The following is a 144,179-nucleotide window of genomic DNA, read 5'->3' on the forward strand; positions in this document are numbered from 1 at the left end:
GTTTGATAGTTTGTCTAGATTTTCACTGTTTCATCCCAATTTTCATTTTCACCTTGGAAAATCATGATTTTATTATTTTAATGGATTAGTTGAATGTAATTATGATGCTTCTAGAGCTTACTAGAGTAGATTCATTATGTAAAACAAATTTATGAAGTGTAATGTATCAATTTGTTTGAATTAGGGATGAGTCACTTTGACCACCCTATTTTCTTGTTAGCAGTTCAGATTTTGTTGGAAACAACTCCTCCTCTCATGGATTCGACCCCCTGAGCTTAGGATGAGTTTTTTGTGGTCTATATGATGCTTTTCCTCAGTCATTGTGTGGGTTGGACTCAACTGGATGCTTATGCTTTGAGTAGACATCATTTTGTATCAGTTTTAGCAGGAGATTAATGAAAATTTGTAGCTATTTTTTTGGGATCCATGTGGTATGATGTTCAGTTCAGTTTTTCTTATGTTTTCATGTGTTAAAATGTATTTTTGATTCCATTTCATCCTTTCATGCTCTTTATGTGAATGTATACAAGTCTGAAAGGCAGAATCCATAGTTTCTATGCTCTGTTTTGGGTAGACATTTCACAGTCTGTGTTTTCTTCAGTTTAGGAAGAATCCATGTTTGCTTGCATGCTCTTTCTAGCTCCTCACCTATCTTGAATCACCTCACCCATCAAACACTAGAGTGCTGAGCCTTGTGCCTACCTTGCCCCATCGAAACCCTGCAATTTTGAACTAATTTCCTTGCCCTAACTATTTGGCTCCTCCTGATCCAGCAAAACCCTTCAAAAATAAAATCAAACCTTGTGCTACTATACCTAGCCTAATATCATTTTCTTGATCCAGTGATTTTGGCTGAGATCCTTACGGAGAGATCCCTCTCCTGGCCTAGTAGGGCTAGCTACTTGGCTAAGAGTGATTTGTGGTTACCTTGGCATTGCCTTCCTTCAGCCTGAGGTTCAATCCAAGTGCTAACAACAATAGTTTATCATCATGAGAGATATGGTGTAAGAGATGTATGAAGATAGGAAGGGTAAAACTATACTTCAAGAGAAGTTCATGACCATGAAGGAGGAGAAGCAAGAGCTTTTTGAAAAGATGCATGAGATGGAGATCTTACTCTATGATGCCAAGGAAACCCCAGCCAAGTATGTGCATGAACAAGAGGTATGAAATTCAAGTTTATCTTCAATTTCCTCTCAAAATGAATGTTTTGGTGCTTTTGAAATACACATTAGAGGAATAGGGTCCAAATTGTTGATTAGTATGGGCTATGAAGGTAGAGGGTTAGGCAAACATGCACAAGGCATAGTTGAGCCAATTGTTGTTGAGGAAAGGCCTAGGTATTTGGGTCTTGGTTATGAAAAACATGATGGAGAATGCTCCAAATCCAAGGAGGCACATGAAATTTTTCCAAGAGGAAATTTCATTGCATGTTCATACCCTCAATCTTGTAAAGTTTGTGTTCATGAGGAATGCAAATGTTTTATACCCACTTTTTAAGAAAATGCTCATAAGCATGCAAATAATGGTTTCAATGAACAAGAAGATGTTGAAAGCTCTAAGGTTATTAACACAAATGTTGGTATTCCAAAGAGAACTACCACATCTTCAAATTAACCTCCTCAAGAAGGTAACGAAGGTGAATGTGCAAGGTATAAATATGCCTTTAATCAAGTTTATTTTGATTATGATAAACATGGTAAATATTCACATAAGAAATGGAGAGAATTTACATGTTCTTTTTGTGGTTTGAATAACCATAATGTTTCAAGATGTTGGAAAAAAATGGACACATACAAGAAACTTTCAAAGAAAAGGCGACATAAAACCAGAGGACCATTGGATAATTGAAACCATGTTGCAAAGAAGATGCAATTGTTTTGCACTCGTTGCCATAAAGCAAGGTCATATCATGGACCAATGTTGGAATTTGTATCCAACAACTCATCCACGACATTTGAAGATGGTGGAGAGAGATTTTTACAAAGATGGAAAAGGAGATTCCATAATTGACTTGGGTCAAGATGATTCACAAGATGATGTGCAGCTGCAAGAATCACCATTGAAATGGTTTGGTAAGAGGTGGTTTGATTTCTTATCCAAATAAGGCTTGCATTTATTTTTTTGATAGATGCAATATTTTGCCTTAGAAATGCATTTATTTGCCTTATGAATGCATTACTTTTCCATTGAAAGTATGCTCACTTTAATGCAGCAAAGAATGCAATTTGTGGTTACAAGTTTGTATGAAAATGCATTTCATTTGAAATCATTCTTGATGTTCCATATTATCTCCATGAAGGTGTGTGAAATTTGAGTATGCTACTCACTTCATTTGCAGCAAAATTTTTCATTCTTGTTGTTGCACAATTTCGCCAAGAAGGTGTGTGAAAGTGGTGTATGTTGCTCACTTCATTTGCAACAAATTTGGCTTTCTTGATGTTGCATAATTTCGTCAGGAAGGTGTGTGAAAGTGGGGTATGTTACCCACTTCGTTTGAATCTCTTATGTACCCATACATGTTTTTGGGCTTATTGTACTTGATTTTGTACTTGAGGGAGACTTGAAGAATTGTACACATGCATGAGAGTTCATGTGTGTGTGAACAGTGGAATTGTTGCTTGTTTCAATGTATTTGGATACATGCATGAGTGTCAACTTGTGTCAATTGTTGTCACATGTATGTCATATCGACTTGGAAGAGTTGATTTAGTCTCCAAAGATGAAAGGGAGATGTTGACAGATTATTGCATGAGATGTGAAATTCTTGTTGTTTAAGCAAAGAATCGTCAAGTTGTGTACATTCTTATGTTTTTCTTTCAAGTCAAGTTAGTTTCTTAAATATGATGTTTTGTTAACTTGATGGGTTGTACTCCAAGATGCAAGAGTACATGGCGATGTTACATGATGTGACAATTGTTGCTTTGAAGGAGCAAAAGAAGAGGTCATCGATTTGCATTTCTTGCATAATGTGTTTTTCCATTTAATGGTGTTTCTTGTGACAAGATTTCACAGGATTTTGGAAGGTCCATTCTTGAGAAAGATGCTCATGCTTAGCCTTCATTCTCAATTCAAAACATGAGTACTGTTGGGAAATTTAATTGCTTAAATTGCTTTCATTAAATTATCAACCAAGGATACTCGTAAGCTTGTGATGATGCCAACAAAATATATGCACGGGTAGGCAACTAACTCTATGTCTAACTAAATGATTTTTGATTCAATATAATATGCAAGAGAAGAGGCTCCTAATTGAGGAGGTCCTGGTTGTCCTTCCCTACAATATTATAGATTGAAAAGAAATCATTGATTACATAAAACCAGAAACTTGAAATAACGACAAGAGAATGAATTTTAATTGTTGTTCAGATTCAAATAGAGAGAGAGACTAACTTAGTCCCTTGATTGTCCCCTTGTATACTGATCCAAACTAAACTAAGATTCATTCATAAGCATAAGAAATGAAATAACTTGAAACTTAAAAGCAAAAGAATGAATTTCAATTATCATGCAAATCAAATAGAGAGAGAGCCTAACTTAGACCCTTGGTTGTCCCCTCATATGCTGATAAGATTTTAATTTAAAACCCATTCATCAATCACAAACAAATCCTCAAACATCTAGGCAATTAAATGAAATAAGATCTATTATAAAATAAAATGTTTCTTTGATATTTTCAGAGTGAGCTCAATTCTCTTAAGAACAAAGTGACAAGCTATTCCATAATTCATATACTACATTAGTGCAATTTATATCTAAAACTATAGAAAGAAAATTTATGTAAAATGAAGCTTTATTTTATTCCATCATAAGTTGGATACATGCTCCAGGAGTCCTCCCCTTTTGGAATGGAGGAGGTGCTCCTATTTATACAAAAATTTAAGCAACTAACTCATTAATGGGGATCCACTAATCCCTCATATGGTTACAACCAATATGAGACACGTATTTCTTTATCCATGATTTTTCTCCATGAGATAAGCTTGATCCCTATCCCAAATCTCCTTCAAATCTTCAAGAGAATTTGAATTTGAGTCTTGGAGGCCACATAAGAGTATCTTGGAACCTTCCAAATCACCTACACATGTCACCAAACTCATTCCACCTTTAGGTATAAGAAAATACATGTTATTTTACTAACTTTTAATCATAAATTCACTTTAAATGCATAAAATAAATAACTTTTGAAAATGAAACTATGAACCCATGTGGTAATGAAAATATAATGATAATGTGATGAAATGAGATGACAAAATGATGATAAAGGTGAAAATGGAGTGAAAATGTATGCTAATTTGGCGGCCCAACATACCCCCAACTTAAGTTATTGCATGTCCTCATGCAATCTATTGCATTGATTTACTTTAATCATGATTTGATCTTTTGAATTGTCTTCCTTTTATATGAACTTTGGCCGATGTTAATTCTTATTTCATCTTCGCATAATCATTTGATAGCTTTGTTCCTTTTGCAAAGTGTCATTTTGAAAAATATTTGATTGCAACATATTAATTTGGTTGGTTTTTGTGTGGCAACCAACTTTTATTAATATTGGTTCTTGTGTAACAATACTTTTGTTATTTTTGTGTTGCATCAAAATACTTTGAAAACATTTAATCAACCATTCATTCTATGATCATTATTTGCAAAACATGTAATGTTTTGAATCATAATGCAATAGTATTTGTTTGGAAAAGTATGTTGGTTAAGATGGCATGTGTATAAAGGACATATATGACATATGAAAGGTGATATATCACGAAATGTGAATATTAGGTATGAACATGAATTCCCCCTCCAACTAGAGATATGGCAATGTGAAAAAGGAAGCGAGGAACATTCCAAAGTTACAATTTTAAGCATTTTAAGGAATTGCATGACTAAAAATTAGAAAACCACATAACTTCACTTTCCCTCAATGTACATGAGTTGTGGGCATTGAAGAGTGGGGCTGTTGATGTTGTTGGATCATGGAGTATGTAAACAAAGGAATTTGGATTTTCTTCTGTGTTCTTTTTGCTGATGACAAGGGTTGAATATTTATTGTTGTTATGACAAATTGATCTGCTGCAAACTTCTGAAATGATGTAGTCATCAATCATTACAACACCCAATGGTACAATTCTAATCATGCGAATAAATGTGTCGATGTCAAGTATGAAGAGAAGTCATTGGATTGCCGACCATTGATGCATGTCGTTAACCAATGTGAGGCAACTCACCATTAATGTCAATGAGTGCCAAGGTACCTAAGTACATCTTGCGAAGGGTGAATAGATGAGTTGATGTCGAGCCACTTGCAAGATCCAACGATCAAGGGACATTGGTGTATTCCCATGATTGCTAGCGAGAGAGCCTGTCATTAAGGCATACAAGCCTCAAGGTACTACTAAGGACTCTAGCCTTGAACCTAGATAATGTGTTGATGTCGATAGGCCAAGACTTGTTAGAAGGGAGGCCTTAAGGAATCCTCCATCATCTAACTCGAGCATGAAACAATAATTTTGAAGGATTATGGATGAGAAATTTTGCAGTGGATCAAGGTTTATTTGGAAAAATGAAAAGGAAATGGAATGAATCAGCTTTGTAGAGGAGCTGAATGTTTTTATTGATGGGTTACAGGTTAGTGAAAGTGAGGCAGGAAAATGACTGTGAAGGAAAATTTATTGACTGAAAAAGTGAGAATGCAATGAAGGTTTTATTTACTAAAAAGGGAGGAATATAATGATGAATGTAAAGGGAAATTAAGAAAATGTTTTATTGACTGAAGAAGCATGGATGCAATGGAGACATTGGCATTTGAAAGGCTTGCAAGTGATGGATCTTATCTGACATCATGTGCTCATGCATTGATGTTTCATCTTTGTTGCTGCTTTGATAATTTTCTTGTGAAAGAAATGTGGTCTTTGAGAGGATTTTCAATGATTTGATAGATATGATGACATTCTCCCCCTTTTCTTACCCAAAAGCATGTCCTCATGCTTGAAATGGGGTCTTTAAAAGACAATGTTTGCTTGTGGTCATTTGTTTATCTTCCTGGTGTTAGTGTCAGTCTTTCCAGCCTTCCTCCAGTGATCAAATATGCTCTTACAAAGTGGTCTCAGAGTTTGCAAGTCAAATTTTGTCATTTCAAAGAATTTTCAAGCAAAATTTGGTCACTAGGCATTAGATCTAGGGTTTGCTTTCACTCCTTCTAAATTTGCCCAAATGCCCATCTATGTCACTATTCAGCTGAGTTTATCATCATTTAGAGGGTTGTCATTATCATCTCAGTGTCTAATGAGTCATTTTACACCTTGTTCATGCTTCAGTTGCACCTAGGCAAGGTCATTTCCCTCTCCTAGGGTTTTGAAGGCAATATTTCTTGGACGGTAAAATCATTAGCAAAACTTGTTTCCAGATGTTCATACACCTTCCCCTATCCTTAAAGTACCTTACCAAATGCTTCCCATCCCTTAGATCCGCCAAATTCCTCATTTTTGCACAAACCCTAGTTTCTAGCTACAACCTGGCAATTTTCTAGGTTTGGCCTGTGTTTTGCCCTTTTGGACCCCTTCCCCTCACTCAATCTCTAAGATTCCACTTTCCCCTGCTTCCTAACATCCCTCCCCACTCCCAAAAATTTACCCAAGAATTTAGAAGCCCCCTATCCCCTTCATTTCGCTCCATTTCGACAAAATTCCTTGTTTCACACATCGAGACAAGTCACACTCAAATGATGTTCCAGAGCAATAAAAGATGAATTTTGGAAAACTGAGAGATTTTTTTGTCCATAACATGCCAAAGAAGAAAAACCTCCTTCACTTTTTGCACAGGTGTCATGGTTTTAGAGAAATGTCAAAATTACAATCGCCGGATCCAAGAAGGTTGGCCAAGGCACTAAAACGACGGAAAAGGCCCGATCCACTCCAAATTTTGGTCAAAGCCTCTTTGATTGAGCATGGAACTAAATAGCTCAGCCCCAGCACAAATCCCAAGAAATTTTGAGCATTTTTGGTAAATTTTGGTTTTTTCAGGCAATTTACAGGTTTTCTCCATTAACGAGTCTCACCCCCCGCGCGACCCTTCATCTTGGCAACTCCATTTTGCAAAAACTCGGCATTTCCAGATTTTTCATGAGAATTTACATATGCTCATCCATTGACAAGAGATTTTATAAAGTTTTGGGCCTCCAGAAAGTCAAAAAACAAGCAAAAAATGACTTTCTGCCACATTTTTGAGACACAGAAAGCAGTCTTGGGAGATTGCACTTTTGGAGGGGCAAATGACCACCAAATTCAGAAATTCCAGTTGGGTTGGAAATTAGACTCACAGACCTTTCCAACAAGCCTACTATTGCTCAATTTGGACACCTAGAAGTGCCCCAAAAGTGGTCCCAAAGTCGCGCGACCCGTCAGGCAGAGGCGCGCGACCCGTCAGGCAAACTTCTCCAATTTTCAGTGTACAGCTCAGAAAAACGCAGTTTGACCCTGTTTGACTTTTTGGGGTGGATTATTAGGCTCTTTGATGTAATTATTGTACTTTTAAGGCACTTTTACTCTTATGTAACACTTCTAGAAGATTCATTCATGAAAAGGGTAAATATTAAATGAATGAATTGGTTTCCTAGCTTATAGAGGCAAGTTGTTTTGACTGCCTAGTTTGTAGTGCTTAGTTTAGAATTAGTTGAAACAGCTCCTAGAAGGATGAGCTCGACCCCTAGAGGCAAGGGAAGAGGTTGGCTTGCCTATATTATGTATTTTCTTAATCATTTTCAAGGGTTGGAAGGTTGGACTCTTGAGGGAGAAGCTATCATTGTATTATTCACTGTATCTCTGCAATTTTTGGCTAAGGAAGACCAGGGTTTTGCAGTCCTTTTTGGGATTCTTGTGGTTACATGTATTGATGGTGTGTTTCTCTATGTACTTGTAAGTGTGTTATGTGAATCATTTCCTTTCTTTTCCTTTTGCACATTAAACAAATGAAGTGTTAAAGTAGAATTCATGACTGTCATGCTCTGCTTTTAAGTTTGTTTAATTTCAATGTTTTCTACTGTTTAAGGAGAATTCAAAGTTATTGTTTGCTCTCCTTAGCTCCTCACCTGTCTTTCTCATCCATTCACCTCAATCTAAGGCATCAATACTGTCTCCTATCTCGCCCCAAAGAACCCCCTGCAGAAACTGTGTCCAATCCCCGCACCCAAAATTGCCATCTCCTCAATTTGCCACCAAAAACCCTAAAAACCCCAAATCAACCCTTTTGATCAGTTTACTAGCCTAAAATCAGTGTTACCCTATTGGTTATCTCGCCCATTGAAGATCTTTATCGAGATAGACCGGAGAGAGCCCTCTCCTGCCCCGTAGGGCTAGCTACGAGGCTAAGTGGTTTGATGTTGCCTTGAGGTTTACCTTTCTCAGCCTGAGGTGAAATTTCAAGCGCTAACACCTGGAACCTGTAAAAACTTAGTACTTTTTCTATAATGAAATGTAAGTTTATCATAAGAGAGAGGTGATCAATCTATCTTTATTTATGACATATACAAAAAAAACTGAGAATTGGTACTAATAAAACAAATTGATGAAAGAAAAATCGGAAGAATTTATACCTGTCGAAACTAGTGCCTCATTTTACCTGTTATATCTTGTCAGCAATTTATTCTTTCTTTAACTATTTCAAATTCTGATGATATATTTCTCATTCTGTAGATCTCATCGAGATCTTTCCAATGATGCTTGAATCATCGAAATCCGATGTCTTATGAGAAAGTTGTGCTTATTTGAAATTTGGGTGAAACAGTGAAGATTGTCATAAGGTTTCTCAGTTGCAGGATTGCGCCCTTCCTGCATCTAAAAATATTATCTATCTTCTTTGGCTGAGCCATGACATAAAATTTTCCAGTTTGTGATGTCATTGGCTTCTGTACCTGCAAGACTCAAAGAAACATGATCATATAAAAATACTTTATGAAACGAAAATGCATGTATACAGGATTCAATCTTCCATCTACAGGATTCTCTTCAAGGCAATTTGTAAACCAATAATCCTGTAGATGAAGCACCCTTATCGTTCTTCTTCTTGATCCATTTTCAATGATGAAAAATGAGCTGGTAGATGGAGGGTGACTGTGTAATAGTGATGTGGCAATGGGTGACATGACAAATGGATGATGTGACATGTTGACTGATGATGTGGTTGTGAATGTGCAATATTGGTCAATGTTGTGCTGCGATGTGGTGGCAAAATTGTTGTTTAATTAATGTTGTGTCAAAATTGAAGAATATTTAACAAATTCCAATCCCTACAAGATTTGAACTCATGAACTCTATTATGTAATTTGAATGACTTACCAATAAATCACAAGTCACATTTATGAATTTAATGGAATTTTGGAAATTTTAATTATTTTAAAATGAAAATTGAAACAACAACTTGACAAGTGGCCAATCTAAATCCAAGATTTTTAGGAAATATGATTCAAAAATATTTGCCAAATCATTTTTCATATCTTTTGAATTCATCATTTCCAAGATTTCTAGGAAAATGAAATTCCAAAATATTTGCCAAATTATTTTTCATATCTTTTGAATTTATCATTTCCAAGATTTTTAGGAAAATGGAATTCCAAAATATTTGCCAAATTATTTTTCATATATTTTGAACTCATTTTTTTTGCCTAGAAAGTGGATTCTTTAACCAATTTTTATTCTATAAAAGCTTGAGAAATGTTTATGATTATATATATATATATATCTATTTTTGTTGCCGGTTATAAGCATGGAGAAAATCTCATCTTGGTAGTAAGGATTTTTTTTTAATAATTAATATTTTTTTTTGTTATTTAATTATTAAATTTTTTATCATTTTTTTAAATTTATTGATTGATTTTTTTCTCTGCAGCTTGGCAACACTACTGGGTGGCTGGCCATGGCTCTGTGGTTGAGCCAATGGATGGTGGTGGCCTTAGTTGCTGCATTTAATTGAAAAACTGTTTTTTTTTTTTTTTTTTTCACGCAACCTCACAAATAACACTCTAGAGAACCCTGAAAATCTCTCAAACGGTTATGAATTTTGTGAAAATATTTCATGATGAACATAATTCACCCCGTTTTGATAAAAACCCATGTTTTATATTTTTCATATTCGTTTTCATTTGGTCACAAAATGCATTTTAAAATGACGTTTTTAACCTCTGCGAATTTGGCCTCTGCTCAGTTAACTGCCGGGTGAAATTTGTTTTTTTTCTTTTTTTTTTTTAAATCAGGACAATGCATAGCTATCTTTCATTTTTTCAAAATCACACATAACATTTGCAACAATTTGTTTCCTTGGCTTCCATGAATTTTTATTTGTTTACTTTATTCTCATTTTCGTTTTTGTGTTTTTATTATTTTTAAAAGAAACAAATAATGAAATAAATTTTTTTTTTAACAAAAGATATACTAACATGAAATCTTTTTTCTGATCCTCCAGGTCACACAAAGCACAGGAGGAGAGCATACTTATGAATTCTTTATGTAATTGAAATCTGAAATTTGAAAAGAAATATAAGAAGAATTTGATTTCAAACCTCAAATTTTAACTTTCTAAACTCCACTTGTTTTCCTTCTTCACAAATATCCCTTTGATTGTAGATCTTCCTGCCAATGGTTAGTGAATGAGGTGGCTCTTACTGCACCACCAAAATTTCCAAGAAAATGAAATCAAATTTGAAAATCAAAAACTTAAAAAAACTCTCTAAGCTTGGTTTTATTTTCCTATTCTATACTATTCTATTTTGAGAACGAGATTTTTTGTTTTGTTTTTAAGTGTAGGAGTATTTCCAATGAAGCCATTTATAGATCAAAATATCTAGTATGCTCACATCCAAATGTGAAAAATATACCTAAATCTTTACAAGGATATGAGAGATCAATTGCACATTTGGATTAAATGCTAGGATTCGTTGAAGAATTGAAGAATGTTGTGGCCCAGTCACCTTTTGAAACCAATCGTCAATGTAGTCCTCATTCTCTTGTCTCTCCTCCAAATTCTTGAATATCATTCTAGATCTCCTGTCCATAAATGGATTAGTTCGAAACTCTTATAGTGAAAAGACTGATTGAAATTTATGCATCCTATTTATCATGATTTATATATGCAGCTAAAAATGAGATTCAAAGCTAACTCCTATGTACACTTCCCCATGTTACTAAGATCTCGCTGTCACCAAGTCATCCTTTCAACATGAGTTAGTTTTTCTAAAGAAAAATATTGGTACTGAATTAAATTCCTAATGCCTAATTCCTTAGCACCATCCCCGACAGCAGCACCAAAATGTTGGGCAATTTAATTGCTTAAATTGCTTTCAATAAATTATCAACCAGGGATACTCGTAAGTTTGTGATGATGCCAACAAAATATATGCAGGAGTAAGCAACTAACTCTATGTCAAACTAAATGATTTTTTATTCAATATAATATGCAAGGGAAGAGGCTCCTAATTGAGGAGGTCCTGTTTGTATTTTCCTACAGTATTATAGATTGAAAAGAAATCATTGATTACATAAAACCAAAAACTTGAAATAAAGACAAGAGAATGAATTTTAATTGTTGTTCAGATTCAAATAAAGAGAGAGACTAACTTAGTCCCTTGATTGTCCCTTCGTATACTGATCCAAACTAAACTAAGATTCATTCATAAGCATAAGAAATGAAATAACTTGAAACTTAAAAGCAAAAGATTTCAATTATCACGCAAATCAAATAGAGAGAGAGCCTAACTTAGACCCTTGGTTGTCCCCTCATATGCTGATAAGATTTTAATTTAAAACCCGTTCATCAATCACAAACAAATCCTCAAACATCTAGGCAATTAAATGAAATAAGATCTATTATGAAATAAAATGTTTCTTTGATCTTTTCAGAGTGAGCTCAATTATTTTAAGAACAAAGTGACAAGCTATTCCATAAATTCATATACTACATTAGCACAATTTATATCTAAAACTATAGAAATAAAATTTATGTAAAATGAAGTTTTATTCTATTCCATCATAAGTTGGATACATGCTCCAAGAGTCCTCCCCTTTTGGAATGGAGGAGGTGCTCCTATTTATACAAAAATTCAAGCAACTAACTCATTAATGGGGATCCACTAATCTCTCATATGGTTACAACCAATATGAGACACATACTCCTTTATCCATGATTTTTCTCCATGAGATATGCTTGACCCCTATCCCAAATCCCCTTCAAATCTTCAAGAGAATTCGAATTTGAGTCTTGGAGGCCACATAAGAGTATCTTGGGACCTTCCAAATCACCTACACATGTCACCAAACTCATTCCACTTTTAGGTATAAGAAAATACATGTTATTTTTCTAACTTTTAATCATAAATTCACTTTAAATGCATAAAATAAATAACTTTGGAAAATGAAAATATGAACCCATATGGTAATGAAAATATAATGATAATGTGATAAAATGAGGTGACAAAATGAGGATAAAGGTGAAAATGGAGTGAAAATGTATGCTAATTTGGTGATCCGATAAGTACCATGTTGAACTAGAGGATGACAGAGGCAAGAAGCGACAGTGGACAAGATGCCAAAAAGTTTGTAGCCATGGAAGACTGTTGTTTTGTGTTGACGCCAGGAAGAAAAATAGATGGCGAATGTATTCTTCCAGATGTGGAATTTGGAACCATGGAGGTAAAAGAATGGTCATTTCTTCTTGTTGTTACTGATATTGGAACTCATTGCTATAGTTCACTCAGATGGACTTAACTTGGAAAAGTGGTTTCCAAGAAGAAGCTTGCATCGAATGCATGTGTTGCAAAGGAGGAACATGATTCTCAGTGGGAAGGCTATCAGTTAGTTTTCCAAGAACCGAGGGATCACTTTGGTACAACAGGGTGTATAATCAGTCAACAAGCAGCCAACAAGTGTTGGATTGGGTCAGCAACAAAAGAAGAACAATGGTTGAGGGACATAGCCATTTGCAATGCAAGGCATGTCAGTGTACCCAAGTGGTTGTCATGGAGACCTTTCAAGTAGAATCAGTTGATAGAACTTGGGAAGGAGAAGAGTGTTTAGCTCTCATCAGATAACCAACTTTTGTGGGTCCAAAATCCCATTAGTGGGAAGGAGTGATTGGAATCTGGATTAGGGGCAAAAATTAGCTCAAAAATCAAAGTTCTCTGATTGGATCAAAACTTGAACGACTACATCCGTCTTATTAAGACGATCACAACACAATTCGTTTCATTAAAAACCGAGTCTGGATGAAGGAGAAAATGCTTGCTGTTCGTTTTTCTAAACAATTAAAAAATTTGCAAAACATGACAAAATGATGACATGGCAGTATAGTCAACATGATGAGAATCTTCTTCAGTTTTTGCCCAATGAGGTTGTGACAAGTGTCACTTCAGGATTCGCCAATTTGGTTGTGTGAAGGTGAAATTGCCTAATGTCCTCCAAGGTGGAATTATGAGTTCATGATGAATATTACGTGGAAATTGTATTTTTTTTAGAAATATATATATATATATATATATATATATATATATTATTTTATGTGATTTTATTATCATATATTATATTATAATATATATATATATATATATATATATATATATATATATATATATATATATATCTTACATAAATTTTGAACTATATCAAAATCTGCACATATATAAACTATTGGAATGGCACAATATTTATTTGGTGGGCAAAACGTGTTAAGGGATGGGCGAAGGGTGGGTCAAACCCGTGACCTCCCCCTCCCAACTCCATCGCAGAACCATTGAGTCATCTGTGGGTCTTATTAAACAATGCCCACCATACATCATTTAAATTTACCGTGAAATTTGCCGACGACGGGAGTGGAGGGAGCCAGTCCCACGGGCCATCTCCCTCACCATACGACTACCCACTTTGACCATGGGCCAACGCTAAAGGTTAAGCGTGCTTAAGGTGCCACTAATCTAGGTTTAAAATTAATTAATCCATTTTTATGTTGGCGACAGTTTTGGAGGTGCGCCAATTTCGACGGAATTTCCAAATTTGGTAGCCTTAACAGGAGTCTTTCCAATTTTAGCAGAGATTTTCTAGGCCAAACTAGAGAAAGCCATATATTACTCAATTTTCAACCAATTTTCGAAAATGAATAGTCAATTTTGAATGATTTCGACCTTATGAAGACAATGGAACATGTTTCAGAGGTAATAGAAGATTCATACGAGTGATTTTTCTACAGGGAAGTTCAAGGAAGCTTAGGGCCATCAGGGAAGGAGGTCATGCCCAAATAAGCCAGAGTTAGTTTTCAGAGATCTAATAGTCATTTTTGGGGTTTTTGGGTCCTCTAAACCCAATGGTACAGTTTACAAAGCCATTATAGTTGATAAGAAGCTTGTAATCAAACATTTGACCAAATAATTCCAAGAAGGCCTTGCCATTGAAGGAGGTCCTAGGAGGTGTAGCCCAGTACTGGAGGGTGAACTCCTTGATCAGATTTGTCTTATGATTTTTTTATGTATATTTCTCTGAATTTAATTTGCTGTCCATGTTATTTAAGCAAATAATTAAATCATAATTTTCTCACACATCATACTCTAAAAACACATGAAACTTGACACCTAAACCCTTGTACACCTGGTTAAAATGAGACGATCCTAAACATATTTTAACCGATGAGGGAGCTTGCATAGAATTAACAAGTTTTCCCAAGATTTCAGATCATCAACACTCCCTCTTAGAAAGAAAGAGATATCGACAACTCCTATCCTGCACATGTGGAACTCAAATTTGCCTCTTAACAAAGCCTTTGTTAAAATATCTGCATCCTTTTCCTTTGTTGGAATGTATTGCAACAACATAATCTACCTCTGCACACAATCTCGTAGATGGTGATACTGGATATCAATATTCATGGATCGATAATGAAATATAGGATTCTGAGAGAGTTTTCATACAACTTTGATTATCACAGTAAATCACAGTAGGATGCATCATCTTACCAAACAACCCAACAATAATGTTCCTCATCCAGATCACCGCACATGATTCTTGAATTTTAGCCATTTAATCTGCTTCTGCTGAGCCAAGTGCCACAAATCTCTACTTCCTTCTGTACCAAGAAACTGCTACGAACATAACACTGAAAATTCCTCGTGATGTGCTCTTCCTATCTGATGGAATCTTGTCCCAATATGCATCTGTGAACCCTTGAAACTTCAATCCCTTTGTCCATCTGTACCAAAGGCCAAACTGACTAGTGCCTCTGAGGTATCTCAACACATGATTTGTTTCCTTCCAATACAATTTGGTTGGTTTAACCATTGCTTGACTAAGTTGGTTAACTGCATAACACATGTTTGGTCATGTATTCACCAAATACATAAGTGAACCCACAAGCTGCCTGTAAATGGTAGCCTCTACTACTTCACTTAAAGTAGCATCCTCTTTCCTCCTATTTCCTACTAGAGGACTCTCCATGGGTTTGCATCTATCCATGCAAAACCTTTAAAGTATCTCCTTTAAATTATCTCGTTGGCATACTTTCCCTGAGAGACAAACGATTCTCCATCATCTTGCCATACTTTCAATCCAAGGAAGTAGTGCATGAGGCCCATATCCTTCATCTTGAACTCTCTTTCAAGGTCCTACTTGCAAGATTTGATCAAATTCTCATCACCAGTAAGGATCAAGTCATCAACATATAAAACAATAATAAATAATTTACCTTCTACCACAATGTGATAAAGGTTTGCATTTGCTTCACATTTGGTGAAACCCAAACTTATGAGATAACTATCGATCCTGGGGTACCAAGCATAGGGTGCTTGTTTGAGTCCATACAATGATCGCTTGAATATGCACACATGTGACTCTTTGACAAGGGTCTCAAACCCATCTGCCTGCTAAATATACACCTCCTCGCTCAATAAATCCATTGAGGAATCCTGTCTTCACATCCATTTGGTGGATCTTCTACCCTATCTGCGCTGACAGTGCTAGAATTGACTTGATGGATGAGTACCTTTTTATTGGAGAAAAAGTATCCTCATATTCAATTCCCTCAACCTGAGAGAACCCCTTGGCCACAAATCTGGCCTTGTGTTTCTCTATGCATCTGTCTGCTGCATGCTTTACCTTGTAAAGCCATCTCGAACCAACCACTAATTTGTCTACTGGTCTTGGGACCACTTCCTAAACATTGTTTTTGACAATGGAATCATATTCCTCTACCATGGCATCAACCCATACTAGTTTCTCTACAACTTCATTGAATGAGGATGGCTCTACCCTATCTGCGCTGACAGTGCTAGAATTGACTTGATGGATGAGTAACTTTTTATTGGAGCAAAAGTATCCTCATATTCAATTCCCTCAACTTGAGAGAACCCCTTGGCCACAAATCTGGCCGTGTGTTTCTCTATGCATCTGTCTGCTACATGCTTTACCTTGTAAAGTCATCTCGAACCAACCACTAATTTGTCTACTGGTCTTGAGACCACTTCCCAAACATTGTTTTTGACAATGGAATCATATTCCTCTACCATGGCATCAACCCATACTAGTTTCTCTACAACTTCCTTGAATGAAGATGGCTCAGTCTCTATAAGCTCACTCATAAGAGCCATGTAGCCAGTGTTATGATCCGGTGACCTCCTTTGCTTGCACTATGATGTGCGTGCTCTCACATTCTCTCTAGCATCCTGAAATAATCTATTAGCTTCCCTGGTTCACTTCCTTCCTTCTCTAGATGTCTTTGCTTGGGTGGATGTCTCCACTCTTTGCTCCTCTGATTGTGGTTGCTCCACAACTTCCTAAGGTTCTTCCTTTGGAGCCGAAAGCTCCTAATCAGGCTGCAACTGAAACTCCCTCTTAAGAGAACACCTCATTCTCTTCTCCTCATCAAATTTAACATCCCTTCTGACCACTATCATCTCAAGGGATGGTAAGAAAACATGATAGTTGTGAGGTGTTTCTGTGTACCCCACAAATATCCCCAATTCTGCTATTGGCTCTATATTTTTCCTTGCTTCCTTAGAAACATGATAGTAAAATGATGATCCAAGATCCTAAAGTGTGACACATCTGGTTTCTTCCCTGAAAAATCTTCCTCTGGTGCACTCATGGCAAGAATCCCATGAGAACTCTTGTTCTGTAAATAGACTGTTGTGTTGCATGCTTTAGCCCACAAGTGTAGTGGTAGGCCTTGGTCATGCAACATAGCCCTTGCTACTCCAACAATACTTCTGTTCTTCCTATTAGCCACCCCATTCTATTGTGGGTTATGGGGTGTTGTCAAATCCCATCGAATGCCTTCCTTTGCACAATTTTGTTTAAACTCATTCGACACGTACTCACCTCCATTATCACTCCTAAGAGCCTTCACTTTCTTTCCAATTTCTTTCTCAACAAGTGCTTTAAATTCAACAAATTTGTAGAATGTATGGTCTTTCTTTTTCATGAAGCAGATCCAACACTTCTGTGAGAAATCATCTACAAATATAACATAATACCTTTGGTTGGCAGTGGAGGTAGTCAGAAAGGTCCACAGACATCAGAATGGACCCTTTCAAGGATTGCATGCACCTTGCTATCTCGATCATTGAAGGTGTATTTTGTGCACTTCCCTAATGTACACCCTTTGCATGTATCCTACTACTCTAGTGATCCTTTGGGGATACCTATAAAAATCTGCTGCATGACCTTCAAAGCACCATAATGAAAATGGAAAAGTCATCTATGCCATGATTCGTTGACATCTCGGCTCTGCACCTTCTCTGATTTTGTGCTCAATGCTGCACAGTCTTCCACATCTAATTTGTAGAGGTTCTTCACTCGAACCCCAATATGATTCACATGTTCCATGGTGATATGTCTTAGGAAATCCTCCCCTTTGATGAATATCACATCGTAGCCATGATCTTCTATCACAACTAGGAAAACTAGATTCTTCTTCAAACCCGGTCCAAACATCACATCCTTGAGCTTGAGAGGGGAGCCAAAATCCCTCTAAAAGGTAATTGTACCAATACCGATCACGCTATAGCTTCCATCATCCCCCATCTCGATGTGCATATGGAGATCCTTCTCCTCCAAGTCACCTAAAAATTCTTTGTTCCCCGTCATGTGGAGTGAGGCACCGCTATCCAGATACCACACACTACCCATCATTGTGCTTGCCATGCATGCAATGAGGGTAAAATCAAGCTCAAATTGTGAAGCCAAGGCTTCACCCACTGCTTCTCCTACGATCTTCTTTCTTGCCTTCTTGTGTGGACAATTTGTTGCATAGTGCTTGAATTCATGACAGTGAAAGCACTTGATTTTGGACAAGTCTTTCTTCTTGCCCCCTTGACTCGAATATGCTTTGGATTGGGATTTATTTCATTTCCATTTATTTTCCTTTCTATCCAAGGCATAATTCTCATCATCCTCACCCTTGGATGAGGTCCCATCTCTGGTGTTCCGCCTTATCTCCTCATGTACCAAATCAAACCACAAGCATTCCCAATTTGGTAGCTTCTCCCTCTTGTTCACCAAATCTTGGTAGATGTGCCAGCTCTTAGGAAGGTCTAACAAGGGTAGGCTCACCAAATCATCCTTTGCTACAGTAACACCAACTTGACGAAGTTCATCACAATGTTGTGATGAACTTTCTCAGATACTGTTGAATGGTCTCATTCCTCTGCATCTTTATATTTTGAAGCTTGTCCTTCAATACCAATTTCCTGTGGTCACTACTATTCTGGAACAAATCTGTCAGTTCTTTCCACATTGCATACAACTTCTCTTTCCTTTGGAGACTGGAGACAATATGGTCTTGTACTTCCTCCAATATGATCCTCCTCACCTTGGCAAAACACTTCTTCCAATCTGCCATATTCTGAGCATCAACTGCTGCTGGTTTCAGAATATCACTATTGATGAATTCCTTCAACCAATTATCTTCCAGTACTCCCTCCATGCGGTCCTTCCATGTGACATTACCCGAGCTTCCCTCAAGGGCATACTCGAGCCTTAGTCCATTAAAATCAGTCTTCTCAGTCGTGAAGAAAACCTACAACATGATCTGCAACCTCAAACCTCTTGCAATGACAACTTTGAAATATCTTCTCTATAGTGATTCCAACTCTAATACCGTGTAGAAATTAATGTGTAGATTTAAAACAACTTATGAAATTTGCTAAATCACAAGACTTGAAGCTCCTCTATTGATCAACGAAAGTTAATTCACCATCTAAAATAAGAATCATAGACATTCAAATGGGAACATCACACATGCACAAAGATTTATCTAGGGGAAAGCAACTACTCAAAACCCCTTACTATTTATATTGCGTTAATAAGAGAATATAGAAGAAATACAATGCTTTCTCAAGCTTGAGCACACCCTGCAAGTGTATAGTCTATCCCCCTTCTTGACTGACTGAACTTGGCCCAACACTTAGCTAATTTCAAGCCTTCCCAAGCTCCTATTTCCTTGTGTAGCCCCCTTGGGAATTTGCCCCTATTTTTTAGGAATTTCAAACCAAATAATTGTGCAATAGCCTTAGGTCAATCTCTGACTACATGCACCACCTGTACAAATGAGAATATGCTACAATTAATCGTACATTACCTTGGAATGTACATCTCAACTGGGTAACTCGAATTCTCTGCATGCAACAATTATTTTTGGCTGATTGATGAGTTAACTGGTTGATCACTGAGTGTGGTTGAAGTTCAACTTCCACAACTTGACCTCCACTAGTTCTTTTGAAAGTTAGCACTAGTTAAATTGACAATAACTCAATTTAACTGAAACAGATTGCTACAAATTAGCAATCAATCTTGTAGAACTGAACTACAGTGTCTACAACTCGAATTTACCGAGTTAACTAAGTGAAAAGAACCATGTCACCTTAGTTAGCTACCTCCAAGTCTGCTAGAATATAAATTCAAATTTTAATCTAGTTCGACCAAGGTAAAGTCAAAACTAGATTTCCTTGCCGCATTTTCAACAATTCCCCCCCCTTGAGCTGGTCTAGAAGGTCATCAATCTATGGGATTCAATACCTATTTTGGACATTGATCTTGTTCAACGCTCGATATTCAATAGAGAGCATCCAGGTTTCATCCTTATTCTTTACCCACACAATTGGGCTCCCACAGGGCGATGAACTTGGCATGATGTGCCTTTTTCTCAACAAATCTTGAATTTTCCTCTTGATTTCATCGTTCTCCATAATAGAGTGTTGGTATATTGGTCCATTTGGTAGCAGCGCGCCCGGGGTCAGATCGATGGAGTGCTTGACCTGACAGTGTAGAAGTACCCTTGTGGGTGAGGTGAACATGTCCCAATATTCCTCCACAACCTTGTCCATCTTGTTCTGCTGTGCAGAGGAGCCTTGTTTGGAGGCTGTGTATGTGGCCAAAATATTCCTCTTGCTTTGAGTGCGAATAATAAGGAAGGCAAATTTACCGGTCTGGGAAATGAACCTACTCCATTATTTAGCAGAGATCAAAGAAAGTGTGGTAGGCGACACTACCTTTGGTATCCTGTATAATTTTTGACCTTAAGTAATAATAACAGAACGACGTCTAGATTCATATACAACATGATGCTTCCATAGGTATGGATGACTTAATAAACATCACATACTTCCATAGGGGAACATTGCACAATACCTCATCTACAAAGGGCTTGATTCTATAAGGTAGGTAACACTGTTGGATATCACGGAGATCTCGCTGAGATCAGGTTCTTCTAGCTTCCACTGTCACGATGAACTGCATTGGCAAACCCTTTACCCACATCTATGAGGGGAAGAGACGCTCCACCTCCTCTAGATCCTCAGGTTTTGCCTTTTGGAGCTTGGTGGTGGCTATCATCACAGTGGGTTTGACGTTAATGATATGCTTTCCCTTGTTAGGGTTTGACTATGAATCAGAGCATGCATCTGTCTCTGAGTTTTTTTTTTTTTTTTTTTTAAATCTTGGCCACCAGCGTCTGCTACGCGTGACATTCGTTCTTGTTGTGAGTGGGAGTTTTATGGAACTCACACCATTTACAAGTGTCTTTCTTCACCTTCCCATTATTATTGGCTTGCGACTTCGAGGAGTGGTCCTAGGGGTCGCAGCGTCTATGGCTTGGGGGCACCTTTGCTCTACTTTGGATTCACATATCCAAAGTCTCGCTTCTTCTACTTGATTTTTTGCTCAATATTGGCAACATATTGATATGCTGCTCGAAGTGAGGAGATGTTTGAGAACTCCATATCCTCCTGAATGTATTTGTGAAAACAACTGCAATACTTGAATACCAGATGTTTCTCATAATCTTTGATACCCAAATTTGTACGCAGAGTATGGAAAATATTCGTCAACTCATGCACGTCTTGATCACTTTGTTGCCATAGCTTAGTCCATTGTACGTAGTTGTCCTCATATCTCTCCACAGGGTATTACTGTTCCTTGATGGCACCTTGAGAAGAATTCCAAGTGGGTGTTATTGAAAAGAGTGAGGGTTCTCTCTCGTCCATCTGTTCACAATAGGTTTCCCACCATTCCTTGACATGGGGAGTGACTTTGAGGAGTGAAAAAATAATCTTTTCCTTATTGGAAAAATCATGAACCAAAAAATATCCTTCCAACAAATTTAACCATCTATTTACGTCATCTGCATCTATCTAGCCTTGAAATATGGGAATTTCAAATTTGACATGTAGCTTGAAGGGAGTGGCACCTCCAGAGTGACTGTCGGATGAATATGCGTCACCTGTGGGCATCCACCATAGGATATGGGAAAAGTTGTCCATCATCACATTACTTTGTCGCTCGAGGGATTCTTCAAGCAATATTTTGAAAGGATCTCCTACTCTCTTTTCTTTATTTTCTTTCGCCATGGGAGGTCATCAGGGTTTGCGAGGCTGATCTTGCAAAGGTTTAACCAGCTCGATCCCTAACTCCTTATACCCTGACCTCGTTGGGGACATGCAAAGAAAAACAAAAAAAGAACATACCACTTTGATACCATTAGTCCACACTTATCTAGGAACGAAACATAATACAAATATAAACATAAACACAAATATGCAGCATAAATAAATATTCATTTCATTAATATCAAAGAACTGAAAGATGCTTACATACATAATGGAAGTAAACTAGCTCGGGCTATGGTAGCTTATTGATGAGAAGAAATGTTGCGGCTACATGCCTCTGAACTGTGTTCCAATGAGTTTCAAGGGCCTTTGTATTATTGAACAATAAAGAGAAAACCTAAACAACCAAAATCGTAACCCAAGGACATGGAATGCGAAGAGTTTGTGGGCCCTGTTGGGGTTAGTTGGGCAACCAACTTCCTGGGGTTGTAACTTGGTCATATGATCTCCGTTCAGTGCATATGATACCTTGTTAGAAATGTATCTCCAAGTACTATAATATTTGCAACAGACCCTTACTTATGGCCACGGGCTTGTTGTGGACCTCAAAAAAACGCCGTTTAGGGGTCAAAATAACTTCGGAAGTTCAGGACCCGAAAAATAGCTAAAAATAGTAAATTGTGCTATAATCAAGGAAACTGATGAAATCGACTGGAGGTCCAGGTGGAATAGGTTGTTGGCCACCAATATCCACTTGGATCACAAAGAGTTGTTATTGTAACTCCGTCATAAGGGTTTTCCCAGATCGTATCTTGTGTTCCTTGTGGTTTGTGAGTTTTATTTCATTATTCTCCATTTCCATATGTTATGTATTGCATGCATAGACATAACACAATAATTAACGAATCTACAAATATAAGTAAATATTAACCCTCATAATGTAGATTTTAGGTTTTCAAATATATTTTAGTAGATGTATTGTGAAAATTTGTCTAGTGGAATATCCATGGTGGTTTATGGATCAATTTTTTTTTGAACATTAATCATGGGTGCTCAGAATCATGGAGGGAATAATTAGTGAAGGTATTATGAAACCATAGTGATGCTTTTGGTTGGGACTACACTTACATGAAGAGAATCCACCCAAATTTATGCACACATCATATCTACATCAGGGAGGATTCTAGGCCCATTTACCAACCCTAATGGATAGTGAATCTGATGTTCAAAGAGACAATCAAGAAAGAGTTGCAAAAGCTACTCTTTGTATACTTTATCTATCCCATTTCTAATAGCCAATGGGTATCCCCTCTTGTCGTCATCCCTAAAAATAATGTTAAATGGAGAATCTAAGTTGACTATAGAGAGTTAAAGAAAGCCACTCACAACAAGCACTTTCCCTTTCTTTTCATTGGTTAGGTCTTAGATGCATTAGCGAGAAATAAATATTTTTCTTTCGTTGATGTATTTAGTGGCTATAACTAGATCCATACTTCTCTCGAGGACTAAGATAAGACCATGTTCATCTACCCATGATGGACATTTGCATATTGTGAATTACCATCCAGAACCTATAATGTCCTCACCACCTTTCAATGGGTGGTGCTTGGTTATTTTATGATAATTCATGATTGTGTGAGGACATACATGGATGATTCTTTGGTCTATGGAAACACCTTCAAATTAGCTCTAGCTAGCATAGAAATGGAACTTGATATATGCAAGGAATCCAACATGTCACTCTACAATGTAAAATGAAGCATGTTGCCAAGCAAAGGTATTGTGTTAGGAAACCGTGTCTCCTTTGAAGGTATCACAATAGATCCGATGAAGATTCAAGTAATTCTAAATCACAACCCCAAAGAAAACCAAAAGAGGTACATAGTTTCTTAGGACATGTTGTTTACTATAGGTGCATTATTGAAAATTTCACTAATAGAGCATGTCCTTTGCTTACTAAAATTGATGACTTTGTTTGGAAAAAAAATTGTCAATATGCCTTCGAATCCTTGAATAAGAAGTTGTTTGAGGCACCTATATTGAGGAGTCCAAATTGGTGCCTACCATTTCATATATCCACAATTGCCTCAAACATTACAATTGGAGTCATGCTTGTACACCAAGACGATCATCAACCCCATGTAATATACTTCATCAATAAGAATCTCACCTCTATTGAATTAAATTATATCATAACTATAAAAATAATTTCTTGTTATTATTTATGCCACAAGTAAATTATGACATTATATAATTGAATTCTCTATATCCAATCCATATACTTGGTGACTATATCTACATTCCATCGAACCATTTTAAGTACATTGTGATCCCCACACATAAAACAAGGCCTTCTACATATTATCCTATTATCTTGGCTATAATTGGAATCCAATTACAATTATAAACCCCTTCCAAACCAAGCCTCATAATAATTTACTCCACCATTGCACTTACAATGTGTAATATTATCACTAAGAAAACATAATTGAATGACCAACTACATGTCATTAAAATATAATATATCGCTAATGTTCATTTAAAAAAATATTAAGCAGTGAAACTAGCCTCAACATTCCACTCAACTATCAAAATCAATTTAGCCCTTAAGCTCAACCATTTAGATATTCCATGTACATTATGGTATACCTTAACTTAATACATACTCGTCACATCATAGTTGTGTTAAGTTACAATAGTGGTGATTCATGATATGGGGATTTGAACTGGTAATGTGGTTGTTGCAAAGAAACCCTAGTTAGTTCGATGCACAGTGGCAACAAAGAATCACATGATTCAAGTTAACTAAGTGGAAAATACATGTTATTACCCCTCATCGACTACTATAAATCATATACAACTCAACTTAATAATAAGGAATAACTTGTTTTCTCAGGAAAGAAAAAAACTTCAGAATAAATAATGAGGAATAACTTGAATGTTGTGAAACTAGATAATTGTGTTAAGAGAAATTGAAATGCTCGAAATTTCGGGCGAACACTTTATTCATCATTATGGTCCAGAAGTAAAAACATAAGAGAAGAAGAGGAGAGATCCAACCAATTTATAAGTAGAGTGTTAGGAAAGAGACGTTAGGAAACAAATAATAAAAATAAACCAGGAAGGACCAAATGAGAGTAGAAATATCTACACATCGCCCATCAAATTACTCTATACAATAATTCACCCTTTCAATCACGTATCCAGAGTGTAGAACTATTCTCAACAATAAATAGTTAACAATTAAGTGGAGAAGGTGGATGTATTAATTAAAATTCACATCTCTATGTATTAGTTAGAAGTTATTCAAATCATTGATCAAGTGCTCATAATCTAACCTCGAGGTGACTATTTTATCATCAAGATTGTCAAGAGGAGAGATCCAACCAATTTATAAGTAGAGTGTTAGGAAAGAGACATTAGGAAACAAATAATAAAAATAAACCAGGAAAGACCAAATGAGAGTAGAAATATCTACACATTGCCCATCAAATTACTCTATACAATAATTGACCCTTTCAATCACGTATCTAAAGTGTAGAACTATTCTCAACAATAAATAGTTAACAATTAAGTGGAGAAGGTGGATGTATTAATTAAAATTCACATCTCTATGTATTAGTTATCAGATAATTGATCAAGTGCTCATAATCTAATCTCGAGGTGACTATTTTATCATCAAGATTGTCTAAGCTTGATCGAGCTTGGATGCCCCTTGGAATTGTTTAATTCCCTCAAATGTGGCCCTCATTTAGTGCTCATAATCTAATCTCGAGGTGACTATTTTATCATCAAGATTGTCTAAGCTTGATCGAGCTTGGATGCCCCTTGGAATTGTTTAATTCCCTCAAATGTGGCCCTCATTTGAACCTATGACCTGGTAGAGATTGAACACTATAGAATCCAATTAGTCTACACCTCATGGATGTAAATCCTGCCATTTTGTCACCATAATATTTCCATTTTTAAATTCTCAACAGTAACTCCTAGTCAAGGACATTTTGTTTGCATGGTATAGTATATGAATATATATGGAGTGTAACTATATTTTCAATTAATGAGTCTTCTATTTCATTAATATTTATATATTATATATTTCAATTTGAAAACTACATCATCTTTTATTTATTAGTGTAAACAAGGCAACCCCAATCCCGTTGCAAATATTGGATCGAAATATGCCAATTGTTGCGTTGAGAGGTACTCTACAAACTATTCGTGTGAACCAGGAACCTCCAATCCCCTTGCAAATATTGGATCGAAATATGCCCATTGTTGCGTTGAGAGGTACAGAATACTATATTGGATCGAAATATGCCCATTGTTGCGTTGAGAGGTACAGAATACTATAGGGTAGATGTTAAAATAAAACTAATAATTAAGGTACGTAATGTGCATATATTTAAAAAGTGATCAAACCACTGTTTCTTGTTGAACAATTTCTTGATGGCGTAAGCGGGCTTATTCCCCTCCTGGTTCTCTCTTGGTTCTCCGTAAGAAGTTTTGTTGCAAAAATTGATCTATTTGTTCATCCAACCTTTTATGAACTCTGGTAATGCTTTTATGATCTCTGTGGGATAAACTAATCTATCTTTGAATTAGAGAGCAACACTAGTTTCAGTGATATATATAGTAAATCTGAACTATCTGTGTTGCAAGTTCATCTATTTGTTTTGCAAAGGTTGATCCACTGTATGATGTAGGTCGATTCATGGTCGAAGATTTAATTTACTTTTTTTGCAAATGTTCTTGAATGTTTGGGTGTTTGCAAGAATCGATTCGTTATCGATCGATGTGAAGGAGAGGACGCTGATGGTGATCAGAGATGCAGATCCCATGGGCATCCTCAATTTGCTGAGAAGGAAATTTAAATGCGCTAAATTGGTATCTTCCCAGCCCGTTCTGCCGCCGCCGCCTCCTCTTCCTGAGAAAAAAAGAAAGAGAAGAAAGAATATGACAAGAAAGTAGCAGTATCGGCACAACCAATGTGGTATCCTCCATGCCCTACTTGTTTAAACATACCAGATATAATGTGACCATGCTACCAACATCTGCGTGCGCCCAATGAGGTTTTTTATGTCTGGAATGAAGAGAAATAAGATTCCTGCACAATCATGCAATAATCACAGGGGGTCAATCTCTTTGTGATAAAATTAGAATTCTAATTTTCTCCATTGGTATACTTCAGTAGTATATACTATAAAGAATCATGTTTGGGCAGTTACTGTTGCCTCGAAATCGTCCTCGTCTCTTCGAACCTGTCCTTTCCTCAGTGACTTCGGATGCAACTTCCTGGCCCCGAAATCACATCCTATAGCCAAGTTCATGGTGGAGTGGTTCAAACTGCGGCCTCTCTCCACCGGAATGTGGCTTTATATTTGATTGATAAAACTGCAGGATAAATTCAAGTCAAGGTTGAAAGTGTTGGAAGAAGCAGTGAGAGGTGTTGCAGGGGTTGGAGCGTTTCATTCCGGCCAGCAAAACAAATATCAACGTCGTGCAACCAGAATGAATGGCTGCGGGCAGCTGGTTTGTGGAGTTGATTCTGCAAGGACCTTGCAGTCAAATGGCCACAACTTAAACAGTTTTTACTGAAAAGACGCGGAAGCACTGTACATCCAGCAATAACAGTGTATTGACCGAAAAAGAAACACCAGAGCTTATCGTCATTGATGGGATTGTTAATGGGATATCAGATGTGAAAAATTCAGTATCAATTGAACAAGAGGAACTCAAAATATGTAAGGAAATCGTAGAACGTAATGCTGGTGTCGATGACACAGTTTCAGGTGTATTTTATGACGTTCTGCGGCAGGAGGTGAAAAGCATGCCATGACAATAATTTAATTGTTAAAGACTGAGAGAACGTCATTAGGGTACAGCTGCATTTGCAATTCATACCCATCCACTCTTACTTAAGTGTAAATCTACTCTTTCAATTTCCATTAAAAAAATGTTACCAGATTTTCAATGTATTCTTTCATCGATGGCTCTCGGCAGTAAAAGAAAATCAGTAAATGTTGGAAGTTCATAAGGACATTTCATTTGTTTTCTGCTCTATGACTGCAAGTTTTGATATGCCAATGATGGAAATTTCTGGTAATTTCAAAAAAAAAATTGAATAGAGGATAATGCTCTGTTTCTCAGGATCAGGGTTTTAACAAATAGGCAATTTAAATTTGATTTCTGAAGAACAGAGTTTTCAACATACATGAAAACACTATGTATTCATTAATAAAATAACCTGTTACAAAATAATCTTTTTTTTAACAGAGAGATTCACCAAGAACTCCCAGTTTCACACAAAAAGTTTAATGTTTCAGCTCCAAATTTTTTACACTACTGCGTGTAAAAATAAAACTTACATTTACTACTGTAAAAAATTTTCTCCTTACTTTTCACTCCTCACTCACTAACTGCTGCATATTTCTATTTGTTCAACGAACAACCATTTAAATTTTACACTGCTGTATATATTTCACATTAGATTTCAACTTAAAAAAACATTACATTATATTCACTGTTGCGAATTTTCTTTCATTACTCAACGGAAAAAAATTCCACCCTGCTGCGTGTTCCCTCTCTCAAAAAAATACTCACGCTGCTGCTCCTATCTTCATTACATGCTCCCCTGTATTTTCTTAACAAAAAACCACTTATGCATATGCTTTCAAGCTTTTACATTGCATGTATATTTTTAACAATAAAAAAAACATGCCTATACCATAGTTACCATTCGAATTTGATTTGGTACGGAAAGAATTCGACCCCATAAAATTCAATACAGAAAAAAATCGACATTATATATCTTACATATATCTAAATTTTTTTATTTTTTAATTTAAATAAACAATCATTATATGAAAATTCATTTAATCTTTTTCTACCAAATATATTTATGTTCATTTATTTCCAACGTTAATTTCTCATATTTAAATGTTATAGACCCCTTCTCTCTAGAACGACTTAGAAATAGTGAAGATCAAAATGCATCAAATTAATTATTACTCCATACTAAAAAAACATGTAAAAGTAAAATCTAATAATATTAGTCACAACACACAAAACTAGAGTTCAATGTAAAAATTAAGATATTGGATATTAAAATTATGATTTAAGTAATCTCTAAATACCATGAAATTTATCTCTAAATCACTAAATAAATCTATTTGAAAATGTACATGTCATCTACAAACATTGATACAATTCTTAAAGGGTCTTTTTTTGTAGATAGAAGTTATCCTTTTTTTTTGGCAATTTGCCATTATATAGAAATTACTAACTAGTTATCCATTTAACACTGAAATTTCTCCATTTATAATTTTTTCAAATATAGAAATTAGTTTTTTTGCTTTTTATAAAAGAGGTACCAATTTGCAACCAATTTATTATTTTATAATTTTTGTTAAGATAGAAGTTATATTTTTTTTCAATTGCAATTATATAGAAATTACTAACTCACCTCTCATTTAAAATAGTTGAGTCAGATGATGCCTCTATGTATAGGAGCTATTTATATTATTTAATGTCAACGGAAATATTGATTCATTTTTAATAAAATTAATTATTCAATAAAAATTTTACATTTTAATATCAGCAATTTGTTTTGGATTATACCATATTATGTCCTAAAACAATTTGTAAATAATATATAATGAAATACCAAAACCAACCTAAGATTAAAATAATCAATTTTCTAACTAAATTGTTAACAATATTTAGCATTTTATAGAGAAACTTAATAGAAATTGTTTTTTTTTTATAATATAAGAATTATTGTTTGAGAAACTTAATAGAATCTTTTTTTTTTTTTTTTTATAATATAAAAATTATTGTTCTTTCTCTCATATAAAAAAGTATCCATATGAAATTTCAGTTCTCAAATTTCCACGGGTAATTGAAAATCTCAATTTACTTTATAGTTTTATTCAACAGGGATTTGTCAACGTTCCTATCATGGTTACACAGAGCTGAGCTTCATCGTTGTACACAGCAGGAGCAGCACAGTCGAGCCGAGCTTCATCGTTGTACACAGCAGGAGTAGCACAATCGACGTTGGACATAACTGATAGAAAGATTTGAACTGAACCATTCACCGCTGACCCATACTGAATTGGAAACTGACGAATTATTCGCGGTACCGAACCGAATCAGCGAATTTCCGAATTTTTTTGCCGGTACGGCCGAACTTGGTAACTATGGCCTATACCTTTCTTGTGCCATACTTCAGTGGATAAAAAAAACATTAAAATTTAAAATTTTACCAACATTTACTATCCACAGTAAATTCTATTAATTACTTCACGTCGAGAACTGGCGGTCAAACAAAAAAACTTCACGCAAGCTCCATGTGCTGAACTGTGCGCAGCTTTGGCTTCAATCAACGGACATCCACCATCCTTTCAATCGGACGACTGACGCTTAGACAAACCAAACGAGATTTATGTTCCGGGAAAAAAGTGGTTTTCAAAAAACGCTGTGGACACTCATCAGCGCAGGTTTTATCGCATCCCTTCCAGAGAATACCACCGCTTGGAGAAAAGCTGTGCGATGAAGTCTGGTGGTTTTCTGGAAATGATAACTCGGCAGGGGAAATTACACTTCAATAGCCAAAAGATCCGAAGGGTTCTAAAAATATGAGCTTGTTGCATGGAAGAGCTGGGATCAACTCGAAGTTCTTCTCCATGGAACCATAAGGATGTTTAATTCGTTTACCTCTCTATGGCTGCAAGTTCTGATATGTCTGAAGATCCAAAGGGTTCTAGAAAGATGAGCTTATTGTAGAGGAGAGCTGGGATCAACTCTGGATTGCACAAAAATGGGGAATCAAAATTCAAATAGTATAGTTGTTGAAAGAGAAGCAGATCTTCGTCATGTTGCTAATAATAACGATTAAAATGGATAGGCAATGCTACAAGTGTTGGTAGAGAGAGAAAGAATGGGTTGCGTGCTCAGAATCTCATGGTGGAGCGAAGACGGAGGATGAAGTTGATGTAGATTTGGCCAACTCATAATATCGAAGTAGTAGGTCCACGTTCCTCTCTCTTTTCTGAACCCATGTGAGCAAGGAAAAATTATTGATTCAAACAACTCACTCAATATAATAACATCATTTGAATTAGGCATAATGATCAGTCTAAACTTGTTGGGTTTCCCGGGCTTCTGTATGAAAATCCATTTTCACCTTAGAGACTTTCACACTATAATTTTCATATTCAACTACTAGTTCATTATACTATTTGAGAATGCAAGCTTGAATTCGGATTTGAGTCTGGAGATTTCAGTGGGCCACTAATAAGATAATCGAACTTAGATTTTCGACATAAAATATGTGCTTTTTAAGTTTGCCAAATATCAACTAAATCCAAAAATAGTAATATGTTATTGTAAGAAAGAAAGAAAGAAAGAAATTATTTTCACGTCTATTACGCTTCAAAATAAATACTTCAAGCTTCTTGACTAAATAGATTATCCCTAAAGCTAGCTGCCATCGTATCTGCATAACTTTCCCTGTTGGCCTCACATTCTAAAATTAAATATTTTTCTGTTTCCACTTTGTTGAAAAATGTTATGTAGAGAGGCAGAGGAGTGACTTTCGCGAAACTGATTTGGCGTAGCTCATTTTCGTGCAGCTGTACAGGGGCTTAAAAACACAGTGTTCACTCATGGAAACAACCAAAAAACAAAGTATAACAGAGTAAGTTTGGAGCAACATGATAATAACTTAGGATTGAATAGCTTAAAAACATAGTGTTCACTCATGGCAACAAAGAAACAAAGTAGAACAGAATAAGTTTGGAGCAACACGATAATAACTTAGGATTTAATTCTAAATCATGAAAATACATTCACATGAGACTGCGGCTCATTCACCAAGTAAAACAAAGGTGATTTACACTTCACGAGGAATAACACATAGTAAAACACAGTAAGTGTTGTTTTTCAGGGGCTCATCAAAATTCGCTCCACCATTTCCTCCTCAAAGACTCTCACTCTCTTTCTCTCTCTTATTTGCAAAATGACTTTTACATGCTACTTTATCTCAACATACAATTTTTACATTTAATACATGACATATCAAATAATTAATACGTTGTTGTTGTTGAGTGTGGACAGTAATCGGGCAGGTCTTTGTGGAGTGTGGGCAATAGTCTCAGAATGAATGCTTGCCCATATCTATTTACCAAAATACATTAAATGCCTTAAATTCTTTGCTGTGTTTTGGAATGGTTTGCGCGATACTTCTGTTCTGGCTTCAGTCCTTCCATCTTCAATCAGAGACGTAACCTGCAAAAATACTTCTAACATGTATGGCTGCTATCAGAGTGTTTTTGCGGTGGTTGGGATTATTATTTCCAACACTCCCCCTTAATCACAATTGCCGCCATTGACAATTTCCAAATAGTTTATGAAATAAACAAAACTTTCACGTGCCAATGGCTTTGTGAAGATATCAGCAAATTGTTCCTGTGACCTGCAGTGCTGCAACACAATTTCATCATTGTTAATCAACTCTCTAATAAAATGATATTTAGCATCAATATGCTTGGTCCTCTTGTGAAAGACAAAATTCTTTGACAATGCAATTGCTAAGGTGTTGTTGCAGAAAATAGTTGTCGTTCCCTCTTGGTCATGATGAAGATCCCTCAACATCCTTCTCATCCAAACTGCCTGACATGCTGTTGCTGTTGCTGCGACATATTCAGCTTCTGCTATTGACAGTGACACTATTGGCTGCTTCTTGGAGGCCCATGAAATGGCTCCGGAACCCAAATGAAAAACATATCCTGACGTGCTCTTTCTGCCATCAACACTTCCTGCCCAATCACTGTCAGTGTAACTAACTAGCCTGAAATCACTTGTTGCTGTGTACAAACGCCATACTGTTTTGTCCCATTGACATACGTTAGAATCCATTTTGCTGCTTGCCAATGTGTCTCCTTGGGTGTCTCCATGAACCTCGACACCAAATTTACTGCATACATTATATCCGATCTAGTGGCGGTCAAATACATCAAGCTACCTATCATGCTTTTGTATAATATCGGATTGACATTGCCGCTGCAATCTTCTTTGCTCAACTTCAACCCCATGACAGTTGGAGTTGGTGCGGGCTTGCTGTTCTGCATTTTAAACCACTCCAAAATGTCTGCCAATACTTTGCTTGAGGGATAAAAATGTCATTTTCTATTTGCTTCACTTCTATGCCCAAAAAATATCTTAGCAATCCCAAGTCAGTCATTTCAAATTCACTCTTCATGACTTGTTTGAAATCAGTGATGAGGAAATCATCACTGCTTGTAAGAATCAAATCATCTACATATAATACAACAATGAGAATCTTACCTTCGCTTTATTTGATGTAGAGAGTGGGTTCACAAAAAGATAGAAAAGATAGATCAACGCCTTAGAAATAAGCCTTTTCGAGGGGGAAACCTCCTTTACATTACACAAATGAACAATTCTTGGATGATACAAATGACAAGGCCTCCTTTTTATATATAGGAGTCTAAGGGGCCATAATATAATTAGAGCCGACATAACAATAATAATGTAAGGGCACAATAATAACAATAGTGGGCTTCTATGGGGCACAATAATAACAATATGGGGACTACATGGGCATGCCAAGATAATAAGGGGGTTGTACTAATAACAATAAATGGTTATACTGGTAGTATAGGGACCTAACAAACCCCTCTCCTTCAAAAAGTGTTGCTCTCAACACTTGAGTAGTTTTTGATGCTTTTGTATAAAATTCTTGTCCTCCCATGTGGAATCTTCAGGGGGTAAGTTCTTCCATTTGATGAGATACTCTAAAATTAATTGATTTCGTAGCTGTCGGGTTCTTGTTTCTGTGACTGCACTAGGATCCAATATGATCTTTCCTTCCTTGTCAAGTTCTGGCAATATTGTTTGAATTGAGATCTGCTGCAACTTTTGAATGATTGGCCACACTTCTTTGTCCTTCTTCCATTCATCCCTTGCTTCGTTTATCTAATCTAGTTGGATAATAGAAATAGCACAAAACAATGCTTCCACATCGTGATCCTTTCTTGAGAGTGCATCTGCAACAACATTTTGCTTCCCTTTTTTGTAGATGATTTCAAAGTCATAACCCAACATATTTGTGACCCATTTTTTTCTTTTCTTCTAAAGATAATCTTTGTTTTAAAAAGTATTTAAGACTATTATGATCCATTTTTACCTTGAAGTGTCTTCCCATTAGGTAAGGTCGCCATTTCTTAAGTGCATGTAATATTGCCAACATTTCCTTCTCATAAATTGCTTGCTTGAGATGTAGCTGTAAAAATACCCAATCGCCTAAATCAAAACTTCTTTCAATGTGATGTTGATTTGCATGTTGTTTCATTTGATTCTGCATTAAAGTGACGTTATCTTTTAAAAGTTGGAGAACTTGTTGTCGATTTTCGATGTGATCTTTCACTGCTTGAATATTTTTCTTCTTGATATGTCCTTCTATCTTGAGAGTTTGAGGAGTGGTAATTTCTTCGAATGCATTATAAGATATGGTCGGATTCATTTCTTGATGCTTGATGTGATCTTTCACTTCTTGAACATTTTTCTTCTTGATATGTCCTTCTATCTTGATAGTTTGAGGAGTGGTAATTCTGACCAATGCATTACAAGACATGGTTAGATTCATTTTTTCTTTCTCGATGTGATCTTTCACTTCTTGAACCTTTTTCTTCTTAATGTGTCATTCTATCTTGAGAGTTTAAGGAGTGGTAATTCTTGCCAATGCTTCACAAGATATGGTCGGATCCATTTCTTCTTTCTCTAGGGTTGGTTCATGGTGTATATACTCTTCTTTTGACATTTCTTGATCCTTTTCTTCCTCCTCTTCACAATAAATGTAAAATAATTTCTTCTCAACAAACTTATGACCTTTAATGTATTTTTTATCACAATTGTAACAAAGCCCTTTTTCTCTCTCTCTTTTTTTTTTTTTTTCCAATTGTTGTGGTGTAAGCCTTGTAGGTTGTGGAAGGCTAGGAGAAACAACACTTCCATCTTTATAGTTGTGGGGAGTAGACTTCCTTGTTGCCATAATTTTGCTTTCCACTTTTCTTGCCAACCTTAATGCCTTCTCTAATGAATCAAGTTCCCAAAGACGAACCTCATGTTGAATGTTATCTTTTAAATTCCCTATGGAGACATCAATCCTCTACTTCTTTGGAATATCATTTTCCTTTATATTCAATTTTTGAAAGTCCTTAATGTGCTCTGTCATTGAACACTTTTGTTTGAGATTTATCAATTGGCTAAAAAAGGTGTTTCTCTTTGTATCCTCATAATGTGCTATCATTTCCTCCATGAAAATTGACCACGTGACAAGTGGTTTACGAGAACAAAGCCCTTTATACCATAAAAATTGATTTGGTTCTAAATAATTAGATGCAATACATACCTTTTGTAATAGTGGTACACCATGTAGATCAAAATATTTCTCCATCTGTAGTATCCAATTTACCGGATCCTTGCCATCAAACTTCCTCATCTCGATTTTTCTTGATTTTAAGAGCTCGATCTTGAAACGACTGTAACTCTGTAATTTCGGATCTTCCAGTTCTGAAATCGCGATCTGCAATAGTCCTCTGCGTCCTCTTTCTAATGCCACCAGTCTGATCGAAATTGGATTCTCCAAGAAAGAGTTATGCACAATCTACCAAGATGACTTGATTATACACCTTTTCAGAATAACGAACTTGTATGACGTGCCACGTGTCACTATTTTGACCTTCGGATCTGAAAAATACACACAAAAGATTACAGTCCGTCCTCTTTCTGTAACTTCTTACGAAATTTCAATCTAATGCTTAGAGAGAAAGTTATGATGATTTTCCCAAGGTCACCTGTTTAATATGTAATGTGGGAGTTTGCAAAAATCTTAACTTCCTCAGATCATATATCCTAAAATATAATGAGACAAGATTTGAAATTCGGACCCGAGGTTCAGACTGGTTTCTTTTCAAATGGTTTTTTGTTTTAGCTTCTGAAACTTCATAGCTTAAACGTTATAGCGAAAATTCCACGATGACCTGTTTTAGATGAAATTTTGGAGCTTGCAAAAACTATAACTTCCTCAGATCATATCTTCGAAAATATAGCGAGATAAGCTCTAAAATTCGAACCCGAGGTTCAGCGAGATTTTGTCTCAAATGAGTTTTATTTTTAGCTTCTGAAACATCACAAAAATAAAGTTATAGCGAAAATTGCATGATGACCTGTTTGGAGCAGCGAAAACCCTAGAATTCAAAGCTCTGATACCAAATGTTATGAAGCCAGCTCACATAAAGATAGGAAAGATAGATCAACGCCTTAGAAATAAGCCTCTTCGAGGGGGAAACCTCCTTTACATTATACAAATGAATAATTCCTGGATGATACAAATGAAAAGACCTCCTTTCTATATATAGGAGTCTAAGGGGTCATAATATAATCAGAACCGACATAACAATAATAATGTAAAGGCACAATAATAACAATATTGGGCTTCTATGGGGCACAATAATAACAATATGGGGACTACATGGGCACACCAATATAATAAGGGGGTTGTAATAATAACAATAAGGGGTTACACTAGTAGTATAGGGACCTAACAGTGTCTCCATGAACCTTGACACCAAATTTACTGCATACATTATATTTGGCCTAGTGGCAGTCAAATACATCAAGCTACCTATCATGCTTTTGTATAATGTTGAATTGACATTGCTACTACAATCTTCTTTGCTCAACTTCAACCCCATGACAGTTGGAGTTGGTGCGGGCTTGCTGTTCTGCATTTTAAACCTCTCCAAAATGTCTGCCACATACTTTGCTTGAGAGATAAAAATGCCATTTTCTATTTGCTTCACTTCTATGCCCAAAAAATATCTTAGCAATCCCAAGTCAATCATTTCAAATTCACTCTTCATGACTTGTTTGAAATCAGTGATGAGGAAATCATCACTGCCTGTAAAAATCAAATCATCTACATATAACACGATAATGAGAATCTTTTCTTCGCTCTATTTGATGTAGAGAGTGGGTTCACCGTCACATTTGTCGAAACCATTGTCCAACAAGTAGGCATTTATCCTACTGTACCATGCGCGCGGTGCTTGCTTCAACCCATAAAGAGCTTTCCTCAACTGATACACTTTGTCTTCTTGGCCTTCTACCTCATAACCAGGCGGTTGCGCAACATACACTTCCTCTTTCAGCACTCCATTCAAGAACACTGATTTTACGTCCATTTGATACACTCTCCATTTATGCTGCGCGGAAATTGCCACAACTGCGCGCACTGTCTCCATCCTCGCGACTGGCACAAACGTCTCTGCGTAATCTCTCCCATGTTGTTGCTTGTATCCTTTGACAACTAGCCTTGTTTTGTGCCTTTCAATCTTTCCCTCAATGTTTCTTTTGGTCTTATAGACCCACTTCACTCCAATGACATGTTTTCCTTTCGGAAGGTTCACTAACTCCCATGTGTCATTCCTTTCTATTGCTTCTATTTCTTCCTCCATTGCCGCAACCCATTTTTCTTCTTTGACTGCATCCTCAAAATGGATTGGGTCATCTACATGACAAAACAAGGCAAATAAGGAATTCAGACCAGCACTACTATCAACTTCATCTTGCTCATAAATTTCATTTAAATTTCTGAATTTTGGTCTTCTTGTGCTTGCTGAAGATGGGCTTGACATGTCACTTGGTGTTGCACTTTGCGGTGTGCTTGGAGAAGCACTTGCTTGGCTGCGCGAAACTGTCCTATTATTTGTTGATGGCATTGCTTGCTGCTTGCTTTGTTGCACTTGAATAAGAGTAGAGGGAGTCACTGTTGAGGAATTACTTGCTGCTGTTAATTCCTCTTTGTTCTCATGTGGTATACATGCTTTTACATTCACTGTCTTTTCTAAACTTCCATCCCATGCTTCCTCTTATATGAACTGCACATCTTTGCTGATTATGACCTTCTTGGTTAATGGATTGTAGAGTTTGTATGCCTTAGATTCATCACTATATCCAACAAATATACATTTCTCCCTCTTGCTATCCAACTTATTCCTCAACTCATCTAGGACATGTGCATATGCCACACATCCAAAAACTCTCGTGTGGGTGACACTATGTTTTCTTCCACTCCATGCCTCTTCAGGAACTATGTTCTGGATGCTTTTGGTTGGACATCTATTCAAGATATATGCTGCATAAGCGACAGTTTCAACCCAATAATCATTTGACAAATTCTTTGCCTTCATCATACTCCTTTCCATTTCCATAATGGTCCTATTCTTCCTTTCTGCCGCACCATTTTGCGGAGGTGTATACCTTGTTGTAAATTGCTTATGAATTCCATGCTCCCTACAAAAATGAAGGAAATCATTTGAGATGTATTCTCCACCTCTGTCAGTCCCAAGGACTTTGATGTAGTGTCCACTTTGCTTCTCAACAAGAGCTTTGTATTGGCGAAAGCGCTCAAACAATTCACTTTTCCGTTTTAGGATATAGACCCATGTTTTCCTTCTGTAGTCATCTATGAAGGTCAATACATAGTCACTACCACCAATTGATGGTGTCTGCATTGATCCACATAAGTCTGAGTGGACAATCTCCAAAGGTGCCTTTGCCCTTACTGACTTTCTTGATGGAAATGTCTCTCTATGTTGCTTGCCCAAGATACATCCTTCACATAGGCTATCCATTTTTTCTATGAGTGGTAGTCCCTTCACCATGCCTTTCCTATGTAGCAAATTCAAACCTCCAAAGTTGAGATGTCTAAATCTCAAATGCCATAACCAATTTTCATCTTTGACCTTTGCTTGAAGGCTTACTTATGTGACAGCTGCATATTTTCTTCCATTTTCTTGTGAGTTCATTGAGAGTTGTGCTTATGCACCTTCTTTATGCAAATCTGATTTTAATTTTAAGGGAAACATTTTATTGTTTGTCATCTGAACCTTTGCAATCAGCTGTCTGCTTAGAGGCCTATCCAAAATTGTGCACACATCATTTTTGAAGAAGACATTGTAGCCCTTTTGCATGAGTTGTCCAATGCTTATGAGGTTATGCTTCAGTGCGTGGACAAAGTAAACATCTGAGATGCACTTCTTCTCCCCCTTCTTTGTTAGGATATTAACTCTTCATTTTCCCATGACAGAGACTTTGCTAGCAGTCCTTAATGTCACTTCAAATTTCACACTTTCATTTAGATTGGAAAACATTTCTATGTTCCCTGATGTGTGGTTGCTACACCCTGAATCTAGATACCATATATCACTCTGTTTTTCTTGTGCTACATTACAAACTAAAAACATGATATCATGGTTTTGATTTTATTTTGTGAAATTTACACTTGGTTTGTTACTAATGTTATATTGCTTCTTTCTACATTCATTTGCATAATGACCATACTTCTTACAATAATGACATTGGATTTGAGATTTATCATACCATTGACCTTGTGCTTGATTTTGGCTTGGGCCGTGACTTGGATTTTGATTGCTGCCTCTTTCACTTGAGCTTGAAGCGCTACTTCTTCCACTTCTGTGTGGGCTTCTTCCTCTTCCTCTAACATATGATCTTCCTCTGCCTCGACCTTGACCAAATGATACCTGTGTCTTGAAGGCATGCTCCAATAAGGAGCTTGTTGCTCTATTCAGTCTATGTTCATGAGAAACCAGTGATGCATTAAACTCATCCACTGAGAACTGTGAGAGATCCTTTGTCTCTTCTATGGCCACAACAATGGCATCAAACCTTGTTGGCAAACTTCTCAAAACTTTCTCAACTATTCTTCTTTCCTCAAGTGTCTCACCATGAGACCTGATTTGAGTAACCAACCCACTTACATGTGTAAAAAACGAGTCTACATTATTAGACTCTTTCATACAAAGTGTTTCAAAATCTCTCTTCAACATTTGCAGCTTTGCTGTCTTCACTTTTTCCATGCCTTGGTAGGCTCTCTGGAGGGTGTCCCATGCTTGCTTGGACTTCGTTGCTACTGCAACCCTTGGGAAAATACTTTCATGAACTGCTTGGAAAATATAGAACAAGGATTTTGAATCCTTCTTTCTGCTGTCCCTTAACAAATCTCTTTCTACTTGAGACAAGGCATTATATGTTGCTGCATTTGGTGGTTTTTGGAAACCATTCTCCACCAAATACCAAATGTTTTGAGAACAAAATAGGGCCTTCATTGTAATAGCCCAATAATCATAATTTTTGCCATTAAACTGAGGTATATGAGGATTAGTCAAGCTTGTGCTTGATGTTGCCATTTCTGATTGAAAGAAAACTTTCTACCTGCTGGTAAATATGCTAAAAACAATATGCCTTCAAAACAATTTTAACTGGTAGTAAAAACACTTGTTTTTACACTAACAAAGTTTAACCCACTTCGATACCATGTTGAAAAATTTTATGCCGAGAGGCAGAGGGGTCAAAAAAAAAAAGTAGAACAGAGTAAGTTTGGAGCAACACAATAATAACTTAGGATTGAATTCTAAATCATGAAAACACATTCACATGAGATGCAGCTCATTCACCAAGTAAAACAAAAATTTTACAATGATTTACACTTCACCTGGAATAACACATAATAAAACATAGTAACTATTGTTTTTCACACGCCCACCAAAATTTGCTCCACCATTTATTGCGGTGGTTGGGATTATTATTTCCAACACACTTTTCTGAAAGAACAAAAAATACATACCCTTTCCTCTCACATTTCTTTTGGCCTTTTGCAGTGCCTTGTTTCACAACAGAGTTGATGAGAATTAGTCTTTAACTGACCAATAAGAATTTTGGCTTTCCAAGAGATATTGGCCTCTATGTATGCTTTTAGTTGATGACTAGAAGTGGGATTACACACTTCAATATAATAATTTTTCTCGTTATCCACGCTATAACAAAAGCTTTTATCTCTTTGCTGTTTATAGGACCTGTTTAAGCAAATACCCCATTTACTAAACCATTTGTTATTTCACTGTATCCAAATAATATACAAATATACTTTACAAAAAATCTCCGCATAAAACAAAGTAGTCAACTCGCGGTAGATGATAAAATACAACCTATACTAAATGAGTTAAATTTATGGAAGGCGGTACCGAACTTTTCTCCATCGTGTTCGCCATTTCCATCCTATTTGAATTATAGTTTCATGTTTCCCCATTATACTCGAAGCATTATACTCAAGCTCTTCTCGCTTTGGATTTAATGCTTTCTGTTGTTTTCTATTTAGAAGGGTTATCTTAATTTTAGAGTTATCTTAATTTCCAATGGATTTCGGTTTCTCATTGTTTATCCTACTTTCCAAATTATCATGTCAAAATATATATATAATAAACTTACTAATCAATATAATTTCAAAGTAAATATTTGTACATTATCAGACTTGTAATTTTATTTTATGGTATGAGTTTTATTCTACTAAATTGTTTTCAAAAAAATTATAGAATTTCTAAAATTTGATAGGATAATGATTGTTAAAAAAAAAAAAGATTAAAAATATTCATAACTAAACTTTATAGATTGAGAACTTTACAATTGAACAAGCACAAAAACTCCTTAAAAAAAATAATAAAAAGCAAAAGTATCTTCTTCATCTTTTTAAAATTGGGACTAAAAAATTTTGGAAAATATTCTTATCATAAAATAAGTTAATAATGATATGATCTAAACGATAAATACTCGCTCATCAACAAGTTTACAATTTTACTTTATAATATTAAATTTACTTTACTTTACTTCGTTATACATCAAATTCCAACCTAAAATTGAGACTACAAAATTTTGGGAAATATTCTTATCATAAAATAAATTAATAATGATATAATCTAAACTATAAATACTCACACATCAGCAAGTTTACAATTTTACTTTGCAGCTCTGTCGCCATTTGTCAACTATGTCACGGGGAATGAAGGTGATTTTAGCTCTGGCATGATGAAGCGCATCCAACAGGTTTAACGTATGTCAATAGTCGTCAAGATTCTGTCCAAAACCCTTTCCATAGATTATTTTTAGTCTAGTGGACTTTAAAATATCATTTCATTTCATTTCAATGCCAACTGCCACGTGGCACCTTTGGTTGCAAAACTGCCTGTCTCGTCACCGATGAATGACGATTTCACGGGTATGACAATTGCCAACATGGACGCATTCACCAAGGTTGTGGAGGCAGTGGAAGCATGTGGCAGAGACATATTGGAGCTCCCTACCGCTGAGTCACTATTCTTCGAACACAGTCAAGGGTCCAATCTGTTACCCAATGACCCATGGACATTGAACAAGTCGGGGCTTCGCCTCCTCCTGCGAGCCACCGCGGCTTCTGCCGTGATACATGTGGTCCACGACATCTGCGTGTCATCATTCTTGTTGCCACAACCATCACAGGTGTTGGATCAAGATTCGAACTAGAGCGAGTCTTGTGTGGAGGAAAAGTATTGGATGTATTATGGCGACCATGATTAGCGCAGTAAGGCAATTGGGAACTTCATTCCTACTCCCAATTCCAGTATGTCAAATATTATTCAGAGCTCCACTCATCGGGGCAACGTGAACAACCCATTTCAGCAATACATGAGCAACCCAAAGGTTGCCACTGATACCAATTCTGAGTTCAAATTTTCCCTCGCCTTTGGTAACAACGATCACCAAGCACTGCCATAACACCAGAACTTGTGACCCCCATGACATTATTAAGTCTGAGACATACAACGACGACTTCCCTCTAGATGTATCCTCCTCGGGGTTAACTATGAAAAAGGGGAATAAATCTTTATGACGCCTCATAAGACTTTGCATTGTAATGTAACTTTCTTTCAAAGGACTAAATTTGATTATTAAACCTGTGGCCTTCCTTTCTTTTCAAATAAATAATTTTATGAAATGTCATTCCTTAGAACATTTGTTTTCTTCGATTCATAAGAATGAAGTACATTTTTTTGGCACTTTCAATGAGTTTTATCCACTAGACGCTTTTGTATAGATAAATTGATAGGAAATTCTACTAGCTTGTAGTAGATTTTAGAATAGCCTTCAACTGCATTCTCTGGCTTGCCATCTTGGATGTCATGAGGATGTAGTAGATTTTAGAATAGCCTTCAACTGCATTCTCTGGCTTGCCATCTTGGATGTCATGAGGATGTTCATCATTCTGGTGAAGGCCAGACATATCAAGATTCCATGGTTCATCTACTTCCTTAAAATCACATGTAAAATTTCTGCAAAAGGTTTCCAAGTAAGGTAATTTAAAGTCCTTAATGTTTGATCATAATTGCCTACTACCAGAACTGGCTACATGGAAACCATGCAACAGTCTTCACACTTGGCCAACTTTCATAAGCTTGATATTTAAATAAACACCACCCATCTGGAGAGTAAATAAGAACCTTGTACTCAAGTGGGGAGTCTCAAAAAACAATTGCACTATCATTTGGTGACCATTCAAGGTATGCAAGATCTATAGTGTCAACAATAATGTGCCCATGACTTCCCACATATTGAGATTCACATAGTCCTTACAATCTCATCATGTAGCTATAACTGAAAACTTGCCATTGTGGGTAAATGAAACACCTTTACATGCATGTTTAGGCCACTATATATGTATGCAGGTTGTATTGAGAAGAAACGAAACTATGAGATGCAATTGGTAGCTGTCGGAACTCAAACTTGCATGGGGAAATTCCTACAAGGCCCTCATCTATCTTGCATGTCCATTCATGTTGTGATAATGACCATGCCTGAACTAGTGTTCTCTCATATAGACAACAAAGAATATACTCTAAATTAGGAGCCACTCAATATTTTTGGTCTTATCCATGCATGAATACAATTGTACAACTTCAATTGTCTTGGTGAAAATGATGATAGTGGACAAACTTTACCATCTGGTTGGAGGGATGTGGAGAAAATAGGTGCAATACAAAATCCATATCATAATCCTCCTCCAAAATCGTCTTCTAGGCTTGCAATGCTAGACTTTGACTTGAATGACAATATTTCTTCTGAAGATGCCTCTGCTTCTGGCTTTGTCAGCTTTTATTTGTCAACATCTGCATCCGTTTTTTTTGCTTGAATTTATATTAAATTTCCCACTCTTGTTATCACCATTCAGAACATCAAAAACAACCTCGAGTGATTCTTGACACCTTGGTTCTTTAAGACAGGTATTCATTTGCAGAGTATTATCTGCAACATTGTCAAGACACTCTTCTCCTTCATCCCCTAAATCTGAATAAAATTTAGCATTAGAGGAAGAAGAGTTTGCCTTTGATTGAACTTCAAAACCCTCATTGTCATTTTCTTTTTGTGTTATCATTATCATTTGTGCCACCTGCAACTTAAACAATGTCACCATCCTTTCATGCACCAATAATATTAGTCCAGGGAAGTAATTCACATAGAATTAGAGGGTAGCATTGGGTGTATGGCCTTTAGAATTTGATACTAGCAACATTTCATGAGATATCAATAGTTTTTACTAGTGTTCCACCCACTTTCTCCTTTCGAGTAGGTTGCTTCAATAATTTCATATGAAAATTGTTTATCTTTTGTGTTAATAATGACAATGTTGCTTTTATATACTTTTATGATTGCGTTTGAGACATCCGAACAATTTGCAAGCATAATACCCAATGTTTCCTACAACACAACCATCAAAATTTAGAGCTTTCAAGTATATTGAAATCATTCAATGTAGATCTATGAGAATGTAATAAGAAAAATTGAGAGACTCCATTCAAATCTACAAGAAAATGAAGATCTAAGTGCATCACATTAGTCAGACAAGGAGCATTTTTTTTAAACAGATTGCAACCTCACCTAAACCCTAGACTTGTAAATACATGGGTAAATTGAAGATGAATGTGTACGATTCTTGTAATGACAATGGTTAATTCATTGACATGCATTTGGTGATGATTAAGTGATTTAAGGAGTTTGTCTAGGTAACTGCGAAAACTTTCAAATTAGGGGGACCCAAAATTTTAAGTGTACATGGTGAAAATTTTGGGGGGTGTTGTAGCTGCTACAACACCATCCTATGAAATAAGGGTGGAGAAACCCATCTTTTGGAGGACCTTAATAGTTTCCACCACAACCACAAATGTTGTTATTTCTATAGCCTCAAATGCAACAATCAACCTTATCCTGTCCTAGACCACAACTTCCTACACAACTAGTTCCTATACTCAACAGAAATAAGCCAACCCATCTTACACATGTCTCTAGCCTTACTACTTATCCCACCTACTCTATCCCTTCCCTAGAATGTCAATACATACAACTTATATTAGGGAAGAATCTAAATAAAGGGACTCCTCCAGTGAAAATCGAATATTATGAAGAGGGAGTTCCAAAAGATTCATACCAAAACAATCTCATGAAGTCCATATAGCACTTAGAGATATTAAAATTAGGAAATCCTAATAACTAGTCAAAGTTTGATTTTCCAAGAGAGCTTGAGAATGTGCATGCTAAAATACCACTCTTATGAGATATTAAATATGCTCCTATCTACTCCAATGTAGTTAGAGAATTATATTTGAAAAAGCTGGGTAGGAAGAGGAAGGACCCTCCGCTAGTTCATGTGATTAGGAGTTAGCAGACCTAATGTTGGTGGGGTGTTCTCACAACCAAATACTCAAACCTTGAAATCTGAATCATCATTTTGCAAATTAATAATATAGTTATTCCCAACACATTGACATTGCAACTATTAATTTCATGACCTGAGAGACTATCAAAGCATTAGGGTTGTTGGGCCTTAGATAAACCCCCACTGTGTTATAACTTGCTGACTAGTCTACCATCAAACTAGAGGGAGTCTTAGAGATTTTTTATATTTGTAAATTCCAAGAAGTACCTTCCTAATTTCATGGTTTTACAACCCATGTCTATTTTGGTTGGTTATCCCTTGATCCTGGGCTAACCATGGCTCATAACCACAAATTCCTACATTACCTGTAGGTCTGTAAACATGACCATCTCCAATGGAAATTCTACCAAGAAACTCACACTCTACCCCCCATCTAAGCCCAATATTGATCCCAAAGTCCCATTTTGGTTATATGGGGAGGAAAATGATGAGGAGGAAGTTTCTCACCAGTTCCTTACAATAGATGAATATCTCACCCTCAGGGATAAAACTAAGGATGAAGAGATTGGTAACCTTATAGCTTTAACTTCCCCTTTACACAACATACTCTAAACCAAATTTTAGAATCTAATGTTCATCCTTTTTCTCAGAAGGAGATGCATCACCAATAGAACATGGTTTATCCTCTCATGTGAATCTTGACTGGGCTACTAAGTCCATGGAGATCAACCCTAAGAAATTATTAAACATTAATTGAGGGCTCTCCAAATGTAAGAAGGATCAATTAATCAAAGTCTTGCAAAAGCAAAATGATGCCTTTGATAGGATTACACTAACATGAAAGGAATCCATCTTGAATTATGTACCCACCATAGGAATACTTCTAACTCATCTAGATGCAACAATGAAAAATTAAAGGAAGGACTGGTGGTATGATAAGGCAATGATCCTTTTTATTTGGTTTTGTTTTCATATGCTTGTAGATGTAATGTGTGAACTAAACAAGTTGAATAAGAAATTCCAAGAAGAGTGTGGTGCTATTGACTCTTTACGAGAAACCATAAATGTTACTATAAACGCTTTAAAAGGGTGGTTTTTAAGAAGTGACACATTTGCAAATGGCACATCTATCTTCGCTAAATTTTTAGATGCCTCTAAATTTGGTTATCTAGAAATTATCTTGTCCATAAACATGAATTGTGATTTGTAGCAATTCTGCATGCTTATGGCAACTTTGTTGATACATAAAAGCAATCATAGAAATCTTACATTGATAGTTCACAGGGGAGTTGCAAAGAACTTATAGAATAATATATTCAAACTCTTGTAGAGAGTTTGAATGGAAGATTCCCTGATCTTTCTTTCTTCGACTCTATAAGTTTGTTTATCCCTTCTTATTATGTACATGATATTTGTGGCAAAGAAGAAAATTCAAAGCATTGGCTTCAAAAGATTTTTCACAACATACTATATGTGAGAGGGAAGAAAACAAAACATTATTTGATTTTGAAGCTTTCTTGAAAAAGTTACAAGCATTTGTTGATACTCTTCATCCATGAAAGAAGTTCGGAGAATCTTCTGTGCCACTGAGTTACAATTAAATTTTCCAAACATGTCAAAGTTATGGAAAGCAATACTTACTATACCTATATGAGGGTAGTTGTCAGGGGATGTGTGGAGAAAATCTCTCTAAAATTCGTGAAGCACTCATTGGTATTATGTTCCGTATAGAGGGATTGTCAAAGATGTCTCAGGTTGAGTAATAAGGGCAAGAGCAATGAGGCCATCACCAAGGGAGGAACAACACCTTCAATTGAAAACCTCATCATGTTTTATTACTTTGTTATAAGTTATGTTTTATACAGGTCGAAGAAATATATATTTTCTAAATTTGCTTAAAATTTGGTTAGAATCACAATTCTAAGTTGCATTTTTTTTTTTTAATTTTTTAATTTTAATTTTTATTTCTAAGTTGCTTAAATTTGCTTATATTTTTTTAAAATTTGTTTAAATTTTGTTCTAATGTTGTTAGAATCACAATTCTATGTTGTGAGCTCTTTATAATTCAAGTGTTGCATATATATATATATATATATATATATATATATATATATATATTCTAGCTAAAAATACAAGCATTTTTTTGTTAATAAATAAAAATTGTTAAATATTCTTTAGATCATAAGACAACACACCACCAAAAAAATAAGAAAACCAGAAAACAAAGCTAAACTGAGGGCATAAAACGAAACAATGGACACCCCAATGAACGAATCATCGCTTAACTAGAGAAAGCAACCCCATAGGAATAAAAAAGAGGACACAGCAAAATGCTAGCAACGACCCTGGTTCAATTGGAAAACTATAGGAAAGACAAAAAGCCAAAATGAATCACCGGATCCAATAAAAAATAGAGAAAAAACCAGATGCATGAGACGCACTGTGGATCCAGAGTTTGTAGTGAAAGAAACCAAGAGCCGGTGATACACCACACTTAGACAATGTATCAACCATTGAGTTTTGTTCTTGATTATGTGGGAAAAGGATATTGTTGAAAGCGACTTTTAGCCCCATGATTTGACAAGGGAAAGGACACCTAGTGAAGAAATACCCTGCACCTAATGATGGAATTGGCGTCTCCAACAATTCTAATCTCCTTAATGGTAAGCCATTCTGCAAGTTTCAGGACTCCCTAAAGAGTCGGATCTCTGCCCTGAAACTCGAGCCTGTGCTACTCACCAAAAGAACCTGTAAGTTGTGGATTGGTCTACCACAATATAAGTGACATAGCCACAAGCACCCTGTAAGCATGCTTTGTCAAAGAAACTAACAAGGGAGGAGAGATCTAACTGAGTGAAAGAGACTACTCTGCTGTGAGCACAAGGCTTCCAAGGACCCACCTTCAGAAAGTAACCTAGGATTTTCATACTGGTAGAATAAGCATCAGGGATCTGGTTTTCGAAAATGATTTTGTTTCAACATACCCAAACACCTTATAATGTAAGGGCTCTTATTGCATTCTGAACGTTTATCCAATAACTCAACGAAAATGTGTTTGGACTATATATAGTATTTAAAAATATATTTTAAACTTTAAAATTTAAAAAAAATGTTTAACTACTTAAAAACTCCAAAGATAATCCAAAACATATATAATAGTTAAACAAATAACCGAAATAAAATTGTATGTTTAGAGATCACAAAGCCTAGAGGGTTCCTATATCAAATGAATTGAAGAAGAAGGAATCGCAGTAAAAGTCAACGTTTTCATAAATGAGATTGAAAAGATGACCAAAGATAAAAAGGCCGTAGTCTTTAACGCGACTTTTTGAAAGCCTTTCCGGCGATTTTTTCCGGTGAAAATCCGGCAGTAATTTATTGAAATCGAAGTTTGATAACTAGTTTCTGCACAATGAAAGCATCCCAGGGGTTTTTCAGGGTGCTGAATCCGAATATGCAGTTAAAAAACCATTTTAACTGCAACAAATCATGATTTCATCGCAATTTCTTCCGCCGGATTCCGTCACCGGAATCTCAAAAAGTCGCATTATAGACAACTCCGATAAAAAGTACACTGCAATTAGATTTCTAAATAGAACCATCACATTGCTCCAAGTGCCAAACTCGTTGATCAAAATGATAGATTGGACATTGATTATCATTGATTATCATTTTGGGCTTTGACAATGAATTATGAAGTCATAACTCTTATTTGTGAATGGCCAAACTTATTAATCAATGTAACTCTCCATTGAAAGTGAATTATGAAGTTATAACTTTTATTTGTGAATTATGATTATAATTATATTGAAATATATTAATTATAGAAGTTTATATTATATTAATTATATAAGTAGAGAGAAATAATTTATATTATATTAATTATAAATGTAGAGAAATGTGAGAAATTAGAGATAAGAGTTATATAGATAATTAATTATATATTAATCATAAAAGTAGATGAGTAGAAAAGTAAAAAATTAGGAATCAAATAATGGAGATAATTATATATTCAATTAGAATAAAAAGAATTAATTTTAAGAGAGTTATTATGGTCATTTATTTAAGGATGAAAACATGGAAATAGTTATAACTATTGGAATAGAGTAATTGATTCTGAAAATTATCTAGGGGAATGGTATTATATATATATATATATATATATATATAATATTTATTTTATTTTTTTATTTATTTATTTTTTTTATTTTCATAATTCTTACATTTGTTACATGGTATTAATTTTAGAATTTCTATGTTTGTTATAAGTTATTAAAATTAATAATTCGTATCAGAGCAATAAGTCTGGTTTTGACTCTCTCACAGAAGGGTTTGCAATTATGAAAGAGATTAATGTAAGATCGCAAAAGTTTTTCATGTGGGAAATTAGGGATAAGAGTTATAGAGATAATTAAATTTATATTAATCATAAAAGTCGATGAGTAGAAATGTAAAAAATTAGGAATGAAATAATGGAGATAATTATATATTCCATTGGAATAAAAGAACTAATTTTAACATAGTTATTATGGTCATTTATTTAGGGATGAAAACATGGAGATAGTTATAAGTATTGGAATAAAGTAATTGATTCTGAAAATCACTAGGGGAATGGTATAATATAATTAATTTTCCTTTTTATAATTCCTATATTTGTTACAGGGTAGTAAAGTTATATAATTTCTATGTTTGTTATTGGTTATTAAAGCTAATAATTCGTATCAGAGCAACATGTATGGTTCTAACTCTCTCACGGAAGGGTTTTCAATCATGAAAAATATTAATGTAAGAGAGAAAATGGTTTTCATGTGGGTATTTACCTTGGAAACTAAGCATGAGTTTTTGTAGGAGAGTAGATGGTTTTCAATCGGGTGTTTGCCTTAGAAGTTACAAGTGAATTTTTTGATGTGCATGAGGATCTAGATTCCCTTGAGAAGAATTATGAGGAGGTTGTTGTTGTGTCTACAATGGGAAAGAAATATTACGATTTTGCAGGACATGAGTAGGATCATGTTTTGAAGATTATGAAAAAAAACCAAATAGAAAGAGGAAAATTTTACATGCCAATGCCTTTGTTGTCGCTTGCTACCTTTTGCAAGAAATATTTGGTTGTGAGGATATTTGAATTGACATTTGAGTTTTGCATCTATTATATGGAGAATCATGCATTGGAATTGAGGACTTCTGATGAATAAGAACCCATATTAGAACTTCTTGAATATGCATGTCATATATGTTAAAGCTAGAGAGTTGGCATTATCAACTTTAAAGCTAGTGCAAATAAGTGTTCTATTTTTCCACAATGGGAAAAGTGGAGCTTCTTGTGCCTACGTGGGTGTTATAGTCCTTGTTGGAAATGATATTATGCTTTGTAAAAATAATCCTTTTGCCAATTACCAAGTCCATGAAGGAGAAAGTCAACAACCCAAGAATAATGAATCACTAGTCAGAAAGAGTGATGAGAGGTGCCTTGAAGGATGAAGACGGTAACATGGAGTGTTACTCTAAATGAAGTTTTATTAGGAGAAGAAAGAGAGGAGGTTATGATAGAAGCTACAAATACACGCATCAAGGAAGTTGGTATTTATGTTCGTTTAGGTGACACTAGTGCAACCATTCAAAAGGTTATGCAATCATGCGAAGTTGGAATCAATGGAAAGATATGTCATGTCAAAAATGTCTAGAATTTAAATGGACATAGAATTGAAACATGCCAGATTCATGCCGGAAAATTCATCCCTATTATTAAAGGAGAAGAAACAATAAAGATTTGGGAGAGTTTAGTAATTACAAGTGGGGAGATGCATAACTTACTAATTAAATTAAAGGTCGAATTAAAGACAATGGTGAAGGATAAGTATGAAGAAGTAAAATGAGAGGTGATGTATGGTGAGAAAAGGTAAATATTTTAAATTGTAATGGATTAGTATTTCGAAAGGGTTTGCAATTTTTTCGAGGATTCATATCATGGAGTAATGATCACATTGCGAGTGAAGAAAAACCTTTTTTGAATACTTCTTATATCTCATTTGAAATGATGTAAATATATGCATGTAATTGTTTGAAAAGTAAGGGATGCATGTTCAATTGTACTTGACACCCCACAATTTTGATCCAAGCTATAAAAGCTTTGATTTCCCTAGGTGTTTTATAAACCCGATTGATTCAGGCCTACATGCATTAGTGTGATAACATGTGTAATCATGTAGTGTGTATCCATATTATGCATAGAGTGGATGCATTATCCTACATGTAGCATGTATACTCTTATGCATAGAGTTGATGTTGCATCAAGTTGTGGAATTAACCAGTATGTAAGTATGAGGGTGATAGGTTTACTCGTGTGCTAGCTTGACATGGAATAAGAAAACTTGAGTCTTCAATTAGGGGGAATGTGAGATGGAGTAATCTCAAAATATGAGAAGGTTAGGACCAATTTATGATGGAAATAAAGTTTAACATGTTGATGAATAATGTAGGTGAAAATGATTCCAAGAGAATTGGCGAATACAAAATATGATATTCATGTATCTCGATAGATATATTGATTTTTATATGGAAATCAATGATTATTTTTATGCATGTATTGTAGTGGAATAATTTGATTGTAGGTGTAAAACAACCAAATGAAGAATGATTAAAGGAAAATGACTCCGTGAGAGAAGAAAATGACAACATAAGAAGATTGATGAAGAGAGAGGAAGATGCAAACTTCATGATAGAAAAACAAAGAGGATAGAGAAAAGTGTAATAAAATAGAAGAAAGTTGAAAGATGGAATCCTTGAATTAAATAAAAGAAAGAAAAAAAATGAAGTACTAGAAAAGAACCAATGAAAAAGGAAGACAGGAGAAGCGAAAGAAGAATAAAAAGGAAGATGATGATACATGTAAGAAGGAGGACATGAAGCAAGGAAATTGTTAGCCCCTGAGGTGCAGTGTTGCTATTTTTAGCGGAAATGTCCCCTGTTTTAGCTCCGATGGCCATGTCTCTTCTTGCTTCACTTTAGCCATGTTAGCCCTAAGGTGTTGATCCAAATAGATCCAAAACACTCTCTAAGTCTTCAAAATCTTCTTAAAGATCATTCAAAATATCAAAACAACCGCATGAGAAGAGCCCTTAGAATGGCGGGAAAACACTATCGGGAGGCAAAAACCCAAGGAAACAGTGAAAAACTAAGTATCAGAGGTCTGAACAGTGAAATGCACAGTAGCCGTCAGATCTGGCTGATAAACTGTCTAGATTTGATCGGCGGAGGCAATTGGCGGATATCGGCACGGACCATATGAAACTTGTGATGGTGACCGACGAAGTCAACTAGGACCGACGATCAAGCGTGCAGATTGACGGCCCACGTTGCATCGCAGGATCGCTATCGGACAATACAAAGAGCGCTTACATTGGCCTGGGGCATGAGCGATATGCGATTGCGATTAATCGCATCGCGATATCGCAATTGTCGAACACAATGGAGTGGGCATATACATATATATGTATACGCGCGATGCGATTAAGGGGACCCGATGGATATATAACCATTATTGTATTTTGCATATTTTCGTTATTTAGCGAAATACCATGAAACAATGCCGATGCAATCAAACTCGGACCTGAAGGGGTTTGGGAATGAAAATACATAATATTTGAAGTTTGTCATGAACCATTTTTAATGTATTTCCAATGTTTTAATGTATGTCTAAAAAATAAAGGGACATGCCATTTGCGACATGCAACAACGATTGGGGACATACTCGATAGCTCTGTTTTGGCTCTGTTCGTATTTTTTAACAGTCAACAGGTGAACTGAAATAATGGAATATATGGTTGTAAGGGGAAAAACAACAATGCAACACAGTCAAACCAACATAAATAGTCATGGAGCGCACTAGCACGAGCGAGCTACCTGACAGCGCGACAAAATTACCAGAATTTGGTTACTATGCTGTTAGAAAAAGAGACCTCTGAGCTCATGTGTGTCTAGTCATGGCATCAAGTAGTTAAAAAGATAGAGGGGATAGATTAAGACCTCTCGAGCCTCAGAAGGTTCGAGAGCATTGTAAAAGGCCTATAAATAGTTGAAAGTTCAGAGTAATAGGGGTTCAACTTTTGGAGACTGTGGATACTCTATTCCTCTTAGCGTCTCATCTTCATTCCAGTAATACAAGCTTCTTTTGATGTTATATGTTCAATTGTCATCTTCTCCTTTGTTATAAGCTTGCACTTGAATAGGTTATTCATGTTTTCTTCTGTATCTAATGCCAGATATCTGTCATCTTATCTCTGCGTTGATAAATTAGATTTGTAAGCTTCATTTACTTTCTGTAGCTAGCCATTCATATATGTTTATGTATGCATTTGCTGGTACAGTCAGGATTCTCCATTATCCATTGAATCTATAAACTATTGAGCATTAGTGGTCTAAAGCCTTGTAAAGCTGAGGGTGTTCATGCATGTCTTGAGTGAAAACAGAGTTGAAACAGTCATCTGACTTGATCCAAACCCCAATCCATTCCAATAGTTCAGAGAACGATATTGAAGATTATATGTTACCAGGCATCTCTGAGCTACAACCTAGGAGAGCTTCCTGGAGTGCTAACAATAATAATAATAGTACTGTGTGTTGATGAAAAGTAGTGTATCCATGAAAATGTAATCCCTAAAATGTTTAATAGTTCCTAATGTTTTTTGAATGATGGAAAGGAGATGGTATTGATCCAATGTTTGTATAAGGGAGAGAATCTTTTCTACCCAAAATTGTGATGAAGCAACCATTGCCCAAGAAAAATATCAAGGAATACAACTATTGTTTAAAGATACAAAGAATTTGGTAGTCATGATCAATGTAATATTTTTTGTTTGTTACTTCCTTTTCCTCATGTTTGTAACTCAAAAGAATATTTTTGTGAAAAAATGTGAAGAGAAGAATGCACAATAGTGTTTTCAGAATGATGATCGTATAAGGGGTTATAACAAAAATAATTTCCAAAACCATCAAAAGAAAAAGACCATACACAACACATATTGAACAAACATTGGGAGAATTGTTCATGACTCTAAGTTCCATACAAAAACATTGAATTCTCATATACAAATAATCACACTAATGACATGATCAAAGTCTCAAGCTTAAGGAAGAGACAATAAGTATAATAGATTTTCCATATTGTATTGAAGAAGATTCTCCAATAGTGTATAGGAATATATTGTTGGACAAGGACTAGATCTATTTCTAAATCAAGAAAAAGAGTGTAATGGAGTTGAGATTTTGTCCATTAGTATGAAGAAACCTACTTATAATGAGGTATTATGCCTTGTGAGATATAAATAGAATCCATTAATCCATCTTAGTGGAAAGCAACATGGCAACACAATTATGATAAGCAATTTTTTTATAGCTAGACTATAATGCAGTTTATATGGTGTTTTTGGCCATATTTTGATAATAGAGAAGTGTGATTGTGCTTAAATTTGGATGGAATGTGTGATCAAAGATACAAAATTGTGGTGTCAAGGGTTGAGTTGGACATTATTCAGCAGAACAATTGATGAAGCTCCATCTTCTTTGTAGTGGCCCATTATTTCCTTGTTATTATTACCACTTAAACAAAGGGGAAAAACTCAATGTTTTAGTAAGGCCTTTGATTGGATTCATTAATTCATTTTTAAAAAAAACTAAAGTAGAGTAGTAAAATTTGTACATAAATAAGCTCATTGGTGTGAATTTTTTCGATTTTTGCAAATGGTACTTGTCGTTTTTGAAGTAGTAGAAGAGAAAGATTAACGTTGGATAAAGAATGATTCCTTGATTGATGAGAAAAGGCATAATTATATGATTCTTGACGCTTTCCAAGAAAGAATCATCCCTAACTAGGAGCCAAAAGTTGTAACTCCAAACATTTTTGCTTAATTTTTCAAGTGATAGGTAAATCCAAAGCAAAGGCACTATTAAAGGCATGTGGAGGGTTAATTGCACATGCCAAAAAGTTAAGAGTTAGCTGTATTTAAAAGCATGACATATGTTTCACTTAATAAATTAAAGGTAAAGCAAATTGATAAGGATGACAAGTAGTTTGAATTACATTACAAAGTGGAGATGTTGTTCCTTCATGACAACTACTTCCTAAGCCACCCTCTTAGCTATGTTGTGTTCCATCTCACATGAGCTCCCTTGCTTGTATTATCCATAGTTAAACTCGTTCTTCTAGTTCTCCTTTAGATATATGATTATCTCACCTCATGTTAATCCTTGTGATTTCTTTCGGATGCTTTAGCCATGGTATGTTAGCTCTTATCTCTCACACCTTAGATGATACATGCACTTATAGATAGTACATATTATTTCACACACTTGGTGTTATGTTCTCTTGGTTTAACTTGTTACTATAATTTCTTTACTATGGTCTTTCACATGGGTTTCTTGCTATGGTGTTATGAATTCTTATCTAGTTGTGAATGTGGTAAACATTTTGTGTGATCTAATAACACTTCTTAACATTAACAATTTTATTATTTTTCCCCATTGTACCATGGTGAACATAAATTTCCTTTAAATAAGTGTCATCATCTTTAGGTCAAATTTCACTACTATAAATTTAGTTGATGTAGTGTTTCCCATATCCTAAACCATATTTTAACACTTCACATATTTCCCATGCACTTCCATTCCTTTCATAAAATATATTTCCACTCATGTTTGAATTGTCATATGTCATTTAGAAAGGTCCAAGGTAAAGTAATGAATACCTATATGTAAAAGGCTTCAAAGTCAAAAGTGAAAAAGTCCTTGAGGTAGCTACATCATAAAAATATTAAAATCAAAAAAATAGTAATGCTAGAGCTCTGCCACCTCACTAGAAGGCCCATATTCATAAGACATATGCTTAATAATGCATATCCAAAGAAATGACAAAGAAAGAAATAAAATATAAAGAAAAAAGGAAAAATAAAAAAGGGGTAGTAAAAAAAAGTGTTGAGTTGGTAACTCTAAGCCTAGTGTGTTATCTTCCACAATGTCCCAAGGCTGAGAAAGGAGATCGATGGAGGTAACCTCAAACCACTTAGGGTTCAACAGCTAGCCTTGCTAAACCAGAGAGGGCTCTCTCTATAAATCTCACAACCAAATATGACTGGAGTGGGAAAAATATATTAGGCTAGGTATGTTTCAGCTCTAGAGTTTGAAGATTTTAGGGTTTCGCTGGATGAGGAGTGAAAGTCAGGGAACTAGATTGAAAGATCAAAGGTTTCAGTTGCAAGAGATATAGAGGACCAGGGTAGGTATTCTTTTGTGATAATTTGGGGTTTTGTCGATGTAGTTTAGGGTGGAAAAGCAAAGATTCAAAATGAGCATGGCAAGCATGAATTCATTTATCAAAAGAATAAGTACACAAAATGATATTCCTAACCAAAACAAATCTTAATTAAAAGAATTTTGTTTAAAACCTCTTAGGAAAATTACTGAAGAAAGAAGATATGGAAAAGAGACTTGTATATCATTCATATAAAACTATAACAAAGAAAAAACATTATCACAAACTCACAACACAAGAATTCCTGAATAATAGTTGCAATAGTCCTTTGATTTCCTGTAAAAAGTGATGAAGTACAAGCTACAAGAGTTCCACTCACTGATGTCCAACTTCTAATACTTCAAAATATGAAGTATTTATACAATTATTTACAGAAAAATATCTTGAAACAGATTTCAAGATTTGTTACAAAAATTATAAAAATAGATCAAAAATACTAAAATATCATTTCGCTGAATTCTGGAGTTGTTTTGGGCATTCTGGTGTAACTGAGGCCTTGAATAAACACTTCTGTTAATCCTGTTGACTGATGAACTGCATTACTGTTCCATTTTTTCTGCATTCGGTTCTGAGAACTGCTGTAACGAATGTGTAATGCTAGCTCCTTTTGCTGTTGTTTTTTCTATTAACAACAAACCAGGGGGAATGATTCTTCCTTTGCCGTTGATCCTTATCACAATCGCATCCAGGACGGGCCTGTGTCGTATCACAATCACAATGCAGAGAAGGAATTTTACACTGATTTTTCATATTTTACCAATAGGACGAACTTGAAAATTTCAAGAACCACAATATATAAAATATCACATCTGTCCAAGGCCTTCCACATCACAATCGCAACCGGGAAAGGAGACCTTGCGGGGGAGGAACTCAAAGGTGATGTGATCACTGGGGGCTGGGACTTAACCACAAACCTAGACCCGAAGTTTCTTCAAAATCCAAAACAAATATCCTGGCAAGTTCGGAAATGAGGCTTTCAACATATCGCAATCAAGGACCAAGACTCATAGTCGAGGGCTAGGATTTAAATAGCTGTGGGACTTAATGCACTACGAGACTATATGTTGCGGGACTTCTCGGCAGGACAAGACTCATAGCCGGGACTTTAGATTGGTGTGGGGTTTATTGCAGGATATAATGCTGGACTGTTATCGCAGTCGGGGGAAAGATCATGCGGGGGAAAAAACTTAAGGTTGATGCAATCGCCAGGGTTGGGGGACGAGACTTATTAGAGTCAGGAGTGTTGCGATATCGACAGGGATTGATCGACGAGCAGGACTTAATGCGGGCTACGGGATAGGCCGATTGCGGGATCCCACAATCACAATCGAGAAGGGGTATGGGGTGTTGTTTATTGTTGTATGCAATATATGTCGATTACGAGCTACGAGCCTTTAAAAAGGATTTGAATATAGTTTAAGTGGGTGCGGCTATAGTTAAAACAATGGAATTTTAGCTAGAGTTAGAATTTAAAAGGGATTTTGGCTAAGTTTTAATGTATAACAATGAAATGGCGGCTAAAGGAATATACAAAGGATTTTTGGGATATGGCTAGAGTTTCGAGAATTAATATGAAATAGGAGTGTTTCCAAGAGAAAATGGGTTTGACTTAGGATTTAAGGATTTTCCCAAGGAAAAAGGAATTTTAAAGGGAATGAGGGGAGTTGAGGGAGATAAATGAAATATGAATGGGGATATTGAAATAGGCTGAAATCTCCTTGAACACTTTTTTTCCTCTAATTACTACTCCCATAGTGATTAACCATAAGTGATGTTATGACTCTTTTGACCATTTTGATGATTTGACCTATTGATAACATCTAATGGAGTATGAAACCAACCATGAGATGAGACTGAGATGATGATCAAGAAATTTACTAATGACTCATCATAATGAGTGATGACATGACCAAAATGGCATTGGACCATGAAATGGAGGGAGTAGTAACATACCTAGACATACTAACCAGTGATCAAATTTTATTTGAAAATATAAAAATTTGACCTAATACCCTATCAAAACTTTGGAAGAGTACATTTGATCACCAGTGACTGGAAAGAATGACATACACTAACATAGTGCACCCTCATGAAGGTCGTCATGGAATTAATGAAGATTCCTAGCTCTTAAAAGCTAATCAAAGAAGAGAAAGACATTCACATAATCACACATGACTGTGAGGGTCAATACATGAACTTCTCCTTTCCCCTTCCACACATTATCCATCATATCAACTATTTCTAACTTAGTGATTTAGGAAATACCTCTTTGTCTTAAAATTTGTCACATGTAATAAGAGTTAAGGTTGTTCTCTTTTGGTAAAACTTAAAGCAATTTATAAAATTAATCTAATATTATGATTCTCCTAGAAGAAAAAATTTTTGTGCATTGCTTAATGTGTTGTATAATGGGGTTTGACACAACATTATGAGTGGGGTCCTTGCATTAGGATCCTAACACATGCATTAGAGGTGGCATCTATGCCTTGAGACATACTATGCCCTGAAACTGGTTTACCTTCTTCAAGATCCACATACTTGTTTTAAACCTTATAAAGTAATGCAATGCATACACAATTCTTAAAACAAAAAAGAAAAATAATGGAAGTCACAGATTACATAGACATTTACCCTAGAAACCCAAATTATGAAAACTAGCTCACTGTTTAGAGCCACACCTTTATTTTTTCATCATCAAAACAAATTAATTTTTTACAATACTATATATGATCCCACAACATCCAAAACCTGTTATCTATTAACCCAAATTATACTTACAACCTTATTTCCTTAACCAAAATTAGAAAACCATGGGCTAAACCACTATGTGTCACCAAACTGTTAAAAGCAAAAACCATGTGTTGAAAACTAGAAAACATGGATAAAAGCACCACTTTTTTTTGAGGTGTTCACCCCTCTTGTGAACCCCTTGCTGTAGCAGGCACATAAAAATCCCGCGTAGGGCTATTTGCACAAAAACATAATACATACCCAACATTCTCCCACACATTCTTTTCTTGGCATACTAGGGGTTATAGGAGTGCATGATCAACAATCTAGGTAGCAATGCCCATTATTTCTCTACACCAAGACAACTTCTCAATACTCACATACTTTGTTAATGAATTTGAAACATTCTTCAAAGTATCCACCTTTATTAGCATTTACTTCTTGCATTCAACCATGTTTCCCATAAAGTGATACTAAACATCAATATGCTTTGTCTTAGAATGATAAGCTACACTCTTTACCATAAAGATTATATTTGAATATCATAATCTAATCTTACAACTTCTTGTACAAATCCAATATCTTAACACAATATTTGTAACTATATGCCTTCCTCACTTGCATGAGTGGCTACAATGTATCCAATTTTTGTAGTTGAGAGTGCTACTACAAATTGTCTCTTTCTCATACAATCGATTGCTCCTCCAAATAGGTTAAACATATAACCACTTGTATATCTTATGTAGTCTATATCTCCAGCCCAATTAGCAACAACAAAAACATGTATGTCCAACATTGTGTCTTCTCTGGGTCTTCCTTGTAGAAAATTCCATAATCTATAGTGCCACATAAATACTTTAAAACCTTTTTCATAGTTGTCTAATGATCCTTCCCTAGCTTTGACACATACTTGCTCAAAAAACCCATTGCATGTGCAATGCCCAATCTAGCACATGCCATTTTATACATCAAAATTCCAACAACACTGGCATATGGAACATGAGACATGTTCTCTTCCTCTTATTCTGTCTTGGGACCATGATTCGTAGATAGATTTACACCTATAAGAATAGGGACCTTGATCAGTCTACATTCCTACATATTGAACCTTTGGAATATTGTATTAACATATTTCCTTTGATTCAACTAAAGTTTCCTATTAGCCTGATAATTTTTAATTTCCATGCGCAAAATAAAATTTATAGCACTAATATCTTTCATGTCAAATTTAGAGAACAATTAATTCACTTCCTTGATGATTTCCATATTTCCAATCAACAACATTTGATTTACATACAAGATCACATAAATAAAATGATCAACTACTAATTTGTTATACATACAATGATCAATTTTACTCTTTGTGAAACCAAGTCCTAATATATAAGTATCAAATTTTGATACCACATCATTGGAGACTGCTTTAACCCATATGGAGACTTTTTTAGCTTGAAAACCAACTCTTTTTTACCTTTCATTGTAAAACCTTTTAGATGTTTCATGCAGATTTCTTGTTTTAGATCCTCAAGTAAAAATTTTGTTTTCACATCCAATTATTCTACTTCAAGATCAAAAGCAATAGTAACAAACAAAAGAAATCTAATATAATTTAACTTAGTAATAGGAGAAAAAAGTTGACCAAAGTCAATTCCCTTTACCTAGGAATAACCTTTTTCTACTAACTAAGATTTGTATTTCTCCGGTTTACCTTTAGAATTCAACTTCTTCTTAGACCCATTTGCTACCAATGGTATTTCTTGTAGTTGGAAACTAAACTAGATCCTAAGCCTCCTTTTTTTTCCCAATAGTTCCATTTCCTCCGTCATGGCCTTTTCCGAGAGTTTACCGTCCTCTAAATTCACTACCTCCATAAGATTTTTGGGACCATCATCAGTAATAGACAAATAAAAAATAAAAATAAAATTAAGTGGAGTATTCCTTTATGATTCCCTTCTTTCCTGAACTAATCTCCTTGATATTAGAGTACATGGTTCTTCTTCTTAATCATGTTCCTCTGTTAGGTCAGATTCTTCATCCTATAACTTGAACTCCATTACCTATGGTCCCCTTTCCTTTGGTGGGACTTCCAATTTAACAAGATCCTTGACCTATCCAAAGACACCATTTCAACTATAAATAACATTCCTAGCTTCTTGATTCCAATGCTTATAACCTTTTAAACCATCTCTATAACCAATAAAGATGCACTTTTTAGCTTATTGTGCAACTTAATCCTACTTTCCTTTGAAATGTGTACATAAGCATCACAATAAAAAACTATAAGATGTTTAAGAGAGGATTTCTTACTAGTCCATGCCTCATGCAGGCTTGCTAACCAATACTAACATAGGTGATCTATTTACCAAGTGGAACACAATACCCAAAAATTCTACTTAGAATTCCTATCCTAACGCAATACCACTAAGGATGATCATTTTTTTTTTCTATTGGTGTCTTGTTCATCCTTTGTACAATCCCATTTTGGCGAGGCATGTATAGTGTAGTATTCTATCTTGCTATACTACACTACTTACATAATTCCTCAAACTCATTCTTGTAAAGTTTCCCACCATTGTCTTCCCTCAACACCTTGATTTTATTCTTTGCTTGATTCTCCACAAGAATCTTGAATTGATTAAATTTTATGAAGGAACTCAAATTTCTTTGAGAGGAAATAAATACAGGTATTCCTTGAGAAGTCATTTATGAGCAAGATATAGGAGTTTTCTTCTTCCTAGTGATGGAATAAGAATAGGTTTAAACACATCACTATGTACTGAATCTAAATTTCCATTATTCCTTGTAACACTTGTTGAGAATCTTATCCGATTTTGTTTACCATCAATATAATTTTCATAGAAATCATTATCTTAACGCAGTGAGACATATCTTCAAACATACCTTTATTGTGTAGTTCTCAAAGGCCCTTCTCTCTAATATGCCCTAGTCTTTGATGCCATAACCTCGTCTTTTCTCCAAAGACAATAGGGGCTTTGACTACTTCATCTACGCTTTTAGGAACAATGAAATGGTTACACCCATCATTAACAGTGCTTCCTAGTGTCTTGTATAGATTTCTAGTCCAAATTCCCCTTAGCAATACCATTTCTCCTCAAATCATCTTGCAAGTTTCCTTTTCAAACACAGTATTTACACTTTCATCACTCATCTAACTTATAAATATCATGGTTCTATCTAGCCATAGAATGGGTAGAATATTAGGGAGTGTTCTAACCGTTCATCTTGAGTATCAATTTTGATTTTCCTCATCCTGTTATTTTGGATGTTGAGTCATCTCCAAGGAAAATATCACCTCCATCATACCTTTCATATTCACAAAATCACTCCCTGTGGGGAGTCATATGGAAGGAGGCACTTCAGTTAATCAACCATATGCAATGATCTAAATATGTGTTTGACAAGGAAAAGTACACATCCCTTCTTCCTCTAAGGAGGTATTCTCTTCTTTGGAGGGACCATCATCAAATCCCTTCCCTCTCTCAATGTGTTTGGATCTACAACTCTTCCTAAAATTCCATTCTTATTCACATTGTTATGATCTTTTTACAAATTTACTTGAATATTTAGATCTATCTACAGATTTAGATCTCCCACTTGAGGACTTATTCTTATTTCTATCTTGTGAATGAAATCTTAGAGATAAGCCATATGTAGTCTAATTTTCCATGTTTTTCCTTCTTATCTTCTTCAATAATAGGGATAAAGACCACATCATCAAAATGTAAAGAAATTGCATTATTGCCTAGGGATATAAATAGACTATCCCACGAGTTTGGTAAAGAACACAATAAACTCATCTACTTATGTTCATGAGAAATATTAAAATCGACAGACATTAACTGAATTACCAAGTATTGATGGCATTCTAATGCTTTGTCTCGAAGTATTCATCATTCACCTTAAGTTGCATGACTTCTTTTGTAGGAAATTTTGTTTAACAGTGACATCGACTGATACAAAGCCTGTAACTTATTCCATTATTCCTTATTTGGATCTTTGCCTTAAACATTAAGTAAACTAAAGCTGAGAGACACAACCAAATTATTCTCTTTGCATTCCTATCCAAATTTGTTTAGTATTCTAGTGACATTCCCATAGATGCACTATTTGGATCCACAATGACCCATTGATCTTCGTCTTCCAAAATATCTTCCATCTTGAGCTTCCATAGCTAAAAAATTTTCCTATTAAATTTCTCAATTTATATTTTTATATGCTCACCATTTTTTTCAACATGAGCATCCCCATCGCAGAGCTCCTTATGACAAAGTTTAACAAAGACCCAAGATAAATGAACCCTTAGCTACAAGGGTGTCCCCCTAAAGCCAATAACCTCTTTACTAATGTAAGTTTTAAAACTTCTACTGTAATGCAATGCATGCACATATCCTTAAAAAATATAAAAGAAAAATAATGACAATCACATATTACATAGAGGTTTATCATCAAATTAACTTCATTATATATAATACAATATATATGATCCCAGGACATCCAACCCCCCTAATCCATTAATCTAAATTAGATTTCAACCTCAATTCCTTAACTAAAATTAAAAACCCATTAGATGAATCACCATGTACCACAAAACTATTAAGAGCAAAAATAATGTGTTGAAAACCATGGAAAAAATGCAAAAAAACACCCAATTATTATTATTATTATTTTCGCCCCCCACCCCCCCATCCACGAACCACCCCTCCTCCCACATTGTGTCTAGTGCATATGAATCATTTGTGGGACTAATTGTTCAAAGAATTGAACACATGCCCAACATTTGACAATTTCTAAATTAGTTTAATGTTATGATGATGCTAGAAGAGAACACTTGAGCTGATTTGCTTAATGATTTGTACACCAATATGCATGGGTTCCTTGCATTATGATATGTGTACATGCATTGGAGGTGGAATTTATGCCTTAGGACGTACTATGCCTCAATATTGGAAGAGTCTTGCAAGGTATAGTTCACTTTACTTTACCCTCTTTGATCATTTGTATTTAGGATTTAAAACTTTAAGTTTGAGCATTTAAGGATTCTAAAGTTTTGTATTATAACTAATTATAAAGTTAATCTTGTTGTACTTAGCATATATTCCTTTAGAACTAATCTCCCCTAGTTGTTTGTGCTGGTTCAAGTGTCTTAGTCAATGCTCATAAGGCAATCTTTAGATGATGCTTATTGACTTTAATAGATGACATACATGAACAAACACTCAAGCTAGATCAAATGTTCCCCATAGGCCATGTCAAGTAGACACTAGATTTATCTCTTCTCGTTTTTAACCATAACTTAAATTTTTTCTCTTTACTTAAGTCTCTTTGCAATCTAGAGTTTTAAAATTTCATGGCTAGATCTAGATTGCCACATTAAAGCCTTTAAGATAATTTCTTTAAATCTAATTACTTAAAAGAAATGCAAATCATTTTACATTTTATGCTTTGATCTACTAATATTTTGCATTTCTAATTAATTTTTTTTAATCAACAAGCATAAACTAATGATAATGACAAGTATCTCTAGATTAAAGATTAATGTTTAATGGATCACTATCAAAATAAAATAATAAACTTAACTATGCCCAAGCAAAGTAATATTTTTATTTGAGTCTATTTCATTTCTTTGAATGTTAAAATCGCACTTATAAACAAATATGACATGCTTAATACTTAAATATTTTACTTAATCTATACTTAAACCACTACATTGGTGCGATGTAATTAATTCTTTTCATGAATCTAAATCTGTTGATAAAGTAATAATTTAAAGGCTTCTTTTCATGATTTAATGTTGAATATAATATAAATCAATCGAATAATATTTCATAAATTGCATCAAAATTATTAAGCATTTTTTTTTTACCTGAATTACAAATACAACTTGTGAATTTATGGTATAATGTGATGATGTTTGATCTGTAACACATTTAAGATGGCCACAAGTCATAGATGTGTTTCATCTATGTTAGATAATTGAATTTTCCAACATTTCAAGTAATTTGCAAATAAATATATTTGAGCATTTTGAGTATTATATAATTGAATAATTGTTGTGATAATAAAAGTAGTAATTTTCACTTGAAGCCATTTCCAACTTTCTACAACACAAGTTTATAGTTAAATAATAATTTACTTAGAAATTTGTGCTAAATTTGAAGTAGTAAAATAAGTAATTTGCATGTTTAGTCACATTTCTCACATTTAAAGGCAATTTGGTTATTTGGTTACAAGCTTTCATAATCAATTGAAGCTAAGAAATCACTCCCACATCTATAATGAGTAGCTTGATTGACCTTAGGGATACCCCCCTAGAGTATGATACCTTTTCCCCTTTGGTCTAAAGAGTGGGGCAAGGTCACTAAGGTGATAGTGGGTGGATTTCTTGATAGTTTCCTTCAGGCTCTCGTGCTTTATGGTTGGACATTTCCATATAGTGAGAGTTTGAATGGTAGTAGGTCTCATTAACACTAAGAATAGGGATAGGAAAGATAACATAGAGCTTTCAAATTTAGAATTTGCATTGGTGATTTCTCTCTTACTTGATGGTGGTTTTGAAACATGGATGCATGATTATCAAATACATAATTTTTCTCTTTGGGATGCAATTGAACAGTTACTTAACAATTTACATTGCAACAAATGATTTTCATTGATAGAAGTTAGGATGGTGATTATTTGTATAGAGATTGTTGATAAGCTTTGTGATTAAGTAGAATACACTTTTGAAGGAGAAAGTAAATAATGGAAGAGGCTCTCCAAATTATGACGCTGAAACATTTTGTTTATATCTTGAGGGATTTTCATGTTGCTAAGAAGTGTGGGAAGCTATATGTGATTGTGTTGGTTGGTGTAGATGGAGTGGGGAAATTGATAGAAGTCACCAGGGTTGCATTTTGGTTGTTAAAACATGATCATGACATGATATGTTATGGGAATTTGGAGGTAAAAAATGATCTCAAAACAAAAATATAATGTCAAAATCAATTTTCAAAGAACCAATAGGATTCAAGATGATATCGTCAACCATATGGGTAAATATTTTTGAAAGGAAAAATAGAAAACTATCTTTTAATCATATTTTCAATTTATCTTCTTATAGGTTTATTCAAACTTCAAGTGGAGGTTCCTGTTGGATGTTAAATTAAATTATGTATCCAATAAGTACCCCATTAGGGGAATTTTGAAGTAAAAAATGGGTCTCAAAACAAAAAAATCTATCAACCAAAATCAAAATTAAATCAACCAATAGGATTCAAGATAATGACATTATGCCCATGGGTAAATATGTTTGAAGGGAAAATTAGAAAAAATGCATTTTTATTGTATTTTTGACTTATTTCCTTATAGATTTACTCAAATGTCAAGTGTACGTAGTTATTGGATGTGGAATTAAATCTTGTATCCAACAAGTACTCAATATGCATACTTTTGAGTATATCTACATTGAAAAAAAATGAAAAAAATATGAAAAATGTGTTTATGGAAGGAAACGTATTTTTTCATGCATTTTATTTTTTCGTAATATAAGTCTACTTAAAAGTATGTAGAGTGAGTAATCACTGGATGCAAGATCAAATTTCATATCCAACTAGTGCTTACACTTGGAGTTTGAGAAAACATGTAAGGATTTAAGTCGAAAATATAATAAAAATAACTTTCTTTCTTTTACTTTAAAAATTCATTACCTTTATTTTATTATTTTTCTTAGGAGACCCATTTTAGACTACTCAACATATTATTTATAGACCCATAATAATATAAATTAAAAATGCATGGAAAAGTTGCAATTTATAATTATTTTCATGCATTTTTGAGTTATCTCATTATGAGTCTATCGAAAGTATGTTGAGTAACTTTTTCATACATTTTTGGGCTATCTCATTACGGATCTATCAAAATTATGTTAAGTAACAATTTTTTTCATGTACTTCTAAACTATTCTTAGATGTAGGATTTATTGAACTTCGTTTTCTTCTTCCTTTTCTCATGTTTTATCTTGAGTATTTTGTGAAGAGTTCCCTAATCTTGTCATATTTGAGTTGATAAACATCTATAGTAGCTATATGATTCAAGAGATCTATTAGTTCCTCCTTCACTCCTCTCAACAAGACTAACTTGAGTGATTCATCATCTAGTTTACAATTTGTTGACCTTTTGTAGCTGAACTGAAAGCATTCAGCATAATCCTCCAAATCTCATCTGGTCTTTGAGTCATTCTAAAGATCTCATCTCTAGTATATTTGAAAATATTTTTTCATTTATTCCCAAGTACCTATACTTCCTCCTCTTAATCCCATGAACCATCTCAGATCAACATATTTCAAATTTGAAGGAAACAACTTTAACTTTTGAGAGTCCATCTTATAGTCATGAGTTCTACACAAAATTTCAAATTCAAATAAGAAGGTATCATGCTCTTTTGTAGATAGTCCATAGAATAATAGAAGAATATAAGCATTGATATATTTCATTTTAACATCATGTATACTTTCCTTTATCAGAAAAGGAGGTTCATCATCTTCATCCCTTCTTCCATAATCTTCCTCATGATCACACATATTGAAATAAATGGTCTCTAATTCAGGGTCTATAAGTTCAAATTCTTCTTTATATCCAATCCAAAAAGGTTGTATTCAGGAGGTTTGTACTTTATGATTGCTTGTGATTTTTCTTTAAAAGTTCCTAAACTAGAGGTAATCTCTTGTTTTACTTCTTTTGGAATTGGCCTTGGAGGGGTTTTTGAAAGAAACTTTCCCAACATATCCCTAGTTCTCGTCATTCATTCCCAATTCACTGCTTTAACAATTATTTATATCAAAAGGATTTCAAAAATTGTCATTTTCCCCAACAACGACACCAAAAAATGATGAGATTCTACGATGTTCTCATAAACTGCCTTACTTTAATATCAGTCTGGGGCCATAAACTTTATAAAATACTCAACAAAGTATATGCACTTTTGGGCTTTATACAATTCCCTAGCTCAAGAAGTGAGAAAACTAATTACAATTTATTTACAATAATTACAATTAATTACAAGGAAGCTGTGGCGAACCATTGTAGTTAAAACATCTACATTAATTCCTATTTAAAAAAAAGAGAAATGAAATAAAGAAAAAGAATTCTACACCCATGCTAATTAAAAACATCAAAAGAAGCTAAGGAAATGACTAATAACAATAAAATAAATGCAAAAGAAAATTAACTATCAACAAAACAAATTAATCTACTTTGTTGAAAGAATTTTAATCTACAAATGCTACTACAGAAGTAAACTATAGTTAATTGAAACACAATAACAAAAAACAACAAAGGATAGAGTACTCTACTAAAAAATAAATTACCGTGAAACAAAACTATAATTACATAATTAAATTCTATGCTACAAAAATAGATGAAATATATTTGAAATACAAATTGAAACAAATATGTGTAGTGGAGAATATATGCAGTAAAAATATGAACAATAAAAGAAATTAATGAACATGAAAACATGGAAATGTGTACTCGTAAGAAAATATAGCCATCATGGTTGTAGAGTGACCCTTTCTCTATAATCTGCAAGTGGTTTACATGTTGCACACTCTCAAGAACTCAAACAAGTAATTTCTATTAACAAAAGATAATTGTATACAACAACTAAAAAAAATGAACCTTCTAAGTTTGGTTCTTAGAGTTTTTATACAAAAATGGACATATTTGCTTTCAATTTTCATGTGTTTCTTGCTAGCAATAAAGGAGGCAACCAATGTTAGTTACAAGAGTTAAGTGTCCCAAAAATTGTCCAAAAAGAAAAACTAATTTATATATTTTCCCATAACTGCGCTAGTTGAGCCTCATTTCAAGCCTCGTGGGTTGAACAACCTGAAGTGGGTGAGACGAAATCAGGAGTATGTGCTGGAAGATATAAGGTAAATGAAAATAGAAAAGTAAAATATTGCCAATAGAAAAACACATTATTGCTAACAAAAGTTTCAACAACAATGGTTTCCTTCATTAGAAATATATTTAGCTGCAAAGAAATTTCGTTGCATGGCTAGACAGATGGTACTGATCTAAGTGTTGTAGAAAGATACTCTGTCTTGATTTCCGTCATGAATACCTTTTCAGCTTTGTGAATTGCTGACAAAAATTCGTACAACCATCCTCACAAGTGAAACCATAAAAATGGTGTCCCGTTGATATTTGCAAACTCATAATCAACCAACATTCACCAAAGCATGCAAAACTGTTAACTAATTATAAAAAATATTTTTTTATTACCACTAAATACAATCACTACAACTATAATGAATAATAAGGTAAGAATGGATAAAAGTGGACAAAACAAGTGATTTTGTAAGGAAAATTATGATAAAATAATGGAAAAAGGGGTGATAATGAATGACAATTTCAACCCTCAACAAGTGTAAAATTTTTGGCTATCAATATTCTCCTTTTGCACATGCACATTGAATGATATTATAACATAAATCCATAAGTAAGATTGAATTCTCACAAAATAACTAGGCATTTGATTAGGATGATACAAGAGAGTATCAAACACAAGATACCTTCTCAAATCAATGAACATGTCAATTAATCAACATGAAATATTTTTTTTACCATGGAAACCCAAATGGGAAAACTGGTCCTGAATGTGGCTCGATTTCTTCATTCTGGATATGTTTGGTTATAACATAGTTGATGCTTTTTGTGCATATTCCTTTACTTGGCCAAAAGACCCATTGAGAATGAGACCAAAGGAGGAAATAAGGAAACCTACGGTGTAGGGGGGAAAGCCAAAAGTCATACCCCTTCACTTCCCATTCCTCTACCTTCTCTCCTTTTCATTTTCTTATTAGTTTTAATTCACTATTTTACCGTCATGTTCTCATTTTTGTCTTATTCAAATTTTGCATTAATGTTACTTTACATAGTTTCCTAACCTTAAAAAATGATCAAATATTCTTGCAGGTACTTAATCTTACCCATTCATTAGTTTGGATCCATTTTGGATAAACTTTGAAAAGAATTAAGAAGCATGATGCTTCTATTTCAAAATAAGTAAACCATTCCCCATTAAACAATCAAGACCTTAAAGTTATTTTAGGATTCCAAAATCCTTTCAAACCAACATCATCATAATTAAAATAATATAGAGGTTCAATGGGAAATATCATGCAATTAAGTACAAAGTGAATAACTCAAAATTCAAGAAAAGAAGGTGGGGGGGGGGGGGTGGTCACAAATTTTTAGAACATGGAGTTGGTTAAGGTATCAACAAATGGAGACACATCAGGTGAAGTCATGAATTTTTGTTTCACAACACCAAGACATGAATTAAGAAAATGGAAAGGCCTTAATCTACTCTTCATAAGAATAATTTTTTTACACAATGTCAATCCCTATAAAATATCTTCTTTATGAGGGAATCCTAATTAACCCTATGTACAAGTTGTGGTAACTCACTAGCTATATAGAAGGGGATATAAAATGATATTCATTTATTTTAAGTGTGATTCAATGATTTAGATTATATTTATAATCACAAGGCTTGTTCATATCCATGAGCATATATTTTAACATCCCTTATGCGTTGCTCCATTGTCCATGAGTGTCTATAGCCCCAATAAAGTCACCCTATCATCCCAAACCTTTCTCCCCTACCAATGAGTGTCCATAAGCCCAAAATAGATATATACATGTCCCCTTAGTTGGCTAGATTTCCTTCCATAATATTTTACCATTTCATATTTCCTTAGTAATTGGTGGGCATGAAACACAACAACTCACTAAAAGTAACTATGGATTATTCTTGTTGTTAAGAATGAGTTTCATTTATTTTTAATAGTAACTAGTGAAATGATAACTTTGAAGGATTGTTTTGGGCAAGACCCAAGATTGAATTACAATGGTTTCCATTATTCACCTCAATATCAAGATATTCTAATTTTCCTATGCTCTTCGGCTAATAGGAATTACTTGTTGTAGTTTTCAAAATTTTCAAAATTTTCCCACGTAAGCTAACATGTCTTCGTAGAATAGAACCCAGGTGAAGGGGGATTAAACCTACTAGCTACCACTCAAGCTATTTTCCTTTGACAAGAATGAACTTATTAACTAACGATGCTTGCATGATAAGAATATCCCCTTAATATACTTATCCTTGGAGATCTTAATTGCCACCTTTCACTTAGTCAATTGACTGAGTGTGAGTTAATGTACCCTTTACATCCTATTGATTCATTCACAATAAAATTTCATTTTAGAGTAATCAAAGAGTTATACATCAAGAATGTTCTAAGTCCACCAAACAACCACTACTTGGAATACCTTTATCAATCCTTATAATCCTTATTTAGGTTATCTCTTTCAAGATGATAAATTGGGTAGTGCATAAGGAGTTTGCAAAGGCTTATTTATTATGCACTAAGCTATCCAAGCACTCTAGCATCTAAAAGGATTGAACATTGAGTGAGAATTTTTTAATTGCAAATTCTAGCCAATCTTCCCAAATATTTCAAAATTAAAGAAATAGAGTCAATAAAATATTTCAAAAATAGGAATGGAAGACTACATACTAAAGTTGAAATTGAATGTAATCGAAATAACAAACTAAAAACATGGAAATGTGTGAAGTAAAACATGCTATATGTTAGAGTCTGTCAATCCTACCAGTCACCGGTGATCAAATGTACTCTTTCAAAGTTGTTTATAGGGTTATTAGGTCAAATTGTTATATTTTCAAATAAAATTTGATTATCGGTTAGTATGTCTAGGTATGTTACTGCTCTCTCCATTTCATGGTCCAATGCCATTTTGGTCGTGTCATCACTCATTATGATGAGTCAATCAATAAATGTCTTGATCACCATCTCAGTCTCATCTCAAGGTCGATTTCATACTCCATTGGATGTCATCAATAGGTAGAGTCATCAAAATGGTCAAAAAGTGTCATGACAACACTTATGGTTAATCACTATGGGAGTAGTAATTAAGGGAAATAATGTGTTCAAGGAATTTTAGCTTGTTTCAACATCCTCGTTCATACTCCATATACCCCCTCAACCTTCCCTCATAAATCCCCTCATTCCATCTAAAACCCATTTTTTCTTTGAGAAAACCCTTAAATCGTAAGTTAAAACCCTTTTTTCTCTTGGAAACACTCATATTCCATATATTAATTCCCAAAACTCTAGCCATATCCCAAAAATCCTTTGTATATTCCTTTAGCCGCCATTTCATTGTTATACATTAAAACTTAGCTGAAATCCCTTCTAAATTCTAACTCTAGCTGAAAGTCCATTGTTTTAACTCTAGCCGCACCCACTTAAACTATATTCAAATCCTTTTTAAAGGCCCGCAACCCGTAATCGGAGTATATTACATAAATGATGCTCCACACCCCTCCTCGATTGCGATCTTGAGATCCCTCAATTGGCCTATCACAGCTATGAGTCTCGTTCCCCCCGCATAATCCTTTCCCTGGCTAACAGTCCCGCAATGACATCCCACATGTCGCAAATACTCCCCATCATGTAATAAACCCCTTGCCGATAACCCCTCGTCGATGAACCCCATCTCGCGTTAACTCCTGGTCCCCGACCCTTGCTATGTGTACTAACCCCCAAACCTTGCAATGAGATCCGACCTCGACGATAAGTCCCAACCCTTGCTATGAGTCCCAACCCTGGTATTAAGTCCTGACCATTGCGATAATTTATGCTCCTGATTGCGATAGGCTCTGGCCCCCAGAAATCACACTAAGTTTATGGTCCCATTCCCATGTACCCCTTCTTGGTTGCGATATTTTTTAAAGTTATTCTTGATGAAGTATCGGGTCCGGTCCGTCGGTGAAACACTATGGAACATGGTAAACAACCCTTCTCCATATTGCGATTGTGATATATAATTGACTCGAATCAACGACTTAGATCTAATCAGCTTGGATCATATAGCTAAGATCGACGGTTCATGTCTCTTCCCAGTGGTGAATATCAGTTCAGTTTTTCATGCCTTCGGCTGTGATTTTTCGCTATATTTTATGTAAATTCTCAACTGAAAGAACACAACCTCCAATCCTAGAGCAACAAATCATCTGTGTCACCACCACTCAGAGGACAACAAGGATATTTTCGATGCAAATTCCTTTCACCATTGCTCAAACAGAATGCAAAAAAGATGAAATAACAAGGCAGTTCATCAGTCAGCAGGATTAACAAAAGTGTTTATTCAAGGCCTCAGTTACACCATATTGCCCAGAAAAGCACCATAATTCAGCCACATGATATATTAGTAGTTGTGATCTATTTCTATGATTTTTCATAATAAATATTGAAGTCTGTTTGAAGATATTTTTTTGTAAAAGAATTGTATAAATACTGCAGATTTCGAAGTATTAGGGGTTTGACACCAAAGAGTGAAAGGCTTGGAGCTTGTATTCAATTATCTTTTTACAGGAAATCAAAGGCCATTTGCAGCTATTATTTAGGAATTCTTGTGGTATGAGTTTGTGATCATGTTTCTCTTTTGTTAATAGCTTATATGAATGATAATATCATCTCCTTTCCATATCTATGCTTTTCAGTGATTTTCCTAAGAGGTTTTAAACAAAATTCTTAAATTTAAGCTTTGTTTTGTTATGAATTTCATGTTTATGTTACCTATCTTCTGATAAATGAATTCATACTTGCCATGCTGATTTTGAATCTTTTCTTTTCCACCCTACACTACATCAACCAACTTTCTTAAATTATCACAAAATCATACCTACCCTGCTCCTCTATATCTATTGCAACTAAAACCTTTGATCTCTTGACCTAGTTCCCTAATTTTCACTCCCAATCCAGCAAAACCATAAAATATTTAAACCATAGGCCTATAACGTATCTAGCCTAATATATTTTTCCCATTCTAGTCAAATCCTTGGCTGTGACCATAGAGAGAGCCCTCTCTGGTTTGGTATGGCTAGCTATCAAACTAAAATATTGTTTTGAGGTAACCTCCTTCGATATCCTTTCTTAGCCTTGGGATATTGTGGAGGATAACATTTTGGCACAGTTGCCGGGGAAACAACTGATATATCTTCCCCGGGATTAGTTCTGCAAGTGCATTCAAGGCTGGTCTTGTGGATGATAGGTTCCAATACTCGAGGAAGGCTGATCTAAATCACATCATGTTAAGGTGTAAAATTCTAGCTCTTAAAAGACACATGAGGTCAAACCCTCACCGAAATCCACCTCTTGTTGTTGACATGAAACCTCCCCCTAGTTTAGCACTCCTCCACTATCCTGATGCCTTTGACCCAGACATGGCTTACCAACTTAGGGAGAGAAACCCTGCCACTTTAGAAGACATGCAGAGAAATGAAGTGAGTGTTAAAGCTAATTTGCTGATTAAGAAATCCAAAATAAAGCCGGAGAAGAAAGTTACCATAAAGGAGTCCTCCTCCTCTTATTCTGATGGTAAATTCAACACTCTTATAAAAACCATGGAAAAAATGATGGAGAGAATGACCATTGCAGATCGAAAGGCGGATCCCTCAATAAGAAATCCAAATTATAGGGGTCAACAACAGTGACAATTCAGAAATAAGCAGAAAGTGAAGAAGAATCAAGATCCTCTGGGACAACAACAAATTAGAACTCTGTTTCAACAAAATTACACCTAGGGCCCAGAGGAAGAAGAAGAAGATATTGCTGATGCAAACCATTTCTTTGAGGAGGATCAGGATGATCAACTACCTATTTTTCTGACTGAGGAAGATCATTTTTCTTAGGGTTCTTTTGCACCAAGTGATCAACAACTTGTCCTCACAAATGATTATGTATGGGCAGTGTAGACCAAAGAATACCAAAGGGGTTATCAGAATTCTCTCAACCATTTGAAAAAGAAGTACAATTTGAGGAGCATAAATGTGCCTATTACATTGAATCAGAAGAGGAAAAGTGCTTAGAGAGATGCCCAAGACAAAGAAACAACCACTGCTGATGAAAACAAAGAAAAGGAGATTGTTATTCTAAGTCGGGACAAGACCAATGAAGCCTCTAACAATAATGCAAGGAAGGGTAAGGAGACTCAAAATGAAGGTCATAGAAAGGAGTCTTATACCAAAGGACAACCCAAAAAGAAGTACACCACTTCAAAAGAGATAGAGAAGCAATCTAACTTGTTTAGTTTAGAGAATGAAATTTCTAAGTTAAAAGTTTCTATCCATCTAACTAAATTAGTCAAGAATGATAAATATAAGTCTCAGATTGCCATGATGTTAAAGGTAGATCAGATGTCAGATATGATTAATGTCTCTGATGATGAGCCTACAATTCTGTTTGGTCTAGCTGTAGAGGGGAGTCCAGAAGACAGTGAAGACCCACCATTCTACCTTAGTTTGAAACTCCATAATTTTATCCTTCATAACGCCATGTTATATTCTGGGGCCTCGCACTTATGCCTAAAGCCATTATGGAAAAACTAGGATTAGATATCACCTGACCATATCATGATCTCTATTCTTTTGATTCGGGAAGAGTGAAGTGTCTCAGTCTTATCAAAGACTTGGTAGTGTCTCTGGACCAGATTCCAGCCAAGAATGTGTTGATGGATGTGGTTGTTGTTGATATTCCTCCAAGGTTTGGCATGTTGCTCTCTCGAGCTTGGGGAGCAAAGTTGAAAGGCACACTACAACTTGATTTCTCTTATGCTACTATATTGGTGTTTAGGCAGCTTAGAAAACTGTACCAAGAGAAAAAGATGAAATTTATGATTAATAGCAAAGATAGACCTCATAATCACCCAATCCACGCTGTACATAACAACTTAGAGTCTTTTATTTTGTATAGTGATATGAGTTTAGTAGATGATGATAGACAGATTGTTGAAATTTCATAAGTTTCAGAAGTTATAAGTAGTGTACATAAAGATTTGATTGCAGAAAAAGAGAAACATGATGTAGACTATTTGTAGCCGGGAAGTTCACTTGAAAAGACTATTGAATCAATGCAAGAAATAAAAATTATCAAGACAACGATTCATCGTACAAAAAGTAAAATAAATCAGCCCTCCAAATTTCAGTTTTTTGATGAAGAAGATGGTCTTTGGACCCTGCAGTTTGATGGAGCATTGGGAAAGGAAGGATTTGGGATTTGCATGTGGATGCATGGTCCCTTGCATCAGTCGGGTAAAGTCCCTCCCAATGTAATATTAAGCTCATATAAGTTGGCTTTTTATTTCTCAAACAATGAGGCAGAGTACGAAACATTGATTACCGACCTTAAAATTCTCAAAAAGCTGAGAGCAAAGAAGATTTCAGTTTATGGTGACTCCGAGTTGGTGATTAAACAGGTAAAAGGGAGTACTAAGCCAAGCATCCAAGGATGCAATCTTATCGAAATGTTGTCCTTGATATTCTCAAAACTTTTTCAAAACATACATTGTCTTTGATTCCTAGAAGTTGGAATTTTATGGTTGATTCCCTTGCCACTGCAACAAGCATGTTTAAGATCCCAATCCATTCTAATAAGAAGCTTTCAATTCATGTCAATCATCATCGAAATGTCCCTGACAATATGAGATTTTGGCAGGTGTTTTGGGATGATAAGAAAATGAATAATTTTCTGCAAATGGAGGATGAATTCTTGCATTCCCATGTTGATGATGTGTATGGTGAGAATGATCAGGAAATTGAGGCCACCAAGGTTGAAGTGTTGCAGTTGAAAGACAATAACATTCCATGAGGTCTTGTGCCTTTGGAAGAGTTATTTGATCGCGATGATGTCGCCAAAAAGCTAACAATGGTCCCCACATAAAAGGGTGTTGAAAATATAAACATTGGCACAATTGACAAGCCAAAAATGGTCAAGTTGTTGAAGTCTCTATCCCATGAGATGAAAGGTAAATACATTGCTTTAATGGCTGAATTTTCTGATGTATTTTCTTGGGACTATTCAGATCTAAAGGTGTATGACAAGAACATCATCGAACATACCATACTAGTCAAGCCTGATCAGAAGCCATTTCGCCAGAAGCTGAGGAGGATTAATCCCAAATTGCTGCCATTTATTGAGAAAGAGGTAAATAGAATTTACAAAGCTGGTATCATAGTTCCTATTCGTTTTTCTGAATGGATGTCAAATCTTGTGCCGGTAAGGAAAAAGATGGGGGAGATTCGTCTTTGTATTGATTTCAGGAATTTGAACAAAGTGTCCTTGAAGGACAATTATCCTCTTTCGAAGATGGACCATATTTTGCAGAGGGTAGTTTGGGCTTAAAGGATGTCACTTCTTGATGGATATTCTGGATACAACCAAATTTTGGTGCATGAAGATGATCAATTGAAAACAGCCTTTGTGGACACCATGGGGTACTTTTATCTACGCTAAGATGCCATTTGGTTTGAAGAATGTAGGGGCCACATTTTAGTGAGCAATGGACATTGCTTTTGACAATGAAAAATATGTATTTCTAGTTATTTACTTGGATGACCTTACAGTTTTTTCCAAATCTGATGAAGAGAATTTGCATCATCTAAGGATTGTTTTTCAGAGGTGTAGGAACTATGACATTTCACTGAATCCAAAGAAGAGCTTATTTTCCATTAAGGAGGGAAAACTGCTAGGGAACATTATTTAAGAAGATGGTATTCACCTCGACCCCGCAAGAGTTGAAGCAATCCAACAATTAGATTTCCCAAGAAACAAAAGAGAGATTCAATCTTTCTGTTATCACAAAATCAAGCACTGGTAAGCTGCTGATCAGGAAGACTTTGAGTAACTGTTTCAAACCAAACTTTTGGCTGAGGCTTAGCCTCCTCAGCTTGAGAGGGCTCTCTCAAAGGGTTAAAGATTTTGATTAAAGAATAAGATAGATGGCTAACTCTATGGTTTGTGATTGTATATGTTTATAGGTTGAAAGATGAAGGTTGGCTACCATTGGGCTATGGAGTCAAAGTATGTTCAGTACCACAGCAAGACCAGCTTAACATGAAGTCAGGGCATAGAGAGTTTTTATACATCAACAAAACAAAGATACAATGCAAGGAAACACAGTTTATAAATACATGAAGGAAGTTAGAGCATCATTGATGAATTCTAAGTAACATGTATTCATACCACTGCAAGTAAGTGAAAGAGGAAAGCCATGAGACAATAGGACATTAAAAACCCTCTTTGAATCCTGAGTAGTGAAGCCAAAACATTCTACCTAGCATGGAAGTCAAGGCATTATAGAGTTCAAGTGCAGAAATGCAAATATAAAACAGTGAAACACAGTTAGTTTATCTATGAAGGAAGTCAGAGCATCATTGATGAATTCTGAGTATCATAAGTAAACCTCACTCCAATGTAAGTATTGGAAGATTCCATCAAAACAAGAACACACAAGAACTCTTCATGAATCTTGAGTTGTCTAAGTAGAAATTCTGCATTAGGTTAAAAATATACACAGTCTGCACATAGAGCAGCAGTTGAGCCAAAAAGTCTCCAACCCCTTGCTAATTCGACCTCTTGCTCTATATAAAGCATTTACAATTAGGATTCCATCATCCCTCCTCAAGAGAATTCGAATTTGCCATCAGTGACACCTATTCTAACCATAAAACAAACCATTAAATGTATTTGACACCTAACTAGTAGTCCTAGAGACCTAATACAACTAGGAGTGTAACCCCTTATTATGATTACAACAAACTTATCTAAACATTTAAAGCATTCTTTGACACCTAATACTCCATGAGGTCGAATTTGATGAAGCCTCCCACGTGGTCACCCAACTGCTGATGAGAAACCCTAGAATTTAGGGAACATGTTTCCCTGTTTTTAGGGTTAGATCCTTGAAAATTGCAGAGCCTTTATCTCTTCATCCATGACATATTTTACGAAACTGAAGGAGGTTTTTGTAGCCCATGATGTCTAGAACAAAAACCTCTCCTGTTTTTTTAAAATATTTCTCCAGCTGTCCAGAACCTGTCCCTGAAAAACACGTGGCAAACAGGGAAAAATCCGTTTTCTGAAATTAGGGTCTCAATGAAAGCTTCTTATCTCCCAACTGAAAACACATGCGAATAACGTGAGATAGGTTATTGTAGCTGGAAATGTTATGAAGAGAAACCTCCTTCAGAATTCCAATATAGCCTTTCATGTGACCAGAAACTGATTTTGAAAAACACTACTAAAACCCGTAGACAAAGCTTGACTTTCTGCAGTTTCGTAGCGCAAGTTTAACCATAAATTACTCCCACCTCAGAACGAATTTGAAGAAACGGAAAGAGGTTTTTGTAGTGCAGCATGTTTGGAAGAAAAGCCTCTTTCAGTTTGCAAAATTAAGTTCTCAGCTTCTCAGGAAAGCTTTTAGAAATTGACTAGTAAAAGCAGAAAACAGAGTTTCTTCAGCAGAAACAGGCTGCTACAGGGGTTTCGCAGTGCGCTGCGAAAACACTGATTTCGTAGCGCAAAACAGGATTTTTACAATGTCTGCGCTACGAAAACATGGATTCGTAGCTAGTTTCAAAATTTCTCCTTATCCTCCTCAAAGCTCTGTCTTTCTTCTTGACTGTTGGCTGCCTTGTTTCTGTCATTCTTGTACATTGGTGATGGTTGTACTGATGATGATATTTTCCTTTCTTTTGACATTTTCTCCTTTGAAATTTCTTTAGACAACACAACTTGGAAGAAAATACCTTGCTTGATTGAGGAGCTGCCTTGCTTGAATTTGATGAAGATTTCTGCTCTCCTTTTCCTTTGAAATATTTTCAGTGATAACAGTGGCTCCACTTGGGATAGTGTGCCCTTGTGGTACACTAAGAACCTGCAGTTCCAGTGCCTTATCCTCTTATCATGAACAAAAATTTATTTGACAAACATCTTCTTTAAGTTCCTTGGGCCTTCACCTCTGGCTTAAGCTTGATGATCACTGTAGGAGAAAGAAGTCTATATCTACTGAAAAATAAAAATGCTCAGTCACCTTGAGCTTATTTGCACTTTCCTATCTACCTACCCTATCAGCTGCAAGCTCCACTTGTAGCTCAAGGAACATGAAACTTCCAATAAATCCAGTCATCAATCTGATCTGAAACTTGGATCTCCTTACTGTGCTTGAACCATAAATAAACCAGATACTGAAATAACCAAGGAAGCATGAGGTGCAACTGTTCTTCAAGATGAACATATAATTGGAAGCCTGAACAGTAAATCTTTTCCATGTAGTCAGCTATAGGGTCAAAAAACACATGGTTAGTTTGATAATCATCATAACATTCTATCTCTTTAGACAACTGATCCTTAGCCACACAAAACCCCTTTGATGTGCTATCCAATTTTCTATTTGACAAGCTATCCAACTGCTTTTCTGAATCATTCCAACAAACAATGAAATTTTCCTCATTATTATCATCATTCTTTGGTGTAAGCTGCTGCAAGAAATTACAAAAATGAACAATCTTTTCCTCTGCCTGAGGGTCATAAAAAATTTCTTCCAACATTTCTTCTTGGTGTTTGTAATCATGTTCATTTTGATAATGATACGAAGACTGACAAGTCTGCTGCATCTCTACATCAATATCAGAGGATTGAACATGGTTTTCATAAATAAACCCCTGCTGATCTTCATGCTGCATTTCATGAGATGTTGTACTTTCTTCTTGGTGCTGAAATGCATTGTTATGAAGAGCCTCTAAAATTTCTTCATCCATAAACTCATCATCATCATAACAATCCTCCAAGTACTGAATGAGATTTAAAGAATGTCTACAACAATCTTTGAGCAACAATAAGGAAGGATGACACTCTTTATACATGTCATAGAACACATTATGGAAATCAGCAAGAGAAGATAATGAACCATTTTCCAAACTTTTATACCAAGACCATGCTTTTCCTTCTAAAGTGGCCATAAACATCCTCATGAGACAATCCTCAGGAAAGTGAACCTTAAGACTGCGTACATGCATATGAAACCTAACCAAATGAAGAGCAGCATTGTCCTTCTTTTCATCTTTGAATATCGGAAGATCCTCTAACCAATCAACCTTTGGCATAGGATTTGGAAAACCAGGGATATGAGACTGATTCATAGGAGCATACCTGGCATTCATTCTTGCAGTGGAACTCATCTTGTAACTTCATCAAGCTACTGATCTTTTAGCAGTGGAGTCACCTTCTAATTTCTTATTTGATGTGTGGAGTCGCCAAGGTAGTTTTGTAGCCTCGAAAACCTTTTTGAGCTCCTGCTACCTTCAGAAGTTCAATCTTAAAATTTCGGGAATGAGTAATCTTCAGGCTCCCGGCAGACGCACCAAAATGTTATCACAAAATCATGTACTGATGGCTGCTACCAGTTAGATTTTATGTAACTACTTCAGACCAGGCTTTAGACTAAGGTTAGCCTCCTTAGTCAGAGAGGGCTCTCTCACAGATTTGTGATAGGAATTATTAACAAGAAAAGATGGCTAACTCTTCAAACATTTTATGAAAACAAGCTGGTTGGAACAACAAAATAACATCTCTTCCATTGGGCTCATGGAGTCAAATACTTCTGCAGTAAACTATAAACCACTCAATCATAGAAGCCAAGGCATATAATGTTTAACACTCAAAACATCTCTCAAAAAGAACCCCAACTCATAAATATACACAGGAAGTCTGAGCACTAGGTGAATTCAGAGTGATTGCATATTTAGTGAGCTGTAAAATATATAAAGGATAATGACAAAACCACACATATTCTGAGCATTGAACACATGATGAATCTTGGGAAGAAAAAGTAATCCTTATATTACTGTCAAAAAGTCTTTTTACATAAGCTGATAAAAACTCTGTTTTTTCATAAATCTCCAACCCCACTTACATCAGAGTTTTCACTATATATAGGAAAACCAAAACTAAAACTATCTTGAGTCTCCTCAACAAGCATGAGGGGAGAGCTCGATAATCTACCATTAATTAACCTTATCTATTTCTAAACAAACTTATTAAATACATAAGGTATTGTGCTGTAAATACATAGAGTCCTAATTACATTGAAAATCCAACTCTATCTCCTCGTATGCATGATTCTTCTTGGATCCTTGACAGCTGTACAATTTCTGTTGTGGCTGAGATATGTTGAGGAACATTCACTGAACAGGCTGGCCTCGGATGCTAGCTGTATAGATAGCTCATTAATTAGTAAAGATGAGTACTCTATTTTCACGGTCCCTGTCTTCCATTCTTCTTCACCATTTAAAGACCACGCTCCAAGCTCTTTAATCCTTCAATACCAATGCATAACACCATATGCCTCATGATCTGGATGCCTTGTGGACTGAACAGGTGTACCAACCAAAAATTCCGGTAACCCTACCAGAACCCTAGTAATTCGGTCATAAAGTGCCTTTAGGAAAACTTTAGCAAAAAACCAAAATATTTCACTTTTTCTTCAAAACTTACACCTGTCACTGTTTGAAATGCTATGACAGCCTTGTATGATCTCCCTCCTGTCCTCGAGGCATTTCTTTCAAAATTCGCTGACTTCATCATCAAATTTCATTGTTTTCTTATAAAACAGCGTTCTACAGTAGTTTCGTAGCGCGCTACGAAACTACTGTTTTTGTCAAAACAAAACATATTTATCTTGCAGCGCTTTCTGCTTAAAACTCATGATTTCTTCAGATATTTTATACAGGTGTTAGGGACCTAAATAACTTCAAAATGATGGAGGTTGAACCAAAATTTATCAAAACTTTGAAAAGTACCTTTCCTCTTAAGTCAGTGAGCTAGTTTCCCTAGCTTCTTCTTCAAACTGCTAACCTCTTCCTTCAAAGCCTTATTTTCTGATCTCAGACACAGGTTCAACTTTCTTACGTGTTTTGCTTGCTTAAGTGCTGGTATCATCCACGAAAATACATCAGACCCTGAGCCAGCTTGCTTCAGTAGACTTGTGCTGCCTTTTAATACAGCCCTTCTATAACTAGCATATCTCATTGCACGTTCTCTAGAAAAACTCCTTATCTGAGCCACCTCTTCCTGGGTTTTTCCTGCCTGGTTCTTGATAGCAATGACATTCCCTCCTTGGCTAATAATAACCTTTTTACTTTTGTCTTTACTCCTGACTGCATGCACTGTTTTAGTCAAAACCTCAAGCAACTCTGTACTAGGCATTTTAACAGCTGCCTCCTCTTTTTGCACTTTCTCGGCCTCTTTCATTTGTCTTCTTGTAATTGGCCTCCGTGGCTTGAACACATATTCTTCACTTGGCTCCTCAAACCGTAACCTTTTCGAAGCCTTTGATTTCTTCATGCTCTCTGGTGAGGATTGGGTTAAGTCAATGTGCATTGGTTGCACTGGCTGGTCCTGCTCAAGCTCCATTGGCTCAATCTGCACTGACTGATCTTGTTCAAGTTCAATTGCTTCAAGTAAATCAGTTAAACTAGCTTTTGACACAGGACTTTCTTCAACAGCAATTGACTTACCCTTCTCCTTGCTTAACTGACCTCTGGTTTTTACTCTTGATACCTTTTCAACTTCACTTGATGCAGGTGCATCCTTCTTCTGTTTGACCTTCTCTTTTGATGATGATTGAGGTGTCTCCTTGATCACCAAAGGCTTCACTGGTTTCTTCAACTTGGTTTTGGACTTCTTCTGATCTTTCACCTCCTTCCTGAGCTCAGCAAGAGTAGGTTCTTCAATTGCTTTTTCTCTTTCCCTAACAGGCAATGGAGTAAGGCCTGTCTTGCTCTGAAAGCCAGCCATAAAAATAAAGGAGTCCCAATCTTTACCAATCTTCTGCAAACCATCTAACACTAACAACTTCACCAAACCATGATGAAACAGTGATGTTTCACAGTCATCTTTTTTCAGCTGAATTTTATCACACATTTTACTTAGGCTTCTGAACAAGTAGAAAGGGATATCTATTGATGCTTTGCCTGTGAAATGTAACAAAAGTTTAAAATGATATGAATAAACTTTGTTATACCTCCCTTCGCATGTTAAATATTTTTGGATGCATGTGAGGAGCAGGGCAAAATGTTCCTTCACGTAACTCCTTGGCACAGCTTTTGTGAGATCTTTGTTTACATAAGGTTCCTTCAAAAATTCCTTACAGGGGCTCATGTCGAATTTAAAATTTTTGAACCATTCATGTCCACCTCTAGGAATCTCTGTCACATTAGAAATGGCTTCTGGGGATACAGGGAATTCTAGCATTGACACCTTAGAATTGAAACCAGTAAAATTCAATGCAAAAGCTTTTGTTACCTCTGCGTGCCCTCCTTGCAACTTCTCACAAAACCTCCAGCAACCAACACTTTTAAAAGCTCTTGCTACACCTTCATCCTTTAACGTAATATCAAGCCCCTCCGGTTCTGTTCTTTAGCACCTACCGGATCGATGTTCCCTTTTCTCCATTTTTCTTTGAAAACTTTCGGACAGAGAACTAACAGCAGCTTCAACTCAGAATGCAACTTCAAACTTTGGAATGCAGGCTCGCTTGCAATCAGGTCCTTTTAAAAGAAAACTCGGGCTCCCTTTGCGCTTCAACAGTCTTGTCATACAAGCAAATCAGTTTACGCACAAATAAAAAATATCTTGACACTACCATACATCATAAAATCACTTTGAATGATGTTTATGTGCGTGGTTCTGAACCTCATGGCGGAATGATGACCCATAATGACCTGGAGAGGACATCAACTGACAACATATGGACGGACCTAATGACTCAACCCCCCAGACTTGACATTTCAAGAAAACGCGCTGCAAAATCCCCGAATCCCCGATTTAGTAGCGCAGACAGTTTAAAATTAACGAAATGCGCTACGAAATGGCTGATAGATGACACGCTACGAAAAAACAGAAACATCATTGCGCTGCCAAATTGGCCAATCAGACTGCGCTGCGAAACTGCGCAAAGGACCAATGACGTAAACAAGACAAGACATGCCTTAAACAATTATGATGAAGGATGATAAACGGTTTTTGAAAATGACTCACATCAATACCTTTTTAAAACATTATCCCTAAGTAACACACATAGGAACATAACCACTAGACAACTCTTTTTTGACTATGAAATTTTTTTGGACAACATTACATACATTGACTGCAATTTACATTGACTGCAATTCTAAGTGATAACAGTGGCTCCACTTGGGATAGTGTGCTCCTGTAGTGCACTAAGAACTCGTAGAACCAGTGTCTTTGTCCATTTTATTACACTCCCACACGGCTGACAAGCATTCCCTTCAAACTTTGTGGGCCTTCACCTCGGGCTAAAGTTTTCTTGTTCAGCTTGTCATTTATTTTTAACAGAAAACATTCACAAAACGGTTATTTACAATGATCATGAGATACTTGGCAGATTTTCACTGATTGTAATGCTTTAAGAACCTGCCATTAACAGGTCCTCCAGCATATGGTGATCCATCAACTTCTTGCAGAATATAGGTGTTGTTTCCATGGAAAGCAGAAATCAGATATGGTCCCTTCCATAAATTCTCAAATTTGCCATGCTTACCTTTTTCTTCAATTCTAGCTTCCCACTTCAAGACTTTGTCATTAATCTGAAATGTAACATCCTTAATCTTCTTGTCAAAAGCTCTCTTGACCCGATTCTGATTCTGTTGATGGCCTTCAAACACCTCATTCCTTTTTTCTTGCAAAGCTATCAACTGGTTTATCCTTCGCTGTATGGCATTTGGTTCCTCTTCTAGCCCTTGAATCAGCTTCATAACTGGTACCCCAAGAGATGTTGGGAAAATAGCTTCTGCTCCATACACAAGCTCATAAGGTGATGTTCCAATAGATCTTTTTGTGCAAATGCGATCAGCCCACAAGGCATACTTCAACTTTAAGTGCCAAGCCTTTTTGTTTTCTTGCAGCAGTTTTTTGATAATCCTCACAAGGCTTTTATTTGAACTTTCAGCTAATCCATTTCCCTGTGGATAGTAAGCTGTGGAATGACCAAGGGAAATATGGTACTGATAACAAAAATTTATCAGCCTTTTAGACTTAAAAGCCTGGGCATTATCTGTGATAATCTTGATTGGACAACCAAACCTTGATAAAATGTTATTTTCTAGAAAAGATATTATAACTGAATCATTAGCTTGCCTGGTAGGTATTGCCTCTATCCACTTTGTAAAATAATCAGTGGCTGTGAGTATCCACCGATGTTGTCCTGATGAAGGAGGATGTATCTCACCTATAAAATCTAACCCCCACTGTTGAAAGGGTGCTTCTACATAGATAGGAACCAATGGCATAGGCATAAGCTTTCTCTTGCCCTCAAACATCTGACATTCATGGCAGGCTGCTATTTTCTTGTAAATGTCCTTGAACATAGTGGGCCAAAAATATCCAGCTCTCAAAATTTTATTTGCAGTGGCCTTCCAATAATGATGGCCTCCACAATCTCCCTTATGAAATTCATCAATCACCCTATCAGCCTCTTCTTCAATCAGACAATTTAATAGAATCCCTCCAACATCCTTCCAAAATAAATTCTGCTCATACACAAAGTATCTAAGGGACTTCAGCTTGGTGAACTGAGCTTTAGACTTGGAAAGGTTATCAGGAGCTCTATTGTGCTGTAAAACAAATGCCACATCCCTATACCATTCTGGTGTCAAAAATTTTTCATTGATTTGAACTAACTCTTCTTCTTCTTCAAAAATTTCTGATATTTCTGCGTTAAAATTGATATCACTGCTGTCCAGATTTGAATGAGTTAACAATTTTGCCAAACCTTGACCCTTCACCAACTTGGTGGGCCTAATTTCAATGTCATATTCTAACAATTTGGCTATCCATTTTCCTCTTTTTCCATCCGGGTCTGCTTGTGTAAGGATGTCTTTAATAACAGCACTTGGCACATATGCAACAATATGAGAATGTAACACATAAATTCTAAAATCCTTGATTGCCTTTACCAATGCATATGCCTGCTTTTCTAAAATGTTATACTTCAATTCAGCATTAGCCAATGTCTTACTAAAGAATGAAATAGGCTGTTCAGTACCTTGACTTCCTTTCTGCAATAAGACTCCAGCAATTGTATCTTCAGAAGCAAATGTGAAGATTAGAAATTCCTTAGTGAAATCAGGGCTGATGAGGACTGGTGCTTGAGTAAGTGATTTCTTAATTTCTTCAAATGACTTCCTTGCCTCAGCTGTCCACTTAAATTCTGCTCCTTTCCTTAGCATTTTTGTGATATGTTTAACCACTTCAGCAAAGTTAGGGATGAACCTTCTAACAAAATTAACTTTACCAAGGAAAGATTGAATCTCTTTCTTGCTCCTTGGCAAATCTAACTTTTGGATAGCACTGACTCTATTAGGATCAATCCTAATTCCTTCCTCAGAAATAATATGCCCAAGCAATTTACCAGAAGTCAAAGCAAAGATACTTTTGGTTGGGTTTAAAGAAATACCAAACCTCCTACACTTCAGCAGTATCTTTTCAAGGTGCTTTAAATGATCTTCCTCCCTCTTTGAAAAGACTGTGATATCATCAAGATATACCACAACTGATTTATCTTTTTCCTCTGCAAAAGCAATGTCCATAGCCCTCTGGAAAGTCGCCCCTGCATTCATGAGGCCAAAAGGCATCTTTGCATACATAAATGTGCCCCATGGTGTAGTGAAAGCTGTCTTCTCCTGATCATCTGGATGAACAAGGATCTGATTGTACCCTGAGAAGCCATCTAACATTGACATTCTTTGAGAGCCAACAATATTCTGCAAAATAAGATCCATTTTAGGAAGAGGATAATTGTCTTTCAATGAAGCCTTGTTCAAATTCCTGAAGTCTATGCAAATCCTTATCTCTCCATTCTTTTTCCTAACTGGTACCAAGTTAGCAAGCCAATTTGAAAATCTGATTGGAACAATAATCTTTGCATCAAAAAGCTTCTTCACTTCCTTTTCAATTAATGGCATTAAGAGAGGATTAATTCTTCTTAATTTTTGCTTAAAAGGCTTCTCATTTTGCTTAATTGGGATAGTATGCTGTATGATTGAAGAATCATACTGCTTCAAATCAGCATAGCTCCATGCAAAAACATCAATAAACTTCTTCATCAGTTCAACATATTTGACTTTTATATCAGCTGATAAAAACTTTGAAATTTTGACTAATTTAGGCACCACTGAGTCACCTAAATTGCAACTCTCTATTTCTTCTTCATTGGCTTGCAACCTTGGTGCTTTAAACACATCATTCTGATCAAATAGTTTCTCAAGTGGAATAAGACCTTTAGGAATTAGATTATTTTGCAGCTGCAATACCTCAGGCTTTTCTTTTGTCTCCACTAACATGTTCTGCTGATCAATTTGACTATGCTCAAATTCTCCTTTCAACTCTAGGAAACTTCTCACCTGCTGATCATCTTCAAAGACTTGCCAATGTAAAATATTATCTGGGATGACTGGCCTATGACGAACTTTCACTTCATAGCTATCAGAAGAATGCTTAGGGATAACAAAAAGACTAGCTGCAACAGCAAGGGAATCTGCAATTGAATTCTGATCTCTGGTTTTTATATTGAAAGTATAGGACTGAAACTTTTCCAACAATTCCAACACCAAGTTTCTATAAGCTCTCATCCTTGCATCCTTTGTTTGATAAGTGCCTTGAACTTGCTTTATGACTAATTCAGAATCTCCATAAACAACAATGTTTTTTGCCTTCAATTCTATCAAGGTTTCTAAGCCTAATACCAGAGACTCATACTCCGCCATATTATTAGTACAATCAAAATTAAGTTTATATGACAGAAACTTACTTTCTTCAGTTGGACTCATGACCCAAATCCCAGCTCCTGCACCTTCTTTTCCTGCTGCTCCATCAAAGTATAAAGACCAGCAACCAGTGATGTCTTCTTCATTACTTTGTTGCACCTCCTGACACTGATTTTCTGCATGTTCTTCTTGTGGTTCCTTTCCAACTGCTTCATTGAAGAGAATGGCTGATCCAAGGCCTGTATCACAAGAATAAATAGGGAAATTCTGTGGTTTGTCCTTGCTGCTCACCATATATGCCATCCTTGTCTCACGATATAACCTTCTTTGCTCACCAAACACTGGAATGGTAGCATAAGTCAGATCCATTTGCATGGTACCCTTTATTTTTGCTGCCCATGACCTTGAGAGTAACATCCCAAATTTAGGTGGAACATCTGCAACAACAATATCCATGACAGTGGTTTTGGCTGGGATTTGTGTGAGTGCCACAACCACATCCTTTATCAGCCCAATACAATGAACCCTCTTTGAATCAAAAGAAAATAAGTCCTTGTATGGTCTAGTCACTTCTAATCCTAACCTTTCCATAATGACTTTAGGCATGAGGTTATGGGATGCCCCTGAATCCAGCATGGCATTATGTAGAGTCATCTCATGTATATTGATGCTTATATAGAAAGGAGGAAACTCATCATTTTGCTCATCTTCCAGTCTTGGACCTAAACAAATAATAGGATTATCCTCTTGCACATTCAAAATATCAGCCCCTCCTGGTGGAGAATTAAGCATTTCCACAATCTTACTTCTATACTTGTCTACTTTCAAGATTTCATTAAATGGGACTGATATTTTAATTTTAGCCATCTCATTTTCTATATTAAACACAGAAGTAGACCTTTCAATTTCCTTAGGAGGAGCAGGGGTTTGATTATCCTTTTTCTCAAGAGGAGAATCACTTTTTCCATCAGCTTGTTTTGGCTTTTCTTTTTTGTCTTCCACTGCTTTTGAAACATTCTTCTTGAGCTGAGCCTTATTTGCTGTAATAGGGACATCTCTGTTTCTGAGGTTGTATTGCTTTTGGATTTCAAATATGGCATGTTGATAACCCTTTAAGAAATCTGAGGGTTCCTCCTCGGCTTTTAGTTGGCTGGACTCATCATGTTCCTCCTTTGTTAGGAAGATCTCTGAATCTTCTTCACCAAGACAATGAATAGATTCCTCAGGTTCCTCAGGTTCTTCTTCCTCATCCACCATATTTTGTTGAAAAGGAGGTCTTACAGGAGGATCAGCTTGCTGATTTCTATTTTCCCTTGGCCTTTGCTGATTTTGAGGCCTTCTAAACTGAGGATTTCTGAAACGAGGTTCTTGTTGTGCTTGGGGAGCAGCAGTATTCCCAAGTGCTAATTGGTCCATCAATTTCTCCATAGTCTTCATCATGGTTTCAAATTTATCTTCTTGAGCAGAGGTAGAAGGCCTCTCCTCTTCCTTTATCTTAGCCTTAGCCATCTTGGACTTTTTAGCAGCAAGTATATTCACCTCTACTTTGATAGCATCATTCTGCATGTCAGCCAGTGTAGCAGACTCTCTTTCTCTGAGTAAAAGAGAGAAATCAGAATCAAAAGACTCAGCATATCTTAACTGTGCCAAAGCTCCAGGAGGTTTCAAGTGTGCTGGAATGGAATTATAAATTTTATTAAACCTCTTAGAAAAGTTTTGAACAGTCTCATCTGGAGCTCTTCTTAAATTATTATATTCAGTGAGGGCCTGAACAGGATTAGTTCTATTTCCCCATTTCCTCAGAAAACTATCTTCAAACTCAGCCCAACTATGAATGCTACCAGCTCCCAAGGCTTTAAACCATTTCCTGACTTCCCCAATGAAAGACTGAGCAAACAATCTCAGTTTTACATCTTCATCATCCACTTCATACCTATCAATAAAATCATTGAATCTATCCACATGTTCTTCAGCTGTAATGTCTTCATCTCCTCCCCATGTTGGAATCCTAGCAGCATATTTATTAGGAAGATCATGCAGAACAGCAGGGAGAGCTAGAGGAGAATACCTAGCAGGTACAACCATAATGAAAGGATGAACAGTGACAATAGGTATTGTATGACCAGAAGGACCAGAACTAGTATGAGATGTTGTCTGAGGGCTATTTGGACTGGCAGAGGCAGAAGACAAAGTATGAGTATGAAAAGGACTATTGGGGCTTTGTAAACCACTGACAAAAGAACTCCAATTTGGGAGAGGTAAACCAGTTTTTGAGTTAAGCAAAATTTCAAAAGGGTCAAGCTCCTTGAGTTGTTTCAAGTCCTCTTCGTTATCACTTAGAATTGCAGTCAATGTAAATTGCAGTTAATGTATGTAATGTTGTTCAAAAAAATTTCATAGTCAAAAAAGAGTTGTCTAGTGGTTATGTTCCTATGTGTGTTACTTAGGGATAATGTTTTAAAAAGGTATTGATGTGAGTCATTTTCAAAAAACCGTTTATCATCCTTCATCATAATTGTTTAAGGCATGTCTTGTCTTGGTTACGTCATTGGTCCTTTGCGCAGTTTCGCAGCGCAGTCTGATTGGCCAATTTGGTAGCGCAATGATGTTTCTGTTTTTTCGTAGCGTGTCATCTATCAGCCATTTCGTAGCGCATTTCGTTAATTTTAAACTGTCTACGCTACTAAATCAGGGATTCGGGGATTTTGCAGCGCGTTTTCTTGAAATGTCAAGTCTGGGGGGTTGAGTCATTAGGTCCGTCCATATGTTGTCAGTTGATGTCCTCTCCAGGTCATTATGGGTCATCATTCCGCCATGAGGTTCAGAACCACGCACATAAACATCATTCAAAGTGATTTTATGATGTATGGTAGTGTCAAGATATTTGTTATTTGTGCGTAAACTGATTTGCTTGTATGACAAGACTGTTGAAGCGCAAAGGGAGCCCGAGTTTTCTTTTAAAAGGACCCGATTGCAAGCGAGCCTGCATTCCAAAGTTTGAAGTTGCATTCTGAGTTGAAGCTGCTGTTAGTTCTCTGTCCGAAAGTTTTCAAAGAAAAATGGAGAAAAGGGAACATCGATCCGGTAGGTGCTAAAGAACAGAACCGGAGGGGCTTGATATTACGTTAAAGGATGAAGGTGTAGCAAGAGCTTTTAAAAGTGCTGGTTGCTGGAGGTTTTGTGAGAAGTTGCAAGGAGGGCACGCAGAGGTAACAAAAGCTTTTGCATTGAATTTTACTGGTTTAAATTCTAAGGTGTCAATGCTAGAATTCCCTGTATCCCCAGAAGCCATTTCTAATGTGACAGAGATTCCTAGAGGTGGACATGAATGGTTCAAAAATTTTAAATTCGACATGAGCCCCTGTAAGGAATTTTTGAAGGAACCTTATGTAAACAAAGATCTCACAAAAACTGTGCCAAGGAGTTACGTGAAGGAACATTTTGCCCTGCTCCTCACATGCATCCAAAAATATTTAACATGCGAAGGGAGGTATAACAAAGTTTATTCATATCATTTTAAACTTTTGTTACATTTCACAGGCAAAGCATCAATAGATATCCCTTTCTACTTGTTCAGAAGCCTAAGTAAAATGTGTGATAAAATTCAGCTGAAAAAAGATGACTGTGAAACATCACTGTTTCATCATGGTTTGGTGAAGTTGTTAGTGTTAGATGGTTTGCAGAAGATTGGTAAAGATTGGGACTCCTTTATTTTTATGGCTGGCTTTCAGAGCAAGACAGGCCTTACTCCATTGCCTGTTAGGGAAAGAGAAAAAGCAATTGAAGAACCTACTCTTGCTGAGCTCAGGAAGGAGGTGAAAGATCAGAAGAAGTCCAAAACCAAGTTGAAGAAACCAGTGAAGCCTTTGGTGATCAAGGAGACACCTCAATCATCATCAAAAGAGAAGGTCAAACAGAAGAAGGATGCACCTGCATCAAGTGAAGTTGAAAAGGTATCAAGAGTAAAAACCAGAGGTCAGTTAAGCAAGGAGAAGGGTAAGTCAATTGCTGTTGAAGAAAGTCCTGTGTCAAAAGCTAGTTTAACTGATTTACTTGAAGCAATTGAACTTGAACAAGATCAGTCAGTGCAGATTGAGCCAATGGAGCTTGAGCAGGACCAGCCAGTGCAACCAATGCACATTGACTTAACCCAATCCTCACCAGAGAGCATGAAGAAATCAAAGGCTTCAAAAAGGTTACGGTTTGAGGAGCCAAGTGAAGAATATGTGTTCAAGCCACGGAGGCCAATTACAAGAAGACAAATGAAAGAGGCCGAGAAAGTGCAAAAAGAGGAGGCAGCTGTTAAAATGCTTAGTACAGAGTTTCTTGAGGTTTTGACTAAAACAGTGCATGCAGTCAGGAGTAAAGACAAAAGTAAAAAGGTTATTATTAGCCAAGGAGGGAATGTCATTGCTATCAAGAACCAGGCAGGAAAAAACCAGGAAGAGGTGGCTCAGATAAGGAGTTTTTCTAGAGAACGTGCAATGAGATATGCTAGTTATAGAAGGGCTGTATTAAAAGGCAGCACAAGTCTACTGAAGCAAGCTGGCTCAGGGTCTGATGTATTTTCGTGGATGATACCAGCACTTAAGCAAGCAAAAAACGTAAGAAAGCTGAACCTGTGTCTGAGATCAGAAAATAAGGCTTTGAAGGAAGAGGTTAGCAGTTTGAAGAAGAAGCTAGGGAAACTAGCTCACTGACTTAAGAGGAAAGGTACTTTTCAAAGTTTTGATAAATTTTGGTTCAACCTCCATCATTTTGAAGTTATTTAGGTCCCTAACACCTGTATAAAATATCTGAAGAAATCATGAATTTTAAGCAGAAAGCGCTGCAAGATAAATATGTTTTGTTTTGACAAAAACAGTAGTTTCGTAGCGCGCTACGAAACTACTGTAGAACGCTGTTTTATAAGAAAACAATGAAATTTGATGATGAAGTCAGTGAATTTTGAAAGAAATGCCTCGAGGACAGGAGGGAGATCATACAAGGCTGTCATAGCATTTCAAACAGTGACAGGTGTAAGTTTTGAAGAAAAAGTGAAATATTTTGGTTTTTTGCTAAAGTTTTCCTAAAGGCACTTTATGACCGAATTACTAGGGTTCTGGTAGGGTTACCGGAATTTTTGGTTGGTACACCTGTTCAGCCCACAAGGCATCCAGATCATGAGGCATATGGTGTTATGCGTTGGTATTGAAGGATTAAAGAGCTTGGAGCGTGGTCTTTAAATGGTGAAGAAGAATGGAAGACAGGGACCGTGAAAATAGAGTACTCATCTTTACTAATTAATGAGCTATCTATACAGCTAGCATCCGAGGCCAGCCTATTCAGTGAATGTTCCTCAACATATCTCAGCCACAACAGAAATTGTACAGCTGTCAAGGATCCAAGAAGAATCATGCATACGAGGAGATAGAGTTGGATTTTCAATGTAATTAGGACTCTATGTATTTACAGCACAATACGTTATGTATTTAATAAGTTTGTTTAGAAATAGATAAGGTTAATTAATGGTAGATTATCGAGCTCTCCCCTCATGCTTGTTGAGGAGACTCAAGATAGTTTTAGTTTTGGTTTTCCTATATATAGTGAAAACTCTGATGTAAGTGGGGTTGGAGATTTATGAAAAAATAGAGTTTTTATCAGCTTATGTAAAAAGACTTTTTGACAGTAATATAAGGATTACTTTTTCTTCCCAAGATTCATCATGTGTTCAATGCTCAGAATATGTGTGGTTTTGTCATTATCCTTTATATATTTTATAGCTCACTAAATATGCAATCACTTTGAATTCACCTAGTGCTCAGACTTCCTGTGTATATTTATGAGTTGGGGTTCTTTTTGAGAGATGTTTTGAGTGTTAAACATTATATGCCTTAGCTTCTATGATTGAGTGGTTTATAGTTTACTGCAGAAGTATTTGACTTCATGAGCCCAATGGAAGAGATGTTATTTTGTTGTTCCAACCAGCTTGTTTTCATAAAACGTTTGAAGAGTTAGCCATCTTTTCTTGTTAATAATTCCTATCACAAATCTGTGAGAGAGCCCTCTCTGACTAAGGAGGCTAACCTTAGTCTAAAGCCTGGTCTGAAGTAGTTACATAAAATCTAACTGGTAGCAGCCATCAGTACATGATTTTGTGATAACATTTTGGTGTGTCTGCCGGGAGCCTGAAGATTACTCATTCCCGAAATTTTAAGATTGAACTTCTGAAGGTAGCAGGAGCTCAAAAAGGTTTTCGAGGCTGCAAAACTACCTTGGCGACTCCACACATCAAATAAGAAATTAGAAGGTGACTCCACTGCTAGAAGATCAGTAGCTTGATGAAGTTACAAGATGAGTTCCACTGCAAGAATGAATGCCAGGTATGCTCCTATGAATCGGTCTCATATCCCTGGTTTTCCAAATCCTATGCCAAAGGTTGATTGGTTAGAGGATCTTCCGATATTCAAAGATGAAAAGAGGACAATGCTGCTCTTCATTTGGTTAGGTTTCATATGCATGTACGCAGTCTTAAGGTTCACTTTCCTGAGGATTGTCTCATGAGGATGTTTATGGCCACTTTAGAAGGAAAAGCATGGTCTTGGTATAAAAGTTTGGAAAATGGTTCATTATCTTCTCTTGCTGATTTCCATAATGTGTTCTATGACATGTATAAAGAGTGTCATCCTTCCTTATTGTTGCTCAAAGATTGTTGTAGACATTCTTTAAATCTCATTCAGTACTTGGAGGATTGTTATGATGATGATGAGTTTATGGATGAAGAAATTTTAGAGGCTCTTCATAACAATGCATTTCAGCACCAAGAAGAAAGTACAACATCTCATGAAATGCAGCATGAAGATCAGCAGGGGTTTACTTATGAAAACCATGTTCAATCCTCTGATATTGATGTAGAGATGCAGCAGACTTGTCAGTCTTCGGATCATTATCAAAATGAACATGATTACAAACACCAAGAAGAAATGTTGGAAGAATTTTTTTATGACCCTCAGGCAGAGGAAAAGATTGTTCATTTTTGTAATTTCTTGCAGCAGCTTACACCAAAGAATGGTGATAATAATGAGGAAAATTTCATTGTTTGTTGGAATGATTCAGAAAAGCAGTTGGATAGCTTGTCAAATAGCAAATTGGATAGCACATCAAAGGGGTTTTGTGTGGCTAAGGATCAGTTGTCTAAAGAGATAGAATGTTATGATGATTATCAAACTAACCATGTGTTTTTTGACCCTATAGCTGACTACATGGAAAAGATTTACTGTTCAGGCTTCCAATTATATGTTCATCTTGAAGAACAGTTGCACCTCATGCTTCCTTGGTTATTTCAGTATCTGGTTTATTTATGGTTCAAGCACAGTAAGGAGATCCAAGTTTCAGATCAGATTGATGACTGGATTTATTGGAAGTTTCATGTTCCTTGAGCTACAAGTGGAGCTTGCAGCTGATAGGGTAGGTAGATAGGAAAGTGCAAATAAGCTCAAGGTGACTGAGCATTTTTATTTTTCAGTAGATATAGACTTCTTTCTCCTACAGTGATCATCAAGCTTAAGCCAGAGGTGAAGGCCCAAGGAACTTAAAGAAGATGTTTGTCAAATAAATTTTTGTTCATGATAAGAGGATAAGGCACTGGAACTGCAGGTTCTTAGTGTACCACAAGGGCACACTATCCCAAGTGGTGCCACTGTTATCACTGAAAATATTTCAAAGGAAAAGGAGAGCAGAAATCTTCATCAAATTCAAGCAAGGCAGCTCCTGAATCAAGCAAGGTATTTTCTTCCAAGTTGTTTTGTCTAAAGAAATTTCAAAGGAGAAAATGTCAAAAGAAAGGAAAATATCATCATCAGTACAACCATCACCAATGTACAAGAATGACAGAAACAAGGCAGCCAACAGTCAAGAAGAAAGACAGAGCTTTGAGGAGGATAAAGAGAAATTTTGAAACTAGCTACGAATCCATGTTTTCGTAGCGCAGACAGTGTAAAAATCCTGTTTTGCGCTACGAAATCAGTGTTTTCGCAGCGCGCTGCGAAACCCCTGTAGCAGCCTGTTTCAGCTGAAGAAACTCTGTTTTCTGCTTTTACTAGTCAATTTCTAAAAGCTTTCCTGAGCAGCTGAGAACTTAATTTTTCAAACTGAAAGAGGCTTTTCTTCCAAACATGCTGCACTACAAAAACCTCTTTCCGTTTCTTCAAATTCGTTCTGAGGTGGGAGTAATTTATGGTTAAACTTGCGCTACGAAACTGCAGAAAGTCAAGCTTTGTCTACGGGTTTTAGTAGTGTTTTTCAAAATCAGTTTCTGGTCACATGAAAGGCTATCTTGGAATTCTGAAGGAGGTTTCTCTTCATAACATGTCCAGCTACAATAACCTATCTCACTTTATTCGTATGTGTTTTCAGTTGGGAGATAAGAAGCTTTCATTGAGACCCTAATTTCAGAAAACGGATTTTTCCCTGTTTGCCACGTGTTTTTCAAGGACAGGTTCTGGACAGCTGGAGAAATATTTTAAAAAACCAGGAGAGGTTTTTGTTCTAGACATCATGGGCTACAAAAAAATCCTTCAGTTTCGTAAAATGTGTCATGGATGAAGAGATAAAGGCTCTGCAATTTTCAAGGATCTAACCCTAAAAACAGGGAAACATGTTCCCTAAATTCTAGGGTTTCTCATCAGCAGTTGGGTGACCACGTGGGAGGTTTCATCAAATTCGACCTCATGGAGTATTAGGTGTCAAAGAATGCTTTAAATTTTTAGATAAGTTTGTTGTGATCATAATAAGGAGTTACACTCCTAGTTGTATTAGGTCTCTAGGACTACTAGTTAGGTGTCAAATACATTTAATGGTTTGTTTTATGGTTAGAATAGGTGTCACTGATGGCAAATTCGAATTCTCTTGAGGAGGGATGATGGAATCCTAATTGTAAATGCTTTATATAGAGCAAGAGGTCGAATTAGCAAGGGGTTGGAGACTTTTTGGCTCAACTGCTGCTCTATGTGCAGACTGTGTATATTTTTAACCTAATGCAGAATTTCTTCTTAGACAACTCAAGATTCATGAAGAGTTCTTGTGTGTTCTTGTTTTCCAACTCATTTCTTTTGGACTTCCGCATTTTCTTTTATTTCCATTATAGCATAATATTTGATTTTTTTTTTCTTTTTTTTTTGCGATAAAACTGAAAATAAAATTAAAATGACAATGGATGCTACAACATTTGGCTCCACCTAGGGATAGTGCTTTTGACACAGAAGCACTAAGAACCACAGATCAGTGCCTTCACCTCGGGCATGGAGTCACATATTTCTTTGCCAATTTAAATTCTATGGAATTTTTACAATGAATTCACTCCGGTATCTACAATGACAGGATGCTTGTGCTTTAGAACTGGAAGTAATGTTTGAGGTACTGCCCATTAATGTCTTAGTCCAAAGTGATGTGGAAGGAAAAAGAGGGAAATGGATAGCCAAGATTCAAGAGTATGACCTGGACATAAAGCCCACAAAGCTGGTGAAAGGGAAGGGATTAGCAAAGATGCTGATAGAGTCAAATTTTCAGACATTGAGAATCAACTTGCTAACACCTGCAAATGAGGAAATAATTGAAGATGGTGAAGAAAAATCAAATCTAGGTATGAAGATCAGATATAATTTTTTATGTTCAGAATGGTACAAGCACAAAGGTCCGTTATTTATGTTTTCTCTCTTGTCCTCAATCTTTGGATAGAACAAAGTATAAAGCATTAAAGATCAAAGCACAACCATATGTGATTGTTGAGGGAAGATTGTATTGGAAGGATCCTGTGGGAATTTTATTGTTATGTTTAACAGAGGATGAATTTATAGAAACCATTAAATATTATCATGAGAAGTTATGTGGTGGATATTATAGTTGGAAGGCTACTACACATAAAATCCTCCAGGCAGGGTTTTATTGGCCCACCCTATTTGGTGATACATATAAGTTTGTCAGGAGCTATCGGAAGTGTTAGCTTTTTGCTGAGAAGAAGAGGTTAGCTCCCTTGCCTTTGATCCCAATCTTCATAGAAGAACCATTCAGATAATGGAGACTAGATTTTGTTGGATAAATTAACCCACCTTCAAGTGGACAACACAAGTGTGTTCTCACAACTATTGATTATTTCACCAAGTGGGTAGAAGCTATACCTACTAAAAGGGAAAATGACAAGGTGGTGATGAAGTTCTTAGAGGAAAATATTTTCAGCAGATTTGGATGCCCTGTCAAAATCATAACAGACAATGCTCAAGTGTTCATTTCAAGTAAGTTTGTTTCTTTTTGTCAGAAGTATAATGTTATTTTATCTCATTTAACAGCTTATCATCCATAGGGAAATGGATTTACTGAATCCACTAACAAAACATTGATGAAGGTCCTTAAGAAAACTATTGCAGAGAATCAGAAAGACTGGGATTCAAAGTTAAAGTTTTCTCTATGGGTTGTTCGAGTGACTACAAGAAGGTCTATAGGAAAATCACCTTTTGAGTTAGTGTATGGAACTCAAGCTCTGTTCCCAAGTCAGCTTGTGAAGCCTATAATTGCAATGATTCAGGAGGCAAAAGAAGAGCCCAATGCTCTGATAAGAAGAATGCATAAGGTAGTGGAGTTGAGTGAAAGTAGGGATAAGGTAAGAGATAATTTGATTATGTATCAATCAAAGATGAAGGGTATTTTTGACAGAAAGGCCAAAGAAATTGATTTTAAAGTTGGAGACCTGGTATTAAGGTGGGATACTAGAAGAGAAGATAAGGGCAAACATGGGAAGTTTGATCCTCTCTGGTATGGCCCATTTAGAATTATAGAAGCAAGGGCAAATAATACATTCTTCCTGGAGAATCTTGATGGTGAATCTTTATAGCTGCCTGTCAATGGGAAGTACCTCAAACATTACTTCCATTTCTGAAGCACAAGCATCCTATCATTGTAGATACCAGAGTGAATTCATTGTAAAAATTCCATAGAATTTAAATTGGCTAAGAAATATGTGACTCCATGCCCGAGGTGAAGGCATTGAAATGCGGTTCTTAGTGCTTCTGTGGAAAAAAAATGATCCCCAAGTGGATCTAATGTTGTAGCATCCATTGACATTTTAATTTTATTTTCAGTTTTATCGCAAAAATGAAAAAAAATAAAATATTATGTTATAACGGAAATAAAAGGAAATGCAGAAATTTGAAAGAAATTACTTATTTTATATTATTAATGGCTTTTGAATGTGAGAAACCCGCAAAAAGATTTGCGCTGTTCGCTTGGAAGGCAACATATCCGATGGTAATTGTGCGGTTAACAAGGGCGAGGTTTACTCCAAAATTGGACGCGAGAAGTTATAAAATCGAGTTAAAACCTCAGTTGATCAGGGTCGTCCGCTTGAAGAATGCAAATCCGATGGTAATCGTGTGGTTAACAAGGACGATGTTTAATTCGGAAAATGGACATGATGGTTTATAGAATGTGGTTTAATCCATTGAAGTTCGGACCAATCACAACCACTCATCAAGAATGGACGAGATCCGAAGGATATCGCGTAGAAAAGTGCTCGGGTTTTATTATAAATTTTGGACCCGAGAAGTCTTTTATCTGCAATTTTGTTTCCTATCGGGTCTGTGGGGAAGGCAAAGGTCTGTGGAAATGGTGGACACGATAAGATTATGAACCGAAGTATAAATTCTTTTCAGTTCCATGGTAAACCATATTTCGCGTAAATCAACCAATTCTGTTGTTTTAGAAAAATAACTAGAATTAGAGGCAGATGACCGAAACTCCAAAGGAACGACGATTGGTCGGGTTTCTTTATGTTTCCGCCAATCAGAGAACTTCTGATATATATGTGGGACATAAGGGTTTCTCTGTGTTTCTGCCAATCAGAACATTTCCGATACATATGTGGGCCCATAACCCATAGCCACGCACAGAATCTCGTAATGATGTAGTTTTGTTGTGTTAAAACAATCTAGCTATTATCAGAACATTTACAGAGAAACTTCATCAACGATCAAGCCATATATCTGAACAACGAGCAACCATCATCAATTATATTCTAATTTCTGTTACTTCCTGTTATTTTGTTTTCTTGAGAATGAGATGTCTTTTAGCCCCAAATGTAATTTTCTGTAATGACTTTTACTTTAGGCAGTTAGGAGATAGTTAATAGTTTAACGATTTTGGTGATTATCAACTGTCACATGATTTATAAAAAGAGGAAAAATTATAGAAAAGGGTCAAATTTTGAAGAACCTAGAGACTAGGCTACTGTATTTTTGATAAACTGTTGATTAATGAAATAATCAGAAGTTTTCCACACATTGTTGGGTATGATTTTGTGACTTTCCTGTTATGTGTCATCATATGTCTTCTTTTCTTTAAGTATAGTAATGAAGTTGCAGGTCTTTGTTTACTTATGTGAATGAAGTTAAAATTCCTTAAAAGATCGCTCCTATACTTAAAACCCTTACTTACACATTTCTTCTATGTTAGAGATAATAGTTTTTGTGTAAAACATCATATTGTCTCTAACTTCCCAAAGTGTTACAGATAATAGTTTCTGTGAAAAAAAACATATTGTCTCTAACCTTTCAAAGCATTCTTCACTCAACATTTATATCCAATATCATATGGCATTTTGAGATTTTCATATCAGCTAAGTATTAAGGGTTAAGAACTAAGTCTTTCAGGTCCTTCATTTGAGGATACATCATAAAAAAAGTGACAGTAATAATAAACATTAATGTCTTAAGCACAATTTCTACACAACCAAGAAATTGGTTGCTTTCCTTTATTCAATTGTTTTGCAGGCTGTGGTTCTTGTGGAATCGCCTTTTGTAGGGGAGCTGGAACTTGCTGCTCACCTTCATTTTCTTGAACTCTAGATATTTTCCTTGATCTCAAGTCATATTTCTTATGTAATTCTGCCTGCATAAAATCAGAAAACTGCTTCCAATATTCATCAATTTCATTCTCATCATAAATGGAATCTGTTTCAGTATATTCATATTCTTCTCCCTCAACACCTAGTTCATCTTCATCTACTGCATATAGTGTGGAAATATGATCATCATGGTCCCTGGAATGCTCTGGTACTTCATCAGGATCTGCCTCTAAGTAAAGTGGTGCTTGAACCTGATCTTGGTCTTTTCTCTCCTTCTGCAAAATTTGCAGAGGTTGTATTCTATATTGAGGATTAAAGTTTCTATTATGTTGTGCTCGCCTATGAGAATTCTTACTCTCCAATTCTAATTTAATCAATTTATTTGACAAATTTTTAATTATATTATTCATATCCTCTAATGTTTGACTTTAAGAGTATTCCACTTTAGCCTTTCCCTTATCTTGGATAGGCTATGTCTCTGGCGTTTTACCTGCAACCACCAGATTGGCTTCTATTTCTAAGGCATTAGTTTGGATCTTATCAAGGGTTGTGGATCTTCTCTCCCTAAATGTGAATCCAAAATCTGATTCAAAAGCCCTGCAAAAGTTATTTTTGCACCAACAGGAGGGGGTTTAATTTCCACTGGAAGACTATTGTACAATTTATTGAAACTTCTGATGAACTCAACAACACTTTCATTAGATTTCTTCTTAATAGCATTAAACTTTGTGAGTGAATACCCATGGTCTCTTTTCTCTCCCCATCTCTGGGTGAATAGGTGCTCTATCTCTTCCCATGTAGGAATAGAGTTATTCGGAAGCCCTTTAAACCAATTTCTTGCTTCTCCATCCAAGGATTGCATAGAAAGTTTTAAAACAACATCCAAGTGTTCAACATTTAGATTTTCTGCAAAATTACAAAACACTGCTATATGCTTCTCTGCTGTTTGTTCATCCTCCCCTGAGAAATGAGGAAGAATCTTCAAGTATTCTTGAGGCATTTGATTCAACTGTTGTGGCAACTGAATAGGTGCATACCTATTCAACAAGAATGCAGGTTCTACCATGTTTGCTCCTGAACTTACTGAACCTTAAGTACTAGCAGATGTAGAACCTGACTGAGGAGTAAATGGAGTATGAAAAGGTGGAAAGGTAGTTATAGGTTCAAGTTGAATAACTATAGCAGATACTGAGAAAGAAATAGACTCTAAAGACTGTTCTTGACAGTTGGGTTCTTAAAATGATGTAGATGTAAAAGGTGACTCTTGGTCAATAAAAGGTGAATTTTTGGATCAAAGATGTGTTGAACTGCTGCCAGGTGCAGACAGTGTAGGACTTGGTGTAAATGGAGTTTTGGGCCTTCCAACCCTCTTGGAAACTAGTCTCTTAGGGTCTAAAAGGGTTTGAAATTTTTGCTGTGAGGTATCTGACCTCGTATGAGGCCTCTTTGAAGCCAGAGTTATTGCTTTTTGTTCAATACAACCAAATATTTCCTCCTCACTGAACAACCAGAGGAAAATATTAAAAACCCAGGGAAAAGTGTTATTCAATTCTCTCCCCGACAAGAGCGCCAATTAAATTTGTCCCTTAAGAAACCAATTTCTTGGCTGTGTAGAAATTATGCTTAAGACATTAATGTTTATTATTATTGTCACTTATTTGTATGATGTATCTTCAAGTGAAGGACCTGAAAGACCTGGTTCTTAACCCTTAATACTTAGGTGATATGAAAGTCTCAGAATGCCATTTGATTGCTGAATATGAATGCTGAGTGGAGAATGCTTTGAGAAGTTAGAGATAATATGCTGTTTTACACAGAAAATATTATCTGTAACACTTTGGGAAGTTAGAGACAATATGTTGTTTTACACAGAAACTATTATCTGTAACACTTTGGGAAGTTAGAGACAATATGCTTCTTTACACAGAAACTATTATCTGTAACTTAGAAGAAATGTAGAAGTAAGGGTTTTAAGTATAGGAGCGCTCTTTTAAGGAATTTTAACTTCATTCACATAAGTAAACAAAGACCCACAACTTCATTACTATACTTAAAGAAAAGAAGACATATGATGACACATAACAGAGAAGTCACAAGATCATACCCAACAATGTGTGGAAAACTTTTGATTCTTTCATTAATAAAATTTTTATCAAAAATATAGTAGCCTAGTCTCCAGGTTCTTCAAAATTCGAATCCTTTTTCTATAATTTTTCCTCTTTTTATACATCATGTGACAGTTGATAATCACCAAAACTGTCAACTACTTAACTATATCCTAACTGTCTAAAGTAAAAGTCATTACAGAAAATTACATTGGGGGGTAAAAGACACCTCATTATCAAGAAAACAAAATAACAAGAAGTAACAGAAATTAGAATATAACTGATGATGGTTTCTCACTGTTCAGATCTGTGGCTTGACTGCTGATGAAGTTTCTCTGTAAATGTTCTGATAATAGCTAGACTATTTTAACACAACGAAACTGCATCTTTACAAGATTCCATGTGTGGCTGTGGGTTATGGGCCCACGTATGTATTAGAAATGTTCTGATTGGTGGAAACAAAAAGAAACCCTTATGGCCCACATATATATCGGAAGTTCTTTGATTGGTGGAAACAAAAAAAAACCCGACCAATCACCGTTCCTTTGGAGTTTCGGTCATCCGACTCTAATTCTAGTTATTCTGGTAAAATAGCGGAATTGGTTGATTTACGTGGAATATGGCTTACCACGGAACTGAAAATAATTTAGACTCTGGTTCATAATCTTATCGCATCCACCTTTTCCACAGACCTTTGCCTTCCCCACAGACCCGATAGGAAACAAAAATGCAGTTAAAAGACTTCTCGGGTCCGAAATTTATAATAAAACCCGAGCACTTTTCGACGCAATATCCGTCGGATCTCGTCCCTTCTTGATGAGCGGTTGTGATTGATCCGGACTTCAATGGATTAAACCACATTCTATAAACCATTGTGTCCATTTTCCGAATTAAAAATCGTCCTTGTTAACCACGCGATTATCGTCGGATTTGCATTCTTTAAGCGGATGACCTTGATCAACTAAGGTTTTAACTCGATTTTATAACTTCTCGCATCTGATTTTGGAGTAAACCTCACCCTTGTTAACCGCGTGATTACCGTTAGATCCTGTTTCCTTCCAAGCGGACGACTCAAATCTTCTCGTGGGTTTCTCATGTTCAAAAGTCATTAATAATATAAAATAAGTCATTCCTTTCAAATTTCCGCATTTCCTTTTATTTACGAACATAATATTTGCTTTTTTTTTTTCATTTTTGCTATAAAACTGAAAACAAAATTAAAATGACAATGGATGCTACAACATCTGTGTTTTACCTGTAACCACCAGATTTGCTTCTATTTCTAAGGCATCAATTTGGATCTAATCAAGGATTGTGGATCTTCTCTCCTTCAACGTGAATCCAAAATCTGATTCAAAAGCCCCTGCAAAAGTTATTTTTTCACCAGCAGGAGGGGGCTTAATCTCCATTGGAAGACTATTGTATACTTTATTCAACCTTATGATGAAATCCACAAGACTTTCATCAGATTTCTTCTTAATATTATTAAACTCTGTGAGTGAATATCCATGGTCTCTTTTCTCTCCCCATCTCTGGGTGAATAGGTGCTCCATCTCTTCCAATGTAGGAATAGAGTTATTAGGAAGCCCTTTAAACCATTTTCTTGCTTGTCCATCCAAAGATTGCACAAAAAGTCTTAAAACAACATCCATGTGTTCAACATTGAGATTTTTTGCAAAATTACAAAACACTACTATATGCTTCTCTGCTGTTTGTTCATCCTCCCCTGAGACATGAGGAAGAATTTTCAAGTATTCTTGAGGAATTTGATTCAACTGTTGTGGCAACTGAATAGGTGCATACCTATTCAACAAGAATGCAGGTGCTGCCATGTTTGCTCCTGAACTTACTAAACCTTGAGTACTAGCAGGTGTAGAATCTGTCTGAGGAGTAAATGAAGTTTGAAAAGGTGGCATTGTAGTTAAAAGTTCAGGTTGAATAACTATAACAAATACTGAGAAAGAAACAGACTCTAAAGACTGTTCTTGACAGTTGGGTTCTTGAAATGAAGTGGATGTAAAAGGTGACTCTTGGTCAATAAAAGATGAATTTTTGGATGAAAGATGTGTTGAACTGCTGCCAGGTGCAGACAGTGTAGGACTTGGTGTAAATGGAGTTTTAGGCCTTCCAACCCTCTTGGAAACTAGTCTCTCAGGGTCTGAAAGGGATTGAACTTTTTGCTGTGAGGTATCTGACCTCGTATGAGGCCTCTTTGAAGCCAGAGTTATTGCTTTCTGTTCAATACAATCAAGTGTCTGGGGGTCATTAAAGATATGGTGGTGTCACTAGCCCAGATCCCAGCTAGAAGCTTGGTAATGGATGTAGTGGTAGCAGATATCCCTACTAGGTTTGGAATGTTGCTATCTAGGTCATGGGGGGATAAATTGGGTGGTGTTTTGAAATTGGATTTTACTTATGCTGTCATACCAATTTTTGGTGTAGAACAAAGGAGGTTGTACAAAGAAACAATATTTGTAAAAACAATCACAAAAATTGGAGCAAGTAATTGACCTGTATATAGCCAAGAGAAAGATGACTTTTCTTGCTTCATTCTGCATGACAATGCAAAGTTGGATGAAGATAACCAGAGGTATCTTACTTCAGCTAGTGTATATACATAGTTGCAAACAGAAGGGGTGTGGAAGTGCTTCTTTGATGGAGCCTATTCTAAAGAAGGAACAAGTGCTGGTTTCCTTTTAATTACACCCGGAGGTAATATGATCCTTTTTTCTTTTAAATTGGAGTTCGAGGAAACAAATAATGTGGCAGAATATGAATCCTTGATCATTGCTATGAAAACAGTAAAAAAAATGGGAGTCCAGTCAATTTCTGTCTTTGGAGATTCATAGTTGATTATAAAGCAAATAAAGAACCATTGTCAAACAAAACACCCTAGGCTTAGGGCATACTGAAATGAAGTGTGGGATTTGGTCGAGAACTTCTTTGAGGCTTTCAACATACAGTTCATTCCAAGAGATGGAAACATATTGGCAGATTCTTTGGCTGTGGAGATCCAAAGCTAAGATATGAGGTTGAAATGAGGCACAGGCCTTCTATTCCAGATAATATAAAACACTGGCAGATTTTTGAGGATGATCAACAGATTAAGGAATTCTTGACTATGATTGAAGATTTTTAGGGCACAGAGATTGATCAGGATGAAGATGAAACAACAGAAGGTGCAAAAGTAAGTGGTTTGAAAAATTCTATAGTTAATAAAAAAATTATTCAATTGAAAGATAATATTCTGCCAAGGGGGCTTGTCCCTCTTGAAAGACTTTTTACTCCAATGATGTAGCTGTCAGTTCAGAGAAAATTCCACAGGATGAGCATATTCAAGATCACAATATTGGAACCCAGGAGGAGCCCAGGTTAGTCAAATTATTTAATGGAGTTCCACTTAATTATAAGGAGAGATATATTAAGCTTTTCAGGGACTATATTGATGTTTTTGCTTGGTCCTATGAGGATCTCAAAACATATGATGTAAGTATTATTCAGCACAAAATTCCCTTGAAAGAGGGGATTAAACCATTTAAGCAGAAACTCAGGCAGATAAACCCTCTGCTTTTACCATTGATTGAGAAAGAAGTCAAAAAGCTGCTTGATGCCAAGATAATAGTTCCACTCAAGTACTCTGACTGGGTGGCCAATTTAGTGCCTGTGAGGAAGAAAAATGGAGAAATAAGGCTATGTGTGGACTTTAGAAATCTCAATAGAGCTTCCTTAAAAGATAACTATCCGTTACCTAAAATGGATCATGTGTTGCAGAAGGTAACAGGATCATTCAGAATGTCAATGCTGGATGGGTTCTCTGGGTATAACTAGGTGGCTGTTGATAAAGAAGATCAGAAAAAGACTGCATTCACAACTCCTTGGGGAACCTTTATGTATGCTCGAATGCCTTTTGGGTTGATGAATGCAGGTGCAACATTTCAGAGGGCAATGGACATTGCATTTGTGGGAGATAAGTTTGTAGTGATATACTTGGATGACATCACTGTTTTCTCTAAGTCTGATGAGGAGCATCTGGACCATCTTAAAAAGACTTTTGAGAAATGTAGAAAATTTGGGCTTTCCTTGAATCCTAAGAAGTCTATTTTTTCTCTAGAAGAGGGCAAATTGCTAGGGCACATTGTTTCTAGAGATGGAGTGAAGATAGATCCAGCAAGGGTGCAATCTGTGTAGAAAATACCCTTGCCCAAGAGTAAGAAAGGCATTCAAAAATTTCTGGGAAAAATAAACTTTTTAAGGAGATTTGTGTCCAATTATGCTGAAATTATAAAATAAATTACTAATATGTTGAAGAAGGAAAATGAAGTGCATTGGACCAAGGAAGCCAGAGAGTCATTCTCCAGGATTAAAGAAGCATTACAAGCAGCTCCAGTTTTAATTAGCCCTACTCATCAAAAGCCTTTTCAAGTTTTTTCATTTGCATCACCTAATTCAATAACTGCTGTTTTGTTACAGAAAAATGATGAAGAAAAGGAGAAGTCAGTTGCTTTCTTCAGCAAGATTCTAAGAGATGTTGAACTAAAGTACAATATTCTTGAAAAATAGCTATATGCTATGGTAAAATCCCTAAAGGCCTTTAGGACTTATGTGTTGCAATCACAAATCATTGCGTATGTGCCAAATGTTGTAGTAAAGGATGTCTTAGTCTAGAGTGATGTGAAAGGAAAAATAAGGAAATGAATAGCCAAGATTCAAGAGTATGACCTGGAAATAAAGCCCACAAAGCTAGTGAAAGGGTAGGGATTAGCAAAGATGCTGACAGAGTCAAATTTTCAGGCATTGGGAATCAACTTGCTAACACCTGCAAATGAGGAAATAATTGAAGATGGTGAAGAAAAATCAAATCCATGTATGAAGATTAGATATAAGTTTTTATGTTCAGAATGGTACAAGAACATAGTCCATTATTTATGTTTTCTCTCTTGTCCTAAATATTTGGATAGAACAAAATATAGAGCATGAAAGATCAAAGCACAACCATATGTGATTATTGAGGGAAGATTGATTTGGAAGGATATTGTGGGATTTTATTGTTGTGTTTAACAGAGGATGAATTTATAGAAACCACTAAAGATTATCATGAGAAGTTATGTGGTGGACTTTATAGTTGTAAGACTACTGCACATAAAATTCTCCAGGCAGGGTTTTATTGGCCCACCCTATTTGGTGATACATATAAGTTTGTTAGAAGCTGTTAGAAGTGTCAGCTTTTTACTGAGAAGAAGAGGTTAGCTCCCTTGCCTTTGATCCCAGTCTTCATAGAAGAACCATTTAGAAAATGGGGACTAGATTTTGTTGGAGAAATTAACCCACCTTCAAGTGGATAGCACGAGTGGGTTCTCACAGCAACTGATTATTTCACCAAGTGGGTAGAAGCTATACCTACTAAAAGGGAAAATGACTAGGTGGTGATGAAGTTCTTAGAGGAAAATATTTTCAGCAGATTTGGATGCCCTGTCAAAATCATAACAGACAATGCTCAAGTGTTCAGTTCAAGTAAGTTTGTTGCTTTTTTTCAGAAGTATAATGTTATTTTATCTCATTCAACAACTTATCATCCATAGGGAAATGGATTGGCTGAATCCACTAACAAAACATTGATGAAGATCCTTAAGAAAACTATTGCAGAGAATCAGAAAGACTGGGATTCAAAGTTAAAGTTTGCTCTATGGGTTGTTCGAGTGACTACAAGAAGGTCTACAGGCAAATCACCTTTTGAGTTAGTGTATGGAACTCAAGCTCTGTTCCCAAGTCAGCTTGTGAAGCCTGTAATTGCAATGATTTAGGAGGAAAAAGAAGAGCCCAATGCTCTGATAAGAAGAATGCATAAGGTAGTGGAGTTGAGTGAAAGCAGGGATAAGGTAAGAGATAATTTGATTATGTATCAATCAAAGATGAAGGGTATTTTTGATAGAAAGGCCAAATAAATTGATTTTAAATTTGGAGACCTGGTATTAAGGTGGGATACTAGAAGAGAAGATAAGGGAAAACATGGGAAGTTTGATCCTCTCTGGTATGACCCATTCAAAATTATAGAAGCAAGGGAAAATAATACATTCTTCCTGGAGAATCTTGATGGTGAATCTTTACAGCTGCCTGTCAATGGGCAGTACCTCAAACATTACTTCCAGTTCTGAAGCACAAACATCCTGTCATTGTAGATACCAGAGTGAATTCATTATACAAATTCCATAGAATTTAAATTGGCTAAGAAATATGTGACTCCATGCCCGAGGTGAAGGCACTGATCTGTGGTTCTTAGTGCTTCTGTGGCAAAAGAATTATCCCCAGGTGGAGCTAGATGTTGTAGCATACATTTTCATTTTAACTTTATTTTTCAGTTTTATCGCAAAAATGAAAAAAAAATCAAATATTATGTTATAACAGAAATAAAAGGAAATGCAGAAATTTGAAAGAAATGACTTATTTTATATTATTAATGGCTTTTGAACGTGAGAAACTTGTGAGAAGATCTGAACCATCTGCTTGGAAGGCAATAAATCCAACAGTAATCGCGCGGTTAACAAGGGTGAGGTTTACTCCAAAATTGGACGCGAGAAGTTATAAAATCAAGTTCAAACCTTAGTTGATCAGGGCCATCCGCTTAAAGAATGCAAATACGACAGTAATCACACGGTTAACAAGGACTATGTTTAATTCAGAAAACAGACGTGATGGTTTATAGAATGTGGTTTAATCTGTTGAAGTCCGGATCAATCACAACTGCTCATCAAGAAGGGACAAGATCCGACGGATATCGTGTCGAAAAGTGCTCTGGTTTTATTATAAATTTCGGACTCGAGAAGTATTTTAACTACAATTTTGTTTCCTATCGGGTCTGTGGGGAAGGCAAAGGTCTATGGAAAAGGCGGACGTGATAAGATTATGAACTGGAGTCTAAATTATTTTCAGTTCCGTGGTAAGCCATATTTTGCATAAATCAACTAATTCTGTTGTTTTAGTAGAATAACTAGAATTAGAGGCGGATGACCGAAAATCCAAAGGAACGGTGATTGGTCGGGTTTCTTCGTGTTTCCGCCAATCAGAGCACTTTCAATATATATGTGGGCCATAAGGGTTTCTTTGTGATTCCACCAATCAGAACATTTCCGATACATATGTGGGCTCATAACCCACAACCATGCACATAATATTATAAAGATGCAGTTTCGCTGTGTTAAAACAATCTAGCTATTATTAGAACATTTACAGAGAAACTTCATCAGCAGTCAAGCCATAGATCTGAACAACGAGCAACCATCATCAGTTATATTCTAATTTCTGTTACTTCTTGTTATTTTGTTTTCTTGAGAATGAGGTGTCTTTTACCCCCCAATGTAATTTTCTGTAATGACTTTTACTTTAGACAATTAGGAGATAGTTAAGCAGTTTGACAGTTTTGGTGATTATCAACTGTCACATGATGTATAAAAAGAGGAAAATTATAGAAAAAGGGTTCAAATTTTGAAGAACCTGGAGACTAGGCTACTGTATTTTTGATAAACTGTTGATTAATGAAAGAATCAGAAGTTTTCCACACATTGTTGGGTATGATTTTGTGACTTCTCTGTTATGTGTCATCATATGTCTTCTTTTCTTTAAGTATAGTAATGAAGCTGCAGGTCTTTGTTTACTTATGTGAATGAAGTTAAAATTCCTTAAAAGAGCGCTCCTATACTTAAAACCCTTACTTCTACATTTCTTCTAAGTTACAGATAATAGTTTCTGTGTAAAACAACATATTGTCTCTAACTTCCCAAAGTGTTACAGATAATAGTTTCTGTGAAAAACAACTCTAACCTTTCAAAGCATTCTTCACTCAGCATTTATATCCAACATCATATGGCATTTTGAGATTTTCATATCAGCTAAGTATTAAGGGTTTAAAAGTAGGTCTTTCAGGTCCTTCATTTGAGGATACATCATACAAAAAGTGACAGTAATAATAAACATTAATGTCTTAAGCACAATTTCTACACAGCCAAGAAATTGGTTTCTTAAGGGACAACATTAATTGGCGCTGCTATTGGGGAGAGAAGTCAAGAACACTTTTGCCTGAGTTTTTAATATTTTCCTCTGGTTGTTCAGTGAGGAGGAAATATTTGGCTGTATTGAATAGAAATCAATAACTATGGCTTCAAAGAGGCGTCATACGAAGTCAGATACCTCATAGCAAAAACTTCAAGCCCTTTCAAACCCTGAGAGACTAGTTTCCAAGAGGGTTGGAAGGCCTAAAACTCCATTTACACCATGTCCTACTCTATCTGCACCTGGCAACAGTTCATCACATATTTCATCCAAACATTCACCTTTTATTGACCAAGAGTCACCTTTTACATCCACTTCATTTCAACTTTAGAGTCTGTTTCTTTCTCAGTATCTGCTATAGTTATTCAACTTGAACCTATAACTACATTGCCACCTTTTCATACTCCATTTACTCCTTAGTCAGGTTTTACATTTGCTGGTACTAAAGGTTTAGTAAGTTCAGGAGCCCAAAATGAGGTCCTAGACTCCATTCAGCCTAACCATTTACCAAACTTTCATGGTGAAGCTTCTAGAGCTGGAAGCTTCGACTCCATATTTTAAAAAATTTCCAAAAGAGGATCGGCGTGAATGAGAAAAGGCTCAGTCGATCTGACTGGCGCTAGGGACAATTGTAAACCCTGCAAGTCGGTGTGAGGAGGACATGGGTCATTAGCGCTGGTCTTGTAAACTGGGATAAACAAAAGATTTTTGGGAAATGATGCAAAAGGGAATTGTTCTGCTCTTGAAGAGGGACATAATGGGAGTTTCTTCAAGATATGAAAGCATGTCGGGTACACTGTAGAGGTCCTCCAGGATCATGGATGGGGAGTACAACGACAATGACAAAATGATGTGTAATAGATGCCTCCTAAAGCACGAAGGCCAAACTAGAGTGAGGAGTGAAATGCTTTACAAGTGCGTGCGGGGAACCGGAGTCCGTCATCGGAGAACCTGTAAGCAAGCATAGATACATATACATCAATGAAAACTATGAATAATAATACATGAATCGTGGTATGGACGCAACCATCCAGAGAATGATCATGTAAATGGATCCAAGACATGGGCGCAACCATCCAGTAGGAAGGATCGTAACGAAACCAAGGTATGGGCGTAACCATCCAATAATGAGAAGGATCACATATAACAACTCATGGTATGGTCACAGCCATCCATCTAAAAGAGACATGTATATCAACATGATCATGTCACATCACCTCGCAACCTGGACTTGTGTAATTTGAGCCCATGGTCTTGGGCTCCAAATGACCTGATCAAAGTACAAATCCTAACATGCGAATGAATGTGTTGAAGTAAAAAATGCTAAGAAGTCGCTTAATTACCAATCAATGATGTGAACCGTTAACAAGTGCGAGAGAAGCCACCAATGATGACAATGGCTCTCAAGGTAATGGAAGCATAGTTCATAGAATATGAATAAAGGAACTGATGTCGAACACCCGTGAAATCTCCCGATTGAAAGCCAATAATGTGAACTTGTCGTCAAGTGTGAAGAACTTGCCATTAGGGCATGCAAGCTATAAGGTACTGGAAGGGAGTCTCTTGGCCAGCTTCCTGAATAATGAGATGAATTCGACAGGGAGCGACTGTGTTGAAGGAGGCCATGATGTATCCCACATCATCGACACGAGACAAAGGGATGAAAATGATTTCAGATGATACAGAGAATCAAGAGTAAGTGTAATTGCAGAGGGACTGACTCTTGAATATATCAACGACACAATTCCGAAGTATGGCAACTTTTGGATCCATAGGATCGGTGGTCATGATGACGTGGTAGAGATCAAATGGAAGGCAAAAATGAATGGCCCAACCCAGGAAGGTCAATGATGAAAGGAGGATATCCCAAACCGACACGAAGCAAAAAGTGTCATGTTCAAGAGTGAGTTGCCAACGCAACTGATAGAATTTCCAAATTTCCCCCCACCATTTCTGGCAAATACCCCAATTATTTTTTATCACAAACTTGAAGGGGATAGCATGTGCTTGCACTGCAAGTTCATCCTTCTGATGAATCCGACCTAGTAAGTTTAATGAGCCCTAGGAAGGAGAAGCTCATGTTCGTCATGGTGACGAATCCAATGTTGTTTAATGTTTTAACGAGTCCGACAAAGGTGTAACTTGGTATCTTTTTCATGCTTAGTGAGTTTGAAAAAGACACGAAAAATAAAACTCCACATGGTCCCTTTTCGTACATTTGTGTTTCTTGAGCCCGAAAAGGTTGAAAATGATACTTGGTAGAACTGCTTTGTAGAAAATCTAATGTAGGTTAACCTGATAATGTAATATAAATTGAAGCGGAATGCTATAACCTGCTTCTACTATCAATTTGCACAAGCTTAAAGATCGAGCTGAACAATATAACCAGAAGAAGAATAATTAATGCACAATACACATGAAAGTACTTTGGGAAAAGCCTCAGCTAAAAACCCCACTATCTGTATTATCATACAAGGTGGAAATACATAGGAATTATACAAAGCCTTAGCTCTCACAGCTAGCCAGCTCTCAGTATAATCCTCACAGATGCTCACAAGCAATCTTGGTTGCTCTCTAGCCTTCCCCTCTACCCTCCAAGCTCCTATTTCCTTACGCAATTCCTCTGGGATGATTCTCCTTCAACCAAGTGGAAAACTCATTTACCAAGTGGATGATCACCTCATCTCACATACTGTCAGAACTGTGCAATCCTCAAGGAAGGATACCTTGACTGCATGCATGATTTTTCTTTATAAGAAAACACATGCAATTGATAGTACACTAGCCTTGACTTTAATCTCAACTGGGTCTTTCTCAGAATAGACATGCATGAGTTTTTGATGAAGGAATCTTCAGTTAACTGGAGTAGCACTAGTTGAGTGCATGCATGCATCAACTGAATATTAACTCACTATTAGTTCCTCAAACAGTTTGGAACTCATTTAACTGGACTTAACTCAGTAAATTGAGTTAACTAATTAAAACTCAAATATAAATCAATCTTATCTCCTTAATTTAAGGGATAACTCTTGCATGACTTCAGAAAGGCTTCTAGCTTGAATTTCTCCAACTAATTAATTTAAAATAAATTAACTAATTATTTCCAAGTAGCTGTTAAGACTAAATTCAATTTTAATTCACAATTTAATTCAAGGACAAATTAAATTGGAATATTCTTGTTTCCATATTTCAGCACTCCCTCTCAACAAGAAAGGGATTATCTGCCACCCCAATCTTGTCTCTATGGAACTCGAATTTACACTTTGACAATGCCTTTGTCAAAATGTCAGTATCTTGCTCCTTTGTCGAAATATACTGCAACAACATGATCCTCTCGACCTATGAAAAGCCATGAGCAACAAGTCTTGCCTTATGCTTCTCCACACTACCATCAGCAGCTTGCTTTACCTTGTAAAGCCAACGGGAAATCACAACTGACTTGTTCTCTGGTCTTGGAACCACGTCCAAAACATTGTTACGAACTATGGAGTCATACTCCTCCACCATAACATCAACCCAAATCTGCTGCTACACTACTTCCTCAAAGGAAGATGGCTTAGTCTCAACACATTCCTCAGTAAGGGCCATGTATCCACTGTACCTCTCTGGTGACCTCCTCTAACTACGCTGAGAAGATGGTGCTCCCACATTCTGTCTCGCATCCTCCAACAATCTGTTAGCTTCTCTTGTGCACTTCCGTCCATCTCTGGAAGACTCTGCTTGAGTGGATGTCTCCACTCCTGGAACCTTTTCATGCAGCTGCTCCACATCAGTCTGAGGCTCCTCCTCCTTAGGAACCAACAGTTCCTCCGAAGCCTGTAGCTGGAGCTCCCTCTCAAGGGAAACTTGCATGGCCTTCTGCTCATCAAACTTGAGATCTCTGCAAACCACTGTCCTCCGACTGGTAGGCAAGTACACCCAGTAGTTGTGAGGTGTATCAGTGTACCCCAAAAATATCCCCAACTCTACTGTCAACTCAAGCTTCTTCCACGCACCCTTTGTCACATGGAAATATGCCGATGAGCCAAAGATCCTGAAGTAACCCACATCTGGTCTCTTACCGGAGAAGGCTTCCTCTGGTGTCTTCATCCCAAGTATGCGATGCAGGCTTCTATTCTGCAAATAGACCACTGTGTTGCATGCCTCAGCCCACAAGTGAAGTGGTAGGCCTTGGTCATGGAACATTTCCTGTGTTGACCCTACAATAGTTCCATTCTTCCTCTCGGCCACCCCATTCTGCTGTGGGTTATGAGGTGTCGTCAACTCCCATTTAATTCCTTCCGTTGCACAGAAGTCCTTAAACTCTTGAGAGACATATTCTCCACCATCGTCGCTTCTCAATACCTTGATCTTCTTCCCTGACTCTTTCTCGACCAAAGATTTGAACTCACAAAACTTTTTGAAGGTTTGGTCCTTCTTCTGCATGAAATAAATCCAGCATTTACGAGAATAGTCATCAATGAAAATCACATAATACCTTTGCTTTGCTGTGGATGCTGTCGAGAATGGTCCACACACATATGTATGAACTCGCTCTAAGATAGCCTTTGCTCGACTATCTCGATATGAAAGGAAGACTTGGTGTACTTTCCCAAGGTGCAACCTTTGCATGTGTCAACTTGCTCAAGTTTACCTTTGGGAAGTCCTATATATATTTGCTGCATTATCTTCAAAGCCCCATGATGAAAATGGCCCAACCGCCTATGCCAAAACTCGCCAATGTCTTGGATTTGCACCAATTCTACTTTCGTATTCAATGCTGCACAATCATCTACCTCTACTTTATAGATATTTTTCACCTGAATCCCTATCCTCTTGGTCTGACCGGTGGCTATGTGTCTTAGGAACGCCTTTCCTTTACTGAAGACAACATCGTATCCTTTTTCCTCCAACATCACAACTGATAACAAATTCTTCTTCAGTCTAGACACATACTTCACATCTATCAAGGTGATAGGAGCTCCATGCTTCCTCTAAAAAGAAACCGTGCCCACTCCTGAAACACTATACCTTCCATCGTCACCCATATCTATGCGCATCTTGAGGTCTTTCTCCTCCAAGGCATTGAATAAATTTTTATCACCGATCATGTGGAATGAGGCTCCATTGTCAAGATACGGTCATGTGGAATGAGGCTCCACTGTCAAGATACCAGACACAAACCATCATCGATGACACCATGCATGTGATGAGGGTAAAGTCCATTTCAAACTGAGAGGCTAATGCCTCACCTTCCAATCCTTTCGAGGATCCCTTATTAGACTTCTTCGATGGGCAATTAGTCACATAATGTCCCATCTTGTGACAACTAAATCATCTTACTTTAGACATGTCACTCTTCTTCCCTCCATGAGAAGAATTTGATTTGGAATGGGAAGCCTTACCCTTCCCTTTCCTTGCCTTACTTGCTAAGGCCAGATTTTCTTCATCATCATTCTTGGATGAAGAACCATCTCGTGTGCTCCTCCTGATCTCCTCCTGCATCAGATCCGACCATAATCGTTCCCAATCTGGTAGTTTCTCCCTTCCATTCACAAAGTATTGGTAGCTATTACAACTCTTTGGAAGGCCAAGGAGATTGAGGCTCACCATATCATCATCGACAGTAGTTATTCCCACACTACCAAGCTCATCTATGCAGGTGGTGAGCGTGTTCAGATATGTGGAAATAGTATCTCTGTTCTCCATCTTGATGCTTCGAAGCTTATCCTTGAGTGCTAATTTCCTCTGGTCACTACTATTATAATAGAGGTCCTTCAATGTCTTCCACATTGAAAATGGAGTATCCTTCCCATGGAGACTTGAGAAAATATGGTCTCAAACTCCCTCAAGGATGATCCATCTCGCCTTCACCACACACTTCTTCCACTCAGCCAACTCTTGTGCATTAGTTGAAGCTGGATTTGGGATTTATTGATCATTGAATTCCTTCAAGCCATTGTCTTCTAATACAACCTCCATTCTATCTTTCCATGCTATGTAATTCGAGCTACCTTCCAAGGAATACTCTAGTCTCAAGCCATAGAACTGCATTGGCCAACATTGAAGTATGATATGAATTCGATTTGCACCTCCAACCCCGAACTTGAAACTTTGAATTCTCTTCTCAGTATATTGTTCACAACTCTGATACCATGTAGAAAATTTCTACAAATCCAGCTCTGCTACCATGTAGAAAATTTCTACAAATCCAACTCTGATACCATGTAGAAAATCTGATTTAGGTTAACCCGATAGTGCAATATAAATCAAAGCATAATACTATAACCGAATTCTACTATCAATTTGTGGAATCTTAAAGATCGAGCTGAACAATATAACCAGAAGAAGAAGAATCAATGCACAATACACATGAAAATACTTTGGGGAAAGCCTCAGCTAAAAACCCCACTATCTGTATTATCATACAAGGTGGAAATACATAGGAAGAGTACAAATCCTTAGCTCTCACAGCTAACCAGCTCTCAGTACAATCCTCACAGATGCTCACATGAAATCTTGGCTGCTCTCCAGCATTCCTCTCTACCCTCCAAGCTCCCATTTCCTTGTGCAGTTCTTATGGGATGATTCTCCTTCAACCAAGTGGAAAACTCATTTACCAAGGGGATGATCACCTCATCTCACACACTATCAGAATTGCACAATCCTCAAGGAATGATACCTTGACTGCATGCATGAGTTTTCTTTATAAGAAAACACGTGCAACTGATAGTACAATGTCCTTGACTTTAATCTCAATTGGGTCTTTCTCAGAATAGACATGCATGAGTTTCTAATGAGGGAATCTTCAGTTAACTGGAGTAGCACTAGTTGAGTGCATGCATGCATCAACTGATTGTTAACTCACTATTAGTTCCTCAAATAGTTTGAAACTAATTTAATTGGAAATAACTCAGTAAACTGAGTTAACTAATTACAACTCAAATATAACTCAATGTTATCTCCTTAATTTAAGGGATAACTCCTGCATGACTTTAGAAAGAATTCTAACTTGAATTTATCCAACTAATTAATTTAAAATAAATTAACTAATTATTTCCAAGTAGCTATTAAGACTAAATTCGATTTTATTCACAATTTAATTGAAGGACAAATTAAATTGGAATATTCTTGTTGCCATATTTCAACATGCTTGACCATTTCAGTCAAGGAGTACCTTTTTCGTAAATAGTTTATCCCAGCCTAAAAAAGGGGTAAACATAGACTGGGTAAACGATGTTTTTCATCCGTTAACGAGTTCAAAACGACAAGAGCTCGACAATATTTTTGCGTTTAAAAGGTCAGAAAAGAGCTGAAAGCAGACCTCCCCATTTTATTTTCTTTAACGATTAAAAAGGGAAAATACTCGACGATCTTTTCATCTTTGACAAGTCAGAAAAGAGCTTAAAGGTGACTTGAGCACCCTCATCAACAATCCATCACCTATCACTGCACAAGAAAGGTAAATTCATTATGCAGTTCTGAGGCAAAATAGGTAAAAACACTTTAAAAACCCTAGTATTTTCATAAAAATGAATAAAAAGGGGAAAAAGTAATTATTTTTTACTTTTAACCATTTTACCTTTGTGTGAAGAGCTTTTCACCCTTTTGTGCCCTAATTTTTCTGGAGCAGATTGCAGGAGATTCGGGAGGTCATTCGCCAAGTCATCAGGTGTAGGTAAGAGCCAAGACCTTAAGCTCCATTTTCATACTGTTTTTTTCCCATTTTTTAGCCATTTTTTGGATTTCATGGGGAGCTTTTGGCAAAATTATTTTTCCCTCGATCGACGTGATTTCCAGGTATGGAATCGCACAAATTGGGGGTGGCTAAAACTGCCAACCACGCCATCGACATCATTGTTTTTAAAATAGTTGCGTTGGTGCCGTGAAGAAAAAATTTACATGTTTTTTTCTCAATTTTACTGTTTGAATCCAAATTTCTCTGTCAAAAAATGATCATTGACTTGATTGAATGGTTTTTGTAGGAAGAAAATCGTTGAAAATGGTGAACTGGAAAGAAAGAGAACATCAAGAGATCGATACCCAAGCAATAGCTGATCCAAATTTCTTGGAGGCTTTGAGGAACTGTGGCCTCCTCTAGTTATTTCTGACACTAGGGATGCGGGCTCAACCTGAGCTGCTATGGTACCTAATTAGTCTATGGGACATAAATCAAGAAATTTTTATTATTGGTGACCAAGAGCTGAAGTTGGAGACTTTAGATATTTATTTCATCACAGGACTGTCCCAGAGAGGGGAACCAGTCAACCTATATGGGTCAAGGCCGATTGGGGCAAGTGTGTCCATGTTACTTGCTGAACATTGCCCATAAGCTCTCAAATCCAAGAGTGGCAAGATCGAGATCGTGATTGTTCGGGATCTTGTGTTGAGAGTGTTACTGTTGACAATCAACAGAGTGGATGGGTCCCAAGCACCACATGAGACTAACAAGTCTAAGTTCCTGTATGCTATCGAGTGCATAATGCCCACTATATTTAACTGGGCAGAATCTATGAAAATAAAAAGAAGTGCCAGTTATCAAAAGCTAAGGCAGGAGACCTGAAGAAATTTTGCTTTGGATCTGTGCTAGTGACCTTCTTCCTGGAGCGGGTTCCGCTGTTCAAATACTAGCTGACTGAGGTGGATCCATTGATGCCACGAGAGATACGGATGGTCCGTTGGAGCGAGTTGATGCCCAGGGTTATGGGGGGCCAACAAATGTCCTACAAGCCCACCTTCTTTTCATGGCTACATCGACATCTGATCGTAGTGAAGGATTTTCCTTATAGTGGTACCGACTTCCGCGGAGATCCAGATATGCCGCTCCTAGAAGGAGAGGATATTGATGATGGAGGTAAAAACAAACAATTTTGACGTTTTTACTGTTTTTGAAATATATGTTTTCATGACATTTTGATTTTATAAATGCAGATGTTGGACCAGAATGTCTTGCTGGGATGTCCCTGATTGCCAGGCGCGTTGCTTGGTAGTTTTGATGTCGCTCCTTATCAGGAGTGGAGCGACAACAAGGTGGAGATTGCGTAGAATCTCGAGGGTTTGACCCATGGGATCCTAAATTACCCTCGGATGGGTGATGTTCCACGCTAGTGCCAGAGGCATATGGTGGGGGTGTCAGATTAGATCCACTGACTGCTAAATTGCGTAGTCCAAGTAGTTACATGCTATCATGAGCATCATGCTGTTTAGTGCATAGATATAGCATTCCATATTTTTGAGGCCTGCGAGCCATAGATGTATAAGGCCTGCGAGCCACCGATGTATTTTGGACACACATATTATTTTTTGAGGCTTTATCTATATCTATATATATATATATATATATATATTTCCCTGCTTACTATGATACAAATGATTTTTCTTTGAGTTTTACATGTTTTGCAAATCTCTATCCAACACATAATTAACTAATGCATCTGTCAATGTATTCTTATGTCTAGGAATATGATTATATGTAATGTAATCAAAATTTCTCAATAATATATGAATACATAATACATTCTCAATATCTGAGGGTTTCTGATGGAATAAAGCCCATTGAGTTGAATAATGACAAGCTGTGAATCAAGGTTGACAACCAAATCCTAGACGCCAAGAGCGATAGCTTCTGACAACAATTCGATAACTGCACTATACTCAACGATGTTATTAGTTGTTTGACTTAGAAAAATCCTTGAAGATCAATCAACTCACCATGGGGGTCATAAATGGCCCATGCCACAAATGATAAGTTTTGGTTTCTTTGATAGGCACCATCAGTAAAACTGATGTGAGGAGACACTGCATCTGCAAAGAAGGCAAAAACATAATAAGCAAGGAAGCTACTTGCAAAACAACACACCAAACTACACTGCACAAAAAAATGAATGACACACTTATTGTACAAAAGTAACCATGCAAGATGACCTAAGCATAGTACGTTTTGAGAGAATCCAAGCTCGGACTCAGGTAATCAATCAACACAGATGACCACTGGAGTTTTACCGTTGACATGACGAGAAAGCATTGAATCGGCCAAATAATAGAGTAGAAGTCATATAAGGCTTTTCCCCCATGCCCCTTGGGCGAGGGAGGGTTACGAGTTAGATGGAAACCCCATTGCAATAATGGGCAATCGGGAAAAACTCGGGGAGGGAGAAAAAACCCGAATCCATGAGGGGATAAAGGTGCCCTCAGTTGAAATATCTTGATAATGTCAGGAGAAACTGACATGTCGATAGGCAGCAAAGAAGAGAACATCTCAAGACACATAGACATGACTGCCGAGATAGAACTAAGCCACAGGGATTAAGAATACACACTAAGAGAGGTTTTCAAAACAAGATAATTAGAGGACACCGAATGCGAAGCCGAAACAATTTCCACATAATTAATTCGGCGGGACTTAACGGCATTACCTCGCCCCATGTGCCAACAAGATCAGGAGAGGGAATGACCCAAGGATTAGACTTGACCAAAATCATGTTAATAGAGGCAACATGAGGAGGTGGGAGCAGAAAGATACCCATCAGAGTAAGATCTTTAAAGAGTCCTACCACGACACTTTCATAAGGAGCACTAGTGTGCGTAACATAGGAAACATTTCCATCCAAAGAGGAAGAGGCAAAGAAAGAAAGTTGGTCAATTGTGACTATTTTCCCTTGATGGGGAAAAAAATCATGTAGAACAAGGAGGAGGCTACAACATGCATGGCATGGGTCCAACTCCGTCCAAGTAGAAGATTATAATTGAGATTAGTGTCAACAATTTCTAACTCGACATGCACTGTATTTCCCTCCAAAGTAATGGAAAGGTTGGGTAAGACACCGAATGGCCGCGAATCGCGCCCGTTAAAACCTTCCAAAGTGTTAGGGGACTAGTTTAGAGTAGGAGAACCAATTGCTTTCCAACAAGCAACAGACATGATGCAGGTGGAAGCACCTTCATCAATGATGGTTCTGTGAATGTTTTTCTCATTGATGATGACCTGAATGAGAAACGCAATCTGATGAGGAAGACGCGGAACGTGGTTTTCTAAATCAAAACATATGAGATTGGAATCAATAGGATCAATACCCCTAATAGCTGACAATAATGATTTCCGTTGAGACGGACATCTTTGAAGTACCTAGAGGGCCGACATAGCCAATGGCACCTGAGCCAAATCCTCAACAATATTATAGTGCTAAGTGACGCAAGTGTTGGGATTGTACGAGGACTTTCGTAGCACACCTAGAGAAGGTGGTCGAATGACAGAATCAAGGTTAGGTCGCTCAATATGAAGAGGACCAGAACTTGACGTGGTAGAAGAAGAAGGGTCAACTTCTTTTTCTTTCCCTACTATCGAGGTAGGAGTTTGATAATCTTTTGATCTAGTAGCCATATTAATGGGTGTACTCATCATGAACACTTGTGAACTTGAGGAAGTAGACGATTGAGGCTGGTCTACCATTTTGGTTTGCTGGGATGAAAAAGGATATTTTAGGATAGTGGGGGTCCCTTTGAGCAAAAAATTAACTTCAGTTTGTCTGGGACAATCCTTAGTATAGTGATATTCCTCACAGATGAGGCACGGATACTTAGGTTTTCGTTGGGAAGCATCATCAGAAAATGAATTAGGAGGACCCTATTTTGGGGCATCGACTTTAGCTTTGCCTTTGCTTTTCTTCTTACCTTTCGAGGATTTTTCCACTGCGGTAGATTGAACAGCATGGACCTTTGAGGTTTTACCAAGGCCAGGTGGATTCTGAGAGGGACTATTGGAAGCAGCATTTGAGGCCGACTTTTGTTTGGAAGAAGACTTTGCAGGGGCTTGGGACAGTGAACCAATTACTCCATCAACAGGAGGTGTAGCCTGTGACTTTGATGCTATCAGATCAAATGATGTCCTCAGAGCATCGGGTAATAACTCATATAAAGTGCCGCACTGAGAGTAAATGAGATCTAAGTATTGTGCACGAGTAATGGCTTGCTCCTCCGTGGCGCACCCATCCATAGCGATATCGCAAGCAATCCGAGCGATGAATGATTTGGTGAACCATTCGGTTGGTAACTGATCAACAATCTCGAATTTGATCAAGTGATGCCTATGTCTCCATTCATGGATGTGATTGGAGATGTGGGTCGCAGTATTTTGCTTGAGAGATGTAAGAAAATAGGTGTCGGTTTCATAGCGAACTGGAAATTGGAAATGCATGAGGAAAGCCATGGCTAAAGAGTTGAATTCATAATAAGTACTTCTAGGAAGCTTGATGTACCACTTGGCTACAACGCCTGTGAGAGTTCGTTGGAAAAGACAGAGACAAATAGAATCATTAGCGTAAGAATTCGAAGAGCACTGGAGGTGATATGTCATCACATGGGCTTGTGGATCTTCTTTTGCTTTCCCATAAAACTTTGGACAATCACTCAGGATCTTGGATGGGATCGGAGGCCTATAGGGCGAATGAAGAATTGGATCATTCGTGAGTTGAGACACATCTAGCAAGTCTAGTGTAGTCAAGAATGGAAATTGAGTATCGAAAGGCATTGGACGTTGATAAGTGGGTCCAACTGGAGGAGCCCATCCCGCTGGTAAGGGTTTTGTCCCCATAGTGGAGGGTTCTGTCCATATGGCATATGATTTTTCCCCCACTATAGGTTACCTTACCCGTAGGGTGGATTTTGACCTTGAAAGCCTTGAATTTGTCCAGCCATAGGTTGTTGATAAGCAACGGGTTAAAAGGCTATTGAGCTTGCTGACCTTGGACATATGGGTTTTGCACCTGCTGTCCATGGGCATACGGGTTTTGAACCTGTTGGCCCTAGACATAAGGATTTTGGACCTGTTGTCCTTGGATAAGGATTTTGAACCTGTTTCCCTTGGACAGGAGATTTGGGGCTCGCTGCTGCTAGACTTGACCCTCGCTTTGTCCTTTCAAAGGTTGACCTTGTTGATATGTATATAAGGGTTGCTACTTCTTGGGTTGGCCTTACTACTGCGAGGGTTGACCTTACGGCTGCAAAAGTTGTCTATGTGGCTATAGAGGTTGGCCTTGCGAAGACATAGGTTGGGAGGTTTTCTGAACATAGTACATTTGTGGCTGCATGGTTTGCTGCAACTGCTGCGAGGGTTGCCCCTGCAGCTATTGTGGTGGTCCCTGTTGTGGCATCATCAGACCCTACTGCAACATGGATGGCCCTTTCTACGACGAAGGTTTCCCTTGTTACTGCAGAGGTTGTCCTTGCTGCTGCAAGGGTACTTGGATAGTTCCTGGATTGAAACCTTGAAAATTTCCGAATTGTATCTGGCCATAGCCATCGGGAACGATGGTTGGACCAGGTTGAACGTACTGCCAAGGCTGAAGGATGTAAGGTGAATTTACCATTCATTGGGAACCATATGGAACATAAGGAGTTTGGTACTGAACCTGAGCCTCATAAGGCTGCTGATACTGGAAATGGCTTGACCTAGACAGACCAATGGGATTTTGGACCAGTTAGTACTGGACATTGCTTGATCTAGTAGGACCACCAGGGTTTTGAATAACACTAGAAGAAGGCTGGCTCACCCAAATCATGTGAGCATGTGAGATACTAACATTAGTTGTGCCTGACACCATAGAGACATTCAGATGCTGCCCCCTAGGTGGTGGCACAACTTGTGCACTTACTGGAGGGAATGAAGGATTGATAGAGGCAGGACTTGAGACCGTTGGTTGCACCAGAAGGGTGACTTGGACTAATGAGACAAGAGGGTTCAGAATGGTGGGCTGCACTGGAACTGAAGTAACTGCAAAATTCAACGTTTGTTGGGGGGTCAGATTCGGAATTAATGTACCCGTGGTAGGCATGGCGCCAGATGCCCAAACATGATTATGATAAAGCGAAGAGGCACTAGGTGTACTTGAGACCAATTCCGCTAAAGTCACATAATTAGGAGGTAAGCTCCAATAAAAATTGATGGGAATGCTTCCCGTGTAGGGGAAACCCTCCGAAGGAAATCGATCTTCTTCCTCTTCGACAATGTGTGAAGTGGAAACCTCCGAGTGACCTGGAGAGGAGACTGGAAATTCACCTTCAGGTTCCATGGGTGGAAACAAGCAACGACGAATGACCGAAGATGTTCGAGGGGATAATTCCAAAGGAATACCTGGCTGATCATACAGACTGTACGGATGTTGCGTTGATATAACAATAGGGTCAAACAAAGGATTCAGAGGATAAACAACCTGTCCAAGCTAACCATCAAGGGTTGGCTGACTCTCAGGAGTCTGGATAGGATTATTTGGAGATCCCGGGCCAATATCAAAAAGTGACCTAGTATCTGAGGGGAGTGGAGGATGAGATGACAAAGGTTGGATGCTCAGAACAATTCCAAGTTCAACACCTTGGTCCTTAAGTGACTGTGGTAATTCAGGAAATGTCTCCTCAGACAATCTTTCAGATGGAAGAGAGGAAGAGGAAGTAGGTGAACTAAACGATTCAGCCACGATGGCTTTGCCTCAAATAACAGGAACAGAGAGATAAATTCCAAGGCATTAAATGTACTTTAAAAGGAAGACTCACAATTTGGTCTAGAAAAGACTAACAGGGATGTTATATGATCGTGGGCAACAATTTTTTAAGACGCATAAACAAACTGGTGCTCTTTCATGTTTTAAGAGTTGAGAAAGAAGCAAAGGTGACTCTATCACTTTCGATTGGAAGTGAGCTCGAAAGGACAAGTGATCGGATGATATTTTAAGCTTAAGGAGTAAAAAAGATAAAAATACTACTCAGGATGATCTAGGTAAAAAGGATTACTAGGTAACTGTGAACTGCAGAATACCTCCTGGCAAACCGAGAAGTATAGGCAGGTGTCTCCCCAAATGTTGTGTTTGGTGTATCACATTTATAAGGCATCAGACTCGACTTCCTATGGATAAAGGATTGCAGCCTAGTGGGGTCTCCCTTTATATACTCGATGGTACGGGGAGCACAAACCTGTACTAGCGATGTCTAGTGCCGAAGCGAATGACAACTACTAGGTTTAGAGATGTAGGAACATGTCTCTAGCCTAGACCTTCTAGATGTGATCATTAGGTTTCAAATGCGCGTTAGGTTAATTGAGTTCATTTTAAAGTTTATATTGAATTATGTCTCGGTTTTCGGGCCTTAGCGATTTGGCTCGAAGAATCCTGTATGTAGCTAAATGAGACAAGACTCTTTCAATTCGATGAATTTTTTACACTAGAGAGGGTAGAAAACACAATCAAATGAAAACAACCAAGCAATTGAAAAGAAAACGATTTTTTCACTACTTTACTTTTTTGAAAACAAAATAATGAAAATACTCTTCCCAAGTCCTATTTTCCTAACAAGTGCACTTCAAGCAGTCCTTTCAAAGGTAAAGATAATTCTTTTTCTTTTCAAATGCAAATGCAACTCTAGTCTTTAATGATGCTAACGAACATAACATATTGATGCAAAAAACTAGAATTGTATACTTTTCATGAAATGATAAAAATGAATTTTTGTAAAACACTTCGATGAAAAAGTTTTCGAGACAATCAAGCCTCAAGCAAATGAAAAGACACAAAAGAGATTTTCTTCCAAACCAATGATGTAATGACTATACCAAAAACAAGACAAGCAACATGATCTATGTCGGAAAAGAGACGTTTAAACAATCAAACGAAACCTTTCAAACTTGAATGATGGAGATCAAAGAAATAAGAGGAATACAAATGAAATGCAAGGAGTAAATTCACCAACAACATGACTCACTGAGTTCACATCCAGCATGATGGATGACAAGTTAGATGTCCTAGAGCCACTAACCATCCAAACACTCAAGAAATCAATCTAAAGAAGGCAAACCAACAAGCACATAAACCAATCCAAATCAAGCTTTCCAGTCAGGGAGAAATAGCCTAAAACAAGATTAGAGACAGAAATTAAGAGAGCAAGACACACTGGTTGAGATCTAGGGTAAACCCTAATCTCCATATATAGGCATCGCCGCGACTACCTAACTAACAACAAGCACTAGAGGGGGGTCGACGCGACTATTTTTATGAAAATCGATCCGATCAATGCGACTGTTTTAGAAAAAACTGCACTGGCTGAGGATTCAAAGGAAAAAATAAAAACTTCCTCAGGTAAAAACCAAACTTGCTACTGAAAATTTCAGACTCAGAGCAGTAAACTAGGCAAAGCAGAAAACAATAGAGGGAAATGGTGATACTAGAAAAGTTCACACAAAACCATGAAATTACAATCAATCAAACAGAAGGATAGATTCCCCAGTGGAGTTGCCAATTTATGATGCAGGTAAATTATAAGTGCGGACACAAACAATTCCTCTAGCCCGAGAGAGCCGGTCTAGTCATAAACATACAATCTATGGAAGATTTCCTTAGGCTAGAATCAATTAATAGGGCCTACCTCTTAGAACGCTATTCCAATTGGTGACGATCTTGCTTCCTTGCTCCAACTATCTTTCGTTTCCTTCCTACACCTGAAACAAGCAAACAACAACAAACAACAAACACAATCACATACAATATTGTATTAAGTCTACTTAACAGGTCAATAAACATTAAGCCATAAATACGTGAGATGACATTTATGTAGGAATTCAATCGATAGTTGCATCTATATTAGTTCAAGAAGATATTTCAACCGATGTCTTGACGTTGCTATTATCCTCTGACATATCCGAGTTCCCACACTTCTACTAGCATCTCATGGATAACCTCAACAATGGTAGTCTCAAGGCTCTTCCCTTTATTCTTCACACCAAACCAAACTCACAATTCTCCCTTAAGCACAAATTAGAAAGCTACAAGCTATGGGTAGCTTGCTGATTATTCTAACTCCAAAATAAAACTTAATTAGGACTAAAATGTAACTTTTGCTTGGGAAAAAGAGAGGTTTATATAGCTGGGATGGAGGGGAGATGGTTCCTCTTCTCATGGGAGAAGGCCTTATCTCTTGGATTAGTTCCATCCTAATAGGGGAAAGGAGCCCAAATTGACCTCCTCGACTCCATCTGGCCTAACCATTTACCAAACTTTCGTTATGAAGCTTCTAGAGCTGGAATCTTCGGCTCCATATTTAAAAAAAATTTCAAAAGAGGATCGACATGATTGGGAAAAGGCTCAGTCGATCCGACCGGTGCTAGGGAGAGTTGTAAACCCTAGATATCAGCGCGAGGAGGACATGGGTCATTCGCGCCAGTCTTGTAAACTGGGATAAACAGAAGATTTTTGGGAAATGATGCAAAAGGGAATTGTTCTTCTCATGAAGAGGGACACAATGGGAGTTTATTCATGATAGGAAAGCATGTCGGCTACACTGTAGAGGTCCTCCAGGATCATGGATGGGGAGTATAGGGACAGTGACAAAATGTTGTGTAACAATGAATTTCTGAAAATTTTCATTATCATTGTACATACCAGGTTACTTTCCTGTCAGAGTGTGAAGTAGCTATCATGAGAGCTTGAAGCCCGAGGAGAAGGCCATAATGTTTCTTTGACCAGCGGCTAGTTTGAAAAGTTCAGTTTGTTTTTTATTGTCAAAATCAGTTTAGTTTGTCGGCCAATTTTCAGTTTTGAGTTTGGTCTTTTTATTTTTGACTCCATGCCCAATGGATCAGGCTACTTGGTCTACGATGTTCTTGACACCTCCTAAAAGAGCTGCCATCCCCAGCTGGAGCCAATGTTAGTGTCTGCTAGTCCTGCTAGTCACCGGTGATCAAATGTACTCTTTCAAAATTGTTGATAGGGCTATTTGGTGAAATTTTTATATTTCGAAACAAAATTTGATCACTGGTTAGTATGTCTAGGTATGTTACTACTCCCTCCATTTCATGGTCCAATGCCATTTTGGTCGTGTCATCACTCATTATGATGAGTCATCAGTAAATGTCTTGATCACCATCTTAGTCTCATCTCATGGTCGATTTCATACTCCATGAGATGTCATCAATAGATCGAGTCATCAAAATGGTCAAAAAGAGGCATGACATCACTTATGGTTAATCACTATGGGAGTAGTAATTAAGGGAAATAGTGTGTTGAAGGAATTTCAGCTTGTTTCAACATCCTCATTCATACTCCATATACCCCATCAACCTTCCCTCATAAATCCCCTCATTTCATCTAAAACCCCTTTTTTCTTTGAGAAAACCCTTAAATCCTAAGTTAAAACCCTTTTTTCTATTGGAAACACTCATATTCCATATATTAATTCTCGAAAATCTAGCCATATCCCAAAAATCCTTTGTATATTCCTTTAGCCACCATTTCATTGTTATACATTAAAACTTAGTTCTATTGTTTTAACTCTAGCCGCACCCACTTAAACTATATTCAAATCCTTTTTAAAGGCCTGCAACCTGCAATCGGAGCATATTACATAAACAATGCTCCATACCCCTCCCTGATTACGATTGCGGGATCCCGTAATCGTTCCCCCTCCCCCCCTTGCATAGTCCTTTCCGTGGCTAATAGTCCCACAATGACATCCCACATCCCGCATCTCGCAAATACTCCCCATCCCGCAATAAACTTTGCATCGATAACCCCGCACCGATAAACCCCATCTTGTTATAACTCCTGGTCCTAAGCCCTTACTATGAGTCCTGACCCTGACCCTTACTATGAGACCCGACCCTAGCGACAAGTCCCGGCCCTTGCTATCAGTCCCGACCCTGGTATTAAGTCTTGACCCATTGCAATAATTCCCGATCCCGATTGCGATAGGTGCCGGCCCCTAGCAATCATACTAACTTTATGGTCCCATTCCCATGTACCCCTTCCCGGTTGCAATTGCGATATGGAAAGCCCGACCGATTGCGATATTTTGTAAAGTTATTCTTGATAAAGTAAAGGGTTTGGTTCGTCCGCGAAACACTATGGAACATGGTAAAAAACCATTCTCCGCGTTGCGATTGCAATATATAATTGACCCAGATCAACGACTCAGATCTAATCAGTCGAGATCATATAACTTAGATTGAAGGTTCATATTTCTCCCTATGGTCAATATCAGTTCAGTTTTTTCAGCCGCAATTTTTTGCTATATTTTATGTAAATTCTCTACTGAAAGAACACAACCTCCATTCATAAAGCACCAGATCATTTGTGTCACCACCGCTCAGAGGACAACAAGGATATTTTCAAAGCAAATTCCTTTCACCATCGCTCAAACGGATTTCAGAAAAATGGAACAACAAGGCAGTTCATCAATCAACATGATTAACATAAGTGTTTATTAAAGGCCCCAGTTACACCAGAATGCCCAGAAAAGCACCAGAATTTACCCACATGATATTTTAGTAGTTTTGATCTATTTTTATGAATTTTTGTAATAAATCTTGAAGTCTGTTTCAAGATATATTTTTTGCAAAATAATTGTATAAATACTTCATATTTCAAAGTATTAGGGGTTGGACCCCAAAGAGTGAAAGGCTTGGAGCTTGTATTCAATGATCTTTTTACAAGAAATCAAAGGCCAGTTCCAACTATTATTTAGGAATTCTTGTGGTATGAGTTTGTGATCATGTTTCTCTTTTGTTATTAGCTTATGTGAATGATAATCTCATCTCCTTTCCATATCTATGCTTTTCAGTGATTTTCCTAAGATGTTTTAAACATAATTCTTAAATTTAAGCTTTGTTTTGTTAGAAATTTCATGTTTATGTTACCTATCTTCTGATAAATGAATTCATGCTTTCCATGCTCATTTTGAATATTTGCTTTTCCACCCTACACTACATCAAACAACTTCTTAAATTATCACAAAAGCATACCTACCTTGCTCCTCTATCTCTCTTGCAACTAAAATCTTTGATCTTTTGACCTAGTTCCCTGATTTTCACCCCTGATCCAAAAAAAACCCCAAAATATTTAAACGATAGAGCTGAAACATATCTAGCCTAATATTTTTTTCCCATTCTAGTCAAATCCTTGGCTGTGACCATAGAGAGAGCCCTCTCTGGTTTGGTAGGGCTAGCTGCTAAACTAAAAGATTGGTTTGAGGTTACCTCCTTCAATCTTCTTTCTAGCCTTGGGATATTGTGGAGGATAACACTATATATAGGTATCTATCTTAATGCAAGTTAACTAAAATACACCTTCATAACTATTTATAGGGAGGGGATCCATCTCTCCTTCCATGTTTCGCAACTGATACAAGCTAATAAAAAATTTCTTAGCCACTTAAAAGGGTGCAAGCCAATTTTTCTAGATTTTTTCTTGTTTTACTCAAATCTCTCAATTCCTTTTAGGTGTTCTATTAGTAAAACATATGGTCACTTAAAATGAGATTATCCAAAGGAAAATGAACCATCTAAAGACTTATAAGATGAAGGAAGATAGGTACACAAAACTCATTAAAACAAATCATTGGAAAAGCTAATCAAAGTTAAAAGCCCAAGTAAAAAAAACCTATTTTTAGAAATATTACATAGCAACATCTTCACATGTTAAAACTGATAGACTTCCTCAAGGTCTAGCTAGGGCCACAGAGTAAGAAAGTTGACTCTGTTAGTTTCTATAGCATTAGATGTGTTCTAGCCACGAAATTTGGTGGAGAGGTTAGAATATAGGAGATATCCAAAACCCAAACATAGTTTATGGAAATTCCACCTAGAGATGAATTAATTAGATTATTGACCTATCTTTTTAATGTTTCCTAAGTTTAAACTTTGGAAAACTAGTTAATTAATCAGAATTAATTAATTCAAGGTGAGAATTCTCTAGAAACTCACACAGATTGATCCAGAAATGGTCTGAGCCATCTATTAAGATTTAATATTAACTGTTGGAATCCCAATAGGAAGATATGAGAAGGGATCGATGTGATGATGGAGAAGATACTTGTGCAGTTCAATTTCCTTGGTAGATCGATTTACATAGAGAAGCAAAAGTTGCAAAAGAGCCAAAGATCAAAGTAGAGATAGTGAGGGGAAGAGACAATGATCTAGAGGAAGTTTTACATATCTAGAGAGGAAACATCAAGGAGGTTGAGTTATTCCCGGTGAGGCAACGTTGAGGACTACACAGTTGCTTCAGAAGAGAAACTTCATTTAATTGGAGGAAAAACCATTTTCAGTTCCAGAGGCCAGATAGAGGTTCCAGAGTGTCAGAGAAGCGATTTCCTCAACAGATAGAGGTTCCAGAGTGTCGGAGAAGTGATTTCTTCAACAAAGAAATGCATAACGACTTCATCCAAGGAAGTTCAGAGGCTAGACATCATAGGGCCTGCGCAATAACTGCATAGAGGCTGACGCATAGGGTCTAGGAGGATGCATTTTCTGAAGAAAAATTGTGTTGGGGTTGCTTGTGGAAGAAGGGTAATTCCCTTACATAATTTTTGGCTAGATTCTCTTGTTGTTTGGATTTTCAGTTGGGCATCCATAGATTGTATTCAGAATTCACTACTGCATAATAATAAAACCCTCATTTGTTGCACCAGTTTTCCCAAGTTAGGTTTTTCTGGGGACATTTGTCCAAAAATAATTGTGTCATTTTTATTGTGTGTGTAAGTGCTAGAATTTTCTTAGTTTCCAGTGCTATTTTCTTCCACAGTTTATTTGTGAAAACCACAATATGAATTATTTATTGTTTTCCATAGAAAACTGCAAATAAATTGTTAAAAAAATTAACAATTAGAAAAATAATTTCTAGCTGTTGTGATAGAGGAAATTTTCACATGGTATCAGAGCGTAAGTGATCAGCTGGGAAGATCAGAAGCAAAATAAATAATTTCACTACTCAGAGGGAGCAACAGGTCAAAATTCTTAGAGGCAATGTAGTGCTTAGATAAGCATGCCAAATTCCTAGGGAAAGAATTCGATTTTCATTTTCAAGGTTGCAGAAAAGTCGAGTTTCCCAGGTTAGTGATTCCAACAGTCAAAGGGAGCAGTTACAACTCAGATTTTCGCTAAGAATATTCCTTGGTTAGACGTAAAGGGTTTTGCAGCAACAGAACCAACGTCGAGCGAAAGAGAAAATCACATAAAACAGAGGGAAAATTTCTCTCAGGGAACTTCGAGTCTCAGAAGTTCGATTTTTCTAGGTAGATTGGGAGTAGGAGCTAGCAGATCTACGCATTCTAGGAGGGAGTACGAGTAGCAGAGAAGTATCCAAACAGAGGGAAAGAGGGAGTTTTTGACATATTCAGAGATGGCCATAACATGGATTAGAGATCGGGATAGGTTGTATGGAGCTTCCAACGATGTCATCTGGAAGGCTAGGATGTCCTTCCTTCTAGATGAGTACAAGATGAAAGCCTACATAGATAATGTGGTGGTAGTTCCCTAGGGTGTAGATCAACCCCAAGAACACAAGAAGGAGATGGAAAGGGAAAAGTGGTTGATATTGGATGGAGTTCGAGACCACATAGTCTCACATTTGGCATTTAAAGGAAAAACTAGAGAAACATGGGTAGCTCTTTCCACGCTATATCAAGATACCTCTGAGAAATAGAAGATGTTCCTAGAAGGAAAGTTGAGATGCATAAGGATGTAGAAGGGAGAAGGCATAAATCCCTTTGTCACCAGGATTTAGGAGGTTCGAGATTAGCTTGCAACTGTTGGGGCAATGCCTCAACCATCAAAGCTAGTGCAATTGGAACTAAACAATGTGTTGAAGGATTGGAAAGTTTTTGTCCAAATTATATTGGGTAGAGACACTTTTCGAAGATGGGACACAATGTGGGCCAATTTGTAGCACGAGGACTTGAAGAAAGATATATTAAAGAGATCCACCAGTGGCAGCAATAATAATGAATCAAAGAGTGTGAAGGAGGAGGAGACTGTGGCCCTTGCATCGAAGGGTCCCAGTTAGGGGAAGGCGGAGAAGAAGAAGAAGAAGAAGAAGAAGGACCTATCTAGGGCCAAGTGCTTTAGATGTGGTGATTTTGGCCACTACAGTACCTAGTGTCCTCTTAGGAAGAAGGATAAGAAAAAGAAACAAAACCAAGAGACAATACATGCTATGATAAATAGGATGTCCTCCAGATTGGAGGAAGATTTTGCGATGTTCATAGATATACCTCCAGGAGTGGGGTGGGGTGATTTGGTGTTGTAGCCCCAAAGAGCTATAGAGATGGGCAAGATCCTTGAGGAGTACACCTCATGGATCATTACCTAGCTACGGGGGGACCACAATATTCCATAGCAAGATGGATCAGTGACAGTTGATGCAGTCAGTACCGAAGTGATAGTTGTAGATTCGTAGCAGTCAGATGTTGAGGAGTGTAGTGAAATGTTAACAACAAAGCAGGTGTTTCAGTGTAGAGTTGGGAACAACATATGATTAATTATTTTGGATGCTTCTCAATTGTAGTAGTTGCAGTTGCAGAAAAAACAAATGAGAGGTAGTTGTAGTATAGATGCAGAGTTGGCAGCAGTAAAGATGCAACATCAGAGTTGCATAGTGGTTGGCGGGCAGTATGGGTAGACATCAACAACATAACAGGAGGTGATACACATACATGGTGTTGTGGCATGATGTGCAACATTGGAGAGAACACAATCCTCACTAAGAGGGAGTGTTAGTTTCTGTAGCATTAGATGTGTTTGGTGGAGAGGCTAGAATACATGAGATCTCCAAAATCTAGAAATAGTTTCTAGAAATTCCACCTAGAGATGACTTAATTAGATTATTAACCTATTTTTTTAATGTTTCCTAAGTCTAAACTTAGGAAAATTGGTTAATTAATAAAAATTAATTATGTCAAGGTGAGAATTCTCTAGAAACTCACACGGATTGATCCATAAATGATCTAAGGCATAGATTAAGATTTAATATTGTCTGTTGTGTACCAATAAGAAGATATAAGAAGGGATCGATGTGGTGATGGAGAAGACACTTGTGAAGTTTAGTTTCCTTGGCAGATCGGTTTCCAAAGAGTATCAAAAGTTGCTAGATAGGCAGAGATCAAAGCAGAGATAGTGATGGGTAGAGATAGTGATCCAAAGGAAGTTTTCCATATCCGAAGAGGTAGCAACAAGGAGGCAAAGTTATTCCTAATGAAAAAGCGTAAAGGACTGCACAGTTTCTTCAAAATAGAAAATTGATTAAGTTGGAGGAAAAATCTTTTTCAGTTCCAGAGGTCGGACATAGGTTTTAGAGTGCTGTAGAAGCGATTTCCTCAACATAGACATGCATAACGATTTCATCAAAGGCTATATGTCATAGGTCCTATGTAAGCACATCGCAGAGGGTCCATGAGGATAAGTTTTATGAAGGAAAGTTGTGCCAGGGTTGCTTGTGGAAGAAGGGTAATTCCCTTACAATTTTTTTTGCCAGATTCTCTTGCTGTTTGGATTCCCAGTTGGGCATCCATAGATTTACTTGGAATTCACTTCTATATAATAATAAAACCCTCATCTGTTGCACCAATTTTCCCAAGTTGGGATTTTCCGGGGACATTTGTCTAAAAATAATTGTGTCATTTTTATTATGTGTGTGTGTGTGTGCTGGAATTTTCTTAGTTTACAACACTATTGTCTTCCATCGTTTATTTGTGAAAATCACAGTGTGAATTATCTGGTGTTTGTCATAGCAAATTGCAAATAAATTATTAAACAAATTAACAATTAGAAAATAATTTCCAATTGTTGTGATAGATGAAATTTTCACAGACTCTTCAAAAATATAGGTTTCAACTAGGATCGAGAAATTAAGATAATGTATGATCACAAGGAGGATCCCTACCCAAATCATTTATGGATAAACATTGAAATATTTGTTAATAAACTTGTGCTTAAAGGAAAAAATATGAAGAAAATACCAAAAGTCGCCAAGGAGCGAGGCGCAAGGAGAAGAATGAAGAACATGAATCCATTAAAGGTTACATCCTTAGACATGGAATCATTGACACTCTATAGAAAGATCCTAGATGTGAAAATTTAGAAGAAAAGTTACCCATTCTTTAAAAGAAGACAATTTTATTTACAATTGGATAAGAAGAGAGGGTTGTCTCAGATCTTAGTAAATTGAATTCGTCACAAAACATAGATGTAGATTATGTCCCTCTCAACCATAATAAGAAGTACCATACAAGATCCTTATACAAACAATGTGATAAAGGGCAAGTCATTATTGAGGGTGGTTTGGATCTTAGGCCAAAACAATCTTGAAATTTTCGAGTTGAAGAGAGAAAGTATTTTCATCTTAGCAAAATGTTGATGTGAAATTTGCGAAGAATATGAATCAATGATTGTTGGGGCCACTGGAGTAGGGAATGCCTCTTGGAAGGTTAAAATATGATCACTTTCTCTCTCTCTCTCTCAACATAAAATTGTTTTCATCTCCCCAAAAGAAATGAACTTTGAGGAGGGTTGTAGAGAAGTATAAACTCAATATCTTTTTGTTTCATGAAATTGTGAATGTAAGCGATGAAGATAAATGAGCACTAAAAATAATTTTAGAAGATAAAATTTTTGGATTTTTGAGGTTGAGGAAAGATTTGGATGATTTTTTATAAGATGGAAATACTCAATAATGAAAAAGGTAGCCACTCTTTTGAATTTATCCATCCATATGAGACTTAGCTCAAAGAAATAAATTAGATCCCATCCTTGTAATGATATATGTGTCCTTCATATGCCTTCTTATGTCATTGCCACCACCATCAGTGCTTCCTATACAAGTAAACACAATTCAAAGTTTCAATTATTCGTCATTGATATCCTAGAGGGAAAAATAATGTTGCATTTAGCCTATTCGTCCTACTAGATAGGAGCCATCAAAATTATTCTGATCTACTATAGGAAATATATGTTTCATATAGTGCTAAATGTTATGAAAGGAAGGTCTTTCCATGAAACTATCTATTTTTTCTTAGACACAAGTGATCATTCTCCACTTTGATGGAAGTCATGGGACCAATTGGTTCCACCGAAAGAGTTACTGATGATATACAAAAAAGTGATCAATTTTGTGCAATGAGTATTTTGGGTTATGTCACCCCCACAGTGATCCAAAAATGGGTAGTATAACACTGGGACTATTTCTATACATTCTGAATATTTGAAGACTTCTTAACTTTCCATTCTTAACATAAAAGTTGGAAATATAATTCAACATTTAAACTAAAATTAAAACAATTAAGCACATAAAAAATATATATAAACTAAATTGATAATGAAGTTCACCAAATGTAGCTATGTCTTTGGGCTTACTCAATCAATGAGCTACTTCATTATTTCTCCTTTAAAGAGGGCTTCTTCTTTTAGAAAATTGGATGAATTATTCCCCAAATAAGGCGTTGGTTGTCCATTACAAGGGGAAAACCTCCTTTCTTTTTCCCAATAGCAAAAATGGATTATAATAGTTTTCCATTGTTGAGAACAAAAAAGTCTAAGGAGAAAATAATTTTCAAGATCTAGGATTCTCGGCATAATTCAAGGCACTAGTTGAGGGATGAAGATCTTAACTTCCCCCTGAAACTAGGAAACTACAAGGTTGTGTAGCTTTCTCAGTCATTAGTTTTATGTTACAACTAAAATGAATAATGCATGAACACCTAAGCTTAAAATTTAATCATTTTATTTTATGTTTTATTTTTTCCTTTTTGCCCAAAATTTTAATGAGACACATCTTTCACATATAAAGTCCACTTAACCTGATTCAAATTGTATAAATAATTCATAATAGAAAATGAAACTATTTTAAATTTGTTGACTGTAGAGAGCCTCATAAATCATACCTCCTCACATTAAAAAATAAAAAAATAAAATTAAAACGACAACATTAGCAAAATTGATCCATAGAAAGATCTAGAACCATATTCATGAGTGACTTTGTTCTTTCTTGAAGCCCGCTTTATGTATTCTCATTGCTACTCAAAATTCACAACATACACATGATAGGTCCCCAAATGAAAGCTGTTAGGATGTGGTCCAATGGTTAGGTGGGGAAGTTTGGTCCTCATAGGTCTTGTGGTCCAAACCCGAGAAAGACTATGTATTCTTGAGAGTTGCTCTAGGCACAATTTAAAAAAAAAGGTCCCCAACTGAGAGTTTGAGGTCCCTTTGTTATATTGACGAGCCTTTCGTCTCTATCAATGAAATGAGTTCCACCTTGGTACCACACTTCGTAGAACACCAACACTATCGGAAGTCATTAATGCATTCACATGTCCAAGTTCAAAAGGTTCAACTATTTCAATTGCAAGATCCATACGTGATGGTGGTGCCTCAATGTTAGCTAGAGGTTTAATAGCTTGGCAGTTAGACTTCGATTGAATCCTTTTGACTTCTCTCACACGTACAAGAGATTTCATTTCTTGTTCATAATTATCTATTGGATTTTCAATGGACATATTTTTTTCTTAATAACCTTTAATCATCGGTTAGTATCATCGGCTCAAGAAAGTATAGCCTATGTCATTAGCTATAAATCATTGGCTGGGCATGCAATTTCAACTTCCAATTGGAAAGAGTGCTAGCCTATAGCGTTTCTCGAAGCAATTCCTACACCACAACTATGATTGGGAAATAGGAGAAGGATGAACTTGTGGGAGGCAAATCTGCATTTGTTGTGGTTCTTATAATCAACATCCTCATAATTGTTTCATAGTGTTGTTGTCCAAGCTCACATTTTCTGTGGACCATCATAGATATATTTGAGTGACACATGGTCTTCCTCATGTAATCAACATAGCATTGAACATGCATTCTTCCCTTCAAAAGTGGGAGATTATCACATCCCAACGAAATACACTATTTTCCCACCACATTGATCTGTATCAACATCATTATCTGAGGTCAATTTCTTCAACATCCCATTTAGCTAATGGAATTGGATCGATCGAAAGCATTTATATTTTTTGATTTTAATTCTTTATATAATTTGTCTCCACAACCCCCAAGACAACATCTTCAATATATCTAACCAAAGCTTCCATCTTTAATGTATTCGTTGCATAGATCCTACTTTTCTCAATTTGAGATACTTATCTTAGATGCCTACTTCATATTTTATTCTTAATGCACATATATATCCACACTTGTTAATACAAATTAGGTTAGTTATTTACATGTTTTTATTTAACAATGGGAACAAAAAGAAAGTGATTTGGAGGTGCTGCATAAGCACGATAAACAAAACTCAACAATGAAAATAGGCTATCCATTTCTTACCTATTCTTTCTAATGGGAAATTTTCTTTGAGTTTCTCCTTCTTAATGGATTCTTCCTTGGATAGATAGTCTTCTTCTTGGGTTGCCTCTTAGATTTTTCATATTTGACCAACTCTTTCATATACTACCTCTTTCTTGGGGGGTGCTTGCAAAACTCCTTTGCAATTCTTTGGATGAAGTTGTGGATGAAGCTTCAAACACTTATCAACCCAATGACCACTCATTTTACACTGAGTGTAATATTCCTTGCCCATGTTTCTAGACAATAAATCTTTCTTGTTGTTCTTCCCATAATTAAGAAAACATTCGATTACTTATGCATGATGTGAGAACATGTTTTACCTCCTCTTTAGGGATATACATCTCACTTTGGATATGCTTTGCATTCTTTCTTGATGTTTTTTCCATGATTGAAAGGTTCCTTTTTTTTATTCTGACTTGCACTCACTCTCCTTGCATGGGTTATTTTTGTAATGGATTATGCTTTTCTCTTGAAGCTTCTCTTGCTTCAATTTTTTTAGACCATTCTCCAACTTCTTCCTTGTCATATCCCAAACTTGCATAAAGATGTATTTGTAACATCATCCTCCCACATCTACCTAAGTAACTGGCCAATTGGGGTAAACATGTGACAAGAGGCTACTATGATTGGATTCAACCTCCTATGTGACCTTAAGGAAGTGGAATCAATAGAAACACAACATAAATACCTTCCACATTAGCTACAGGACTCCCAGGAACCATCCCAACCACTCAAGTAGCTAGCCCTTGGGTCCCACTAAGGTTTTTGGCCACTTGACCTCTGGATGCTCCCATGCTATGGGCCTAACAGCGTCCAGGAGGCTCTAGACGCTCTCATGACAAGGCATGCCAATGTCCAGGGACTAGTTTTCTCAGTGTTGTGCTAATGTCCCCGAGATTTGAGCCACTTTTTCAGGCCCATAGCCCAAGTCACTACTCAAAATTGAATGACACCTTCAGAATAGAAATATAAGAAGGAAACAATAGTGCAAATGCAAATACTTGAACAAGCCCTTAAATGGACCCCTACTAGCCATGACAAGAATTTTGTTAAACATATCACAAATATGTAATCTACAGGTGTAAGCAACAGATTTAAGCATAGAGGTCTCATACTTATCTGAGAGTCAGTCTAGCCCTTTATTCCGCCCTTCAATACCTCCGTGAAGGTGCATGATTGACCTTCGCGCACCCTTATCCCACGATCCAGGTACTTTCGCGCTGGTATGGCAGCGTTTTCTGTAGGTTCCCAAGTTAAATTAAGTGTTTTACTTATCTTACTAAAAAATCATACTTAGCACCGCGTAAACATATATTCTTACTTGCTTTCGATTAGCTAATACAGTCACATACATTCGCGCATCACATGAACATTGTAAATTAAACCCGAAACACAATATAACCAGATGCATTAATAAGAAATAGATACACATAATTTGCATAATACTTCTCTTTATTGATATCTTCAGATTATTACAAACTCTATCCACCCTGCGCACATAGCTGCAGGGGTCCATGCACTCAACTGTAAACTTCTACCTTAGGCCTCTGCGCACTCAGGTGCAGAGCCCCTACCTACGCTAAGACCCGAACACTTAGACTTCGCTATCAAGACTCTTCACTCCATTCTTTGCTAAAGACTTTGTTTTTTTAAAGCTTACTTACTTAGCTCCTTTTATACAATCCCATGGTCCGTGGACCATGGGTGGATTTTTACAGCTAAATTTACACTTTACAAAATAAGGGCGGACAACCCTTTATGACTCATGACACCTTCGTGCTCCGCGACCTCAAAATGTGGAGGCTTTACAATTTTATTACAAAATTGACCCAAAACATGGGCTTTTAGCCCCAAAACTGTCCTTGGGGCATCCTGTTCCCAATAGGCTCCCAACACAAACATCGTGACTTGCCCTTGAGTCACTTTGCAGATGTGGAGATTGTAGCATGAGGATCTCCCAGCTCGACCTATATGATCGCAACCTCGGCAGTGCATTGTGCAACCACCCGCTTCACTTCTTCAACCATCTGCTCAGTCACTACTCCTGAACTGTTGGCCTGAAGCTTCTACTAAGTTGCTTCCAGAGTCACAAGATTTCCTTCAATAGAGGCTATAACCGCATAAGCCTCATCCAACCAGGGCTTTAGTCGTGCCTTCAGCACTGCCTCCTTCTTCTGCGCTACATCTACCTGTTCTTTCAACTGCTTGGCCTCTTGCAGCTTTGCCAACCTCTGCGTGAGTGCGACGGTTCGTGCTATGAATTTTACCTCGTTATAGCACTACTGCAATTCTCACATTTCTGTCTCCAGATGCTATACATTAGGTTCCTCTTGCGGGCTCGTCAAAACATTGAATGACTGTTCAAAAAGTTTTGTGCAGTTTGCTACTACACTGTTAACCGTCGTTATTGCCTCTGTAACAGTGGTTGCACGCTGCTCATTTACTTCTGGTGGAGTTGAAGGCTGGGCCTTCAACTTTAATTCAGTAATCTATAGGTTCAACTCCAGCTAAACCCAAGCCATCTCTGTGCAAGCATCGCGCACCTCGACCAATTCTTCCTCAGGAATGGCCAACTTTGGGACCATTCGGCATGCCTCCTACACAACCTGAATTATACGCTTGCTTTGGTCGGTCACGACGGCGATGGCAGAGTCTCGTTGTAGGGCCATCTGCTCATTGTTAATCCTCTACTCGTTGATCACCTGTAGAGTGCGGTGTTCACGGGCCCTCAACTCCGCGATCACTCCATCCTACAATAGGTGGAGTGCCTCGCTAGGGAGCGCTGCCAAGTTCAACTCCACTCCCTTGAGGGTACTGACAGTGGGCCTGTCAGCTTCATTCTCCGTGGTCAGTGCTCCATCAAGTAGCACTATCGTGCTGGAGACCTTCGCGCGCAACATCTCAACAGCTTCTGAAGTGCTGATAGCAAGGCTGGTGGACAACATGCTAGCTTGTGATGTGCGGGTCTGCAACTCCTACAAACCTGTCTAGATGGCCCCCAATAATAGTTGATGTTGCTGCTCAAACTGTACTAGGGCCTCCGCGGTGACATCTCGCACCGTGTCTCCAATGTCGTGCAAATCGCCCTCTGTGAGGGTGATTGGGTCCAACGACGTCTTAGTGGCCTTGGATTTCTTCCTCGACCCTCCTTTCTCTTGTTCTCGTGGACGCTTGATGCGGGCGGACGTCGCATGTGGGTCCATGCCATGTTGCTCTGTTTGCTTGTCCATCTCTTCCTCTGTCTTAGGCAAAGGCGACCTCGTGCCTTTTTCAGAGCCCCGTTCTATTCCACCTATTTTCTGGGTGGCATCGTGCTCCGCCTGGGCCTTGTCAGCGGCCTCCTTCTTCCTCTTCTCGGCCAGCTACACCATCTTGAGCTTGGCCTCCTCCTTCTTGCACTGCACGACGAACTTACTTGCCCCCACCTCCAAGTATGATGTAGTGCACCACTCTCCCGGCCAGCGATAAAGTATTGCATCAATGGCGTCATCCGTTGCCAGGTAAGGCAAGTCATACCATGTATATGCAGGGTCTTTCTGTGCCCTGATTGACACATGGTGAAAATATTCCTTGAACTCTGCGTAGCCCTGCAAGTTGGAAAGCACAGTAGGTGACAACCATGATTTGTGATTGATGGCCATGTGGATGTTCATCTCCATCAAGATCCAGAAGATTTTGCTATCCTTGATGTGTTGTGCATCCTTGGTCACCCACAGCGAAGCGTAGTTCGTTGCTTCTAGTAGGTTTGATACGACCGAGGGGAATTAACTATCCTCTGGAAACTCCCATGCTACTAGCACAATAGACAGCAAGAGCCACGAATAATGGAAA

At 36.7% G+C, this 144,179-nt stretch overlaps 1 pseudogene; it reads right to left on the bottom strand.

The window, feature by feature from the left end:
• Positions 1-42,872: 42,872 nt before the first annotated feature.
• Positions 42,873-83,675, bottom strand: LOC149167828 (uncharacterized; annotated as a pseudogene).
• Positions 83,676-144,179: the final 60,504 nt, after the last annotated feature.

Source organism: Pinus tabuliformis, chromosome 5_1 (assembly GCF_031772625.1).
Source record: "Pinus tabuliformis cultivar Carrire ecotype Pingquan chromosome 5_1, CPIR1, whole genome shotgun sequence".
In the NCBI taxonomy this organism is placed as follows: Eukaryota; Viridiplantae; Streptophyta; class Pinopsida; order Pinales; family Pinaceae; genus Pinus; species Pinus tabuliformis.